This window comes from Martes martes (genome assembly GCF_963455335.1).
Source record: "Martes martes genome assembly, chromosome: 8".
NCBI classification, from domain to species: domain Eukaryota; kingdom Metazoa; phylum Chordata; class Mammalia; order Carnivora; family Mustelidae; genus Martes; species Martes martes.
In genome coordinates, this window is record NC_137895.1 from 88095528 (window position 1) to 88233428 (window position 137901).

Sequence of the window (137901 nt, forward strand, 5' to 3'; positions counted from 1 at the left end):
ACTCCTACCTCACCACATATACAAAAATTAACTGAAAATGCATCAACGACCTAAATGTAAGTCCTTGAACTATAAATTCTTCGAAGAAAATGGAGGGGTAAATCTTTGCGGCCTTGGACTTGACAATGGATTTTTTTTTAAGATTTTATTTATTTATTTGACAGATAGAGATCACAAGCAGGCAGAGAGGCAGGCAGAGGGAGAGAGAAGCAGGTTCCCCACTGAGCAGAGACTCCAACATGGGGCTCCATCCCAGGAGCCCGAGATCATGACCAGAGTCAAAGGCAGAGGCCTAACCCACTGAGCCACCCAGTGACAATGGCTTCTTAATGAGGACATCAAAACATAAGCAACAAAAGAAAAAAAATAGGTCAATTGGACTTCATAAAAATATAAATATATAAATATAAAACTTTTGTGCTTCAAAGAGCACTATGGAGAAGACGAAAAGACAAGCTACAGAAAGTGAGGAAATATTTGCAAATCATATATTTGAGAAGGATCCAGAACATATAAAGAACTATTCCAACTCAACAACTAAAAGGCAAACCACCCCACTTTATTTTTTTAAGATTTTATGTATTTACCTGACAGACGGAGATCACAAGTAGGCATAGAAGCAGGCAGAGAGAGAGGAGGAACCAGGATCCCTGCCAAGTAGAGAGCCCAATGCGGGGCTTGATCCCAAGACCCTGAGATCATGACCTGAGCCAAAGACAGAGGCTTAATCCACTGACACACCTAGGCACCCCGGCTATATTAAATTTTTTTAAAAATAGAAAAAGAGGGAACCTGGGTGGCTCAGTGGGTTAAAGCCTCTGCTTTCGGCTCAGGTCGTGATCCCAGGGTCTTGGGATCAAGCCCCGCATTGGGCTCTCTGCTCGGCAGGGAGCCTGCTTCCTCCTCTCCCTCTGCCTGCCTCTCTGCCTACTTGTGATCTCTGTCTGTCAAATAAATAAATAAAATCTTTTAAAAAAATAGAAAAAGAGGATGTAGAGAATATGGAACCATCGTATATTGCTGGTGGGAATGTAAAATGGTACAACAGAGTTTGATAAATCCCCAGTAAGTTACTTAAAACAAAAATTTGTACATGAACCTTCATAGCAGTGCTATTCACAATAGCCTCAAGGTAGAAACAACACAAATGTCCATCTGCTGATGAACGGTTAGACAAAATGTGCTATCTCCACACAATGGACTATTATTTGGCCATAGGAAAGAATGAAGTCCTGACACATGCTACAACATCGCTGAAACTTGAAAATGCAATGATAAGTGAATGAAACCAGTCACAAAAAAACACACATTGTACGATTCGGTTTATGGGAACTCTTGTGACTAGACAAATTCCCAGAAACAGAAAGTAGATGGTCATTGCAGGGGGTGCTGGGGAGGAGGGAAGAATGAGGAATAACTGCTTAATGGGCAGTTTTGTTCTGGAGTGAAGAAACAATTCTGAAACTAGATAGCAGTGATGGTTGTAAAACACTGTAAGGGTACTTAATGTCACTGAACTGAACACTTAAAATGGTTAAAATGATCAATTTTAGGGACACCTGGATGGCTCAGTTGGTTAGGCGTCTGCCTTCGGCTTGGGCAGTCATCCCAGGGTCCTGGGATCGAGCCCCGAGAGATAGGCTCTCTGCTCAGTGGAGAGCCTGCTTCTCCCTCTCCCTCTGCTTGTGCATGGCATGTGCTTTCTCTTGTTCTCTGTCTCTATCTGAAATAAATAAATAAAATCTAAAAAAAAACTTTACAAAATTATAAATTTTATGTGCATTTTATCACATAAAAAATCAAAACGTTTACAAATCTCCCACTCTATCCCCCATCCTCCCGTTTCCACACCTCACTCCAAATAAATAACCATCACTTTTTTATTATCTTTTGTTGCTTATAATCCTTCTAGGGATTGTTTTATGCATATACAAACTAATATAAGTGTATATGTTCTTAAATGGTCAAATCAAATGACAGATTTCTATGATCAGAATTCTAGAATACACGCAGTTTTGCCCCCTATTTTTTTTTCTTTCAATTACTTTTCTTGGAAACCTGTTACTGAAGAAAATAAAGAACTTGCTTGTCATTTTCACAGCCATATAGATTTCCACTTAGCATGGATGTATCACATTACAGTTAATCTCGGATGGGGATTTAAATTGCTTCTAATTGCTCACTATTGAAACTAATGCTGCAATGGAAATTCATGCACTTATTATTTCACATGTGTGCAAGTGAATCTGTAGGGTATGTCCCTGGAAGAAGGGATGCCCGAGTGGCTCAGTTGATTAAGCGTCTGACTTCAGCTCAGGTCATGATCCTGGGGTCCTGGGATCAAGCCCCACATCGGGCTCCTTGCTCAGTGGGGAGCCTGCTTCTCCCTCTGCCTGCACCTCTCTCTGCTTGTGCTCTCCCTCTCTCTCTGTCTGACAAATAAATGAATAATTTTTTTAAAGTCCCCGGAAGAGGATTTGTAGGGTCAATAAATAGGTATCACTTGTAATGTTGGTGCGTTATCACTGACATAACCACTTTAGCAACAGTGTCGGTTTATATTCCCACCAGTGGTGTGTGTATGAGAAAGGTCAACTAAGTCCTTGGCCTGAAGCACCTGCATCTTCCTCCTCCTGGGTCTAGATTCAAATGGGTGCTCTATACAGCGTGGGGAAGGGGTGGGGTGCCAATTTGTTGACCTCAGCAGTTCTACCACTTAGGACCTCGGGTGCCATATATATATATCTGTCTGTCTGTCTTGGGGCCCCCCTCCTGTGCAAGGTCGGCCCACGGCTCAGGCTCAGGCTCTGTAACCTCAACCCTGCTTGCTCTGCACGCCTGTGGTCAAGGAGGCCAACGATGCTGCAGCACAAAGCCCAGTTTTGACTCATCTGTCAAGGCGGGGCCCCCAGGATTGGACATACCCAGAGACCTCAAACCTACTCATCTCCCCTAAAGAGAGCCCTTGGGACTCCCTGCCCAGGACTTCCCAACCCCCTTCTCCCAATTTTCCCTCTTCTTTCTAACTTGGGGATACACGACCTGCAGCTTGTTTCTGTTAATTTCTCCCCTCCACCCACTCAAAAATTTGATGACACCTTTCTGCTGCTTTTCTCTTCTCCACTTCTTTTTTTTATTATTATTAAAGATTTTTATTTATTTATTTGACAGAGATCACAAGTAGGCAGAGAGGCAGGCAGAGAGAGAGGAAGGGAAGCAGGCTCCCTGCTGAGCAGAGAGCCCGACATGGGGCTTGATCCCAGGACCCTGAGATCATGACCTAAGCCAAAGGCAGAGGCCTTAACCCACTGAGCCACCCAGGAGCCCCTCTTCTTCACTTCTGTACAGCTCTTTGTTTTACTTCCTTTTCCCTCTTATCCTAACCATAGGGCAGCAGGGCTGTCAACTTCATCCCCCTCTTTTTACAACCTAAATCCCAGGGCGGTGACAGTGAACAGGGATTAAGACAGGTGAGACTCATCAAAAGTTGTGCCTCTCCCCATCAGATCCAGTGGGCTCCACCTGATCCCCTTTCTCTTCCCTTGAGGGGATCTTCTGGCATCTTCCCTCCTTTCCTTCTGTAGTCCCATTTTCCTGGCCTCGATTCTGACTCCAGTACACAGCCTAACATTCCCCCTTCACCATCTGAGAAACAGAGCATTTGCCCAACCTATTCAGATCTCCCAAATCAGGTGGAATCCTCTGCTGCCCACTCAGCAACACAAGGAGGGAAGAGAACAGAGCCACTGGGCCACCATCCCCCAGGACTGTGGTAGCCACTGTCAAGCTGTCACTGGCAGATCTGAGCTGAGCACCAGGCACTAGGCAGCTGGGGGAGCTGCTAGGGAGTCACACTGGGAGAGCCCTACCTTGACATAATCTTTGGCACATGGCAGGCTCTCCAATGATAGCAGTCATACACTCCCCTACCTTCTTTGCCTCCCTCTCCAGCCCCACTTTTGGGAAACCTATGCAGGAGAGATAGGTAGGGGTGAGGCGGGGAGAGCTTGAGAAACTGGAGGAGGGAACTGGGAAGAGGATCTTAGGAATTCAGAAAGGATTTCAGAGCCTTTCTCCAGTCTCAGCCAGATCTTGGGCATCTTCGGGTCAGAGCCCGGAGCCCTATTCCCTGGAAGTGGTAGGGAGCAGGCAGGGGTTGGGTTGTAAGGAGAGGAGGCAGAGGGCTGGTGCCCTGGTACTCACAGGTGCATGCCACGGAGCAGCTCTTCCTCCAGCAGCGGTGGCCTTTGTGTACTGATCTGGGAGGCTGCAGAGGAGGAAGTGACACGCCCTGGGGTGGGGTGGGGTGGAGGAGATTTCGGGGTGGTGGGGTAACTGACCTAGGAGAAGGTGGAGCCCATAGGGGTGGAACTGAGCCAAGGGGGGTGTGATGATACAGAGATCTGGAAGGAAGCAAGGAAGCTTGTCTGGCTACCAAGACCCTATGACATGCTGGGGTGTCCCACTATATTATAATTAACCCATGACACAGCCACAGGTTAATATCCCCCCAGCCCCTAAATTTTACAGATATAGAGGCTAAGAGGAAAGATAGATGTTGTGGTTCAGAGGTAAGAAATAAAAATCTTTGCCCAAGGCCACATAGCTAACAATTCGCTGGTGTGGGCTTTCCGTCTAGGGCTGCCTGCTTCCCAAGTTGGTGTGACTTCTCCACTTCTTCATACAGGAACATGATAGAAAAGGAAGAAATAGGGAGGCGGTAAGTACCGGGAAGGGGAATGTTAGGGACTATGGGCACTCATTTTGAAAACCCAGTGCCCACTCTATCATGCTGGGGGCTGAACGCCACAGGCTCTGGGGCCAAACAGCCTGAGCTCCAATCCTGGATCTCTCATGACAGCCCTGAGAACTTCTGCAGTTACTTAACCTTCCTGTGGCTTCCTCTCATTGGTCCCGGGGAACTGAGGGTTGCCGTGAGAATTAAATGAGCTAAATCACATCAACTGCTTCCAAGAGAACCCGGTACAACCTAAGGGCTTGATAATAGACTCCGTGGATGAGAAGGAACACGGTGAGAAGCAGAGAGGCTGAGAAATTCAAGGTCCAGCCAGCTGGGAAGTCGGAGATGGACACGGGGCCAGGCTCAGAGAACGAGACTGGGGGGCCCCTGTGCCAAGAAGGCAGCGGCAGAGGTTGGGAAAGGCGGAGAGGAGGGAAATGGGAGGGTGGGGTCACGGCGGCTGGAGGTCACAGCCGCTGGAGCAAGGGCGAGGATGAAGTCTGGGAGAAGGGGGTGTGGAAAATACCCGCTCCCAGCCAACGCTTGACCACAGGGAGCTCTGAGAAGGAGCTGGACTGGAGATCTATGTTCACAGGTTGGCCTCTGCCAGACGGACCCTCTGCATGGCGGGGACTGACTGACACGTCACCACATGCAGACAAGCACCTGTCTCTCGGTGGGTGTGAGCGGCAGGTGGATTGTAGGAGTGTCGCTGCTGGGAAGAGCCACTGGAATGGGGTGGGGGCGCTTCTTGGGGGGGGGGCTTCTTCAGCTGGCCTCAGCCTACCAGCCCTTGTACCCTTCCCCCACAAGCAGGGGTTACTATGGCGACGACCCCTTCTTCCCCACAGGCCCTGTGGTTTCCTCCACAGCTTCTTTCACTTTCTTCTTCTGCTTTTCCCCACTTTTCTTTCCTCCCCGACTCCCCCATCCCCAACCTCTCTCCCACACGCACAGGTCATCCTCGAAGAAAGCCAGGCACAAGGTAGGCAGGGCGCAGTCCCAGTGAGGAAGGTGGGCCACAGTGTGTTTGGGGGGGGTATGGAGGGGGAGTTGCAGAGGGAGAGTGGGGAGGCCACAGGCAGTGGGCTGAAGGTGGCAGTGTTGCAGAGGTGAGGCACATAGGGGCAAGGAGAGCTATTAGGACCAAAGGGAACAGTGGGGTCAGAAGGGGCAGAGGGAGTGATTTCTGAGGTGATAGTGGGGTCACAGAGCGGGGGAGCTCATGAAGTAAAGAGAGAGGGTTGGTGTAAAACAGAAACACTGCAACTCAGATGCGGGATGTGGTTCCTCTGGGGCCAGAGACCCTCATGAGAGCCAAGGGCAGCTTCAATGAACGCCCTCCCCAGAGAAGGGCAGATATGCACATATACATAACCGGGGCTGTGGGGACACCTTAAAGGCCTCTGGGACCATTCACACCTTCCCAGAGGTCCACAGGGTCCAATCTTAAAGAGCCCATACCTGGTGGCTGTGGGAGGCCCAAACACCCAGGGTAGACCCCATGGGCTCCCTTCCCCCACCCTCCCACCACCCCCATCCAGGTGCATCTCATCCAATTTCCTTGGTTTCCCTGAGAAAGCTGCAAAATCCAGTAGACTAGGGGCTCACCTTCCTCACCCAGCCCCTCTCCAGGTGAGCCAGGTCATTTCCCCCACCTCCTCCCAGAGGGAGCCACGTGCCATGAGTTTCCATCACTTTATTTTGCAAAAATAGAAAACTCAGCAATATGCGATACAGCGGAGGGGAGGGGAGATGTAAACAGAGGGGAGGGGACAGCACCCTGACCCCCCGAGAAAAGGGGGAGCCAGTGGGAATCTTATTTGGCAGCTAAATACAAACTGGGGTTTGGAGGAAGAAGGGAGGGGTCACAGGGGCCCTGGGCTCCCCCTCCCAAGACCCCTGGAGGAAGGGGTCAAGTCCAGGGTGTAAACAAAAGCTAATAAATAAATAGAGGTTTCCTCTGGGTCAGGGAAGGATCAGCTAAGCAGCGCCCACCCACCCCCCTCCCTGGGCCAAGCTGCTCTGGAGATCAAGGAGTGGGGAAGGCACTAGGGGGAGAGGGATCCCCTGGCCCCTCTGTAGTGTAGGAGGGTCCCTGCCCCGGTGGCTGAGATGGGAGGCAGGGGAAGCCCAAGGCACATGACAGGGGTGGGGGACAACATGGGATTGGGGGAGGGGCCTGTAACGGAGGGCACAAGGTCAACTCTGGGCCCAAGCAAAGAGGTGCCTAACGGAGCTGTGTCTGTCCCTTTCACCCTCTGGGCCCCCTAAAAATGCAGGGCCCAGCCTGGCCCAACCTGACCTGGCACAAGGCTGGGGCTCCGAGGGCAGCGTGCACCTGGCAGGTGCATTAGCGGCACGAGGCACCAAGGGCAGGGGCAAGAGGGTGGGCTCAGCCCCCCCTCATGCCCCCTTTTTGGTCTCTAGTGTTCCTGTTTGCTCCCAGAGGCCTAAGCACCTGGCAGAGGAAGGGGCTGTGGAAGGGTCTTCCTTCTGCCCTGGAGAGCCTGGGACCCTGGTGTCTGAGGGGCAGTGCTGAGATTTTAGAGTCCAAACCGAGGCTCACCCCTCTGCCCTCTCTCCTGGTGGGAACAGAGCAAGCCCCCAAGACTGGAGAGGGAGCCAGTTAGAACAGGGAGGGGATGAACACAGAGGCACCCCTGGAAACTTTGGCAAAAACAAGGAGCTCATTGGAAGGGGTGGAGAGAGGGCAGAGCACGTCCTCCCCCAGTCACTGGCTGTGTCTGGGAGATGGTCAGTCTACTGCCTGGAGCCCCAACCCCCACAGCAGGGAAGTCAGGGGCCCTGGTCAGGCTGGGGGCTGCAGCCTCCTTTGCCCTGGCCCCGGGGAACCTCATCCTCGCCAGAGGCCTTGGGGTGGGGACCAGGCTGCGAGGAGTCATCCTCAAACATTTCGGGGTTCTCCAGCATCTCTCGGATTAGGGGAGGCATCGGGCCTGGAATCTCCATCTTCAGAGTAATGGCCCTTTCCGCTCCTGCAACAGAGGGACAAAGAGGTTCAAAGGAGCAGAAGCCCATGCCTCTTGAGGCCATCTCCCTAACCTTTCTCTCTCTGGGAACACATAGGAACCACAGGAACCTAGCACAAGCCTGCCACCTCTCTGTCCCAGCTCACCCTCTCGCTATTCCTGGTCCCTGGGGGCCACTCCTCTGCCAGCAGCTTCTACCTGCCTTCTCTGCCAAGTTTGCTGCCCACTCATCCCATTCTTAGGCTCCAAGATCACGGCCCAACTCTCAGTCCCATCCCTCAGGCACACCCCCTTCTCATGTCTACAGCTGGCCCACTGTTCCTAGGTCATTTCTTACTAAGCTTTAGAATAATAGCTAATACCAACTGAACCCCTACTATCTGCCACACATCCTTCTGAATCATCACTGTCCAACAGAACTTTCTGTGAGGATGGCACTCTCTGCTTCGTCCAGCACAGTCCTCACTCACCCCTGGGCACTTGAAATGCGGCTATAGCCACTGAGGAATTGCATTTTTAATTCAGAGCCGTTCTAAGCCCGCTCTGTTAACTTGCTTAGTTCTCACAACAACTGGTGGGGTAACTGTTAAGTATAGTCTAGCTTCCAAACAGGAAAACAAGGTACAATAAGTAAAGGAATGTTCCCGAAGTCTCCCCACTAGCCTGCGGCAGAGCTAGGAGCCCAGTGCAGAGCCCCTGATGCTCTGTTCTGGTCTTCGCTTGTCAGCCTGCCTGCCTGACCTGAGAGACCAGCAGGTGCTGGAGAGGGGAGGGGTGCCCTCACGACTGACCCTTGGTGCTGATGCCCCGAAGGTCCGTGATCTTCATGAGCATCCTCGGGAACATGTAGGGCTGGCTGGGCCGCCGCCGGCGCGCATAGAGCCTCAGGGCCTCCAGCAGCGGCTCCTGCAGCTTGTCTACTTTCTCGGGTTCCTCCAGGTCCATGCGGTCTGCAGGAACAAGCACAGTGCTGTGACAGAGGAAGAGTTGCGAGAGACAGTGAGAGGGCCCATCCCCAACTGGCCCTGCCCTATGCCCCCCCCACTCTGTCCCATCAGCCCTTTGCCTATGGTTCCTATGGTTCCAACCCAGACCACCTCCCCTGCTTCAGGCCCCACACCTTCCTCTCCCCTCTGGTAAATCATTCCTGCCCAGACCACTGTATCTCAGCACCAATCATCTGGGATCTCCTCAGCTCTTCCTCTGCTCTCCTTTCTGTCCTAGGCCCCAGCGCTGCTGGGGAGCCTGTACTGGGTCTAAGAAGTCTGCGCATGGGGTGGCTGCAACAATGAAGGACCAAGGTCTTGCCTGGTCCGAGAGCAGGTGTGGGGTACAGTGGGAAAGGAGCGCAGGTAACCACCAGGGGGCGCCCCCGCACCTCCACAGATGAGGCAGATGGCACTGAGCAGACCAGTCTCTGTGTCATCCATCTCCAGTGGCAGGAGCTGCCCAGCAAAGGCAAAGACGAGGTCCGTGAGGGGCCCAAAGCCGGCGTTGTGCATCTGGGTCCGGTTCAGGGTCAGCCCATCGGAGAAGGTCATGGTGTCCTGCTCCGGGGTGTACCTTGTGCAGATCCGTAGCATCTGGAGGTAGGCAAGGGGAAGGCTGAGTGCTGTGTCTGGGGAAAAGCCCATCTCAGGTGGAGAGAAGAGGCGATGGGGTGCACGGGAGGGAGTTAGAAGCAGGAGGGCAACCTGCAGCAGGCACAGGAGGGAGGTGGAGGGGGGTAATCTAAAGCTTGGGAGGGAAGAGAGGTCGGAAGGAGGCAGGGTGTCCCGAAATGTAGGATCAGGTCTTGGGCAGGGGGAAGACAAAAAAAAACTCGGCTTTAGAGAGGATCTGGGGAGTCCCAGATTGGAGATGGGGTTGGAGGAGATAATGAGATCTTTGTGCAGACCAACTCCTTGGCCTCACAGGAGGGTCAGGCTGTGGTGGGAGACAGGCCACCGGGCTTAACTCACCAGGATGTCCAGGCAGGCAGCCTTGAGCAGAGTGATCTGGTCAGCAATGCTGAGCCCAGTAAAGCCAGGCAGCCGCTTGGCAAACTCCACAATCTTGATGATGCACTTGGTGGCCAGCTCACTGAACTTGTCCCAGAGCCCCAGATCCAGCTGCACCCGGTGGTCTGCACTGGAGTTCTACAGGGAAGGTAGGTGGGAATGCAAGCTAAAGCCTGCCCTGGGGGCTATCTTCTTTCTGCCCAAACCCCAAGCTCTCCCCTCTGCGTTCTGTTGCCCTTCCTTGTCCTCAGCACTAGACCGTGACCTCAATACAACCCCAACCCAGTCTCCAAAGTGAAGGGTCCCCTGCCCTCACTGGACTCACCGTGGTATATTTGCCCAGCTGGCAGAGTGAGGGGAAGGTCTCCTGATGAGCTTTGCTGACCTTGGTGATGAGCTCTTCTAACTGAGGGCTCAGCTCATAGCTGTCAAGCGACCCCTCTTCCTTTACTTCTTTCTTCTTCTTATTCCGGTCATTCCGCACAGCTTGGGGGCGAAGGCACACAGAGAGGGTCAGGACCCTCAGAACCTCCCTCTGGGTATCCCCTCTCACCCTAATTATCCTGTCCTCTGTCCTTATCATGAACATCTGTTCCCTGGGACCCTAATCGCTGCCTCAGTTTCCCTAACTCCTACGAGCTCCCATTCCCAGGCTGGCTCTCTCCAGCCCCACCCAGGGCCTGCAGCCCCTGCTCCCTCCTCAGGCCATTCGGCTCCATCCTGCCCTTCCTGTCACCCTGCAGGAGCTGGTGGGGGGGGCAGGATATGCAGGCGGCAGGATATCCACTTATAGCCTTGGCAGCACAATGGTGCAGGGGAGGGGGGCCACCCCAGATCCACCTCAGGCTCAGTCTTGGGAGCAGGGAGGCGACTGTCAAGCCCCTCCCCACTACCTCCCCATGAAACCAGGCAAAGAGAGCCAGTAACCCCCATTCACTCATTCAGAGGAAGGATTAAGCACTGAGAGGGAAGAAGGGCAAGGGGTGGGGCCTCCTGGGTGAATGGGCGGGCACTCATCAAATAGGACGGGCCAGGGACGAAGAAGCAGCACCACAAGGCAGGCCAGGTCCCGGAGGTCAAGGAAGTGGCAGCGGGCCAGCGGGAAGAGGGTAGCGACGACCCATAGGATGGAGGGAGGGAGGGTTCCTGCTCCGGCCAGGCTGGGCGGTGGGGGGGGGGGTGGCAATACCTTCTTTGGACATGCCCACTTCGAAGCACTTCTGTAGCCGGCAGTACTGACAGCGATTCCGGGTCACCTTGTTGATGATACAGTTTTTGTCACGGTGACACGTGTACACCATGTTCTTCTGGATGCTGCGGCGGAAGAAGCCCTGGAGTTGGGGGTGGGGGTGGGCAGTGAAGCAGGATGCTGGGAGTATACCAGCCTCTCTGGGGCCTTGTGGGTCGGCCCAGGCCCCCACCAGTCTAGGGGCCAAGTCTGTGCAAAGCAGCCCCTCCCGCTCCCCAGCGAGAGCCACTCACGCACAGGGTCCTGCCCCTCTGGTCTGGACCCGAGGCCCAGGGCTCCCACCCCCACTACTCACACACCTTGCAGCCTTCACAGGAGCTGACCCCGTAGTGATAGCCTGAGGACTTGTCATTGCACACGAAGCAAGGCTTGTAGACCCGAGGAGGTGGAGGGGGCGAGGGCGAGCTGGGCACCATTTCCTCTGAGCTAGTGCTCTGCGTCTCCACCGCTGGGGGGAAAGCAGTGACATGAGGGTCGGGGAGCAGGGTCCCTCACTTCTCCAGGCATCCTCACTATACACATCCACCCCCATTCCCACTTCTCCCTCCGGCTCAGCGGTGCCACCATCATCTCTGGCAAGGTGACTTCAAGTCCCAACGACCACGACCACGTACAGCCCCAGAGCAAACGCTTCCAGAAAACCAATCTTAGTGCACCTCCTGCAGTCGGGCCATCTCCCTGCACAACAGTGCCAGTCCAAGCCCTCGTGACACTGCTCAGTTCCCCAAATTCCAGGTCCAGGTCATCCTGGCAGTTAACTGCCACGGGCCTCAGTTTCCCCAGCTATCAAGTGGGCGGGGGGAGGGGTTATGGGCTGTGGCTCTGCACTCTATAGTCGCTGTCTGTCACGTCCACATCAGTCCACCTCGTCAGGTCGTCTACCTCCCACCATCTTCCTCCTCATGAGGCAAGAGTTCTGGGGCCCAGTAGGCAAGTAGCAGCTAGCACCCAGGGAGTTGACCTGCTGGGGTATTCAGTAGGTGGAAGAGGTCCTCAGTTTCTCTCAAGTAGTACATGGTGGATAATCTTCCAGTTTTTGCCTCTCATACCACCCCCTCCCCCCAAATAACTGCCAGCGTCCTTTTCTCCAGAAACCACTGAGGCAAACGGAGCAAATGAGACACAGGTATCAAGAAAGTAGGTCAGAGGATATGCAATAGCCTGATTTTACACCTGAAGGAATGGAGGCCAAGAGAGGGAAGTGGCCAACCCAGGGCCACACTACCAGTTGATGGTGGAGCCAAGCCGCTTAGGTCCTCTGACTAGGTCTAAGTGGCCTGGCAGGGACTCAAGAGAAGTTGGGGAAGGAGAGACCGAGATATTTGCTCCGATTCTCAGGTCCAGAAGAGGTTGGGGGTGTAGCAAAGCAGGAAAAGTCAGGTGACAGTGGGTAAACAGGGCTCATGGGGGAGGGGAGCTACCTCTGGACCCTCTCTGAGCCTAGGTCTTCACTCCTAAACTTCCCACACAAATACCCAATTGCAGCTCAAAGGTCGGGGGTGGGTTTCTTAGCCCCTGCCACACTGAGCGTGTGTGGCCGGGAGGACACCCTCCCTATTCAGGAGGCTACTTGGGAGACCTTTTTGATTCTGCGGGTTGTTTGGGTCTGTAGTTCATCTTCCGAGGCTGGAAAAGTCTATAAATTATTCAACCGGTAGGACCTGATGCCCACACCTAGACGCCCCAATTAGTGCAAGAAAACGCTGAGACCCTCCCTGAGGAGTGGCCCACACACCCACCTCGTGAGCACCTTCTTCCTTCTAACCCACCGTGGCCCACCTGGTCAAAAGGGCCGCCCCAGGCCGCCAGCAGGGCAGAAGGAATGCCCAGGATGCCGGGGTTCCGGGCTAGCTCCACCCACCCCACAGGAGGGAAGCCCTCCCCACCCTCCAACACGCAGACCCCATTAGCATAAGAATCCTGCCGGAGAGAGATTTCCAGTTGGAAAAGGACCGAGAAGAGGGGAGGAAAGAAGGTGCCTCCCGTCTATTCAGGACCTTGGCGGGGCGGGGGGACTCCAGGAGGTGCTGGGGCGGAGAGATGCGGGGCAGGCTGGAATGCCTTTCAGGACCCCTCCTGACATCCTAGGAGGGCACAAGTGCAGCCCACAGGCCAGTGCGTGGGGTGGTGCTCGCTCCAGCGCTGACGCCCTCCCTGCCCGCAGAGCGCTGCCTCATTTCCTCTCTTGCGAAAGGGCCTGGGTGCGGTCAGACTGGCATGGGGCAGTGCCAGGCAAATACAAGACTGGGGGCCGCAGGGAGACAGCCCTGGGGACAACTTTTCCTGTCTAAGTGGTAGTGTCACCCCTTCTGGGCACCCCTCTGGCACAAGCCCGCCCCCTGAACCCTAGAGTGCAGCCCAGGGCGTCTGGGGGCGAAGGGCACAAGAGAGCTAATTGGCTCAGGCCTGCTCAGAGTCCCTTCTCAGCCCTGGGCCGAGACCCCAACAGGAGCTAGGCAAGGGCCCCTGCTGGGGAGGAGGGGGGTGGGCTCTAGGTTTTTCTCCTTTTAAAGCCCAAATTGCTGAAATTGAGGAAATTCCTGGCCAGGCTGAGCGGAGCTTCAAACAAACTCTTTATAACCGGCTGTAAACGCTCCCAGCTGCGAGGCACAGGGCTGAGAATCCCAGACTCACAGTCTGACACACACCTCCTTAGAGACACTCACACATCGACAGCACGCAGGGCACAAAAGCAGACACACTACCCATGGGCCCCCATAACCCAACCGGCCCCTGGCGCGGGAGAACACACGGGCGGGGGTAAAAGCACACTCACTCCAGCCACACGGTGGAGGCACAAGTCACTGACACAACACCCAGCTTCACATTTGCAAGAGAGCAGCTCCGCGACCAGACAAACACCCCCAGCCTGCCAGCGCAGCACCAGGACTCTGGCAAACACCCACAAACACACCATGTGGCCCTCTCCTCAAGGGACCTCTCCCCTTCCCCAAAGCAGACACAGGTCTAAACTACTTTCTCTCTGAAAGTGTGTGGAGCGGGCCTGAAGCCCACCAAGACCCTAGAGGCCAAAATTACTGGTCCAAATTGAAATGCAAAAAAACAGACTGCCAGCCAAGTCCCTGAGACTGCCAAGCTCCTAAAAAAAGGACCCAGCCCTCACAAAAACCCCTCCTGGGAAAGCCTCTGCACCTCAGCACCCCTCCCAACATACCCCAACTCCCTTTCCTACTGGGCAGTGAAAGGAAGGTTAAGAATTCACCAGGATTTGGTGCAAAGTAATAACAGTTCCATGCTTTCTCCACCCTACAAATGCCACACTTTTAATTCTTGCCCCACCCCACCCCCAAAGTTCGGTCTCCTGCTTGCCATCTCCCTCCTTCAATCTATGAGCAGCACTGCCCTGGAACCAAAAGCACCCCTCCCAAAAAAAAGGAAAAAAAGAAAGAAAAAATACACTAAGAAAGGAAAAAGAACAGTAAAGAAAAAAGTAAAGGAAAAAAAAAAAAAAAGCCGAACTCTCGTAAACAGCTCTGCCGAGTGCCAAGGAGCGAGGCGCGTTGGCGGGGGCTCGGTGACCCCGCGCGCGCACTCCCCCTGCGCCCTCCGCCCCGCCCGCCGCCCGCCCCTTCCCAGCTGCCCAGAAGCCCCTCGCCCCGGCGTCCGCACCGGGCTACCAGCGCACTCCCAGCCCCGGGTAAATTTGGGGGGTGTTCGAGGCTCTCCTCCCGGCTCCTCCCCACACCCACCCCCGCCAGGCACTTCGGCCCAGGCTTCAAAGCCGCCTCTCATCTGGACTTCATTTTTACTGCCTCTCAGTCCCCAGCTTTTTATTACCGCTCTGGAAAGGGGTTCCAGGGCCCCAGGCCTGGCATCTCCCATTTCACGGAGAGGGGAAGATGGATATTTGGGGACCCAGGAGTCCTGTTCTCCCTGCCGCTGCCTCCTGCGGGCCACCCCCCACCATCAACAGACTTTGAGTAAACTTTTCGCTTTCTACTGAAGTTGTGCGTGTCGGAGCCGTAGGAAAAAGTCGTCTCGCCGCATACAACCCTATACACAGTTCCAAACGTTGCTTTTTAAGGTGGGGGAGGGGCGCCAGAGCCCAGCCCTCTCCCCGTTGTGTGCACCACCCGGTCCACCCCGCACGCAGAGCACACAGAATGCACGCTCGAACACGGCACTTTCCAAAACCGCCCCCGCAGCCACGCAGGGGCACACGCGTTCCCGGCCCCACGCCACAAACATCCCCACGCAAGGGCCGTGCGGATCTGCCAGCGCTGTCGGAGGGCGACACGGCGTGGAGAGACCCCCCTACACTCACACCCACACCGCCTACGTAAGGCGCTGCACACTCCAGGGATTCACACGCTCTGCAAATATTTTTTACCCTCCCAACTTCCCACATGGACTCTACAAACGCCACCCACGGTCCTGGGTGCCATATCCCTCCGGGGCCAGGGACCTGCGGGCACAAGCTACCAATAGCATCTCGGTCTCTCCCTATCCCCAGAAATTCTGGAGTGGCATCAACCGCAGCTCCTAGCTAAACACCCACCATAAAAACCACACACACTCCAAACACTACGGCACACACCCAAAGGAGTCGCTGAGGTCCCCACGTTTAAAGGGCCAGTACCTCTTTCCTACACAGCCGCCCCTCACATAGAGTCAGAATCTCCGCTTGCACCCCGGTTCCACCTTTTACACACGGAAAGGGGGAGGCGCTGCCTCTCCTGCACCCTTCACCCCACCCCTGGGCTCTGGTACCTACATTGCAGACTGGCGGGCTGAGGCCAGGCAAAAGACTCAAATCCGGCGAAACAGGAGCTGCCGGTGGCTCTGCGCAGCAAGCCGGCCCCGGGCCCGGACACCCCGTACAGCCGTCGCGGACCCGGGGCAAACGTTTCCATGCAGTCGTACATTGCGACCCGGCTTGGAGGGAAGCTGGGTGCTAGGAACACCAAGGACCCGCAGCCGATTCCCCCTCCTCCCCCGGCGGCGCCCCGCTCCTGGAGGGGGGGAGGGGGAAGGCTAGCATAGGGCGCCAGGCTGCATGGGGGGTAAGGGGTGGGCGGGGAAGAGGGGGATCCCCAGCAGGGGAAAGGGACTGGGCGGGGCGCAAAGCCGGGGCTGCAGCATCGGCCGCGGTCCGGCTCACTCTGGGCGCCTCAGCGGCTAACACTGGGGAGACCTTTTGTAAAAGCGAAGCCCGGAGGGGTGGGGGGTGGGGCTTGGAGAACGAAGGGGGCCGGGCACTAAGATTAGCAGAGCTGGGAGTGGAGCGCACACTTACACACACTCGCAGCCGGCGCGCGCGCTTGCTTAGACACATATCCGTGCATGCATTTATCTAGGCAGGCACCACGTATCTGCAAATATGCAACAGTGCGCGTGCATTTATCTGCACGCACTCAAAACCATAGCTGCACAAACGCTTGTGCAAGCACATCTAGCTCGGGAGAATGCTGTTAAGCATTCTGTCTCCACAGCCCCGAGGCTTTGCACGCATTTGCTCTTCGGCGCTTGCCCTGGTCGGGAACGGGGGAAGGAGTGAAGGAACCAAGCACACGCATTTCCTTTTGAGTTTTCCCCCTCCCCTCCCCAGCACTCTTCGCACACAAGTCGATACAGGCAGGTATCAAGGAAGACGGGGGAGAGGGGAACATGGAGGTTCCCTGCGCCCGGCAGTTCTGCGGAGCTCGGGGACCTGCACTACCTCCACCCGCTCATTCCCAGGCCTGGCTCCTCCCTCTCCCTCCGCGCGCGCGCTTGGGGGCCGAACCGTACATTCCTGCGGCTCGGCGCGCGCGGCCTCCTCCTTCCTTCCCGTTCTCCCCACCCCCGGTCGAAGGGCCGGAGCGCGCTCCCGCCGTGAACTCTCCGGGAACCCCCCTCGGGGCGGGTGGCCGGGCGCGCTCACCTCCTCCTGACCCGGCCCCGCCCCACCCCGCCCAGGCCGTCGCCCGCGCCGCCGCGGAGTCCCCCGCCCCCTCCTGCGCAGCCCGGAGTCTACCCCTCCCAGCCGGAGCCGTCCTCCCTTCGCCGCGTCCCGGGCTGCCTCCCTCCAAGTCCCCTCAGCCCCGTCCCGCGACTGACGCTCCCCAGGCGCTCCACCGCCTCTCTCAGTGCCCCTTCCTCGAGCCTGACTTCACTTTCCGAGTACAAAATTGCCACCCCAAACTGTCCCTACAGTGCCAACCGCGCCTCCGATAAACTTGCCCTGCTGAGTGCCAACTCCCCTCCCCCAGGCTTTCTACCGTGCCAGGGGCCCCAAAGTGCCAAGGGCCCCTCTCGGCTGTAACTCTCGGGTCCGGTCGTCAACTGTTCTCAGAGCCATTACACATCACCCCCCATGGGCAATCACTGGCCCTTCTCCCTTTCAGTGCCACACTGAGTGCCCTTCAGATCTCCAAGGGCCGCCTCGCTGTCCCCTCGGTAGCCCCTTCCGGGCACTGAGCGCCCTCGCCCGGCGGAGAAGTGGGTGAGGGGGGCGGGGGTTTGGCCACGTCAAGAGTTTGCCCTCGCCGGCCGGCCGAATCGGGGACCCTGGCCCCGGGACAGCGCCAGCGGCGGCGACTCCCGGAAACCGCCCCCTCCCCCGCGCCCCGCCCGGCCGCCCGCCCGCCTGGCGGGCCGGCCCAGCCGGCTCTGTCAGCGCCGCTCGCACGGGGAGCGCCGGGGGAGCGGGAGCGGCGCCCGGCAGGCCCCTTCCCCCGCCCGGCGGCTGCGGCTGGGCCAGGGCGGGGCGCGCTTTTCTAAGAATCTGTTGTACCGGGTGGGGGGCGCACTGGGGTGCTGCAGGAGTGGGGCGCCAGTTTGGAAGAATAAAGAGCAGGAAGGGGTGCCAGGAGTAGGCAGGGAAGGAAGGCGGGCGCGGAGGAGGGGCCGGGGTGGTGGCCCGGGACTGGGGGAGCAGGCGGGCGGGCGGGGAGGGGGGGCAGGGCTGGGAAGGAGGGCCAGGCTTGTGGATGGGGGGGAATGGGGAGTGCGGCTAGGGTGGCACGGCTGACGCGGGGGGGTGGGGGCTTGAAGTGGGGATGAAGTGGGAAGGCAGTGTTCTTTCCAACCCAATGTGAGCTCCCTGCTCTTGCCCCCGACCTCAAATACCCCATTTCTCAATCCAGCCCCCCACACACACACAAAAAAAGAAGGTGTGGGGGAATGATAGATTTCTGAGTCAGTCTCTGGGCAGTGGTAAAAAAAAAAAAAAAATCAATTAAGTATAAATTGGGAAGTACCCCCCAAAACCAGGGGGAAAAGAGCCCTGATTAGTCAACTTCAGGCTGTCAGTCCCCCACCCCCCCCTCCTCCTCCGAAATCTGAAAGGTCCCAATTAAGTCAGGCCTGCCTGGTTGGTAATTAGAACCAGAAGTGGCCAGGCCACAGGGAGGGGGGTTGGGAGTGGGGCACAGGCCGGGGGTGGAGGGCTCCAGGAAGTCATGAGTCCTCAATAGCCCCCCTTTCTCTTCACCAGATGCACCCCACTCCTCATGACCCCATCTGTGTGTGCTTCCCAGGCATTGCAGGGAGAGGGGGCCTTATAAGGGACAAAGAATTAGAGTGCCAGGCCCACCCTTCCCATCAACCCCAACCCCCCCATTCTAGACAGTCTTAGCACAGCCTTGAAGAGAGGGTAAGAGGATGGGGGAATCTAGTGCCCCTTCTTATCCCCAAAGTCCCCCCAGCCCTTATTGCAGCAATTAGACCCATTAGCCTTCTAGCATTTCATGGGAACCAGATGTTCTCCACCAGCCTGGTGGGAGTATGAGGGGGGGCTGCTGCCTGACTCACCCCCCCTCCCCATCTATGATCCCCACCACCACCACAGTTCACCCCTCCCAGCTAGAGCCCCACAAAGGCAAGACCTCAGAGGCAGAGAAGTGTACCCCTCCCCCCACTAACAAGGCCATTAGCACTCAGGGTCTTGCATGGTCACCCCTCTGAGAGCCTCTACCACCCCGGCAATGATGAGTTTGGCCAACGAGGGACTGTGGAGGGAGGAACAGCTTACTGCTATGCACCCCTCCTTTCCCCCCTCCTGCCACCTTCTGGATGGAGCTGGAGGATAAGTGGCTCCGAATTCCTCATGCTAAATTCTCCTTTTCTTCCAAAACCTTCCCTCAAAAAGGTGAAGAGGGGGCATTTCAAAGCAAGAAGCCCCACCCTGAGGGTAAGTCCTAACTTAGGAGTTCCACCTGAAGGACGATGGGGAGAGGGGGTCTCTGGAGGAGGGGGCAGCAGAAGAGAGAAGGGAGGTGTGAATGAGGGATGGGGCCCAAAGCAGGGGTGTAAGGAAGGAACCGGGCAGGATGGGGGCTGGGACTGGGTAGGGGGCCAGGAGAGGGGGGTGCAGCCTGGGCCCCAGTGGCGGCGGCGGCTTGCCCAGCTCCCCCCGCCAGAGAGGTTTCCTGTTGCAATCAAAGCCCCATTTGTGTAGGCCTGGAGCTGGAGCCTGAGCCTGAGCAGTGGAGACCGGGGAGGGGAGGGGAAGGAGGCAGTGGGCTGGGGTTTTTTCCTGGAGGAGGCCTCCCCGCCGCCTGCTCGCCACCCTTACCCGCCTGTTCTGCTGGCCTCCTCTGCCAGCGTCTGGGTTCTCTCTGTGTCTGTGCCTTTTGGCCTATGTAGTTCTCTGTCACCTCGCTTAGGTCCCTGAGTCTGTCTTTTTTTCAGTTTCTTTTAAGTAGAACTCTTTTTCTTCCTGTGCCAGCCTGCCCTCAGTTTCTCCATGTGACTTAGTGCAGTGCAGCCTGGGCTCCTTGCCCCAGGGACACTGTCACCAAGTTCAGAGGATAAACAGGGCTAGGTCCTCTACACCACAGACATCTCCTCAAGCAGGGAAGAGGGCAAGGCTTCCCTTCCCTCCCATCCCACTCTGTTCCCTGTAGTCTTGACAAAGCAAACAGAACATATCAGTGTTCATAAACACAGAGATACAGAGAGACGCAGACCCCAGGGTTTCAAGCACCCGTGTGAGCACGTACACCGGGACAAGTGCACATGTGCACGTGCGCGTGCACACACACACCTCTGCTTTCCCATGCACACAGGCCTGTGCTTGCCTCCACAGCACATGCCCCCCTCACCTCTCCCCTCCCCAGTTCTGAGATGCCTGCCTTACCCACTCAGGCCCCGGGAGAACCCCAAGAGGTGGAGCAAGATTTCCCTTCTCAACGTGGATGTCTCCAAGGTGCTAGGGACCCAGCAGTAGGATCCAGGAGGCAGCCTCAGGGAGAAGTTCCAGACTCCTTCATGGACCACCCTCCCTCCCATAGACTAAGAGAGAGAGAGGGCGAAGAGAGAGACACAGACTCAAGATGAGTGTGACTTGGGCATCCAACTTAGGCCTTCAATCCCTCTCCACTGGGTGGCCCTAGGCAAAAAGGTACAATGGGGCAGAGAAATGAGAGACTATGCCCTCTCCCCATGACTATGCCCCAGCTGCTCTCCCACTATGTGAAGTCTCCCAGACCCCAGAATCCCTTCCTCTCCCCTTTGCCTCCCTCTCATTTGCCACTGGGCCCTGCATGCCCCACTCCCATGCAGGCTGTCTGGACCCAAGCCTTCCCCTCCTCCCCACCCCACCAGCACCTCTCTGCCCAGGCCTGTCCCCCGCTGCCAGCCACACCCTCCCCAACTACCTGCCCTGATATTTGCTCCTCCCTTGGATTTCTCCTTTCAGTCCTCCTTCCCCCTTTCAGTGCAGCCTTGCTGGGATAGAGCCCAGTGTGACCCCTTCCCTTGCCTTCACCTTGCTTTGATCCCTGACCTTGATCTCAGTGTGTCCAGGGCACAGGAGAACTTCCTTGGGGACTTGGCTGCAGGCTCTCAGCATTCCCCCACTACCATTCTTTTTCTCCTCTCCCTCCTTACTCCCTGCTCCCTTAGTGGCCTCTCCCAGAACCTAGGGAAACCAAGTCCCAAGGCACTGAGCTGTAGGCTTCTCGGTTCTCTGTGTGAAGGGTGGTTTCTTCCTCCCTCCTCACGCCCTGGGACAGATTCATGGGGTGTAAATGAGGCAGGGGAAGCCCAGATGAGGTTTCCAAAAAGGGGGCTTTGTGCTCTCTTGTTCACCTGTACGCCACCCAAATATCCCCTTTTGGTCTACAGACGTGCCACCAGCAGGCCTCAGCAACCAGACACACCGTCAACAGCCCTATTAAATGTCGCCTCCTCACACTGACTCTGTTGTGCGCACTGGAATCTCATGTATGAGCAGAGAGTCTCGAGGACAGGCTGTGCCTAGACAACTGTATATGGTCTACACACATGTGTGCACTCACACTCACACACACACTCACACACCTTCTCCAGATGAGCACACTCTTTCCACTAGAGCTGCCAGCCCATCTAGTCACCCTTTCACACAAACACACAACCCTCTGTGTGCACCCCTCCTGAAGGCAGGGTCCTTTCTCTCCCACCTCTCTCTCCTGACCTTGCGGAGCTATAAAGGATGTCTTCATCCTTCTGTCTTTTTTTTCCCTCTCCGTCTCTGGGCCTCTGGTTTTCTGCCCTTCCCTGTGCCTCTCCTTCCATCACCGCCCCTTCTTTCCAGGTGAGGGTTCTCTACACCTGCTCACATGCGGCCCCTTTGCCCCCAGGCAGAACACAGCCACCCAGCCCTCCAGCCCCTGGGCACCCACGCCTGTCATGGCTTGGTCAAGAAGACCCACTATGAAGTGGGAGGCAAGAGGATCCAGAAGGAAGAGGAGAGGCCTAACGCTTGTCTGCTGTCAGCACTCAAAGGCTTATCCCAAAGAGGGCAGGCCTGAGGGACAAGTAGGGATCTGCACAGCATGTGGGCACCACGCCAGACCTAGAGGGAGGGGAGGAGTCCAGAACCCACATGGCTGGAGGAGAGGATGCTTCTGGAACACCCCCTCACCTTCCCCGATTACTTATGGTACAAGGGCCACCTTCTCTGAGCTGTTTCCACCCTCCCTACCACCAAGAGGAGAGTTCCCTGACCCCACACATCTTTGGGCACCTGGCACTATTTCATTTCCTTTCTGTGCTGTCTGTCTCTAAGCTGCCTCACCAGCTTCACCCCTTGATCACAGTCAGCTGATTGGCCTTCCAGACTCTTCCACCCCCCCAAGCTGCTCCCCCACTGTACCCACCACAACATACAGGCAGGAGCCTCACACTTCCCCAGACCCACCCCTGGCTGCCCATAAAAAATATTCTCCACCAGCCAGTTGACTCAGGAGGCAACATTCTAGGCTTTGGGGGCAGGAGAACTCTCATTTGAAAACAATGTCATTTGTTCCACATCCAAACCCCCTCCCACAACCCCTGTCCCCTACTCCTTTAGATCAAACCCCCAACCCTGCCCACCTTGCTAACTAGGGTGCCAATGTTCTCTAGCTCCCACCTCTGAATGTCCTCCAGTTTCCCCCTGCCCTCATCCCCCAAGGTCCCTGAGACTCACACAGAGAGGCCATCTCCTTGGGGAGGTCAGGCTGGCCCAGGCCCCGGAAGCTGGGACTCAGCATCTCGAAAGGTGGAGACCCCCTGAGAGCCCCTGGGAAGGCGAAGGGGAAGCCAGCCCCCGGGTAGCCAGATCCAGGCCCCAGGCCACCAGCTGCAAAGAGTCGTTCCTTATTGGTGGCCATGGCCGCTGCTGCCGTGAGGGAGGCTGAGTCCCCTGGGGTCTGCAATGGGCGGGGGAGGTCTTCAGCCACAGCCCCCGCCCATGCCCACTGCCCCAGCCTGGGAGGCTCCGTGCCCGCCCTTCCTGGCCTGCCCACTGGGTCTCCAAGAGTCCTGGGGAGAAAGAGAGGAGAGGGAAGGATAAGAGAATGATCACCAGAAGGTTCCAAGCCCCCTGGCCCTCTCTCACTTGGAGCCTTTTCCCTCCATGCTTCTAAGGTTTGCACCACCCTAGCTCTTCCCCAGGGTAGGAGGCAGGGCAGGATCTTATGCAGGTTGAGGAAAAATATTCTCCAGGAAAGGGTAAACTAGTTCAGGTCTTAGGACTCCCAGCAGAGAGGACCCCTAAGCTGAGACGTGACTGTGAAGCCCAAGAGCAAGCCCTTGACCCTTGACTTAACCTTCACATCAATCCTGGGAGGTAGGAATTAGGATTCCCATTTCACAGAGGAGGAAACTGAAGTTGAGCAACTGGCTTAAGATCACGAAGCTATAAGTGGTGGAGCCAGGATTCAAACTCTCCTGTTGTGAGTTCAAGCCCCATGTTGGGTGTAGAGCTTACTAAAAAAAAAAAGAAAAAAAGAAAAAAAAAAAAGAATTGGGCTTTCTGCTCAGCGGGGAGCCTGCTTCCTCCTCTCTCTCTGCCTGCCTCTCCACCTACTTGTGACCTCTCTCTCTGTCAAATAAATTTAAAAAATCTTTTAAAAAGGAAGAAGAAGAAGAAGAAGAAGAAGAAGAAGAAGAAGAAGAAGAAGAAGAAGAAGAAGAAGAAGAAGAAGAAGAAGAAGAAGAAGAGGAGAGAGACTATTTAAACTCTCTGCCACTCTGGGGAAAGCAAACATATTTCTGTTGTAAGTTTGGGGCCCTACATCTCTCTGGAAAGGAGTAGTGGTCCAGTGGTTAGGAACCCTGACTCTGGAGCTGGGCTACCAGCATTGATCCCCACCACTCACTAGCTGGACCTTGGGTGTGTTACTTAATCTCCCTTTGCTGAATTTTAGTTTCCTCATTTGTCGGTTAGGAATAATAGGGCCTACTTCATAAGGTTGTTGTAAGGATTAAATGATTTCACGTATGTAAAGCGCTTAGAATAATCTAGGGCACATATTAAATACCATGTGTCTCATGTCATTTCTCTTTGTACCTTCTCTTCCTCCATACCTCTCTCGTAGTTAGCATTTCCTTCTGTCCCCATCTTCCTCAATACTCCCTCTTTCAGTTCACCTTCTCCCAGTATGATCTCTATCTCCATTATCCCTCACTCCCTAACTTGTCTTGCCTGCTCTCCTTCAAAACCACAGATGTTGATGGAAGCCCCACTGAGTGCTAGGTATGAGGCCAGGGAGCAGCTCCTTTCCTTGTCCTCACCTTACTTTACTTCCCCAACTCCTTTTCTCTGTCTTCTCTGAGCCCTCTGCTTCTAGGAAGCCCTCCCTACATCCTCCCCTCCCTCAAGTATGGCCTGCCCCAGTAGATGTTTAACCTGAGCCCAGGGGAGGGACAAAGGAAGGAAGGAGAGAGGAAATGGGAATCCTAGGACTGGGCAGGTGGTTTCTCTCCTGATGCTCTGACAAAGGAAAGTTTGACTTTCCCAGGAGCCCCAGAACTGCCCACTCTAGGGGAGTTAGGGGGAAGGAGAGTCACACAGCCTGGGTACCTCCTCTACCAGCCAGAACCATAATGGATTGTGTGCAGAAGGACAGAGAAAGACTGAGAGTGAAACACATACAGATCACGGGGTGGGCAGGCCCAGAGGTAGGTGATAGGCATTTCTGCATCTCTTTTCATCAGTCTTTGCTTCTAGGATCAGTATCTCTACATCTTCGTACCTCTGCTTCCCTTCCTTCCTCCCTCCCTTCCTTCCTTCCTTCCCTCCTTCCTTTCTTCCTTCCTTCCTTCCCTTCTTTCTTTTCTCTCTCTCATCTACCTTGGCCTTCAAACTCCTGAGGGTAAACTCTCTTGTGGAAGTTACAGAAACTTAGACCCTAACACCACCACCCTTCACTCAGTCCTGATGCAAGAAGCAACCCTTGCTCCTCACGAGGCATCACCCATATCCCCAATGCCCTCAGACTCCTCAGCCCAGTGTCTCCCCAGGTTTAAAAGGCTGACCCCCAAGCCCCTAGGGTCCTCCTTCTTTTCCTTCCCCTATTCCCTCAAGTCCTCATCCCTGGTTAAGCCCAGGTGGAGCCAGGAGTCCGGGCCCCAGAGGCCCCTGGGCCATAGCTCAACAGGCTGGGCCACATTCCAGGTGGATTAACCCCTAGGATGCCAAGGATGAGAAGCTACAAGAGCCCCCCCATCTTCTTCAGACTGCCTTCCACTGGGCCCCGGCTCCGGCAGTCACTGTCCTTGTTTCTCACTTACAGGTGGGAAACAGAGACCTGAGTGTGGGGCAGGAGGACGTCGGTGTCCCAGAGAGGGATGCTCAGACTCCTGGTCCTTACTGAGGAATGAAGCTGTAATGAGGGAAGGACACCCCAGCTCGCCTTGGGCTTCCACCTATTTTGCCTCAGGGAAGGGACTTGAGAGTTGAGTGGAGAGGGGAAGGACACAGAGAGTCATCCATTTCTGAGCCCTGGTTCCTCTGCCCTGGCTGGGAAGGGAAGGGGACCAGAGGGTCTTAGGTCCAGGGTGGAGGAAGGGACCAAGGGACTGAGGACAGTGGTACAGAGAGTAAAAGGAAATCCTGCACTAGGGACCCAGAAGCGTTGGTTCTTTGGGGAACCTGTGGAAGGAAGAGAACCCTTCTCTCTTCCCAAGATGCCACCTCAGATGGAGGCGGGGCTGACTAGGGGACCAGGGCCCTTACAAAGCTGCTTCTCTTAGGGCTGAGGTGGAGTTGAGGGAGGGCATGGATGAAAGGGGCTGCCGGATGGGGGGGAGCAAGTCTCCCTGCTGCCCTGCCTGCTCTAGAGCTTGGAACAAAGCTGCTCTTGTCGGCTGCTCTCCACCCGCTGCCCCCCTCCCCCCTGTATAAACACGACCACCTTTTTCCATGACCCCATCCCCAGCCTGGGCAGAGAACCCAGGCATCCTCTGCTCTAGCCTGGGCCCCCAGCCTGCTCCCCAGGAGGCAGCAGTGGCCTGGGTTTCCCTGGCCTTGTGCCACTCTTGGGGGAGTCCAGACCCTTGAGTCTCCACCTCTCATCCCCAGGTGCCCTCCCTCCACCTCACTGGCCCCAGGGAGGGGCAGTGCCCAGGAGGCAGGCAGGCGGGCAATGCCAGTGGAATGTGTGTGGGCAATGGAGGGTACGGACAGGGTGGGGCAGAGGGGGGAACTGGAGGTGCCAGTTAGGTGGCTTTCTGAGCCAGGGGTGGGGGTGTGCCGGGGTGGGGGGGGTGTGCCCTGTCCTGCCTACCAGGCTTTAAGCTACAATGTGCATGCATGTGTGTACGTGAGCATGCATGTGGGGTGTGTGTGTCTGTCTGTCTGTCTATTTGGGATACCCATGTTCCAGGCTCCCTGCACATACTACCTCATGCCCCCCACCCCTTTCCTCTCTCTTCTTGCCTCAAGGATATGGGACATTGCCTGTGGTCCTCAACCCAAACTCTGCAACAGAGGAGTGACATTAAGGGCAGGAGCCTCAGACCTGAGGTCTGGGATTGCACCTACCCTGCACATGGGCCCTGAAGGGGCACAGTCATCTCAGCTTCTCACCCTACAGACCCCTCCTCAGCCTCCCCTGCCCCTCCACCCCACCCCAGCCATGCGTACTCTTACCCTCTGGCCACCTGCTGAGCTGCCCTCCTACATACTGGGTCAGGTTGAGGGGACTGGGCTGTCACTGCTGAAGACAGAGAGGCATGTCAATGGGGCTCCCAGACTAGGACTCCTAGGTCCCTGGCCCAGTCTTCCTGCTCTTCCTTTGTTCCCTTTGGGCTCTCCTCCTGAATACTCCTGAGCAGCCCCCATCCTTGGCTGGAGGGAGCCAAGACTCACAGCCTGCTTGGGGACAAGTGACAGGGAATACAGAAGTGCAGTTTAAGGAACCTTCTCAGACCCCTATCCTATCCACTTGTCTCTGCAAACTCCGGGACCCAGAGGGCTCGGAGCACTTGCCTCTGGATGTCTCCTTGCCCTTTGGATGTCCCAGCTGGGCCATGCCACCAGGAAAAGAGGAACCTGGACCAGTTTGGATCAGAAGTCCACCCGTCTGACTCCCCTGGGGAAGCCTGAGGGAGGGCTAGCGAGGTCCTTCCACACAGGAGGGAACCCTGTCTTCCCTCACGCTCCAAAGCACAAAAGTAGGCTAGAAACCCCCTGGCTGAAGACTGTTCCCCAAGCGCTCTCCTCACTATTCACCGAAATGAAGTCTCGCTGAAGCCCAACCCAGCCCCAGTCGGTCTAAATCTTCCCTATTCCCTCCCGCATCGGGGCTGACCCCCAAGTTGGGCAGGAAGCCCCTCCAGCGCTGCAGACTGCCGGAGCAGCGGAGGCAGGGACTGAGCGGCGTAGCTGCCCCGAGCCCCCGCCCCCAGCCCACCTCGGCGGGGACCCAGGCGTCCGCGGGCGGCGGCGAGCCTGCTTCCCCGCCTGACTCACCTGGAGGGGAGGGAGGGGGAAGGGAGACCGCGGACGCCCCGAGGTCCCGGCGTCGGGCGGTCGCGGGGATGCGGCGTCGCAGTGTCAGGGGCTCGCGGCAATGGGGGGCTTTGGGGGGGCACGGGCTCTAGGCTGGGACTGTCCCGGGGCCTCTCCGAGCCCGCCCGCCCACGTGACCGCCCCAAAATATCCGACACATTTTCTCCCAAACCGCACACTGACTCTGCAGGCGGGGACACGGAAAATATTTTCTTTCTTTTTCTCCCTCCCCACCCCCCCACCTCCCTCCCAGCCCGGCTCCCTCCTCCCCCTCCCGCCCTCGCTCCTCCCTCCCTTGCCGCCAGCCCCTGCCCGGCTCCCTCCTCGGTGCCCTGGGGCTGGGGGGCGGGGGTGGGTGGGAGGGTGGTTGGGCGGGGCAGCCCGGGACGCCTGGGTCTCTGCCCCTCCCATTTGCTGGGCTTCCGTGGCTCCATCCCCAGGAGGCTGGGCAAGGCTGGCAGAAGAGGTCAGTGTCCTGGGCCCATGATGCCACCCTTTCTCTCTGGCACTTTTCCCCTTCCTGCCATTTAGGGGGACTGGTTGGGTTCCCTGGCCCGGCTGTGTGGTTCAGTGAAGCCAGTCTCTGCTACCTCCTGAGGGGAGACGATGGGAGCTGTATCTCTGGGGGTGGAGTGATGGGGCTGCCGGGTACGAAGCAAATGCCACTCTCTTTACCCTTTGCTCAGCCTTCACCTGCAGGTCAAGGTAGTCTCTACTTCCCCTAGCCTATCCCAGGTCGTCTTTTGGTGCCAGGAGCAAACTGGTTTACCTAGTGGGATTGGATGGGGGGGCTGCTGAAGCAGGGGAGGGGTTGTGGAAGACCTCCTCCTTTCACCCTGCCTTGAGTAAGCCCGGGATTTAGGGTGCCTGGGTCCCTGGCTGCCAATGTTGTCCCCACCTTGGATCTGGAGAGGGAGAGTCTGGTGAGGAGGGCAGGAGGAACTGTAGCTGGGAGTGGGAGGAGCCTCGGGCTGGGTGTGAGGGAGAAAGCCCAAGCAGAGGGTGTGTGTCGGCCTTAACCAGCGCCTGCTTGCCTGGTAGATGCGCCACGAATGTTGTTGACTCTGTGTGTGTGTCTGTGTGTGTGTGTCTGTGTGTGTGTGTCTGTGTGTGTGTGTGTCTGACTTCAGCATGACCACCAAAGAGTCTCAGGCCAACAGTGGGAACCCAGGGGTTTGTCTCCATTCCACTGCAGACGGAGTGAGAGAAAAGGAGGGGTCTGAAATCCAGGCTCTGTGCATGGACCCCAAACACTTCCATAGGCACGAGGGGTGGGAGTGAGAAAGGAGAGAAGGGGAGCAGTAATAGGGGCTGAGCTGGCCTGGAGGGACGCACCCTAAGGACCTTCCCCCAGCAACAATCCCTGTGTGGCCAGCGCTGGGGATGTGGGCTCCTGATCATATCATCACATTTTCCATACAGAAATCACTCTGCTCTGTCCTCATTGCCACCCTGGGGGCCAGGTGTCCTTCCTCCTAGGAAAGGCCACTTTTGGTAGCCAGAGTCAGGTGACAGAGAGGGCGAAAGAAGGGGCGTGCTGCGGCTCTCTCAGGAGAACAGGAGACGTCAATGGGGGCGCAGACAAGGCCCTCCCTTTCACTCCAGGGGTGGAAAGAACTGGGAATAGGTACTCCAGGGTCCCGTCCCCAGGTGGCCTGGCTACTGTTGACTTTGCTTGGTTACCCTGGGAGCAGCGCTCAGCAGCGCGGGAGGGGTGAGTGTCAGGGAGTTGGACCCAGGCATCCAGGCTAGGGTGGGATGGCGCCGGCCTGTGTGGCAGGGATCCTGCCAGGAGGCTGAGGAGTTAACCCCTCCTGTCCTGATGCTGGCGGCTGGCGGAAGAAGGGCGGGTCCTAGTGCGGTTTGTGAATGTGGCCCCAATTCCCCCTCCCCGTCCCAGCACATCTGTACTTGGTTTACAGTGAATGAGTCTCCTGTCCTCATGACCGGGCAAGGGCACTGCTCCCTCCCTGGCCCTGGCCGGGCATCCTGACACAGAACCAGGCACCACCCCCATGACACTCTTCCTGCTGCGAATCTCCTCTCCCAACTCTTCCCCCCTCTCCCTCTTAAAGGGGCTCAGAGGCTGGTCCCAGAGGCCAAGAGCTAGGGCTCTAGAACTGTGCAGCTGGGGTAGCAGCTGGGGACCAGGAAGCTAAAGGGAGGGGGCGGTACCAAATCCTTGTGGTGGCCTGGAAAGGGTCAGCAGGTCTAAAATTCCATCTCGTCTATCTCTGCCCTTCTCTTTGTTTTAGTTTGTCTGTCTGTCTGCCTCTGTCTTTGTCTCTGGTGGTGTTTGTCCATCCATCCGCCTTTGGTAACTGGCTCCTCCCTTCGGGTGGCCTGCTCCGTCCCCAGCCAAGGACTGCAGCCAGGGGGCGATGCCCGGGAAGACCCGCCCTGTGCCGGCCCCTCCCCTCGGGATTGCCGTGCCTCCGCCCCCGCCCCTCCCTGGGACCCAATGACTGGGGTCTGTTTGGAAGTCAAAACAAAAAGCCAGCAGACTGGGGATCAGGGAAGTGGAGCATTGTGAGGGGTTCGGATTCTTCTTCTCTTCGTCTTGCAATGGAACCAGTGTTCCGTCCAGGGATTCCAGGAGGAGACTTGGGAAGAGGGCCTCCTACTCTGGAAGCTGATTGGAGAGAACTCCGTTCATTTCTTCTTCCCTTCTGTCATCCCTATTTCAAGCCTTTACTGTTTGTGGTTGCTCCACCGGGTCACCCTGGCAACTTGAAGAAATTATTTCTTGGGAGCCTTAGGACCAGGCTTCCTTTGCTTCCCTCATCACAAAGACCAAAAGGAGAGGTCCTGAGGACAGGACATCCGACCCACCTGCCCTGACTGTTCTTGTTTGCCCTGCCTCTCATTGTCATCCTCCCCTCCCCCCACCAGCATGGGGACACTGAATGGGTAATTATCCCATGCCCACACTTGTGCTGGGGAGAACATCCTATGCCTCGCTCAGAGGTGGCTGGCAGATGTCTGCAGGAGGTGGGGGAGCTACGTTACATCCCCCAAGGACATCATTAAGGCACGGAAGTGCCATTGGAGCTTGGAGGCCAGGGCACCCAGGGAGAGTGTGATGAAAACATGTTTTGTACAACACGTGTCTTCTCTTTTCCCTTCCTCCCCTCTTTTCCCACCTCCTCCCTCAGACCTGCCCCGTGCCAAGGCTGGTGCCAGCCCTGTCCCGAGTGCTTGCTCAATTCCACCCCTCTAACCAGGCCTCTTCTCCCACTTGCCAGTTTGTCGGCTTTCCTGGTGAATGACTTTGTGTGTGGAAGGCCCTTCCTGGCCCCCAGTGCCACCCAGATCGCCAGGAATAAGGCCTTGATTTTGAAACACAAGACTGGGGGACTAGCCTAAACAACTCTAGGAGTTTCTTCCCTGAACATGCATCCTTCGTTAATTAAAGAAATCTTCTCTAAGTACCCACTGTGTGCCAAGCACTGTACTAGACCCTGGGAATACCCAGAGATGGTTCCTGCCGCTGTGGCTCAAAATCTGGTGGAGGAGTCAGATGTTTACCAAATAATCCGCAAAATTGCAAGTAATAAGTAGTGTGCAGAGGCATAAGGCACAATGAGAGGGGTAATAGGGGGACCTCCCCCCAGCTGAGGAGATCAGGAAAGGCTTCCGGGAAAAACTGACTGACGAGTGGAGAGAAAGGAAGGCAACAAAAGAATATGTGCAAAGGGCCTGAAACAGGATCCTGGCTCCCAGCCGCCCTCTCCCCCGAGAAAGAAGAGGGTCCCTCCACTCTTGTTCCCCACCTGGATTTTGATACAGTACAAGGGAGAGATGACAAGCACCTCCTAAAAGCCAAAGTGGGGCCCCGGGGACACCTGGTAACTCCTTGATTTCCTCCTCCGGAAAGGGAAATAGAGGCACAGATAGGGAAGAGGAAACCACAGGCTTAGGCCTCAGATTATACACAGAATACAAGGCCCCACGTTGCTGGCAGATCCCGCAGGGTAAGGGATTCCTGTGTTTGCCTAGCTGGAGCCTCACCAGACAGAAAAGCCTTTTCCTCCAAGCTGTTCTGCCATGCACCCTTCCCCCTCCCTGATCCAGCCCTGACCTGTCCCACTCCCAGGAATGAGGAGCAGGTCTAGTTGTCTGGAGTACATGTGAGGGGAGAGCTCCCGTCGTCTGTCAGTGGTCATGTGGGCGGGTGTAGCAGTGTTTTATACAGACCCTCAATCCAGGAGTTAGAGGGTTCTCTCTGCTCTGTCCACTGAGGGGCTTCCAGTTCCTCTTGGCTAGACACCAAGGTGCCAAGGTTCTTCCTTTCTGAGGATAAGGAATTGAAGGCCCATTGCAGGAGGGAGCAGGCTCCTTTGTGGCCCTGCCTCCTCTGGAGCTGGCAAAGAAGTAATGGGACCAATGGGCTTACATTCCAGCCCTACTCTGACCCACTTTCCTCCCTATGCCCACATCCCCTGGAGCCAGAGTGTTGGGTGGGGCGGCTCTGGCACCCCCACACCCACACCTGGGACTTCCCCGAGATGGAAACTCCCAGAACCCTGGTGTCCTATCTCCCCGGCCAACTCCCACCAACTGCCTGGGATCAGTTCAGCTTCGGTTGGATCCCCCTGTCTGCCAGCTCTCCACCAGACTACAGATCCACCTGAGCTCCAGGGGCCTTCGCCAAAGATGTTGTCCTACTCTCTGGGGCCATCTTTGATATCTGGCTGCCCCATCTAGTAGCTTCCTTTGAAGAAAAGATGTGGGCCTGGGGCCAGGGGGTTGGGAAGCTAGCCTTTGTTGAGCCCTGCTGTGTTCCAGGCACTGTGCTAGGCATGTGCCTTAATCCACACTGCAGTCCAGAGAGGTGGCAGATATGATCCCACGTTATCATTTCACGGAAGAGGGAGCTGAGAATCAGAGAAGTTAAGCAGCTTGCCCAGATTGCACAGTTAGGAAGTGGCAAAACTAAGATGGGAACCCAGGTCCTGGTGGTCCTGAGCGCTCTTTTTTTTTTTTCTTTTAAAGATGTTATTTATTTATTTGACAGAGATCATAAGTAGTCAGAGAGGCAGGCAGGGAGAGAGAGGAGGAAGCAGGCTCTCTGTGGAGTAGAGATTCCGACGTGGGGCTTGATCCCAGGACCCTGGGATCATGACCCAAGCCGAAGGCAGACGCTTTAACCCACTGAGCTGCCCAGGTGCCATGGTCCTGAGCGCTCTTGACCACAGCAGGCTTCCTCCTCTTCCGCAGGTACCCCACTCTCCATGGGATGGGAGACTTGGGAAATTCAATGCAATCCAGTTCAGCAAACACTTATCACCTGCTTCATGCCAGGCACTGATAGGTGCCAGAAATACAGGGAAAGTTGCTGCACTTAAGATCTGGTGGAAAAAATAGATATATGGGCTAGAAAGTATCTAACTTCTGCATCTTGATCTGAACGAGGTGGTATGGACCAGAGGAAAAAAAAAGTGATACTTTATTTTCTCTTTCTAGACAGAATATATAAATACATTACAAACAGGGTACAGATAAACTGGAACAAACCAAATACCTACTTAACTGCCATCCCAGTCAAGAAATAGTATTTCCTGGGCACCTGGGTGGCTCAGTCATAAGCGTCTGCCTTTGGCTCAGGTCATGATCCCAGAGTCCTGGGATCGAGCCCTGCATTGGGCTCCCTGCTCTGTGGCAAGCCTGCTTCTCCCTCTCCCACTCCCCATGCTTATGTTCCCTCTCTCTCTGTCTCTCTCTGCCAGGTAAATAAGTAAAATCTTAAAAAAAGAAAAAAGAAATAGTATTTCCTGCACTCCAGAAGTTCCCTGTGTCCCATAATTTCTTTATTTTGTTTTAAGATTTTACTTATTTATTTGACAGAGAGAGAGAGAGATATCACAAGCAGGCAGAGAGGCAGGCAGAGTGGGAGGGGAAGCAGGCTCCCTGCTGAGCAGAGAGCCCAATGGGATGCTGGGCTTGATCCCAGGACCCTGAGACCATGACCCCAGCCAAAGTCAGATGCCTAGCAGCTGAGCCACCCAGGGGTCCCTTCCTTGTTTTCCCTTATAGTTTTAGCGCCTATGTATGCATCCCTAAACAATATTTCTTAATCTTGTCTGTTTTTGAGGTTTATGTAAATGAAATGACACTGTATTACTCTTTTGTGTCTTCTTTTGTTCAACTTCCTGTTTGTGAGACATATCCAAGTTGTTGCACATAACTCCCTTTTTATTATTGCATAGTACTCAGTTGCATAAATATATCATTATTTATGTTTTTATCCTACTGTTGGTAGATGTTTGAGTTGTTTTCAGTATGCCCATCATAACTAACATGGTTAAGAACATTCTTTTTTTTTTAAGATTTTATTTATTTATTTGACAGACAGATATCACAAGTAGGCAGAGAGGCTGGCATAGAGAGAGAGGGGGAAGCAGGCTACCCACTAAGCAGAGAGCCCGATATGGGGCTCGATCCCAGGACCCTGAGATCATGACCTGAGTCGAAGGCAGAGGCTTAACCCACTGAGCCACCCAGGCGCCCCCGGCTAAGAACATTCTTGCACGTGTTTCCCAGGACATACATGCAAGAGTTCTTCCAGGCTATAAAACTAAGAGTCCTGGGGGACACCTGGGTGGCTCAATTCGTTAAGCATCTGCCTTCGGCTCAGGTCATGATCCCAGGATTCTGGGATCAAGTCCCACATCCAGCTCCTGGCTCAGCAGAGAGCTTGCTTCTCCCTCCTACTCTGCCTGCCGCTCTCCCTGCTTGTACTCTCCCTCTCTGTTAAATGAATAAATAAAACCTTTAAAAAAATTCTTTTTTTTTTGTATTAAAGATTTTATTTATTTATTTGACAGACGGAGATCACAAGCAGGCAGAGAAGCCAGGAGAGAAGCAGGCTCCCTGCTGAGCAGAGAGCCCGATTCGGGGCTCGATCCCAGGACCCTGGGATCACAACCTGAGCCGAAGGCAGAGGCTTTAACCCACTGAGCCACCCAGGCGCCCCCTTAAAAAAAAATTCTTAAAAAAACAAAAAACTAAGAGTCCTGGGGCACTGGTTGGCTCAATTAGTAGAGCATACAACTCTTGATCTCAGGGTCGTGAGTTCAAGCCCCACACTGGGTGTAGAACTTACTTGAAAATCCAAACTGGGACACCTGGGTGGCTCAGTCAGTTAAGCGTCTGCCTTCTGCTCAGGTCGTGATCCTGGAGTCCTGGGATCAAGCCCCACATTAGGCTTCCTGCTCAGCGGGTAGCCTGTTTCTCCCTCTCCCTCTGCTTGCCGCAATGCTTACTTGTGCTCTCTCACTCTTGCTCTCTCTGTGTCAAATAAATAAATAAATAAAATCTTAAAAAAAGAAAAAAGCCAAACCAAACCTTAGAGTCAAAGTGTTCCTACAGGCAATCTCTATTAAATAATGCCCAACTGTTTTCCAAAGTGGTTACACCAAATACACAGGAAGAACGTTCTAATCAGGGGTCAGGCGTGAGACCAAGAAGACCCACACACTTTCTTGCCTAAAACCCTCCTTGGTTTTCCCTTTTACTGGAGTAAGATCCAAGCCCCTGCGGGGGTTCCCAGGGCCTTGCGTGTTGGGGGCCCTGCCCTGTTCCCTACCTGTGCCATTAGGACTCTCCCCTTTGCCCCCAGTCCCACCAGGGTCGCCACCTCTGCCCCACCCCCACCTTCTGTTGAATGTTCTTCCACAAGATCTTTCCATGGCTCTCTCCCCCATTTCCTTCAAGTCTTTGCTAAAATATCCCTTCTTGGTGACACTTTCCTTGACCACTTAATTTAATTTAATTTTTTTTAAGATTTTATTTATTTGACAGAGAGAGAAAGAGATCACAAGTCTGGAGAGGGGAAGAGGGAGAAGGAGACCCCCCGCTGAGCAGGGAGCTTGATGAGATGCAGGGCTCCATCCCAGAGAACTCTGGGATCATGACCTGAGCCAAAGGCAGATGCTTAACTGACTGAGCCACCAGGCAACGCAGACCACCAAATTTGATACTGCAACTTCCCACATTCCTTATCCCCTCCTCAGTTTTGTTTTTCTCCATAGCCCAGCCACCTGGGATGCATTCAGCCTCAGATAGCTCCCCCTTGGTCTGCTGGGGCTTGACAGATTCTATCTCCCCAAAACTTTTTTTTTTAAGATTTTATTTATTTATTGGACAGTGAGAGAGGGAACATAATCAGGGGGAGTGGGAGAGGGAGAAGCAGGCTTTCTGCCAAGCAGGGAGCCCAATTCAGGGCTTGATCCCAGGACCCTGGGACTATGACCTGAGTCGAAGGCAGACGCCCAACAACTGAGCCACCTAGGCGCCCCTCCCCCCAAACTTTTAAGTGCTGTCATACCTGCCAGTTTGGGGGTTGACTAGTTGCTCCTGCCGATGGACCCATCTCTCTGAGCCCCTTGTTATTAGGGCACCCTGGCTTTCCCACAGCTATTCTCCTGCTCTGAAATCAGCTCCTGTATTTGTTTATTTACTGGTTTGGTTTTGGTCCCCACCCTGCCCCACCCCTCACTTTCATGCGAGCTCTGTGAAAGAGTTAACTTAGCTGTCTTACTCGCTACCTGCTACATGATAAGTCCTTAATAATACAGTATTCCAGAGACAGCCGGGCACCCCACCCCCACACCTAGGATTTGCCCTGACTGGAAATCCCCAGAACCTAAGCATCCTCCCTTCACTGCCAGCTCCCGCCAACATCCCTGGCTCAGTGTCTCAGACAGCCCTGCTGCAGCGGCTGCTGCTGCTGCTGCTGCTGCTGCTGCTTCCCTAAATCCCCTGGGGACTGTCTGGGAGCTGGAAGCAGCCGGTCTGGCTGTTGGGCCAGTGGCCGTCGTGGTCAGAGCAGCACGTGGGGCAGGGGCCCTTACCCAGGCAGGTGTCAGGTGCCCGGGTGCCCGGAGCTCAAGAAAAAACATTTTGATTGAATAAAGGGGAAGACCTCAGAGATGGGAGAACCTCACCAGGTAGAGAAGAGAAAAAGAGCATTGGAGCAGAGCAAAAGGAACAGTGGAAACAAAGGACTGGAGGCATGAAAGCGAGAGTGTCAGATTCGAGAACCGCATTCTGCATTCTGCGCTGGGACAGGCCGGAGAGTTTTCTGTGCAGGGTAGCAACCCAGGAGAGCATCCCTGGGCAGGCCTTGAAGGGGAGGGCTGGCTGGGGAGGTCTGAGCTCCAAGCAGGATCAGCAAAGGCTCAGCCGAGTCTTAGATTTTTAATCCTGCCCCCACCCCTGCCTCTTTTAGTCCACCCCTCCTACTTCACCCCTGCCTTTCCCTTTACCCAGCCCCCAGCCTGGCCACTCCTGCAGCTAAATGGACTTCTCTCTCGGCCTACGCTTGGGACCTCGGAACAAGAAACCCACCCACCAACAGCCCCCTCCACCCTCCGGGCATGGCCCACCAGCAGCCTCTCCTTGCCTGTCCTGTCCCCCTTCTGCCTGCTTTTGCCCTTGCCCTAGCTGTCCTCCTCCCACCTGCTCCTGCACCGCCTATCCCTCCTATGCAGCCCCCTGCCCCTCCTGTCCAAGCCTCCCTGGCCCACCCTGTACTTGCTCCTGCCCTCCCTGCCCTGCCTGCCCTCCCTTGAATTGTCCACACAGCTCCTGCAGCCTGTGCACTGGTCCGCACTTGACCTGCGGCCACAGCTCACCTTGCCCAAATTACCCTTGCTCCAAAGGCCAAGCTGCCTGTCCCAGCTCCTGCCTGGGCTGCAGTGACAACTGTGGCTGTGGCCGAGGGGCTCCTCCAGGCTGCACTGGCCGCTGCTTCAGGGGACAACGCACCTCTCAGAGGCACTGTCTGATAGTTTAGCTGGGCTGTTGCCCCCCCTGAGAGATTGTCAGGCTCCTGGAGCCCTTTGGCCAACTGCTTCCTCTGGGGGGAGGCAGAAGTTCTGGAGTGAGGACAGGGATCAGCTAAACACCTTCACCCAGGCAGGTAGAGGCAGAAGTCTGCTCAGAGCCCCGGCCTCCCCCGCTCAGTACCTGAGAGCAGTGCATCCGCTTTGATGTTAGTTTCTGGACATGCTCCCCTGGTTCCAGAACATCCTCTTCTGCCACTTCTGGAATGGAAATCGTGCTTCCCAGAGCCTCCGTCATGGCCGCTGAAGGTGAGCAAGTTGGCTGTTCTCTTCCTCTAGTCAACCTCTGCTGGAGATCCTTCTTGGCTCATCGTCTCTGTAGTTTATGTGGATACGGTGCATTCCTCCTCCAGAGGCAGGAGGGGATTCTTGGTCCAGGAGACACTTCTTGCCCCCTGGACCTCCACCCATCTCCCTGACTGATGCAAAAGTCTCTGGATCCCTTACCTCCCACCGTGAGTGGGGCAAAGAAGGTCAGTGGCTCTAGGACCAGACGAGAATGCTGAGCAGAGGGTTCCTGGCTCTTCCCTCCCCTTGGATCTCATGACATCCTTCATGGTCCTTTGCTTCTAGGAACCTGGCATTCTCTGCCTGGATGTCTTGTCTTTCAAATCTCTGAGTACTCACGCAGTCTCATGACCTCAATCTTCCATCAATAATCGCATCTGCTACATCCATGCTCATCTGGCATGGGATAAGGGAAGCTGGGAACCCTGGACTCAGGCTCCCAGTGATCCCATCCACATAGCTAGTCAGAATCCCAGGTCCCTGGGGGTGGAAATGGGAGTTTGGAGAAGCGACCAAGAGGAAGCTGGAAGTAAAAGCCCCGGATATCTGCCCAGGCCTGGGTCCTAACCTGAGAGCCCCTAAGCTCCTCTCCACATTCCTCAAGTCCTCTGACACTAGTCTGTTTCAGTGTTCTTTTTTTTTTTTTTTTAAGATTTATTTTTTTGACAGAGAAAGCACAAGCAGGGGAAGCAGCAGGCAAAGGGAGAGGGAGAAGCAGACTCTCTGCTGAGCAGGGAGCCTGACTCGGGGCTCGATCCCAGGACGCTGGGATCATGACCTGAGCTGAAGGCAGAGGCTCAACTGACTGAGCCACCCAAGCGACCCCCCTTATTTTTAAGATTTTATTTTGTTTCACAGGGCACCTGGGTGGCTCAGTCGGTTAAGCCTCTGCCTGTGGGGCTTCCTGCTCAGCGAAGAGTCAGCTTCTCCCTTTCCCTCTGCCACTCCCCATGGTTGTGCTCACGAGCTCGCTCTCTCTCTCTCTCTCCGTCAAATAAATAAAATTTTTTAAAAAGATTTTATTCCATTTCAGTATTCTCTTTCTCAGCCTCCTTTTCTGGGACCCTTTGTTTTTTCCTTTCTATCTCTGTGTAGCCTTCTGTTTACCTTTCCTCTGTCTGTCTATATCACTCTCTCCATTTCTACTTCCTTGTTTCTGTCACTGGGACATTCTGCCTTCACCTAACTTTGTCTCTACATCAGTTTTCCCCGTTCTCTATCCCTCTATTTCGCTCTCCATTTCCCCATATAATTAATTCATTAATTTTAAAGATTTTTTTATTTGACAGAGAGAGAGCACAAGCAGGGAAAGTGGCAGACAGAGGGAGAGGGAGAACCAGGCTCCCTGCTGAACAAGGAGCCTGATGTGCAACTCAATCCCAGGACGCTGGGATCATGACCTGAGCTGAAAGCAGATGCTTAACTGACTGAGCCATCCAGGCACTCCTCTCCATCTAATTTCAAGTTCACTTAACATATATGTCTTTTTCTTTCCCCCTTCCCTGTCTCAGTCTGTGTCATCATCTCTATTTGCTTTCTTGGTCTTTCAGTTCACCTTATACATCTCTCTCTCTTTTTAAAGCAAGCTTTATGCCCAACTCAGGATGCCGAAGTCAAGAGTTGCATGCCCCGCTCTGTTTTTCTATCCTATTCTGCTTCTGGTACATTTCATTCTCCATGTCTTTCATTTCTATTTCCCTTTCTGTCCTTGTCTCTCTCCCTGTCTTCTGGGTCTAGCTGTTTTTTGTTTTGTTTACTTCTTTTTTTTTTAAGATTTTATTTATTTATTTGACAGAGAGAGATCACAAGTAGGCAGAGAGGCAGGCAGAGAGGAGTGGGGAGGGGGGGAAACGGGCTCCCTGCTGAGCAGAGAGCCGAATGCGGGGCTCGATCCCGGGACCCCAGGATCATGACCTGAGCTGAAGGCAGAGGCTTAACCCACTGAGCCACTTAGGCACTCCTTTTTTTTTTTTTTTTTTTTTTTACTTCTTATCTCTTTTTCTGCCTCCCCATATTTGCCTTCTCTCTCCCTAGGTCCTACAGGTACCTACACACCATGCCTGCGTCATGCCTCCCTCATTGCTGCATGAGGTCCAGGACAGTGAATCCTCTAATGTCTGTCTGTCCCACACATGTCCCAAGCACTGGTGTGGGCAAGGGCTGGACACAGCTACCAGAATAGTCCTTCCTTTCCCCATCCATGATCCAGGCAATCTATCTCTATTCAGCTTTAAGCTCAAACTTTTTAAAAATGATGCTTCTTTCAACTTTTTAAAAAAGATTTTATTTATTTATTTGACAGAGAGAGACACAGCAAGAGAGGGAACACAAGCAGAGGGAGTGGGAGTGAGAGAAGCAGGCTTCCTGCTGAGCAGGGAGCCTGATGCAGGGCTCCATCCCAGGACCCTGGGATCATGACCTGAGCCAAAGGCAGCTGCTAAAAACGACTGAGCCACCCAGGTGCCCCTTCTTCCAACTTCTTATTCTGAAAATCAGCAATCAAAAAGGAGAAGAATTGGGGGCACCTGGCCCACTTAGTCTGTGGAGTATGCAACTCTTGATCTTGGGGTTGTAGGTTCAAGTCCCACATTAGGTATAGAGGTTACTTTTATAAAAATCTTTGGGGGAGGGACGCCTGGGTGGCTCAGTTGGTTAAGCAGCTGCCTTCAGCTCAGGTCATGATCCCAGCGTCCTGGGATCGAGTCCCACATCGGGCTCCTTGCTCGGCAGGGAACCTGCTTCTCCCTCTGCCTGCCACTCTGTCTGCTTGTGCTCACTCTCACTCCTCTCTCTCTCTCTCTCTCTGACAAATAAATAAATAAATCTTTAAAAAAAAAAAAAATCTTTGGGGGAAAAAAAAGAATTGAGCATTTACACTGCCTGTCCTATATAAACTATATTTCAGGGTAGCCAAATAGCTCCAAGTGGTGGAGAAAACTTCTCATTTACTGAAGAATTCCAGCTAATATAAAAGAAATATGGAATTAGAAAAGTCATTTTGCAACCCTTAATGAAATAATGGATCAAAGCAAGAATTATGAATGGATGAAACCAAAGATGATGATTGATGGGGAGCTTTATAATGGAAGAATCAACCTGTCACCACCTGACCCCACTGATGGGTCTTACCATCACTAAAAGGGGCACAACCACCCACCGTCTACCTCCTGATGTGATGTAATCTGAAGCCCTCAGCACCACCCATGAAAGACTCTTGCCAAACAAAGGAACAAACACACACAAAAACTGAATGTGATTCATATCAAACCTCTAGAACTAACTTCCATTCAACAGGAAATATCAGGGATGGATACAACTTAAACGACACAACGAAGAAGTGAGAAGACACATCCAGAATGTGGAATCTTTTCAACGAAATCTAACCCAGTTTCTTCAACTACTGAATGGCTGGGGTGGGGGGGGAGATAATACTAATAATAATTAATAATAATAAAAGGACAACTATTATATGGAACACATGGACATTGTTTGGTTCCTGATTTGGACAACCGAACTGTAAAAAGACCATTTTAGAGTTGTAGCCTTTTAATTATGGATTGTATATTTACAATGCCAAGAAATCAGTATTGATTTTGTTAGATGTAGCATGGCTTTGGGGTTAGGTTATGCAAGGAAAGGGCCTTATTTCCTGGAGATACATGTTGAGGTATGAGTGAAGTGAACAGATTTAACTGTTGGATGAGTGTTACCAGCTAACATGGGCCGGCACTTTTTAAAATCTTTTTTTTTTTTTTAAGATTATTTATTTATTTATTTGACAGACAAGAGATCACAAGCAGGCAGAGAGGCAGGCAGAGAGAGAGGAGGAAGCAGGCTCTCCGCTCAGCAGACAGCCTGATGCGGGGCCCGATCCCAGGACCCTGAGACCATGACCTGAGCTGAAGGCAGAGGCTTTAACCCACTGAGCCACCCAGGTGCCCCGGGCCGGCACTTTTTAGACTAATTTATCTGGATTCACTTACTTTTAGATATTTTGGCAAATAAAAAAGGACAGAAAGAAGGGAGAAGAAGGAACAAAGTGAAAAAATTAATATTATTGAATTAACCATATAGAGATTCATAGAACTATACTCTCTACCTTTGTGTATGTTTGAACATTTTCATAATAAAAGTTTTAATGATGCTCTTCTAGTGAGCAGGGTTCCTAGTTTTCCCAGAGCATTCTCCCACCTTGAAAACCAGGACTTCCCCTGTGACGCCTCAATACACAGACCTCAGCCCTCCTTTCTCTCTACTGGAAACGTGTCCTAGAGATGGGCTGTGCTCACAGGATGGCTTTTATTCCCTCTAGTCCTCTGCTGGCATATTTCCCATGTTAGGACCTTTTCCAGCTCTGCTTCTCAGTTCTGAGGGGACAGGGAAGACTTAAGACTAAATATATTTTAATAGGTCCCACAATATGCAAAAATAATCCAAAATAATGTAATCTTGCTCTAAGTCTCTCTCTGCCAGGTGCTTCTGAGCAAAATGTAGCTCAACAATGGGAGAAAACTGGTCTCCCTCCTGGAGAACAGAAAGCCAGGAATGTAAAGCCATCCTGTTCCACTTCTGCCTTCATTCAGGATGACCTCCGCCCCCAAAAGAAACAGGTGTCATGAGTTCAAGGAGCTTCAGTCCAGGACTGGGATGAAGAGTATTTGGGTCACCTATGTTCTCACTCACTGAATGACCTTGGGGAAATGGTTTTTGAGTCTTTGTATTTCTAGATGAATGCATGGGAATGACTATCCCTTTCTACTCTGTAGGATTTGCCAGTTAGGAATAAAGGCACTCTAGAACTTGCAGGATATAAATCTTAGCTGTTTATTTTGTCATAAGAAAGTGTTTCTTGGAGGGCCTGGGTGATTCAATCTGTTAAGCACTGGACTCTTGATCTCAGTGTCATGAGTCCAAGCCCCGTGTTGGGCTCCACACTGGGCATGGAGCCTACTTTAAAAAAAAAAAAAACTATTTCTTAAAATATAATCCCAGGCTCTCCCACCTCTACCCTCCAAGCCTTAGTATATCACCTATGCAAATGAGTGAACTCATTTGATCTTCTCAGAAACCACATGAATGTGGAACTGGAAAGATCTGGGTCCCAGTTCTAACTCTGCCTCTTACCATGAGATTCTGGGCCTATTATCTAAGCTTTCCAACTGTCAAGGATAATAGTACCTACCTTATGGGTTGTTGTGACATGACGTAATTCATCTATAGCAGATGGCCCAGGAATTCTTAAAACAGAGTTTAGATGCATATAGGTAACTATTTGATGAGTGTTACGAGCTAATATGGGCCAGCACTTTTTAGACTAATTTATCTGGATTCGCTTACTCATTTATTCATCAAATATTTATTGCATGATTTTTACTTACCAATAATTTTTTTTTACTTTCTTTCTTTTTATTATTATTTTTTTAAATCTCTGCACCCATCATGGGGCTAGCATCTGCCTCCCCCCATCAAGAGTCAGGTGCTCGGGGTGCCTGGGTGGCTCAGTGGGTTAAAGCCTCTGCTTTCGGCTCAGGTCATGATCCCAGGGTCCTGGGATCGAGCCCCGCATCGGGCTCTCTGCTCCGCGGAAAGCCTGCTACGTCCTCTCTCCCCCTGCCTGCCTCTCTTGCCTACTTGTAATCTCTGTTTGTCAAATAAATAAATAAAATCGTTAAAAAAAAAAAAAAGAGTCAGGTGCTCTTCCAACTAAATGAGCCATGCAGTGCCCCCCAATTACTGTTTTAAGTATTGGGAATACAAGTGAACAAATAGATAAAAATCTGTAGGGAGGAAAGATAGTACATAAGTAAAATATATAGTGTGCCAGATGGTGTTAAGTACTATGGAGAAGATGCAGCAAAGGGAATAGAGGCTAGAAGGACAGTAGGGAAATAACTAGTGGAGGTGGTACTGCTGCTGTTTTAAACAGGATGGCCGAGGAAGGCCTCTCTGAGAAGGTGACATTTGAACAGAAAATTGGAGGGGCTGGAGGGAACCATGTGGGTATTTGGAGAAGAAACCAAACCTTTCAAGGCACAGTATGCAAAGGCCTGGGAGATAGCCAATACAGATGGAGTAGAGAGTCTGGAGGGAGAACTGTAGATGAGGTCAGAGAAGTAGCGGAGGAACAGGGGACAGAGGGTGTTGTAGGTCATTATAAAGACTTTGGCTTTTATGCTTAGTGAGATGGGAAGCCACTGAAGATACTACTAAGGCTGGAGTACAGGGAAAATAATCTCTCCAAGGTAACACAGCTGGTAAGTGGTAAAGGTGGGCATTCAGGAACAGGGCTGAACTTTATAAGCCTTTTTTTTTTTAAAGATTTTATTTATTTATTTGACAGAGAGAGACCACAAGTAGGCAGAGTAGGGGGTGGGGGTGAACAGGCCCCTTGCTGAGCGGGGCTCCATCCCAGGACCCTGGGATCATGAGCCCAGCCGAAGGCAGAGGCTTAACCCGCTGAACCACCCAGGCGCCCCTTTATTAGACCATTTTTACTTGGGCACTGCTCTCCTGTGACTGCAAAGGAACTGGGACATGAAGAAGTCGAGGAAGTCGTGTGGCTTGTCCAAGGCCATGCCGTGGTAAGTGACAGGGGTGGGATTTGAGCCTTAGCCCGTCCTCATGCTCGAGTCCAAGTCCTTAACACCACACTGCCTCCCTCAGGTGTCTGGGCCTCCTGACGTCGGGCCTGGAGGTCACTACAGTGAGAGAGGAGGAAAACCGGGGAGCCGGCTTGGCTTAGGGCAGCGGTGTTCCTTCGGATGCTCCAGCCAACGAGTCTGCGGGACTGCGGGCATTCTCCCTGTTACGGAGGGAGAAGGAGAAAATGGGTCTCTATTTCGGTGCGGCCCCGCAGGTACCCGGGAGTCGAAGGAGCGGGTGTCCCGGGAAGGCAGTGGACGAGGCCAGTTTACCGCGGGCTGGGCTACTTGGGCGCCAGTCGTGGGGGCCAGGGGGCGGAGAAGGGGCGGAGCTTGAACGCCTCACCCCGTCACGTGACGGGGCCATCATGGCGGCGGCCAGAGGCCTACCCGGCTCCCGGAAGCAGGCTGTGAGGGGCGGGCGCGCTGCTGGAACCCGAACCGGAGTAGGAGCCGGAGGTAGAGTGGGTAGGGCGGCCGGGCGGCCTGGAGCCGGACGTGTCCGGGGCGTCCCCGCAGACCGGGGCAGCAGGTGAGACGGGGTCTGGGCGAGGTGCGAGCAGGTGTGGCGGCGCTGGGCTGGGGCTAGGGGGCGCAGGGGGGTGCCTATGACCCGGAGGAGCGGGAATCCGAGATGCACGCCCGTGACCCTGAAGCAACTCAGGAGGCCTGCGCGGGCGGGAGGGATGCCCTCGACAGATGGAGAGACTTTGAGGGCGAAAACGAGCTCTCCAGAGAGATTGGGGGTAATAGAAGTATGCAAAAGGTGTAGTGGAAGAGGACAGCACCCCCTTAATTTGTAGAGCTGGGATTATGGGATTAGTGTATTAGAAGAACTCACTCTTCGCTATGCCAGGCAAGGGTGGGGCGAATACTCAATCTTCTCCGCTCTCCTCTTACCCCTCCCTGCCCCACAGTGTCCTAGGAGACCTGCTCTGGCGGGCCACTCCTCCCACCCACCCGACTGGTCCCTCCGGTCTGAGCTCTAGGGGAGTGGAGTTGAGGGGTGGGGAAATGCAGTTGGGGAGGTGGGTGGGTGAAGCTGACTTCTGCTTAGACACCCAGCCCCTTGACACGTGCTACCTGGGCAATGGATGTGATTACGAGCCCCCTTCCTTCTCTAGGTCGTCCGGGGGCCCGCCATGCTGGTGACGGCCTATCTTGCTTTTGTGGTCCTCCTGGCCTCCTGCCTGGGGTTGGAACTGTCAAGATGCCGGGCAAAGCCCCCTGGAAGGGCCTGCAGCAACCCCTCCTTCCTTCGGTTTCAACTGGACTTCTATCAGGTCTACTTCCTGGCCCTGGCGGCTGACTGGCTCCAGGCCCCCTACCTCTATAAACTCTATCAGCATTACCACTTCCTGGAGGGTCAGATTGCCATCCTCTATGTCTGTGGCCTTGCCTCCACAGTCCTTTTTGGACTGGTGGCCTCCTCCCTTGTGGATTGGCTGGGTCGCAAGAAGTCTTGTGTCCTCTTCTCCCTCACTTACTCTCTGTGCTGCTTAACCAAACTCTCCTGGGATTACTTTGTGCTGCTGATGGGCCGAGCACTGGGTGGGCTGTCTACGGCCCTGCTCTTCTCGGCCTTTGAGGCCTGGTACATCCACGAACACATGGAGCGTCATGACTTCCCTGCTGAGTGGATCCCAGCTACCTTTGCCCGAGCTGCCTTCTGGAACCATGTGCTGGCTGTAGTGGCAGGTGTGGCAGCTGAAGCTGTGACCTGCTGGATGGGACTGGGGCCAGTAGCACCCTTCCTGGCCGCCATCCCTCTCTTGGCTCTGGCTGGGGCCTTGGCCCTTCATAACTGGGGAGAGAACTATGATCGGCAGCGTGCCTTTTCGAGGACTTGTGCTGGAGGCCTCCGCTGCCTCCTGTCGGACCGCCGTGTGCTGTTGCTAGGTACCATACAGGCCCTGTTCGAGAGTGTTATCTTCATCTTTGTCTTCCTCTGGACGCCTGTGCTGGACCCACATGGGGCTCCGCTGGGCATTGTCTTCTCCAGTTTCATGGCCGCCAGCCTGCTTGGCTCTTCGCTGTACCGCATTGCTACCTCCAAGAGGTACCACCTTCAGCCCATGCACCTACTGTCCCTTGCTGTCCTCATCGTTGTCTTCTCCCTTTTCATGTTGACTTTCTCCACCAGCCCAGGCCAGGAGAGTCCAGTGGAATCCTTCATAGCCTTTCTACTTATTGAATTGGCCTGTGGGCTCTACTTTCCCAGCATGAGCTTCCTGCGGAGAAAGGTGATCCCAGAGACAGAGCAAGCTGGCGTACTCAACTGGTTCCGGGTTCCCCTGCACTTACTGGCCTGCCTGGGGCTCCTGGTTCTCCATGACAGTGATCACAAAACGGGCACTCGGAACATGTTCAGCATCTGCTCTGCCGTCATGGTGATGGCTCTGCTGGCAGTGGTGGGGCTCTTCACCGTGGTCAGGCACAATGCCGAGCTGCGGGTGCCCTCACCCACGGGGGAGCCCTATGCCCCTGAGCTCTAACCCTGTTCCAGAACAAGGGGGCTGGGAAGGACTCTTGGATCCCATCTCTCCAGGGTTGTACAGATCCCTCTGTGACTGACTTTGCAACTCTCTGGCCCCTCAGCCTGCCCTGGTGCCCCTCCTGCCAGTGCTTTGAGTTGGAGAGCACATGGGGGTGATGGCCTAGAAAGAAGAGGCCAAACATTGCCTCTGTGTTACTCCCTCTCCCTTTTCGACTTAAAAATAAACACTTTTAATCGATTGTTGATGTGATTCACTCATCCTCACCTGCACCCACTTCCATAATTTCTGGTGAGTCGGAACCTGGAGAGTTGGAGGATAGAGGCTGGCTCACCTGCAGAAAGCATTTGTATTTCTAGCCTTGTGAAGACTGTCTCCAGCTTAAACTGAGAGCTGTAGCCTCTTAGCAGAAATGGGTGGGAAGTGCCTGAGGCTCTGAGGCCTTCTAGATCTTGTCACCCTGGGAACAGGTATCGTCTCTAGTTGCCCAGCAGGACCCTTGCTCCACATCCAGAGTGAGACAGTTTCTGGAGCATGTGGGGTGAATGCCCACGCCACTGCACAGAGATTCCAGGGGCTTGAGTTGCTACTGTGACCACCCGGTGGGGCAGATCTGGGACCTGCCTGCAGGAAGAAGCTTGCAGCTCAGCACGTGTATGCTACCTGCCTTCTGCCTTTTTCCAGCACCACCAGGGGCTACCAGGTCCTGTGTCCCGTATCCTCGCATGAAACCTAAGCAAAGGGCTAGCAAGGGGAGAGAACAGCAAATGGCTGAGGGACTGGGACACCCTGTCTGTACCTGACTCTTCCCCACCCAGCCTCAATGAGAGTGAGGAAGCCATCAGGGCAGGAAACAGTACCAGTTTTGTGGGCCCCTCCCTCCTTCACCTGATTTTATCTCCCTTTCCTCCTCCCACCAAAACCTAGGCTTCTCAGGGAAAGTGGAGCCAGCCTTAAGAAAGGTGGGGATGAAGGGAGGGTAGGCTCAGGGGTATGTCCTGGAATGTGCTTGAGCTGGAGATGGGGGGACCCACCCATTTTTGGAAAGGGTTTGGCGCTATTTCCCTGGGTCCCAAGCTACTTTCCAGACAGGAGGATGCAAGAGGTACCAGGACCTGCAAGTTCCAACCTGTGTGGAGAGATAACATCAGCTAGGGCTACAGGAATGCAGCCTGGATGTGCTTCTGCAGGGGGAAATAGGGGGAGCAATGAGTGGGGGGCTCAGGTCCCTATTCAGTGAAGGGGGGGAAAGGGGTTCCTCCACCCAGACTGCAGGGAATAGAAGTTGAGGTTAAGTACAGAAAAACAGATACATTTTCCTTCCCCCATCTTGAGGCTGAGACAGAGTCCTCTTGCAAAATTCCACTTCCTCTTTCTGCCCTGTTGAGCTGAACCTAGATATATTTTATAGTTATTTGTAGACTCTCCATCTCTCTCTACCACAGTGCGGTCTCCTTGAGGACAGGAGCAAGTTGTGTCTTCTTTGCCTTTGTCTTCTCCATATAGACACGCAGTGGGTGCTCTGCTGAGGTTGTGGTCAGTACATATCTGGAGAGGAGAGACTAGCTCACACCTTGCATTTCAAGAGCTGCCCATTTGGGAAGTCTACTAGACTAGAGTCCAGAGCCTAGTTAGGTCTTTGGGATGACAGTAATTATTTACTAATGGAACCATGAGGGAGCCCCCACATTCCTAGGCAATAAGGAAATAGAAGAAGAGACAGACTAATGAGGTTCCTTTAATTTTGTCCCTGCTGAGCTTTCCCCAAAGGGGTTGGTGGTGGGTAGAATGGGAAGGACTCTCTCCCATCAGAGGCACAGGGAATTAAGAGCTCCAAGGCATCTTTGACATTGTCCATTCAGCCTTAAATATATTTTTTATTAAGCATCCGCTGTATGCCATGCAGTGTATTTCTAGGTGCTGGTAAATTTCTTTTATAAAGAACATGTAGCAAGTGAATGGCAAAGCCAAAGCTAAACTGGGCTCCTTGCTGCCTGCCTAGTGCCCCTTCTATGACAGGTATTGCCTGTGTTCCCTGGGTCTTTGCCGACCTGCCCTCCCCGCCCAGCCTTGCTCCCTCATCCCAAGCCCCATCCTGGGAGAAGGGCAAGAGACTGGGAGTGTTTGGCCTCTGCTATCTGGTCCACTTTTTGGTATCTGCCCATATGGGTCAAAGGAGAGATTGATTCACCAGGCGCACTGCTTATGATGCTCTGCTGGGAGGCCGTACAGGCAAGTGGTTAAGAGCATGGAACCAGAGCCCAAATGCCTGGGTTCAAGTTTGTGCCTTAGTTTCCTCATCTGTAAAGTAGGGATGATAATACAGTCTCTACCCCCATAGGGCTCTTTTGAGGATTAAAAGCATTATTGTATTTAAGTGCTTAGAACAGAACTTGGCCCACAGTGTAAGCACCACATAAGTGTTTGCTTTTATATTTTATTTTAAAACTTTTTCAGTCCAGCTGAGGCTAACCAGATCTGGTTAGAAGAATGAATGGATGGACCTGTCATGGGGTATAGAACTTTCCAACTCATCCCAGTGGCTGGGTGATTCCCAGAAGTGTTTATCCTTGGTCCTGGCCCAGATAGAAGTATCAAGCTATTTGGGAGGCCTTCTGCTCTGGGGTATGTGAGCAGCTGAGTAGGGTGTCAGTATGTTCCACTTGAACTCATTTCCTCTTCCTCAAGTGGGAAGGTCAGCTTGGTGTCAGACTTGATACACACCACCATCTTTCACTAAGAGGCTCCTGATTTTCTGACTTCCCATCCAGCTGGACACATGATTATTTGATTTGGAACTTTTAAGTGATCCTGAGGATAGCGGAAACATCCCAAGGAACTAGGAGCCAATGGACAAGAAGGCAGGAGGATTGGGTCATGAGGACGGCACTGGGTTCTGAGGCCTGGAGGACTATCTCTTCCTGGAAATTCAGTCCCTGCTCAGGAAGAGGAGGGGCTTTTCCCAGCTAATGGCCATGGCCCTTGGGCTAGGTCTAGGTTCTGTTCCCCATCACTGTTCCCCTGACCCCAACCCTGTGTTCTCTCTGTCCATTTTATTATTTTCTGCCACCATTTCCTCACAGAACCACAGAATGGAATTATAAAACAAACAAAAATTTGTCCTGCTTGGGATTAGATCTAATGTTATAAAGATACTTCATGGGGCGCCTAGGTGGCTCAGTTGGTTAAGCAACAGCCTTTGGCTCAGCTCATGATCCCGGGGTCCTGGGACTCGAGTCTGGTCAGGCTCCCTGCTCAGTGGGGATTCTGCTTCTCCCTCTCCCTCTACCACTTCCCCCTGCTTGTGCTTTCTCTCACTCTGTCAAATAAATAAAAATTAAATTAAAAAAAAAAACTTCACATTTGAGGGGCACCTGGGTGGCTCAGTGGGTTAAAGCCTCTGCCTTGGGCTCAGGTCATGATCTCGGGGTCCTGGGGTCAAGCCCCCCATTGGGCTCTCTGCTCAGCGGGGAGCCTGCTTCCTTTCCTCTCTCTCTCTCTGCCTACTTGTGATCTCTGTCAAGTAAATAAAAAATCTAAAATTAAAAAAACTTCACATTTGCATTAAATTTTTTTTATATTTTATTTATTTATTTGAGAGAGAGAGAGGCAGAGATAGTGACAGAGAGCACTAGTGGGAGGAGAGGGTGAAGCAGACTCCCCACAGATCAGGAGCCAAATGCAGGGCTCGAAGTTCCTTAAGTATTAAGAGATTAATACTTAAATATTAATCTTAAGTATTAATCCAGGACCCCAGGATCACAACCTGAGCCAAAGGCAACTGCTTAACCAACTGAGCCACCCAGGCGCCTCACTTTAAAGTTTTTTTTACAGTAAAGTTATATGAACTCACTGTAAAATCACCAAATGCAAATACAGACATACATGTTTAATATAAACAATTTATGAATTTATATATAAAATGTAAAAAAATTGACAGGCTCCTTTAATCTCACTCTTTGTACCACTATTAAATGTTTGGAGTCTAGGAATGCCTGGGTGGCTCAGTGGGTTAAAGCCTCTGCCTTCAGCTCAGGTCATGATCCCAGGTCCTGGGATTGAGCCCACATTGGGCTCTGCTCAGCAGAGAGCCTGCTTCCCCCTCCCTCTCTCTGCCTACCTCTCTACCTACTTGTGATCTCTGTCTGTCAAATAAATAAATACAATCTTTTAAAAAAATGTTTGGAGTCTAATCCATAGACTTAATATTAGGATTTTTTGTTTTGTTTTGTTTTCAGTAAACTCTGTGTCCAACGTGGGGCTCAAACTCATGACCCCAAGATCAAGAGTCCCATGCTATACCGACTGAGCCAGCCAGGTGCCCCAGTTGGTTGTTTTGTTTTTGTTTTTAAATAAAAATTGAATCTTGTGCACCTGGGTGGCACAGTCGTTTAAGCGTCTGACTCTTGGTTTCAGCTCAGTTCGATCTCAGAGTCGTGAGATAAAGTCTTGTGTTGGGTTCCACGCTCAGTGCAGAGCCTGCTTAAGACTCTACCCCTCTATCGGCCCCTCCCCCACCATGTCTGTGCTTTCACTCTCTCTCTCTCTCTCAAACAAATAAATCTTTTTTAAAAATTGAATCAAAGTGTTGAATAATTCTCTTCTGCACCTTTTTTTTTTTTTAACATAACAGTATATCTCATTTTTCTCTCTTTAAAACAGCTGACATCCTCAGGAAGCCTATACAGTCGTTCATGTATCTCTGACACCTTTGTATGTTGGTACATACAAGACATGATTTTTAATGGCTGCAAGGCACTGTTAGAACTTTTGGAAAGCTTTTCAAGGCTATTCTATTTGAGGACAGCAGAACCCCTGGGAAGCAGTGAGGCTTGATGTTACTATCCCCATTTGACAGATAATATATGGAACAGGTACCAGAATCCAGCCCCTCTGTCCAACCTCAAATTCAAAGTTCTTTCCACTTTCCTGTGCTCTTTAGAAGCTTGGGTTTCAGGTGAGGGACTGAATTTTGTGACTCAGGTTCATACTGGTCAGCATGTATCAATCTCTTAATACTTAAGGAACTTCCTACTTTTTGTAAGAAGTAGAAGAGGAATAAAAAAGGATAAATTCTCTGCCTTTAAGGAGTTTAGAATCAAGTAGACATAATAAATACATAGGAAAAAAGTCCTAGAACACTCACTACACAACGTGTAAATAAGCACCAACTACTAAGGTGTAAGCAGAAGAAATGAGTAGTGTGAAAATTAATGTATTTATTGATCATTCACGAAGACCTCTGTTTGGTCCCTTACCCTACAAAAATTATGTATGTAATGTCTATAACATACATTTGCACCAGCATTAGTATTATCATTCCAACACTGAGATTCTTTGGTGATGTTCTTGTTCTTATCTTTGTTTTTTAAAATAGTCTTCTCTGCTAGATTCTGAGCTCCTAAAAGAGGTTGATGATGATGAAGAAAGACGATGATTGGGGCGCCCACTGGCTCAGTCAAAAGATCATGCCACTCTTGATATTGGTGTCCTGAGTTCAAGTGCCACATTGGGTGTAGCAATTACTTAAATAAATAAATAAATAGGAAGGAAGGAAGGAAGGAAAAGAAAGGAAGGAAGGAGGGAGGGAGGAAGGAAGGGAGGGATAAGGATGAATTATCCATTAGAATTCAGGAAAAAGTGAACTGAAAAACCTGAATTTTTGAACTGAATTCTTTGGCGGAGGAAGGAAAGAGAAACAGCGCCAACTGAATCTGGACGTTCGGGGAAATAGTACTTACAAACGTAGGCCATTAAGCACTGTGAAATAGCCCAGTGAATGAGTTTTCCTGGTTCTTCCTCCCTCCCCTCCACCCTCCATCCCCCATCAAGAGCGCTAGATCCTCCATCTTCCTTATACGATCCAGTTGATAGAGCTGATATAAAGAGCAAGGCTGGAAGGCAGAGAGCTAGAAGTCGCCATGATGCTCCTGTCAGTACCCTCAGAAAATTGTTTTGTTTTAAGATTTTATTTATTTATTTGACAGAGAGATCACAAATAGGCATAGTAGCAGGCAGAGAGAAGGAGAAGCAGGCTCCTTACTGAGCAGAGAGCCCGATGCGGGGCTCGATCCCAGAACCCTGGGACCATGACCTGAGCTGAAGGCAGAGGCTTAACCCTCTGAGCCACCCAGGCGCCCCAGAAAATTGTATTTTTAAAGAATTCCAGGAAAGGCTACGCCCTATTTTCCCAGTAACCCAAAACGCGTGAATTTCCAAGCAAGTTCTTTTTGTTGTCTTGCCTATTTCTCTTCTCTTGAAATTTAAACTTTCTGAGCACTGAAGATAAAGAAGAGTCTTAAGAAGGAACAGGGCTGGCCCTCCCGATAGCTACTAAGCGACGGATAGGTGAGATCTCTGCCTTGGCCAGAAAAAGTGGGGAAACCCGCGCCCCCAAGAGGCCTTAACGCACACAGCAGCACGACCCCGCCTCCGGCATCACGTGACGGTGCCGCACAGCGGGTAAACTACAACTCCCACAGCGCCGCGCGGCACGCCGGCGTTACAAAGCTCTCGCTGATTGGTGACTGGGCATATTTGAAAGGGGGGGCTGGCGCGGAAAACGAAGGTTGCATCTTGGATCCTTGCGGTGTACTCACACTGGCGACTAAGTCCTGGACCTGGGAAGGAAGCGACCTCTGGGGCAATAAGGCCTGAGGGACTCGTAAACGTGTGTACGTGCCAAGTGGGTCCCCGGCGCTGACTTGAGGGAAAGGCGGAGGCGGCTCTGCGAGAGAAAGTTGAGAGACCTCAGGACATTTTTGTGGGCGCGGAACTCGGTGGAGGCCTCCGGTGTGGGGCGTTGGGGTGGTGGGATGGGTAGTGAAACCTGGGATCAACCCCGAGGAAGGAAAGGCGGAGGCGTCAGTTTATAACGGGAGCCCACTGTCCTGGCATGGTGTTTTTTTTCCCCGAGAGGATTTTTCCTTTTTTTTTTTTTTAAAGTAACCTCCACACCCATGGTGGGACTCTCCAAGTCACGACCCGCGAGATAAAGAATCATATGTTCCACCAACTGAGCAGTCAGGCGCCCCCTCCCGATAGGATTTCTGATGGGATTCTTTGGCCCCCTTCTGCAGCCTTCAAGCCCTTCTCCTTTCCTCCATTTAGCTCCATTTCGAATATTCTCCGCCTTCTCTAATCCTTCTCCTTTCCCGCAGCCCTCCAACGCCATGAGGAGCTTCAAAGGAATCAACTTTGGGACCTTGCTAAGCAACCCGAAGGAGGCTGAAGAATTGCTGCCTGACTTCAAGGTAGGGGTGCTGTTTAGTTCTGGATACACCCGGCTTCTCAAGATGAGCTGTTTTGTTTTTGTCTTATTTAAGAGATAGGTTAATAGGAGATCCTCTCCTGAGCAACCCCATTTCTAGTTCTCTCTCCCTATTTTGGTAGTCCCAATCACATCTTCCTCTCCTCTTAGGAGTTCCTGTCCAAGCTTCCAGCTGGTTCACCTGGCTGCCGATCTGATGCCGAGAGGAGACAAGCTTGCGATGCCATCTTGAGGGCTTGCAACCAGCAGCTGATGGCCAAACTGGCTTGCCCTCGGCACCTGGGGAGCCTGCTGGAACTGGCAGAGTTGGCTTGCAATGGCTACCTGGTGTTCACCCCTCAGCGCTCACCTCTCTACCTGGAACGAATTCTCTTCATCTTTCTGCGGAACATTGCCACACAGGAAATCCCAGACGCCACACTCCGATTCGCTCAGCCCCTCCATGCCTGTTTGGTGCAGTGCTCCCGCCAAGCTGCTCCCCAGGACTACGAGGCTGTGGCTCGGGGCGGCTTTTCTCTGCTTTGGAAGGTGGCAGAAGCCCTGGAGGAGCGACGAGCTGCACTCTCGGCTCGGCTGAAGGCCTTGAGCTTTCTAGTGCTCTTAGAGGATGAAAGTACCCCTTGTGAGGTTCCCCACTTTGCTTCTCCAACAGCCTGTCGAGTGGTGGCTGCCCATCAGCTATTCGATGCCACTGGGCATGGTCTGAATGAAGCAGATGCTGATTTCCTCGGTGACCTGCTCTCCAGGCATGTGATCAAAGCCTTGGTGGGAGAGGGAGGGGGTTCTCCTGGTGCTCTTTCTCCCCAGAGGGCCCTCTGTCTCTTGGAACTCACCCTGGAATACTGCCGTCGCCTCTGCTGGAGCTGCCACCATACCAAGGCCACCAGGGTAGTGGAGAAGGCCCATGATTACCTAAGGAACACCAGTCTGGCCCCCAGCCTCCAGTTATGCCAGCTTGGAGTTGAACTGCTACAGATTGGGGAGGGAGGACCTCAGGCACTGGCCAAGCTTCTGATCAAGGCATCAACTCTCCTGAACGACAGTGTGGAGGCACCATCACCCCCACTGCGGGCTTTGTATGACAGCTGCCAGTTCTTCCTCTCTGGCCTGGAGCGAGGCATCAAGAGGCGCTACAGACCTGATGCTGTTCTGGGCCTCTTTGCTTTTCTCAGAGGCTACTTCTCCCTCCTCCGGCAGCTGCAGGATGGGGTGAGTTAAAGACCTAGCTAGAGGTAGAGTGGGAATGTGGTTCTGCAGACTGGCAGTCTAAGGTCTTTGGTAAGATCTGAAAGCCCTGGCTCCCTCCTTGGTAAGTCACTCTCTGGATTATGCCTAGCCCACCCGCCAGCAGCCTAGTCTACCCTGAGAGGGCAGTGGCCCTTTTTATATTCCTCCTTCCTACTCCCTGGGCCGAGTCTGCTCTCTGGGACACTGGGGCAGTCTTCAGCTTGGAGCTCATGCTTTACCTCAGCTGCTCAAACCAATGCCTTTCTTCCTCAGGTCTGTGGGGACGCCTCCAAGCAGCAGCAGTCTTTAGTTCAGATGCGTTTTCAGGGACTTCACCTCTACACTGCGGTGATTTATGACTTTGCACAAGGCTGTCAGGTACAGTCTGGGAATCCAAACTCCTGGACACGTCCTGGGGTCTGGGGTTGCTCGTCTGCCTGGTAGACCTTTGAGATGGCTTTGGCTTTGGGCTTGGGATGGGGTAGATGTCAGCTTAGACCCAGCTCTTTCTCCTCTCACCTGCAAACCCTTGTTGTCCCTTCAGGTAGCTGATAGGGCCGACCTGGCCCAGCTAGTGGAAAGTTGCAAATCTACTGTGGTCTGGATGCTGGAGGCCTTACAGAGCCTGTCAGGCCAAGAGCTGACTGACTATCTAGGCATGACCGGTTAGTACCCTGGGGCCCCAAGGCAGGGGGGACAGTCATCACTCACTAGGCAGACAAAGAGAACTTGCTGGATGGTTCTGACTATCGTAGGGGCTCCTTATGACTTAAGGAGGACTGAAAAAAAATGTAAGCCCAAATGAGCCTACGTTTAACAGCAGTAGAGAAGTATTGAGGCTAACTTATAATAGCAGATGTAAGTTTTTCCCCATTGACTTTGAAATATGATTTGGTGTTTCTTTCATGAAAATGTTTATACCTGATATGCAACTTTATGACCTTTCTTATGTTTAAATTTTAAAGAACATTTGTAACTTTTTTTTTTTTTAAGAACCATGTAAAAATGCTTTAAAAATTAAATTGCACAAGAAGGCCTGTAGTTGAAAGTCCCTTTCCCACTCCTAATCCTGGTTACCAAGTTCTCCTCCACAGAGGTAACAAATATTAATTTTTTAGGTGTCGTTTTAGAGATATACCATGTATATATAAATCAATTCGTGTATGTATTTCTCCTCACCCTTTTGACTGAAATGTACAGACAGAAAAGTACTAAGATCATAAATATATGTTTTGATGGATTTTTTTACAAAGTGAACATACTTTGTAACCAACTTTTAGGTCAAGTAAGAACAAGACTTAGACCCCGGGAAGTCTATCCTTCTGCCCCCCTTTTTGTGACCACCCCCGCCAACAGCATAGGTTAGCTTTGTCTATTTTTGTGTTTTTGTTTTTTTTTTTATATCTGTATTTGAGAGAGTGAGCGAGAGAGAGCACAAGCAGAGGGAGAAGCAGACTTCCCGCGGAGCAGGGAGCCAGATGTGGGGCTCCATTCCAGGACTCCAGGATCATGACCCGAGCCAAAGGCAGATGCTTAACTGACTGAGCCACCCAATCATCCCTATTTTTGTATTTTATAATAAGTTTCCCCCTCATTTTATGAAAAGCGTGGCCCTTTAAGTTATACAAACCCAATGAGTTCTGTCATTGGAAGGTTTTGGAGAACTTTTCATATTCATATATTCAGTGGTTGAACCTACCCACTGAGATGAAAATATGATCAGGAGTCACGAAAACTACTAGCATGAAAATTCTTCCCAGAATATTAAAGACTGAATTTTTTCCCAGCCATCCACGTTGACAGCCAAGAAGCTGTATAAACTCAAATTTAGGAAAATTGTATTCATTCAACAAATACCTGTTGAGTACCTACCATGTATTAAGCACTGTCCTGAGTACTTGGGTGTATCAGTAAACAAAACAAAGATCCCTCCTCAAAGATCCCTCCTTAAGGAGCCATATTCCAGTTGGGGGAGAATGATAATAAGCAATAGGATAATTGAATTATCAATATGTTGGAAAATGATAAGAAATATGGGGGGAAAGGAAGAGTACAGCAGGATAAGAAAGGGAATTGGGAGTGTAGGGTGGGTGAGCCAGCAAGTTACCATTTAAAATAAGGGGGTCATGGGGCCCTGGGTGGCACAGTGGGTTAATCATCCAACTCTGGTTTTGGCTCAGGTCCTGGTCTCAGGGTCATGAGATTGAGCCCCATGTTGGGCTCCATGCTCAGTGCAGAGTCTGCTTGAGATTCTCTCCTCGCTCTGCCCCTTCCACTCATGCTTTTTCTCTCTCTACAATAAATAAATAAATCTTTTTAAAAAATCAAATAGGGGGGTGCCTGGGTGGCTCAGTGGGTTAAGCCTCTGACTTCTGCTTGGGTCATGATCCCAGGGTCCTGGGATCAAGCCCCGCATCGGGCTCCCTGCTCCCTGCCAAAGCCCTAAGGCAGGAGCTAGTCCGGTGTGTGCAAGGAATAGCAAGGAGCCTACTAGGGTGGCTTCCGTGGAAGGAGGTAAAGGACAGGCCAGAGTGTTTCCCCAAAATTGCTGCCCTTTGGGCAAGATAAAGACAAAAATTGGTATGTGAATTGAGATGGGCCCTGTGATGGGCCCTCTTAATAAACAAGCACCGAGGGGCTGGCTGGTGTGGGTTTGCCTTACCAGAATGGACCTCTTGGGCCTACTGGGAGCAGGAAGTGGAGAGCTGCCCCTTTCTCATCCCCCAGCAAGAGGGGTTCCTCTGATCTGGAAGCTGCTGAGCTGACCACAGGTTGAGCTCCTCTCTACCATCTCTCCAACAGAAAAGCCAGTGAGAACTCTTCGGCTGCTAACTGTTCTCTCTCTCCCGCAGCCTCTTACACCAGTAACTTGGCCTACAGCTTCTACAGTCATAAGCTGTACGCCGAGGCCTGTGCCATCTCTGAGCCCCTCTGTCAGCACCTGGGCTTGGCGAAGCCAGCCACCTATCCCAAGGTGCCTCCTGAGAAGGTATGAGGGCAGAAAGGGTGGTTATGTTGGTGGCCTGAGCGACATGAAAGAGCCTGGCTGGGGCACTGAGTTGTAGTAGGGACCAGTACTTGAGGCAATGTTTCCCACACCTCACCTGTACTGCTATTAATTTCTTTGCATTGTTATACTTTTTATATTTAGCCATGTCCCAAGCTGGTGGTTCTCAACCTGGTTTCACCCTAGAATCACTTGAAAATCTCTGGTGCTAGACCCCAGGTGTCTGGATATTTTTCAGAGTTTCCCTAGGAGGTCCTTTAAGTAGCCAGAGTGAGACCACTGCCGGAATACCTGCGAAATGATGGGTTGACTGGGATTGGTAGGCGCCATGGGGGGTGGAGGGCCTTGGGTTTCATCCTGAGTGAGGCTGAGGAGCCTCTCAAGGATGGAAGGGAAGGCGTGATACCAGATTGGCAGTTTGAGTTTCTCCGGCATCACTGTGGTGAATGAACAGAGTGCAAGGACGAAGCTGGGCCCCCACGCCCCTCTAGCGGCCCAGGCAGGAAAGGGTGGGTATCTGACCAAAGCAGCTTCCTGAGGGACGGGGAGTCGTGGATGGGTACAAGAAGTCCAGGAGTAATCTGGCAAGTGACTGGCTGTGAGGGAGGGAGAGAAGTCAATGGTGGCCTGGCATTTCTGACTGAGGAGAAGGCGCTGACTTGCTGGGAGAGGGCTTACAGGCAGAGGAGCAGGGCTTCAGGGCTGTGGACATAAGTATGTGGCGGGTGTGGATTGAAGCTTCTGGTTGGGAGTCCCGGACATTTAGTGCTTGGGTGTCTTCTGCCTCTGGGCCGGGCCTGGGGCCCGAGGCCCACTTTGTGGTGTGTGTACCGGTGTGGGCACGTACCCACTGTTACAGACTCATGGGTCCCTCACCGCAGTTTGGTCTGTTCGCTTTCTCTGGCCAGTTGCACCGGTGCTTCCGGCTACACGGAGAGAGTTTGAAGAAACTGGGTAAACAGGCCCAGGGCTGCAAGATGGTAAGTTTGTGGCTGACAGCCCTGCAGCCCTGTGGCCCCCAGCACATGGCTGAGCCAGTCACCTTCTGGGTTCGGGTCAAGATGGACGCAGCCAAAGCAGGAGACAAGGAGCTGCAGCTGAGGTGAGTGGGTGGGCAGAGAGGCAACTGTGTTTGCTCCCTGGCTAAGGATGGCAGTTGGTATGCGTGGTTTCGGTCAACCTTCCATCTGAAAAGGCATTGACTCCTGCCCTCAGTGTTACTTGTTAGGTGCCTACTATAAGCCGGCAGCTATGCTGGGTACTAGGGAAGCAGGGGCGACAGGCAGCGCTCTTTCTTTCAGGACTGGAAACTTTTTTTTTTTAAAATATTTTATTTATTTATTTATTTGAGAGAGAGAGAGCATGGGAGAGGAGAAGGTCAGAGGGAGAAGCAGACTCCCCATGGAGCTGGGAGCCCAATGTAGGACTTGATCCTGGGACTTTGGGATCATGACCTGAGCCAAAGGCAGTCGCTTAACCAACTGAGCCACCCAGGCGCCCTCAGGACTGGAACCTTAGCAAACCTCTCAACAAGCCAAGGCTGGGGCTCCTTGGCATGGGGCAGAGGGTCCATGTGTCATGGGCTCCCTGATCTGGTGCTGGGCCTGCCTTCTCTCAGGACTCTGCGAGACAGCCTGAGCGGCTGGGACCCGGAGACCCTGGTCTTCCTGCTGAGGGAGGAGCTGCAGGCCTATAAGGCTGTGCGAGCAGACACGGGGCAGGAGCGGTTCAACGTCATCTGTGACCTGTTGGAACTGAGCCCTGAGGAGACACCGGTGGGGGCCTGGGCTCGAGCCACCCACCTGGTGGAACTCGCTCAGGTGCTCTGCTACCACGACTTTGCCCAGCAGACCAACTGGTGAGCAAGAATAGCCGGGGATGCTACTCCTGCTCCTTGCCCTAGGTCCTCTGACCCTCTTCGGAGGCTGTTTCCCTCGCTGTGTCCCTGAGCATCCCCTGCAGTTTCTGGCCGCAGGAGCTCCATCAGAGGGTGGGGCCAGCTGTCCTGCAGAAGGCCCTTCCCAGGATGTTGGGCAGCTACCTGTTGTGGGCCCAGCTTCTGTGCCCTTCTCCCTCCAGCTCGGCCCTGGATGCTGTCCAGGAAGCCCTGCAGCTTCTGGAGTCTGTGAGGCCCGAGCCCCAGGCCAAGGATCAGCTTCTGGATGATAAGGCCCAGGCCCTGCTATGGCTCTACATCTGTACTCTGGAGGCCAAGATGCAGGAAGTAAGTGTGGCTGCTGTGCATGTAGAACTTGGTCCAGGGAGAATGTGCCCCAGGCTCACACTGAGCGGACGCCTGCCCTGTTCTTTATCCTCATCTTCCCATCCAGGGTATTGAGCGGGATCGGAGAGCCCAGGCCCCTAATCACCTGGAGGAATTTGAAGTCAATGACCTGAACTATGAAGATAGACTGCAGGAAGATCGCTTCCTGTACAGTAACATCGCCTTCAACCTCGCAGCCGACGCTGGTGAGGGCTGGGAATGCAGTGTGAGGGGTTAGGGTCTCCCCTGGTGGCTTCCCCAGAGCAGAATGGGGACCCAGAGTGCGGGAGAGGTGGGTCCATAGAGTGGGAGGGTGGGCACAGAAGGGAGAGGGTGGACTGAAGAAGGCTGCATTCTCCCCAGATAGCCCACACTGAGAGAATGGCTGGTCCCTTTCTTCTGACTTCTAGCTCAGTCCAAATGCCTGGACCAAGCCCTGGCCCTTTGGAAGGAGGTGCTTACAAAGACACAGACGCCCGCGGTCCGGTGTCTCCAGCAGACAGTGACCTCCCTGCAGACCCTAGCAGCCCTCTATCAGCTGTCAGCAAAGGTAACCAGGCAGGGCGCTAATGCAGCTCAGAAGCCTAGCTCCTTCCCCTTCTTTGGCCTGCGAATCTGCTGAGAAGCCATGGAACACAGTGCGGACTCTACCACCAGCCTCCCTAAGTTGAAATCCAAGCTCCATCCTTTATTAGTAACTCGCCTTGGCAAGTGATTTAACTTCCTAAGCCCAGTTTCCTTATCTCTAAAACAAGGACAATAATAGTACTATACCATGGCGTTGTCAGCACTCAGTGAGATGACATGTGTTGTGCCTGAGCCAAATCGTCAAGTGACAGCAATAACTATTGTTAATTCTTAGATAGTTTGAGACCTGTATGCTCAGAAACAGAGAGAGACACCGAGAGGCCCAATTTTATACTTTTACTCCCTGAAGCTCCTTGCTGGCCGCCACATTAGAGAACATCTGAAAAAGGACATGGCACATAAAGGACCTTTGTTCCTGTGGCCATTAGGCCATATTTCTAGCATGAGGACTGGGGGAAGCTGTCTCAGCCCTGGACCTGAGTCTTGGCTCTATGGCATTCCTGTAATGGGAACTTAGACAAGCAGCTGAGCCCATGTCAGTCATAGTCTCTTAGGCTGTCATCATCTAGAAAATTCAGGTTAGAGTCCCTATGAAGATTAAATGAGTTGATGCACATAAACCTCTTTTTTTTGACAATTTGATATTTTTATTATGACTTTACTTTTGAAGTTTCTTTTTTTTCTTTTAAAGATTTTATTTACTTGATAGAGACACAGCGAGAGAGGGAACACAAGCAGGGGGAGTGGGAGAGGGAGAAGCAGGCTTCCTGCCAAGCAGGGGCTCGATCCCAGGACCCTGGTATCATGACCCATGCAGAAGGCAGAGCCCAACAACTATGCCACCCAGGCTCCCTACTTTTGAAGTTTCGTTTCTGTTTTTTTTCCTCAAGTTTGTTTTTTTTGTAATCACTATACCCAATGTGGGGCTCAAATTCAGGACCCCAAGATCAAGAGTCCCATGTTCTTCCCACTGAGCAAGCCAGACACTCCTTCAAATTTTTAATTTTTAAAATTTTTTAAAAATTTAAATTCAGTTAACTAACATACAGTGTATTATTAGTTTCAGAGGTAGAGTTTAGTGATTCATCAGTTGTATATATCACCCAGTGCTCATTACATCACGTGCCTATCACCTGGTCCACATCCCTCCACGCCCCACCCCTCCTGCAACCCTCAGTTTGTTTCCTATAGTTAAAAGTCTCTTGTGGTTTGTCTCCCTCTCTGATTTCATCTTATCAAACTTGTTTTAATTGAAGTATAACAGACATAGAATACTATATTAGTTTCAGGGGCACAACATAGCAGTTTGGCAATTCCACACCTTACTCGGTCCTCACCATGATGAGCGTAGTGACCATACAACGTTATCATGTTATTGACTATTTCCTACACCATACTTTTCATCCCCACAACTTACTTATTTTATAACTGGAAGTTTGTACCTCTTGATCCCCTTCACCTATCCTGCCCATCCCCCACCCCAGGTAAACCTCTCAGCACGGTGCCTAGCCCAGAGTAAACTTCCAGTAAATCCTAGCCGTTCATGCTCCCTGGCACCTAAGTTTTCAGACAGGAAGGTAGATGGTAGGCTCCCTCGCTGCTCTCATCTCCCACTCCTTGAGGGTGGCTGGCAGTTGCTCTGTCTGGAGCCACACTCCATCTAGGCTCGAGGTCAGACTGAGGTCTCCAAGGGCTGGGGAGCCGAGGTCTAGTATGGTCTAGATGGAGGTTTGAGCAGGAGCTGGGTAAACTTCCCGCTCCTTGATGACCAGCCCCTGCAGGCTCTGGAGGTCCTCCTGCTTGTAAGGATCGTCTCCCAGAGACTGGAGGACCATGCGAAGGCTGCTGCTGCCTCCTGCCACACCGCCCAGCTGCTGCTGACCCTCGGCTGTCCCCGCTATGCCCAGGTGAGTGCCCAGCCAGCCAAGCCTGGAGCTGCAGGGGAGAACCGGCCTTAGTGATGCATCTTTTCCCGAAGAAGATAAGATACCAAAGGGGCATCTTCCCTGCCTTCAACTGCCACATCCTGCTAGAGGATCGTAAAGTGTGGAGTGGTTGGGAGGCAGCTGTGGGAAGAGGAAGCGCCTTTCCTTCTCACTGCAAAACCATTGTTCGCTAAGTCTTACAGATCCTGCCCCAGGAATAGGCCGCTAATCCTGTATTTCCCCACCACTTGCCCTGGTCGCCATTTCTCTGCTTGCTTAGGACTGCGCTGACACCCAGCGGGTTTCCCTGCCCCCCAGCTTCTCCCTTCTGCACTTTGTCTCCTAAACTACTGCTAACATGATCTTTCTGGATCTGGTCTTGTCTTTCTTTCTGCATCAGGATTTCAGTGGTTTCTCCGTTACCTGAAGGATGCTGTCTAAACTCCTTGCTTGGTATCACACATCTTCTATATTCTAGCTCACTTTTCCTCACCCCCCCTCCACTGGAACTTAATGTCCATCCACACGAGTTACTTTACAGTGTTGTACATGCCTCCTGTCTTTGGTTGTCTTAGCCCTTCCACCCTAAGTATACTTCCCCCACTCCCTTTTTTTTTATTCAGCCAACTTCTACTTTCTTTTCAAGGCCTAGTTCAACTGTCCCCTCCTTCATGGAGTATTTTATATGTCCTCTTCTTCAAGGGCAGAATCCCTTACATTCCCTGGGTCCCCATACCACTAATGACATTGTGTCTTGATTACAAAAGGCGGGCCTGCATCCCTACTGCACTGCAGGGTATTGGATGGAAAGTCCTACTTACTCCTTTTTTTTTTTTTTTTCATTTTTAAAAAAAATTTTTAGTGGTGGAAGTGGCAGAGGGAGAGGGAGAGAGAATCTTAAGCAGGTTCCACACCCAGTAAGGGGCCCAATGCGGGTCTTGATCTCAAGATCCTGAGATCATGACCTGAGATGAAATCAAGAGTAGGATGCTTAACTGACTAAGCCATCCAGGTGCCCCTTTAATTTTTTTTTAATTTTTTTAAAGATTTTATTTATTTATTTGACAGAGAGAGAGAGATCACAAGTAGGCAGAGAGGCAGGCAGAGAGAGAGGGAAGTAGCTCTCCCTGCTGAGCAGAGAGCCCAATACGGGGCTCGATTTCAGGACCCTGAGATCATGACCTGAGCTGAAGGCAGAGGCTTTAACCCACTGAGCCACCCAGGGGCCCTTAATTTTTTATTTTTAAGTAATGTCTCGTGGGGCTCGAACTCGCAACCCCCAGATCAAGAGTCGTACACTCCACCAACTGAGCCAGCCAGGCATCCCAAGTCCTGCTTACTTCTTATTCAGCTATGTCTTTCTAGCATAGTGGTTAACCAAAAGATACTAACTGAACATTTTAGTGAATGAATAACTGAATTTAGTGAATGAATAACATTTAGTGAATGTACAACACTGTAACTCTTTTTTTTTTTTTTTTTTTTTAAGATTTCATTTATTTAGAGAGAGAGAGATCACAAGTAGGGAGAGAGATAGGCAGAGGGGGAGGGGGAAGCAGGCTCCCCGCTGAGCAGAGAACCTGATGCAGGCCTCGATCCCAGGACCCTGAGATCATAACCTGAGCCGAAGGCAGAGGCTTAACCCACTGAACCACCCAGGCGCCCCTGAATGAATAACTCTTATGTAGATTATAATGTTTGAAATAATTTCCTATTCCGTCATGTGTTCTGCATCTCACTTGCAAGAGCTTTAACCCACTTTAATTTGAAAAGCCTGGCCGCAACTCCTTATCAGCATGCTCACACACCCCATGATTGTTTCCTTAGCTACACCTTGAAGAGGCAGACTCAAGCCTGAAACTTCTGGATCACACCACTGACACATACCTGCTGCTTTCGCTGACCTGTGACCTACTTCGAAGTCAACTCTACTGTGTTCACCAGAAGGTATTTCTCAGTTTCTTAATCCCCAAAGTCCCCAGGTATTGGAAGGATTTTCGGAGATTTCCCTGGAGCTAGGAAGAATATTCCTGACCTTGAGAAGCAGTGCTGTTTCCTAGCCTTGCCTCTCCAATGAAATGTCACCAGCGCACCTCTAGAAGAGGAGAGGAGAATGTCCTTCCCATTCTTTCCCAGTCTCCTCAGTCACACTGTCTAGTCCTGTGACTAGAAACCAGGATGACAATGATCTCGGGAAGGCACTGGAGCCCTAGAGTAGAAATCAACTAGGATGCTAAAGACCTGAGTTTTCTCACAAACCAACTGTGTGAACTTGGCCGAGTCTTATGTCCTGTCAGGCTACAGTTTTCTCCACAGCTTTGATCATTCTTGAAAGCCAGGCTTGGCCCAGAGGATCTCCAGGGGCATTTTAAGTTCTGAATTGCTGACCTGATTTCACTCACCACTCTCCTCCGGCCCTCCTCATCTCCCAGGTGACTGAGGGTGCCTCTCTGTTGCTGTCTGTGCTTCGGGACCCTACCCTCCAGAGGTCATCCAAGGCCTGGTATTTGCTGCGTGTCCAGGCCCTGCAGCTGGTGGCATTCTACCTTAGCCTCTCATCAGGCAGCCTCTCAGCCTCCCTGAGGGAGCAGCTTTGTACCCAAGGTGAAAAAATAGAGGGGATGATGGCTCTTTGTGATCCCCTTTGGTGGTCTGTCCATTCTCGGCTCTTCTCAAGCCCTTGTCCCCTCTGGTGTTCCACCTGTGTGGACCAGCCTACCCAGAGACGGCCTGGGGTAGGCCTGGGGTAGCAGATGAGTTTCTGTTTGCCTGCTCCCTGACTGACCGCTCCGTACCTGACTAGAATGCTCTTCTGACAAGGATTCTGAGGCCCTGTGTGGTCCGAGGGAAAGAGTTCTGTGACTGAGTCCCTCTGCTGCCTTACACACAGAAGGAGGAGTGGCAGCAGGCTTGGCATTTGGTACCTTAGAAGGTGAAAGTGGTAGCAGTTGTAGCTGCTTCATCTCCCTTCTTGTCCTCCACCCCCCGCCACCCCTCCCCCCACAGGCTGGCAGACGCCGGAGATCGCCCTCATCGACTCCCATAAGCTCCTCCGAAGCATTATCCTCCTACTCATGGGCAGCGATGTGCTCTCGATTCAGAAGGCAGCTGTGGAAACGCCGTTTCTGGACTCTGGTGAGTTTGAGGCAGAGAACGAGGCCCCGTGGGCAGGAGCAGGCTAGATGGAGGGAGGTTCTGCCAGTTTTGCTTCCAGAGGAGCTGGGCTGCAACTGAGTGATGATGGCCTTGTCTCTCTCCTTTGTGGCAGGTGAAAATCTGGTACAAAAATGGCAGGTTCTGACAGAGGTGCTGAGCTGCTCAGAGAAGCTGGTCTCCCACCTGGGCCGTCTGGGCAGTGTGAGCGAAGCCAAGGCCTTTTGCTTGGAGGCCCTGAAACTCACGACGAAGCTGCAGCTGCCACGCCAGTGAGTACAGGCGGGAGGAGGCCGAGTCCAGAGCCCAGGCACCCGCACGCTGGGCCTTGGGCTTCCAGACTCTTCCACAGGTTAATGTGTTCTGTTTGGACGGGTTGGGAGAGTACGTTCCACGGTAAGTAAGTGGGATGTGCTGAGTTAACCAAGGCTAGACGTTTTTATTTCCTATAGGACTTCTCAGGTCCTTCAGTGTGTTCATACGCATTATAACTCAACAAAAGAGAGATCCAGTGTACGTGTCTCCCTAAATCCCTTTGCCCACAAAATCCTTTTTTTGTTTCTGTTGGGAAATCCTGTCCTTGTATGCAAAGATGACTTGGGATGAGAAAGCAGTGTAGAGGGTTTCCCCCAGGGAACCTCCGAAGCCAGAGCAGGAGAGGCCTTTCAGAGGCTAGGAGACTGCCAGGGCTCTGCCTGCCAGAGGGGCCAAAAGACAGACTCTGGGAAAACAAAGGCTTACACATTGGTTGTCATCTCTTCCCCCAACAAGGTGCACCCTGTTCCTGGTGCTGAAGGCGGAGCTGGAGCTGGCACGAAATGACATTGACCTCTGCCAGTCGGACCTGCAGCAAGTTCTGTTCCTGCTCGAGTCTTGCATAGGTGAGCCGCCATGCCCCCAACCCACCCCTCACACCCACAAGTGGTGGTGAGACGGACCCACACACTGCAACACGCCTTTGTATGTTAAAGCATGGTGCCCTTCGAAATCAGAGTCTGACTTCCGGTTCTCTGGGCAAAGCTCCTTCTATATCAGTCAGACCGCTGGTCTCCCTCCTTCAGATGACTTATCCACAACTAACCCTACCGGCCTCTAGTTTTCAGCGCTAATACATTTTGGCTACTTGCACTTATTTAGTTTTTAACTTTTTACATTTTTTACTTTGAAGTGGGTTCTACACCCACCTTGGGGCTCGAACTCACAACCACAAGATCAAGAGTCTCATGCTATACCGACTGAGCAAGCCAGGTGCTGCTACCTATTTAAATTTAATTCACATAAAATTTAAAATTCATTTCCCTGTCACTGGCCACATTTCGTATGCTCAGTAGCCACATGGGGCTAGTGGCTACTCTGTTGGACAGCACAAATGTAGAGGCCTCGGGAGAGCTTAAGTTAATAGTAAAATCGTCTATGGAACATTTTTTCTTTCTTTCTTTCTTTTTTTTTTTTTTTAAGATTTTATTTATTGGGGCGCCTGGGTGGCTTAGTGGGTTAAAGCCGCTGCCTTCGGCTCAGGTCATGATCCCAGCGTCCTGGGATCGAGCCCCGCATCGGGCTCTCTGCTCAGCAGGGAGCCTGCTTCCTCCCTTCTCTCTCTGCCTGCCTCTCTGCCTACTTGTGATCTGTCTGTCAAATAAATAAATAAAATCTTTTTTTAAAAAAAATAAAGATTTTATTTATTTATTTGACAGAGATCACAAGTAGTTAGAGAGGCAGACAGAGAGAGAGGGAGGGAAACAGGCTCCCCACTGAGCAGAGAGCCCAACTCGGGGCTCGATCCCAGGACCCCGGGATCATGACCCGAGCCGAAGGCAGGGGCTCCAACCCACTGAGCCACCCAGGCACCCTGGAACATTTTTTCTTATCAGCCACTTTTACATCTACTATTTCATGGACCCACACAAAACCCTGGAAAGTCAGGTGGTCACATAGATTTTCTTTCATTTGTAAAATGAGGAAGTCGGGAAATTCAGTGTTTGGGGCCAGATCATGGGCCTAGCCAGGGGCAGGAGCCAGGACCAAGACACAGGCCTCCTGGTGCCGGCCTGTTATCCCACCACACAGCTATCTCAGCTGCAGATATGGGGGCTTTGTGGGTTGTATTAATCCTCCGTGGAATGGGAAGAAAACATTAGGGATTTTATCGAAAAAATAATAAGCCATGTTAATATTTAGTGTGTTCATACAGTAATACATACAAGTAGTAAGTCAGTCAGTAACACCTATATGAGGCAGTTGGGCCCAGGGGTAGATCAGGAAGTACTCGGCAGCACCTCTCCCAGTTTTGTAATTCTGGTTGCACTCTCCCCAGAGTTTGGTGGACCAGCTCAGGGCCTGGACTCTGTGAAGAAGGTCCATCTGCAGAAGGGCAAGCAGCGGACCCGGGTCCATCGTCAGCCGGAGCTTCCAGAAGAGGAGCCCTTCCTAAGAGGCCCGGCTCTGGAGTTGGTAGCCACTGTGGCCAAGGAGCCTGGCCCTATAGCCCCTTCCACTAACTCTTCCCCTCAACTGAAAATGAAGCCCCAGCCCAGCCCTGGCTTCCTGACGCACCTGCCCACGTGTGACTGCATGCTGTGTGCCAGCCCCATCCTCTCCACAATCTGTCTGCGCTGGGCATTGGTCACAGCAGGGGTGAGGCTGGCCACGGGCCATGAGGCCCAGGGTCTGGATCTGCTGCAGGTTGTACTGAAGGGTTGCCCTGCAGCCACTGATCGCCTCACCCGAGCTCTACAAACTTCCCTGAATAACACGGTGCACCCCTCCCCTGCCCCGAGGCTCCTGGATGAGATCTTGGCTCAGGCCTACACACAGCTGGCCCTGGAGGGCCTGAGCCAGCCATCAAACAAGAGCCTGGGGAAGGTCCTGGAGTCAGGGCTGAAGTTTGTGGCAGCGCGTGTCCCCTACCTGGAGCCCTGGCGAGCCAGCCTGCTGTTGATTCGGGCCCTGGCAAAGCTGGCTGGCCTCAGTTCCTGCACTGCCCAACTCTTTGCAAGCTCCTGGGGCTGGCAGCCACCACCGGTAAAACCCTCCCCAGGCTCAGAGGCTTCAAAGCCTCAGAGCCAAAAACATTCTGGAAGAGGGCGTCAACGGGCAACCTCTTCTTCTACCCCATCCCTCCATAATACCTCTCTGAAAGGTCTGGAAGGTGGAGGACTGCCCTGTACACCTAAGCCCCCAGGCCAGGTGAGGCCAGCAGGCCCTCGTGTCCCTTTCACTGTGTTTGAGGAAGTCCTCCCTACAAAGCCTGAGGCTGAGGTTCCCAAGGCCCCGAGGGTACAACAGAGGATCCAGACGCGCCTCAAGGTGAGATGGAACTGTGGCTGGGTGCTGGTGGTATCAGGTGGGGTGGTTCTGGAGAGTTCTGCAGAGAAGGTGTCTGTGGAATGGCTTCCCAGGGCCTGCAGGGACCTTTAGCTCTACTGCAACAGGATCCCTAGGTCTTCCAGAGAGAGCCAGTTCTACCTTTGTTTCAGAGAGAGGGAGCTGTCCTTAACACAGTGGTTCCTTTCCCTTTTCATCCTTCCCCCTTATCTTTTGTTCCCTCCTCTGCCTCCTTCCATACCCAAGAGTCCCTGCCCTTGATGGAGTGTGGTGGGTATAAGGTGGAGAGGTTAATTTCTAATCTTCCCCCAAGGCCTCTGTAATTGTGCCTCCGCAGTGCCACCTGCTGGCAGATGTCTTGTCACTAATGCCCCCCTCCTCCACTTTCCCACCCATCCCAGGTGAACTTCAGTGATGACAGTGACTTGGAAGACCCTGTCTCAGTTGAGGCACGGCTTGCAGAGGAGTCCAAGAGACGCGGCACTGCTTCCCGGGGCCGGGGCCGGGCCAGGAAGGGCTCAGGCTCGAAGACTGTTTCGGTGGCAGCCCCAGATAGTGGCTCCAGGCGACCTGGCTTCAGTGGCCGGAGCCGAAGGGCCAAGAAAGTGACATCAGGACATTGTGAGGAGCTAGGCTCTGAGATCATGAGGACCATCCCCGAGGAGGAAATGACTGACGACGAGATGGAAATGAGCTTTGAGATCCTCAGGGGCTCTGATGAGGAAGACTCCACCTCCGGTATTAGGGTAACGGTGGGAGGGAGAAGCTGCATGCGTTTTTGGGGGATTGCCCCAGGACCAAAGCACAAAAAATAACGGGGGCTAAAGATAGTACAGAAATAAAGCTTTTTTTTTCCTGGCTCTGGGACTGGATTCTAGAAAGAACAAAGGGAATGGCAGAAGGAAGGAACCTCAAAAAAATCATGTTGTCTCCTCAGGTGGGAAGGCACCAGCTCCAGGACCTGGTATTGCCATAGGAGAATGTGAGGTGTTAAGACGTGATTCCAGCAAAGAGGTGCTGCCCATCCCATGCCCAGACAAGGAGAGAGACAAGGACCTTGGTGCTCGGCTCCGACTCCCCTCAGCCCCTGCATCCATTGGTGAATATGCTGACCACTGGGGTCCGCTCACTTGGAGAGGCCGAGGCTTTAGATCTCTCTCTCTCTCTCTTTTTTTTTTTTATAAAGATTTTATTTATTTGAGAGCAAGAGAGAGCATGAGTAGAGGGGATGGGCAGAGGGAAAGGGAAAAGTAGACTCCCTGCTGAGCAGAGAGCTCAATGTGGGGCCCCATTCAAGGACCCCGAGATCATGACCCTGAGATGATGACCTGAGCCGAAGGCAGACACCCAACTGACTGAGTCACCCAGGAGCCCAGCCTCTTGGTCTCTTGATATTGATGCCCTCCTAGCCTGTCCACCATTCTGTCTTTGGATCCCCACCTAGATCCGGTCACCTTTGAACCTAGGTTAGAGTCCCAGCACTCTCTCCACTAGCTGTGTGCAAGTCACTCAGCCTCTCTGAGCTTCTGGTTGCTTATCTGTAAAACGGGGTTTAGGAGGATGGAGTGAGTTGATGTAAGTTGCGTAAGTCCCACTTGGCACATTGCTCTTCATAAATGATAGCTTTTATTTTCCAAGTGGGAGAGGAGGTCAGTCCTTGGGAACCTGGAACTTTCGTGAAAAGTTCTACCAGCTAAGAAGTATGGGACTCATCCATAGCAAGTATCTTCACCTTCCTCTAGGTCTGTCTACCCTGAATTCCATCTGTGACTCACTGACCACTGCTTTCCGTGGCGTTAGTCACTGCCCTCCTAGTGGGCTCTATGCTCACCTCTGCCGCTTCCTCGCTTTGTGCTTGGGCCAACGGGATCCCTATGCCACTGCCTGCCTTGTCACCGAGTCTGTGTCCATCACCTGTCGCCACCAGCTGCTCACCCACCTCCACAGGCAACTCAGGTGAGTGGCCATAATCCCTGAGGTCCATGCTGGGGCAGACTGGAGGGAGAGTCCAGATTTTTAAAGAAGGGAGAACTCACCCCCACTTGCACTGTCCGCAGCAAGGCCCAGAAGCACCGGGGATCACTCGAAATGGCCAACCAGCTGCAGAGACTGAGCCTGCAGGAGAGACCTGGAGATGTCCCCCTGGCCCGCATCCAGCACCTCTTTTCCTTCCAGGCTGCAGGATCATCTCCATTCCCTGAGCCGGAGAAGGAGAGTTTCCAGGAACGCCTGGCTCTGATCCCCAGTGGTACAGTAGCAGGCTCTGGTGGCTCTTCTGTCCTTGTTTGTGTCTTCTCACTAAGGAGTTAGGTGGAGGACTTTAAGGCATTAGTTAATATAGATTTCTATCACCTTTATGGAAGGACATGTCATACTTTTTCACTGAGTAGTCATTTTGTTACTCTCACCAAAGAGAACTACCCTAAATCTGGAGGTCTTTTTTCTTTCCTTTTTTTTTTTTTTTTAAAGATTTTATTTATTTATCTGAGAGAGTCAGAGATAGCCACAGAGAGCACAAGTAGGGAAGGGTGGGAGAAGCAGGCTCTCAGCTGAGCAGGGAGCCCAACGTGGAACTTGATCCTAGGACACACCCTGGGATCATGACCTCCCTTCAGCAGATGAGTAACCAACTGAGCCACTCAAGCGCCCCCCTGCCCTCTTTAAATTTACACCTCAACTTTGAGTTACTAGCAGGTTCAGTGTCTTTCCTCAGGGGTAAGTTAGGTGTCCGGAGACTCACTATGCTAACATGAAGCCCGTTAACGGATTGAGTGCCTCCCTCTGTGTAGGAACTTCTGTTTCTGTCAGGGCCACAAAGAAGTACAAGATGTGGTCTCTGTCCACAGGGTGCTGTTAGGGCAAGGGAGAGCACCTTGAACTCTAGTGAGAAGAGATTTCTTGGAGTTGGAGTTGTCCTGAGTGATAGATGGGAACTGAGTGTAGAAGACAGACAGGAATTCCTTGTAAGAGCTGAAATGATCCTGGGTATGCTCTGTGTCAGGAGTGACCGTGTGTGTGTTGGCTCTGGCCACGCTCCAGCCTGGAACTGTGGGCGACACCCTCCTGCTGACCCGGCTGGAAAAAGGCAGTCCCCCAGTCACTGTGCAGATCCCCACTGCCCAGAACAAGGTAGGTTTATTGGGCCAGCAAGCAAAGTTGGGCTGGGGTAGGCTTCTGGTGAAGCTGCTCCGATTCTGGGGCTGGGGGATGGAGAGATGGTGAGCGTGTGGACCAGCAGAAAGTTCACAGTTCCATCTCCCAAAGCTTCCTCTGAGTTCAGCCCTGAAAGAGTTTGATGCCATCCAGAAGGAGCAGAAAGAGAACAGCAGCTGTACTGACAAGCGAGAGTGGTGGACAGGGCGGCTAGAACTGGACCACAGGATGGAGGTGTGTGCCCCTCGGGGTGGGGTAGGGTCAGGCCTGCCCTGGGAGTGACCCTGGGGTATCAGTGTCTTCTCTTTCACGGGTCCCAGGCCAGTGCTGTGTTACCTCAAATCCTTTCTGGAAGTATAGGAAGTATAGGAGTGAAAAATGATGTCACCTGGGGAAGCCTTTAAGCAAGAGCCAAAAACCTGAAGTGTTATGGCAACAGAATGTTTAAAGATACATACAAGTAAAGGGATTTAAGCCCAAGAATTGGCTTCCTGGGTTTAGCTTTCATCGCCCACCTATTTGTATTTGTCAAAACATAGTGATATGTAATAAATCATCTTACATGTATTCCCCCAGTCTCAGCAAATGAAAAATGTTTCTAGCTTTTTGCCTTTTTTTTTTTTTAGAGAGGAATAGAGAGAGGAGGGGGGAGGGGCAGAGGGAGAAGGAGAGAGAGAGAGAATCTGAAGAAAGCTCCAGGCCCAGCGCAGAGCCTGACATGGGGCTCCATCTCCTGAAATCAAGAGTCAGTTGCTTAACCCACTGAGCCACCTAGACATCCCTCTAGCTTCTTGCCTTTTTAATTGGCAGGAAGATATGTAAGGCAAATACATTGGAAAACCCATTTCCCCGTGTCCAAAATGTAGGTGCCTGTGGGTGAGAAACTCAGCTCCCCTCTCTGACTGAAGGTTCTGTTCTTCCTTATTCAGGTTCTCATCACTTCCCTAGAGAAGCATGTGTTGGGCTGCTGGCGGGGACTGTTGCTGCCATCCAGTGAGGACCCTGGCCCTGCCCAGGAGGCCTCCCGCCTCCAACAGCTGCTGCAGGAATGTGGTTGGAAATATCCCGACCCAACTCTGCTGAAAGTGAGTTGAGAAATCAGGGAAAGGGGAGGAAGTTGGACTTAATTCTTTCCTTCGGCCACTGAGTGGAGATGGGAGCTCTGGCCCTCATTGACCGCTCTTGCCCTTCTAGATTGTGCTAAGTGGCACCAGTACCCTCACTGCTCAGGACATTCAGACCCTGGCCTATGGGCTGTGCCCAGCGAGGCCAGAACGAGCCCAGGAGCTTCTGAGTGAGGCAGCAGGACGTCTGCAGGGTCAGACAGTCCCAAGCAATAGGCACCTTGTCTTAGTGCTGGACAAGGTAAGGAGCTAGGAGCTGGAGGGGCGGTGTCTGGTGGGCGGTGGGCACCAACTCACCCCATGCCCCTTCCGACGCTCATGTATGCCTGGCTGGGGACAGTAAGTCCAGTGTGCTTTTTGCCCAGGACCTGCAAAAGCTGCCGTGGGAGAACATGCCCAGCCTCCGCGCACTGCCTGTCACTCGGCTGCCCTCCTTCCGTTTCCTGCTCAGCTACTCCATCACTAAAGAGGTGGGGTTCAGGGTCTCGGGGACTGATGGCTCCTTTGCGGAAAGGGGTTTGGAGTTTGTGGAAGCTTGGGCCCTCTGGCCAGACCAGGATCCTGATCACCAGTGTCTTCTCAGTCTGGGGCCTCGTCGGTGCTAAGCCAAGGGGTAGATCCACGCAATACCTTCTATGTCCTGAACCCGCACAATAACCTGTCAAGCACAGAGGAGCAATTTCGAGCCCATTTTAGCAGGTCAGTGGGGTAAGAGTAAGAAAGGGAGTAGGGGAGGGTAGAGACCACAGAAGAGGTTAACATGTCCTTTCCTGCAGAATCAAATGGTACGACCCACCTTCTCCCTAGGATTCCCTCTGCCCTCTTTGCCAGCTGACCCCAGTTCTTACTCCTACCTTCTCCCTGCAGTGAAGCTGGCTGGAAAGGAGTGGTTGGGGAAGTGCCAACCCCAGAACAAGCGCAGGCAGCATTGACAGAACATGACTTATATATGTGAGTGCTTTAGGTGGTGAGGTGGGGAGATGGACGGGCCTGAAAGAGGGCATCACCGTAGTTTGCTTTGGGGCTTTAAAGCCACTGGCTGACTCAGGACAGCCCTGGAGACGTGGCAGAGGCCAGGCGCTGCTAGGTCAGACTCCTCTCATGTCCCTCTGCCTTAGCTATGCAGGGCACGGGGCTGGGGCCCGCTTCCTGGATGGACAGGCCGTCCTCCGGCTGAGCTGCCGGGCGGTGGCCCTGCTCTTTGGCTGCAGCAGCGCAGCCCTGGCTGTGCATGGGAGGCTGGAAGGGGCTGGCATCGTGCTCAAGTATATCATGGCTGGCTGGTGAGTCCTGAGTGCCCATCCTTGCTCCCACCCAGGTTCTTTCCCGGGCCCAAACCCGAAATCCTCTTTTGTTCTCCAACTTCCTCCCCTTCTAGTTCCCTGGCATGCCTGGGTCGTTAATCTTTATCCTCTTCTGCACCCCCTCCTGGAACCATGGACCAGGGCACTTCCCTCTGGCTCACTTCTCTTTCCTCACCCACTCCTGCCAGTCATGTCTGCCTATGCATTCTGTTTTAAAGCCCTCACTTTGTAGTTCTTCCTTCTCTTTTCCCAGTCCCCTGTTTCTGGGTAACCTCTGGGATGTGACTGACCGTGACATCGACCGGTACACAGAGGCTCTGCTGCAAGGCTGGCTTGGAGGGGGCCCAGGAGCCCCCCTTCTCTACTACGTCAACCAGGCCCGCCAGGCTCCCCGACTGAAATACCTTATTGGGGCCGCACCTGTGGCATATGGCTTGCCTGTCTGCCTGCGATGACCCCTTGGATCTTAGTGCCGATGGAAGCCATGTGACTGTTCTACCTCCTATTGGATTTAACCCTTGGGATAAATATTTTAAGTGATTTTTCCCAGTGTTTTATATGAAGGCTTTCCCTTTGATTTAACCTTAATATAATAAAGGTGTACTTAAACCCATTTTGTGTGGTTCATCTGAGAACATCTGAAGACAATTACTGCCTCCTCCCACTATGTGGTACTATAAAGAGGTGAGAAGAGCTTGCAGAGTTCAAGTGCTCTCTCTCCAATAAAATCTTTTTTTTTGAAATTTTATTTATTTATTTGATACAGATCTACAGGCAAACAGGCAGGTGGGGGGGGGAGCCGACTCCCGCTGAGCAGAGAGCCCGATGTGGGGCTCCCGGGACCCTGAGATCATGACATGAGCCAAAGGCAGAGGCTTAACCCACTGAGCCACCCAGGCACCCCTCTCTAATAAAATCTTTTAAAAAAAAGAGGCCACTGTTCTCTCCCCACATATGCCTGTTACACTCCGCAGGGTCGTGAACTTTAGCAGCAGATTCTGTTGTTTATGTATGGTTTTTCTCTTCCCAACCAGACTGTTAAATTCCTTGGAAGCACATTATCTTACCCTCTCATGTTATCCCTCACATCTAACACGGTGAAACAGTTTTGATTAATAAGCCTTGTGCCGTACTTGTTGCCTGATAACGTGACTCCTTATCGTTCTCTCCACCACCAGACTTTTCCACTGTGTGAGCCCAAAGCACCAAGTTCACGATGCTACGGACCCGTGCATTTCACAGGCTTTTTCCTTGCCTGTGGTTCATTAGGACTATACCACCACACAGGGTAGCATACATCACTTTTGCAATATTGCGGTTATGAACTGGGTATTTCTAAGATTTTTAAGCTCCCTGAGGGTAGGAGTCCTGTTTGCTCCAATTTGACTATGGTAGGTGTGGGAGGTTTTGTAAAAATAACGTGCCGCTTTCGCCAAAACAATGTAAGTCTCCCAAAATCTCCAGCCCTTCCTTCCCTTCCCGGGCGGGGGAACCATAGAGACGTCCGGCGCAGCGAGACCTCCTGGCTCAGCCATTGAGATGCGCAGAGGGCGGCTAGAGCGTTGCTCGTCGAGCCAGCTTCCGCTCCGTTAGTCTTCCTTCCCAACATGGCGCAGTCGGTTAACATCAGCGAGCTGAACCTGCCGCAGCTAGAAATGCTCAAGAACCAGCTGGACCAGGTGGGGACGGGCGGCAGAGATACCCCATTCCCGCCTCACATGTCTCCCGCCCACGCGTCCTCCCTCGCCTCCCATTCCTGCCCTCTTTGGGAGGCTTCCCCTCCCCTCCGAAACTCCCATCCCATCCCAGCACCGGCCCCCTCCCCGGCAGTGCCTCCCTCTCTCTCCAACCCCAACACTGACCCTATTTCCCGTCCTCTGTAGGAGGTGGAGTTCCTGTCCACGTCCATTGCCCAGCTCAAGGTGGTACAGACCAAGTATGTGGAAGCCAAGGACTGTCTGAACGTGCTGAACAAGAACAACGAGGGTATGGGGTAGGCGCGTGAAGGCAACCTGGGGGATGTGGTGAGCCGGCTACTCTCGTCCAGACTTCTAATCCAATTACCCTTATCTGAGATGAGAAACCAACCCTTTACATATTGTCTACCGCTACATGAGCCCTTTCATGTTGTCTATCTAGAGTTGAAATGTACAGGACATTCCTCTGCTGTTGTCCCGTTTCCGTTCTTAAGATCTCTCTTACTATCTCTGCCATATTGGAACTCCCTTTAACGTCTTAACCTTCCCCAGATGTTTGTCTTAATTGCTTTCACAGGGAAAGAATTACTCGTCCCACTGACGAGTTCTGTATCCTTTCCACAGAAACTGCTACTCTGCTCTCTCCTTTTCTCTCTCACCCCTTTCCTGGGGGGAAAAAAAAAGGATGGGATTACTTTTGATTACTACAGAGTGTCCCCATGATTCTGAGAATACTATTATATACTCTTTGTACCTCTCCCTGTCTGGGGCCAACATGCAGCTAATGCCTTGTGAGCACGAAGCCATATGTAGAATTGAGGTGTGATTATTTCCCTTGGAGGTTTGGGAATATTCTCTAATACAAAGACAAAACAGGTGGGTTTAGACTTTTACTAATAACTTAGAAGACCTAAATGATGGAAGAATAGTAAGATATAGAAACAGGGGGGCTCTGTTTATGAATCCTCAGTTTTGGTTTAACTGTGATACTTCTTTCTAAACTATTGTTATCAAGAAGCCTGGATTTTGGCTACCTGTTCAATGTTTCACTTGAATAAGTTATGGCCATAGGGCATCTGTAAGCTGTAGTCTGAGAACTGACAGGCTGAAGAAGAAATACAGAAGTAGTGTAGTAGGGGTTGGCCAAATAGTGGGCATTAAATTCATCAGGAATTAGCTAGTGATTTCATGATTGGGGATGTTGATGGAAAGTGAAGCCAAGTTTTCACTTTTACTACTCTACAGCAGTGGGAAAATATTATTGTATCTAGTCCTTCCAGAGGGGCTAGTGGGAAAAACTGTAAGAACTGCTTGGAGGATGGGAGATGAGATCAGAGCAAGAGAGTATTCTGGCATATGCCATTGTCTCCATAAGGAACCAACTTCTCTGTCCCTTCTCATTTATAGTGTACAGGTATGGTTCAAAGGCCTCCAGATTCTTCAGTCCTTGTGGGTTGTAGGTTTTTAGAAAAAAAAGCCAAGCAGGCTAGCTGACAGGGAATCATGACACTCCTGCTGGGCTAGTTTTCCCTTAATCCTTGCTTCTCAGATGTATGTCCCTGGGAAGCTACATGATGTGGAACATGTACTCATCGATGTGGGAACAGGCTACTATGTAGAAAAGGTGAGTGGAAAGTAACCACATGGATGCCCATCTGAGCAGGGAAAGGAAGTTTAGGGGAAGACCTAGAGTGCAGCATAGGGTCTCCTCTTAGCCCTTCATTTACCTCTGACTTTGCAGACAGCTGAGGATGCCAAGGACTTTTTCAAGAGAAAGATAGACTTCCTTACCAAGCAAATGGAGAAAATCCAGCCAGCTCTGCAGGAGAAGCATGCCATGAAACAGGGTAAGGTTGGCCTAGGGCTCCTCTTCACCCTTTCTACCTCCATGATAAAGAACATGGAGTCCAGTATCAACTGAGGGTGTCCTCTTTGCTAGATTAAGATCATGTGTTTCTCTGTGGTGTCTAGATGGATTCTCTAGATTCTGTGCATTACATACCCAGTATTTGTAGATTGCTGGGTTGGGTGCTTGAGAAATTTAGAGGATGGAAATAATCTTTGTTCTTGGGGTGTCCTATCTAATGGGGATGGAATGGGGGAGATGATATATGTAAATGAACACAGAGGAAAGAAATACAACGCTAAGTACTAGTCATTGCGGCCCTGGCTACACATGAGAATAACCCAGCAAGTTTAAAAAGGAAGCCTGGGTCCAATCCAAACCAATTAAATCAACCTGGGGATGGGGGTGGGGAAATTCCAGGGGGTCAGTGTTTTTTTAAAAACTCCCCAGGTAAGGGCGCCTGGGTGGCTTAGTGGGTTGGGCCTGTGCCTTCAGCTCAGGTCATGATCCCAGGGTCCTGGGATCGAGCCCCGCTGCCCACCCCCCACTACCCCCCACCCCGCCTACCTCTCTGCCTACTTGTGATCTCTGTCAAATAAATAAAATCTTTAGGAAAAAAAACAAAAACAAAAAACCTCCCCAGGCCTTTCTGTTACACAGTCAGGATTGAGATCACTGTTCTGAAGGCAAAAATCTATCCACAGTTATGTTTGACAGATTTAATACTGTATTTTGTTCATTTTTATGTCTCAGTGGTTATCATATTTCCTGACACTTTCACACTATCATATTTCATGACATACACTTCCTGTGTGTGCATGTGAGTGTGTCCCACAGTGGATCAGTGTTAAAAGTTCTGGTTTTGTTTTGTCTTTTAATTCTTTCAGAGTGAGAGTGCATGAGCAGGGTGGGGGGAGGGGCAGAGGAAAAGAGAATCACAAGCTACTCCATGCAGAACTCCGTGCAGAACGGGGAGCCCAAGGTGGGGGCCCATCTCAAGACTCTGAGATCACGACCATCCTGTGCCTAAACCGAGCCCCACGCTCAACCGACTACACCACCCAGGCGCCCCCATTGTGTTAAAAGTTTTATTAACTGTCCTTGGTTGTCTACCTGTCTTTAAATGTTTTCTCATATTTCCTAAACTCTGGGTTCTCCCCCAAGCTCCAGACCAGGATCTGACTCTTCTTTTTTCCCACAGCTGTCATGGAGATGATGAGCCAGAAGATTCAGCAGCTCACAGCCCTGGGGGCAACTCAGGCTACTGCCAAGGCCTGAGAGCTTGTTTCAGAAATGGGCAGAGGGACCCTGCTTCAGGAGCTTGGGACTTTGTGGGCGTGGCTTCCTGGGGCCCGGGAAGAGACCGGTCTCGTGTTTCATGCTAATAAATGTGCCAGCTGGGCAGAATGTTGGTCTTTTCTTGCATTAAGCAAAGGACTGGTGAAGTGGGAGGGTGGTGGTGGAGATGCTGTGCCCCTCCGCCGAGCCTGCTCAGTAGGGGTGATGCCTTGCTTATCCTGGAGGCTCCACTCTGGGCCTTTGGAGGAGCTGGAGCAAGCCTGCAGAGCGCTCTCCTCCGCGGGCCGGTTGCCGTGGGAACGGCCACCCGACGGAAGTGAAGCTGTGCGGGCGCTTCCTCTTCCGGGTCACGACCCACCTCCCTCACCCAACCTGGGAGGCTGCATGGGCCGCCGCTTCCCGCGCGTTCTTCTACCTCTGCTGCTGCGGCCGCCGCCACCCCCGCGGGCCTGGCCGGGTGCGACGGTCAGCCTGGAGTCCGTCCCGCCATCCAAGAGACCCCGCGGCAGCCTCATGGCGCCACCCCGAATCGGAACGCACAACGGCACCTTCCACTGCGATGAGGCCCTGGCGTGCGCATTGCTGCGCCTCCTGCCCGAGTACAGGGTACGATCCGGTCCAGGGAAACTGACCCCGGGGCCCTGGGGGGCCGCACCCAAGCACCCCTCCGTACACACTCCCCTGGAAACCTAACACTCATTCTCTGTCAGCATGACCCTGGCCGCCCCCTCATCTCCTGTGTGCCCTACAGGATGCAGAGATTGTGCGGACCCGGGACCCCGAAAAACTGGCTTCTTGTGACATTGTGGTGGATGTGGGTGGCGAATACGATCCTCAGAGACACCGGTATGACCATCACCAGAGGTGAGTTTCCATATAGCATTTCTTTAGCTCCTTTGACTTCAACTGTCCTCTGTGCTCCAAGGCAGCCATCCACTGCAGAGGTCCGTGCCCGAGAAGGGGACCCGCCGCCTCCTTGAAAGCCAAGTCCTGAGTCCCATGGGACTGCAGCCTGCCAGCTCTCCCCCTGCTTTGCGTCCATCCACCTGGCCTTGGGCCTCCCTGGCTTCCAGGCGGTCCTCACAAGCCTCCCTGCTGGCCACGCGCCTTCCTTGGCTCAGTCAGGCTTTTCTCCCACTAGCATTGTCCTCACCCCAGTTAGTACCCCAGCTCAGATTAGTCCTTTCATGTGCCCTTGCTGCCCCACTTCAGACTGCTGGGCTCACATGGCGACGGTGCTTGGTGACCACTCAGATGTACGTGGTCTTCTACTTCATTTATACTGCTAGGTTGGGAAATCTTTCTTTTCCAAGGGTGGCCCATTATCCACGGTACCATTTCAGTCCTCTTCCTCTCCCCTCAGGCCCCTGCCACATCAAACTCCCTCAGTAAGTGACCCTGCAACCTCCTCTTGAAAGGAACGAGGCTTTCCTGCGTGCACATCCTCAGATTGCCATTCCCAAGCATCCTCAGCTTCCTCCCTCCAGTTCAGGAAACATTGTTCCCTTCTGTTCACCCCTTTTGAGGTCTATTACTGTCTCCTCTGGGGGTTCATACCACCGTTCTCCCCCCAGTGTTTGCTTTTCTTTCTTTTCTTTCTGATCTTATGTATTTATTTGAGAGAGAGAGAAAGAGCTTGAGTAGTAGGAGAGGGAGAAGCAGGCTCCCTGCTCAGCGAGCTCGATCCTGGGAGCCGAAGGCTGACACAACCCACTGACCCACCCAGCCGCTTCCACCACCCATCTTCCCATTGTTTCTGCTTGGAAATCTAAGGGATGAATAACAAAACCCTCCCTCATACACCCCACGCTGATTAAAGTGGTGATCTCTTAGAGAGTATGAAGATGTTTTATTTTAATTCTTCTTAAGTACTTTCTTACCTTTCTCTTTTTCTTAAGTGTACATGTGATGTTCTTAAATGATACCGTGGGGGAACCCTCCTGGTATTTATAGCCTCATATCTTACTCTCCCTTCTCAGCCTTTCTTCAAAAACAGAGCTGACCCTGATTCCACATCCCCCCCAGTTCATTCCATTCATTCATCCAGCTGGTCCTCTCCCATTCTCTCCACTGGAAATGCTCGTGGAAAGGGCTCCGGTGACCGCAGCACCAAAGTCAGATGGCTGGCGGAGGGTCTCACATTAACGGACCACTTTGTGGCACTTAACTATATTGACTGATTCCTTTTTCCTGATGATTTTATATACATTTTTTGAACTGTGCAGTATTTGATACATAATGTATTTAACACTTTTGGAATATGAAACGTGTAACAAACACCCCTAGGCCAATCTCCCAACCTCTGACTAGAACAGTACTATTACTTTTGTGTTGTACGCAAGCACTTCTTCCCTATCCCGGTTCCGTCTCCGCAGAAATAAGCAGTATCCTTAATTCTGTGTTCTCATACCCGTCCTACTGTGTAGTTATTACGTATGTCTTTTCCATCAACAATTTAGTTTAGCTTCTTTTAACCTTTTTCTGGGGGCTTACTATGTATTAGTCTTTATATCTTGTGAGCATTTTATAAATATTTCTTGTATCTACTCAGTACGTAATAACACCAAAGCAAAAAATAAGCTCTCTAGCTAATTCTGATAGACTGGTATTTAGAAATTACAACTTTAGTTTCTTCTTCCCTAAGAACTGTCATACCCTTTTCCTGCTCTCTGTGCCACTGTGAATTCAGATTTCTACTTTCCTCTCTCCCCTGCACCACTGCACCTTGCATTTGTTCTGCATGCTGGCTGGCACAGTGCTCTCACATGAACTTGTCTGCTGGAAATCTCTCAGTGGCTCCCACTACCTACAGATAAAGTCCAAACTCCAAACTATGGTGGACGAGGCCTGCCATGATCTGGCCCTTGCTTACCCTTCTAGCTTTATTTTTTTGCTGCTTCTCAAGTTGCCTTTCTTGCAGTTTCATGTAGAGACCTTTTAGCCAGTTTAAGAGATGTTGTTCCAGGGACGCCTGGGTGGCTCAGTTGGTTAAGCAGCTGCCTTCGGCTCAGGTCATGATCCCATCATCCTGGGATCGAGTCCCGCATCGGGCTCCTTGCTTGGCAGGGAGCCTGCTTCTCCCTCTGCCTATGCTCGCTCACTCTCTCTCCCTCTCTCTCTCTCTCTGACAAATAAATAAATAAAATCTTTTAAAAAAAAAAAAAAAAACACAAAAGCTTTAAAAAAAAAAAAAAAAAAAGAGAGATGTTGTTCCATCTACCGGGAATGCCTTTTGTCGTTGACCTTTTGTCTGGCTGGCAAACACCTAATCCATCTTTTAGGAATGACCTGAAGTGTCTCCTCCCTCCTGCCCCCCTTTCTTTTGTTTATAACCTAGCTAGAGCATTTGCTTGGTTGGTTGTGGGCTTGTCTACCTATAGTAGATGAACTTGAAGGCAGGGCCTTTGTCTTAGGGTTTGGTTTGGTTTTTAAGATTTTTTTATTTATTTAGGGGTGCCTGGGTGGCTCAGTGGGGTAAAGCCTCTGCCTTCAACTTGGGCCATGATTCCAAGGTTCGGGGACCGAGCCCCACATCGGGCTCTCTGCTCAGCAGGGAGCCTACTTCCTTCTTTCTCTCTCTCTCTCTCTCTCTGCCTGCCTCTCTGCCTACTTGTGATCTCTCTCTGTCAAATAAATAAATAAAATCTGGGACGCCTGGGTGGCTCAGTTGGTTAAGCGGCTGCCTTCGGCTTGGGTCATGATCCCAGCGTCCTGGGATCGAGTCCCACATCGGGCTCCTTGCTCGGCAGGGAGCCTGCTTCTCCCTCTGCCTCTGCCTGCCTCTCTGTCTGCCTTGTCTCTCTGACAAATAAATAAATAAAATCTTTTTAAAAAAAAAATTAAAAAAAAAAGATTTAAAAAATAAAAAAAATAAATAAATAAATAAAATCTTAAAAAAAAAAGATTATTTATTTATTTATTTGATAGCACAAGCAGAGGGGAGCAGCAGGCAGAGGGAGTGGGGAGAAGCAGACTCCCCACTGAGCAGGGAGCCCAATGCGGGGCTCTATCCCAGGACCCTGGGATCATGACCTGAGCCGAAGGCAGACACTTAACCAACTGAGCCACCCAGGTGCCCCGTCTTAGGGTTTTTTTTTCATCCCTAATGTCTAAAACAGAAAGCCTGGCACGTAGTAAGCACTGAATTAACCATTGTCAAATAAAAGCATGAACAGAGACTCCAATCTGAGGTCCATGTTGAACCCCAAGGAAAAGCTGAAGTCCCACAGCTGGGCACCCTCCTCCCAACTCCTGAGTGTTCTCCAGCCTCCACTCCCTCGTGCCTGCATGTACACACACATGCTGTGGGCTAACTGGGGCAGCTCTGCCTCAGCCCTACCTCCCTATGCTCCTCAGATCTTTCACAGAGACCATGAGCTCCCTCTCTCCTGGGAAGCCGTGGCAGACCAAGCTGAGCAGTGCGGGACTCATCTATCTGCACTTCGGGCACAAGCTGCTGGCCCAGTTGCTGGGCACCAGCGAAGAGGACAGCATGGTGGGCACCATCTATGACAAGGTGGGAACCCAGGGACAGAGATGACCCATAAGTGCATCTCTACCACCTGGGAATGGAACTTAACGCAGGACTGGGCCTCAGGTCGGGACTCCTGGCCCATTGCTGGCCCAGCACCTTCTCCCTCGGTCGGGCTCATCTTCTCACAGGGGATGGCTGATCTCTCTCACCTCTATCCCAGGGTAGTTGTGAGAAGTGGGTGAGGTTCAGGGAAGGGCTTTGAAAACTATAGAGTAGAGTTTCCTGGTCCTTTCCTTGACCTGACATGCATAAAAAACGATTGTTGAGCAACGTGGTAATAGAGGAGGCTGCTTGTGTGGGAAAACACATAGCTTAGAGGTTCTGGGTGCCTGAAGGTAGAGGGAAGCATATCTGGGACACATGAATTGGGAAGATCAGCTGGGACAGGTTGGATTATGAAAATATCCTCAGGTTCCACCAGCATCCCCTGTGAGCAGCTCAGCACACTCCTGCTAGGGAAGGAATGGGGCTAGTGGCTGTGGTACACCTGTCAGGTCAGGGACTCAGGACACCTACCTGACCCTGCACCTGTGATGTTCACCAGCCAAGCTTCAGGTTCCGTCAACTCTGGTTTTTGCAGAAGCCACTGAGTTCGGTTCTGTCTTAGTTTGCCTATTTTCTGCCCCTGTGACATGGCATTAGTATGATCCAAAGAAGTGACAGAATACGAATGGTTGAATTGGAGCGTTTGGAATACTGTTTTTAGACTGCCTGGATCCATTTCCCCATCTCCCGAGGGGCTTCCTTTTTTTTTTTTTTTTTTTTAGATTTTCATTTTTTTAGAGAGAGAGGACATGAGTGGGGGGAGCAGCAGAGGAAGAGGGAGAAGCAGACTCCCCACTGAGCAGGGACGCCAGTGCAAGTCTCAATCTCAGGCATGACCTGAGCCGAAGGCAGGCACCTAACCCACTTAAAGGGTGGACTGAGCCACCCTTGCCCCCTGCTGAGGGGCTTCTAAGCAACTGAAGTAAATTATACCGAGTTTCAGTTGAACACCAGGTTGGGGTCCACACCAAGAGAGGCTGAGCATAAAGGAGTTTCTTTTTCAGCTCTCCCCGAGAGGAGCATTCCGCTGCATACCACAGATGTGTTGATGTTGTAAACCTATGTGCAGAGCAGTTTTGCTGTAAGCATTGATATTATACCATACTGGTTCTGCCCCTAGTCTTTTCAAGATTTAATTTGTCAGAGAGAGAGGCAGGCTCGCCGCTGAGCAGGGAGCCCAATGAATCAGGGATCCCAGGACCCTGATGACCTGAGCCAAAGGCAGATGCACAACTGACAGAACTACCCGGGTGTCCCTGCCCCCAGACTCTCGAGGCACTGTCCTACCCTTCCTGTGGCCTCAGGAGATGAAGCACCTGTTCCCACCACAGGGCACATCATGGGCTTCTCTGGGACCACATCCCAGCTCTGATGTCTCATCTAGCACTCACTCTCCCCACCTCCTGTGTTTGGCCAGACCCTTGAGTACCTCATTTACCAGGACACTGAATAGCCTGCCCAGCCCACCTGGAAATTTACCCTCTCTCAACTCTGGGATCCACTCCCAGAGGCCCTCATGAACTTGAGGACTTCCTTGTTCTGAAGTCCAAAACCCCACCTCACACACTGCTGGCCTTGACTCAGGCTTTGTGCAGTAGCAGAAGGGGCGCTGGGTTAGAAGTCAGGTGATCTGAATTCCTGCCCCAGCATGATCAGATGCAACCTGAAGCCGCTGAGCTCCCTGGTTCCACCTTTCTTCACCCAGTGAATGTTAGAAAACCCTCACAGGGCTCTTGTGGAGATTAAATGAGTGAAATCCGTAAACCTTGATGTAAATGGAATCCTCAAGATCATTTACTCCTGCTGCTGCCCTAGATGTATGAGAACTTCGTGGAGGAGGTGGATGCGGTGGACAATGGGATCTCGCAGTGGGAAGAGGGAGAACCCAGGTATGTGCTGACTACCACACTGAGCGCCCGGGTTGCTCGACTTAATCCGACCTGGAACCAGCCTGACCAAGACACTGAGGTAAGGAGAGCCCCCAAGGAAGACCGTGAGGCGTGTAAGCACATCGGGGGAGGAAATGAGAGTGGTTGCCTCCTCCAATCCTAGTAAAGTCAAGTTGGGGCCAGTACCATGGTTCTGATTCCCACCATTCCCTCGATTCCCAGGCCGGGTTCAAGCGCGCCATGGACCTAGTCTGTGAGGAGTTTCTGCAGAGACTAGACTTTTACCAACACAGCTGGCTGCCAGCCCGGGCCTTGGTGGAAGAGGCCCTGGCCCGGCGATTCCAGGTACAGGCCTCAGAGGAGGCACTGTGGTTCATCGTTTAGGGACTGCTGGTCAGCAGGGGCTCCTGCTTCCACCGCACATCTCCCAGCCCTGCTTCCCTTCCAGGTGGACCCAAGTGGGGAGATAGTAGAACTGGCAAAAGGTGGATGCCCCTGGAAGGAGCACCTCTACCACCTGGAATCTGGGCTGTCCCCACCGGGCACCATCGCCTTTGTTATCTACACTGACCAGGCCGGACAATGGCGGGTACAGTGTGTGCCCAAGGAGCGCCATTCATTCCAGAGCCGGTAAGGCCCTAGAGAACCACCCTCAGATCTTCAGGCCTGTTTCAGCCCTATCAGAGGGGGTCACTAACCTTGGCCCCTTCTGTGCTCTGCTCCTCAAGACCTCCATTTGCTCCCAGCAGCTTCCTCTTTCTGTTCACTCGTAGGCTGCCCCTGCCAGAGCCATGGCGGGGTCTTCGGGATGAGGCCCTGGACCAGGTCAGTGGGATTCCTGGCTGCATCTTTGTCCACACCAGCGGCTTCATTGGTGGGCACCACACCCGAGACGGTGCCTTGAGCATGGCTCGGGCCACCATGGCCCAGCGCCCAGCACCTAAACCTCCCACAAATTCCCTAGACCAATAAAACATCCTCTATCTCGTACTGATCAAGTCTTCACCCCATTATTGTCCTGCACCATTCTGGGAACTTGCTGAAACTTGGTGAAAGTGAAATGTCCATTATATGCCAAAGCCTATGGTAGGTATTTTCTCAGCTTTGCTTTCCAAATCACCTGAAAACCACCCAGTTCCTAGGGTCAGATAAGTTGCCCAAATTCATAAAAAGTAACAGCCCTATCTTAACCCAAAGTCCATGCCTTTTTTTTCTTCACTAGACCCTAGTGCAACTCCCTGGAGAAAGTCTTGTAACAGAGTGGAAAACAACAAAAGGGACTTTTTATTATTAGAAGTGGGAGTGAGGGGAGTGGGACCGGGCAGGTGGTGGCCCTGGGAGAGGGTCCCACGGGGCAGAGGTTGGGGATGTCTCAGTAAAGAGGGGCAAATCGTGAGTAGAGCCTCCACCCCCAGCTGGGGGCTCCTGGGTTCGGCCAAGCACCGGGCTAAAACGTGGAAACTGGGCATTAACAAAGTAAAGAGGGATGTGGGCAATTCGGCCGGTGGACCAGCACTGCAGAGAAGGAAAGAAAAATCAATCAGAGCCAGAGCCTAGGCCCAAAGAAGACCACATGGCAGGGCCATGCAGCAGCCACAGCGCTCAGTTCCTCCACCCTGCTCCCCAAAAGCCCAGCAGCCCAGCCAACTCACCACACTGAGCAGAGCCCCTTTGTTGAAGGAAGGATGGAAAGTGATGAGCTGCGCCTGGGCCCCTGGCTCCCCCTGGATAATGCCACTAGGGGGAGAAAGTGAGCAGGCAAATGGAGACAGGGCAAGTGAAGTTGAATGTGGGCTGGTGTGGGAAGGCTAGTAGGGAGTTTGGACCTGATGGACGACGCGACACTTACCAAGGAAGCAGCTCAAACACGGGGCTGTTTCGAGTACGAAAAAGGAGGATGACTGGTTTACCATCTTGGACCCGTGGATTTCCTATGAGAAATGGATGGGATAGGAAGGCACCCTGGAAGCAGAATCCCAAGGCAAGGCAGAGAACTGTAGCCAGGACACGGACACCCTCCATGAATGGGAAGAGGGCTGTGGCCTGAGCAAAGTCCTTCCCAACTCTTACCTTTCATGAGCACAGCCAGACGCTCCCCACTGGGGTCCCAGACCATGGAATGAGCCTCTCCTCCAAGTCTACAAGTCAGAAGAGTTAGCAGGGAGGCCTCAGCATGGTCCCTCCCACCTTTTCACTTCTTCCCCGCCCCCACCCCTCACAGCCCCAGCCATTCAGCTCACCTTTCCTCTCCATCTGGTGTCTGTACTGTTGTCTCAGACAGATCGGCCACAATGGTGGCTGACTTGGCACCTCCAACGCGCCCCTTTCCCTCCCCTGCAAGAAGGGCAGAGGCTCTGAAGTACAGGAAGCGGGCCTCTCACTGGTCCTCTACCTCACATCCGTTGTAAGCATCAACACCTCTCAATCTTCCCTTTATCCTTCAGAGTAGCCTATTCTGGAGGGTTCCTGCCTCCTTCTGACTACCCCAGATATTCTGCATCCTGAGCTGCTTCCCCTGACTCACCGCAACGTTCTGGGAATGATAAGGAGTAAATGAGTGGTTCTCCCAATACAGTGAACAGCAGCCGGTTTCCATCTGGGCTCCAGCAGCCGGTCTGGAGTCAGGGAGCAAAAGGCAGGGGAACACTGGTCAGCAGGGGAATGCAGGAAGAAAAGCAGAGGATGTGGGGAGACACGCTTGGGGCACCTGGGACCCACCCCCTCCCCAGCTGAGTCACGGTCTCCTCTCACCTGACACCGCCCCGATAGAGTAGGCCACCTCTCACAAGTCCACATCTGGGCCTCCCAGACCCTATGCCGGAGAGAGGCGGGTCACAACTCAGGACCTCTAGGTTCCAAAACCTGGACTTCCCTCCCTCTGCCACTCCCGGCGCCAGGTCAGAGAATGGGAACGGAACAGAAGGTTCTGTCTGTTGAAGGTCCAGGAGCCAAGTGCCTTTCTCTAGGTCAACCTTGCCCTCTCCCTCCCTCTGCCCTCCTCCTACTCACCGAAAGACAGCTGAAGGAGTGGTAGCCAGGACTTTGCTGCCATCCGGGGACCAGAGCAGATTGGTAACCCCGCCTCCCCGAAACCAGGGAAGGGGAACACAGGTCTCCGTTGAGACATCCCATACCTAGGACAAAGGGGTCGGGAGTGAGAGAGGAAGCTCCAGCATCCCCATCCTGTCACACGGGCTGCCCTTACAGTACAAAAAGGAGATGAAGCAGGAGAGGGACTGTTAAAATAGGAGGGAATAGGTTTATATGTACAGTGACAGCAAGCAGGATTTTACATCTGAGGAATCTGAATGGTACTGCTCCTTCCCTGAGTAAGTTTAACACTAACACTAAATGGACAATTAGTCCTCTCCTCCCCACAGGATATCTTACACCCCCAGGTAAAGAATGCTCTTGCCTCAAGTCTGAGGAGGGGCTGAGATGACCGCAAGAGGGGTGGGGACCAACTCACCAGGATAGCAGCATCCACGGGTGAAGCTGAGAGCAGCCGTCCCCCACTGGGCGCCCAGGCCAAGCTGGTGACAGGTGTGTGCCCAGGGTGAGACAGCACTTGGGCACAACCCGAAGAGGGTCTGCAGGTGGGAAATGGTATAAAGTCAGAAGGCAGCAAGAACACCCCATGACTCTATTTCCTTACCTCCTAACAAAACTTCCATATCCCAATGACCCCTCAAATCCAGGTTAAGGGAAATGAGTAAGGGTCATGGAAGTTAAAGAGGGAAAAAAAAAAGGAAGAAAGGGCACAATCACCACCATTAGGTCCATAGATGAAAATGAGTACAAGGGAGGAAGCTTTCACTGTAGGCCTCAAGGAGACACACACTTCCGACCAGCAAGGTTAGACGGTGCAGAGCCAGGGAGAAGTCCTGCTCTGCCCCACACCAGAGCCCTCTCCCAGAAGGACCATCCAGTGGGACCCTCTGTGGGAACCCTGGGACCTTCTGTGATGTTATCTCAGGGTTCCAATCTCTTTTCCGGAGTTATCTGCGTTTCTGCAGAACTCACCCTATCTTTCCATTTCCCTGTCCGAATTACTCTCTCTGCCTCTGCATAGTTTTCTGCTTGTCACAAAGATGCAGCACGGGGATCATTGTCCACCACAAGGTTGGGAACTTCTGCCAGCACCCATGTATCCGTCAGCACTGTACCCACAGGGCCACGTCCTTGGCCTGCCAGGTACATGCCACTGCCTGAATGAAGGCCATCCTCTTCCTTTTCCACCGAACAGTAACTACCTCTATTGCCAACAGGAGCTCGGACTGCTGACCTACAACTTTTTCTTGAGCTTGACAATAAATCATAGTTCTCTTTTGAGGTCCATTCGCAGAGATCCAGTTCATTGTTTTCAGTGGCTGCCCTGTCTTCACGCCCCTTAACTGATAAACCAGAACTGATTCAGTCGTCCCTCCACAGATGGACATTTCAGCTATTTGTAATGTTTTATCATTTCAAACAATGCTGCAGGAAATACTCTATATCCTTATGTATTCGTGTTACTATGTGTTCAGAATTTGGGGGTATAAAAGGCTTGCACTTTTATTTTTTTTAAGATTTTATTTATTCGTGAGAGAAAGCACGTGCATGAGCAGGGGGAGCAGCAGGCAGAGGGAGAAGCAGGCTCCCTGCAGGAAGCCCAATGCAGGACTCCATCCCAGGACACTGGATCATGGCCCCAAGCCTAAGGCAGACACTTGGCCAACTAAGCCACCCAGGCGTCCGTAGGCTTGCACTTTTAAAAACATAAATATGCCAACAACAAATTATTTTCTGACAAGTTTGTATCACAATATAGTCTTCTCACCAAGAAAAAAAGCACCCACTTTCCTGGTCTTGCTAGTACTGGATATTATCAAACATTATAATTTTGGGGCGCCTGGGTGGCTCAACCCACTGAGCCACTGCCTTCGGCTCGGGTCATGGTCTCAGGATCCTGGGATCGAGCCCCACATTGGGCTCTTTGCTCAGCGGGGAACCTGCTTCTCTCTCTCTCTGCCTGTCTCTCTGCCTACTTGTGATCTTTCTCTATCAAATAAGTAAATAAAATCTTAAAAAAAATTTTTTTTTAATATTTATTTATTTATTTGACAGACAGAGATCGCAAGTAGGCAGAGAGGCAGGCAGAGAGAGAGGAGGAAGCAGGCTTCCTGCAGAGGAGAGAGCCCGATGCGGGGCTCGATCCCAGGACCCTGGGATCATGACCGGAGCCGAAGGCAGAGGCTTAAACCCACTGAGCCACCCAGACGCCCCCCAAAAAAATTTTTTTAAATTATTAAAAAAACCATTATAATTTTAATAATAGCATTCTGAATGACTAAAAATTATTATGTATTTTCTTTTTTTTTTTTTTAAGAATTTATTTATTTGTTTGAGATAGAACAAGAGTGAGAACACAAGCAGGGGGAGCAGCAGGCAGAGGGAGAAGCAGGTTCTCCAGCAAGCACGAAGCCCAACAAGGGGCTCGATCCCAGGACTCTAGGATCATGACCTGAGCCGAAGGCAGCTGCTTACTCAACTGAGCCACCTAGGCACCCCAATATTATGTATTTTCAAAAAAAAATTCTGTATTTTCTTCTAGTCCTTTTATTTTTACCTTTAGTTCTTTTGTCTGCTTGGAATTTATTTGTATAGAAAAAGTGTGAAGCAAGGACTACCTTTATTATTTCCTAAATGGATAGCCAATTATCCCAACACTACTAAAATTTAAAAAAAATCTAAACTTCATTGCAATGAAAAGCCACATTTCTCATATATTAAATTCTCATTTATTCTTAGATCTGTTCCTGAATGTTACACAGCTATGCTGATCTGTTTGTCTATCCTCATGCCAGTTACTTCGCATTACTGTAACTTCCTAAGATATTTAATACTTGGTAGGGCAAGTCTCCCCTCTATATTCTTCCTATTCAAAATTCTCTTGGCAATTCTTCCATATTTACTCTTTAATAAAAACTCTGATTATCATTTTGCTCAGTTCAGAAAAACAAAACACAGCAAAATTCTGGTTCCAAGTCCACTTAGTTGGACATTTCTATGATGATACACCTTCCTGTCCAGGCATACAATGTGTCTCTCCATTTAGTCAGCTCTTGCTTAATGTTCTTCCACAACTTTCTCCAAATGTCTAGTAGGTTAAATAAATTTAACCATTCATTCCCAGTGATTCTGGTAACTGCACACATTGTAAGTAGAATATTTTTTCCATTTCAATTTCTCAGTGATGATCGTAGGTATAAAAGGAAACTATTACACTTTTGGTTTCCTGGATCTAGTCACCTTACTACATTTAAATTTCTTATTAGATCAAATAGGTTTTCTTAGCAGAGTCACTTATTTTATCTAGGTATGAAATCTTATCTTCAAAGAAGAATAATTTTCCCTTTGTTTTTTTTTTTTTTGTTTTTTTTTTTTTTATTTGACAGACAGAGATCGCAAGTAGGCAGAGAGGCAGGCAGAGAGAGAGGAGGAAGCAGGCTTCCTGCAGAGGAGAGAGCCCGATGCGGGGCTCGATCCCAGGACCCTGGGATCATGACCGGAGCCGAAGGCAGAGGCTTAAACCCACTGAGCCACCCAGACGCCCCCCAAAAAAATTTTTTTAAATTATTAAAAAAACCATTATAATTTTAATAATAGCATTCTGAATGACTAAAAATTATTATGTATTTTCTTTTTTTTTTTTTTAAGAATTTATTTATTTGTTTGAGATAGAACAAGAGTGAGAACACAAGCAGGGGGAGCAGCAGGCAGAGGGAGAAGCAGGTTCTCCAGCAAGCACGAAGCCCAACAAGGGGCTCGATCCCAGGACTCTAGGATCATGACCTGAGCCGAAGGCAGCTGCTTACTCAACTGAGCCACCTAGGCACCCCAATATTATGTATTTTCAAAAAAAAATTCTGTATTTTCTTCTAGTCCTTTTATTTTTACCTTTAGTTCTTTTGTCTGCTTGGAATTTATTTGTATAGAAAAAGTGTGAAGCAAGGACTACCTTTATTATTTCCTAAATGGATAGCCAATTATCCCAACACTACTAAAATTTAAAAAAAATCTAAACTTCATTGCAATGAAAAGCCACATTTCTCATATATTAAATTCTCATTTATTCTTAGATCTGTTCCTGAATGTTACACAGCTATGCTGATCTGTTTGTCTATCCTCATGCCAGTTACTTCGCATTACTGTAACTTCCTAAGATATTTAATACTTGGTAGGGCAAGTCTCCCCTCTATATTCTTCCTATTCAAAATTCTCTTGGCAATTCTTCCATATTTACTCTTTAATAAAAACTCTGATTATCATTTTGCTCAGTTCAGAAAAACAAAACACAGCAAAATTCTGGTTCCAAGTCCACTTAGTTGGACATTTCTATGATGATACACCTTCCTGTCCAGGCATACAATGTGTCTCTCCATTTAGTCAGCTCTTGCTTAATGTTCTTCCACAACTTTCTCCAAATGTCTAGTAGGTTAAATAAATTTAACCATTCATTCCCAGTGATTCTGGTAACTGCACACATTGTAAGTAGAATATTTTTTCCATTTCAATTTCTCAGTGATGATCGTAGGTATAAAAGGAAACTATTACACTTTTGGTTTCCTGGATCTAGTCACCTTACTACATTTAAATTTCTTATTAGATCAAATAGGTTTTCTTAGCAGAGTCACTTATTTTATCTAGGTATGAAATCTTATCTTCAAAGAAGAATAATTTTCCCTTTGTTTTTTTTTTTTTTGTTTTTTTTTTTTTTATTTGACAGACAGAGATCGCAAGTAGGCAGAGAGGCAGGCAGAGAGAGAGGGAAAGCAGGCTCCCTGCTGAGCAGGGAGCCCGACGTGGGGCTCGATCCCAGGACCCTGGGATCATGACCTGAGCTGAAGGCAGAGGCTTTAACCCACCGAGCCACCCAGGTGCCCCTTCCCTTTGTTTTTAAGACTTCACCTTTTTTCTTGTCTTACTGCACTCACTAGAATCTCCAAAAATAATGTTGATTAATAAAGTGATAATGGCAAAAAAAAAAAAAAAAACAGTGATAATGTCTGGCTCAGTACATAGATCATGCAACACTTGATCTTGGGGTTGTGAGTTCGAGTCCCACATTGAACACAAGATTACTTAAAAAAATAAAATCTTTTTTTTTAAAAGATTTTATTTATTTATTTGACAGATACAGATCACAAGTAGGCAGAGAGGCAGGCAGAGAGAGAGAGAGAGAAGGAAGCAGGCTCCCTGCTGAGCAGAGAGCCCGATGTGGGGCTCGGTCCCCGAACCCTGGAATCATGGCCAGAGTCGAAGGTAGAGGCTTTAACCCACTGAGCCACCTAGGCGACCCTAAAAAAATAAAATCTTAAAAATAAAAAGAGGAGGATGCCTGGGTGGCTCAGTGGGTTAAACCTCTGCCTTCAGCTTAGGTCATGATCTCAGAGTTCTGGGATGGAGCCCCGCATCAGGCTCTCTGCTCAGCAGGGAGCCTGGTTCCCCCTCTCTCTCTGCCTGCCCCTCTGCCTACTTGTGATCTCTCTCTCTGTCAAATAAATAAAAAAGTAATTCTTTAAAAAAGTAAAATAAAGGGGCTCAGTGGGTTAAGCCTCTGCCTTCGGCTCAGATCATGATCCCAGGGTCCCAAGACTGAGCCACACATCAGGTTCCCTGCTCAGTGGGGAGTCTGCTTTCCCCTCTCCTCTGCTGCTTTTGTTCTCTCTCTCTGTCAAGTAAATAAATAAAATATTTAAAAATAAAATATTGTCTTTCTGATACTACTTATTGCCAGGTTTAGGTTTTAGGGTTGAGCTTTATAAAAATAAACCGGGATGCATTCTGGGACAGGAGGAGGACATCAATGGAAAAACTGGTGAAATCTGAAGAAAGTCTGAGTTTAGTTAAGAACATAGAAACATCAGTTTCTTAGTTTTGACAAATGTCACATGGTAACATAAGATGTTAACAATGGGTGAAACAGGGGTGCCTAGGTGGCTCAACTGGTTAAGCGTCAGCCTTCAGCTCAGGTCATGACCCCAGGATCCTGGGATCAAGTCCTGCATCGGGCTCTGGGCTCAGTGGGAGTCTGCTTTTCCCTCTCCCTCTGCCCCTGCATTCATGTGCTCACATGCTCGCTCTCTCTCGTTCACTCTCTCTCAAGTGAATATATTTTTAAAAATCTAAAAAAAAAATGGTGAAACTGGGTGATGGATATTCAAAACTCTCTGTACTATCTTTGCAGCTATTCTAAAAATCTAAAATTATGCCAAAATAAAGTTTATTAAAAGAAAAAAGACAGGAGCCTGATTTCCAAAAATTTCCAAATTCTTCTGTGATCTGGTCTAGTTCAAATAACGTGGAGGGGAGCCTGGATCACTCAGTCAGTAGAGCATGTGACTATAATTTCAGGGTCATGAGTTCAAGCCCCACTATGAGCTGGGCATGGAGCCTACTTTAAAAACAAACAGAGATGCCTGGGTGGCTCAGTCAGTTAAGAGTCTGCCTTTGGCTCAGGTCATGATCCCAGGGTCCTGGGATCAACTCCTGCATTGGGCTCCCTGCTCAGAAGGGAGCCTTCTTCTCCCGCCACTCCCTCTGCTTGTGCTCTCTCTGACACAAAAATTAATAAAATCTTAAAAAATAAAAAACACATACATACAACATGGAGATTATCTTTTCTTTGAAATCAGATAGAACTCTCATAAAGCCATGTATGTGTGGCATTTTATTTTATTTTTTTAGTGGTAGACCTCATCTGTTTTAATTTCTTACACAATCCACTCTGGTTACAGATTTTGGTAGAAAATCAAATATTTACTTTAGGGCACCTGGGTGGCTCAGCTGGTTGAAAACTGCCTTCGGCTCAGGTCATGATCCTGAAATCCCAGGACTGAGTCCCGCAACAGGCTCCCCGCTCGGTGGGGATTCTCCTTCTCCCTCAGACCCTCCCCATTCTTCTGCACTTTCTCTCTCTCTGTCTCATTCTCTCTCTAAAATAAATAAAGTCCTTAAAAAAAATTTTCCTTTAGATTTTCAATGTGATGGTCTAACTTATACATGGTATTTTGTAATAATTCTTCTAATTTCTTCCATATCTTCCATATTCCTTGCCATTCTTAAAAATACTGTACTCTGATTTTCTCTTTTACCCTAATAAGGCTGGCCATAAGATTTTCTTCTTTACTCATAATTTAAAGGACCAGTTTCTGGGGTGCCTGGGTGGCTAAGTCATTGAGCGTCTGCCTTCAGCTCGGGTCATGGTCCCGGGGTCCTGGGATCAAGCCCCACGTCAGACTCCCTGCTCAGTGGAGATCCTGCTTCTCCCTCTCCCTCTCCCACTCCCCCTGCTTGTATTCCCTCTCTCGCTGTCTCTCCCTGTCAGATAAATGCATAAAATCTTTAAAAAATAAAATAAAATAAAATAAAAATAAAGGACCAGGGGTGCCTAGGTGGCTCAGTGGGTTAAGCCTCTGCCTTCAGCTCAGGTCATGGTCTCAGGGTCCTGGGATCGAGACCCACATTGGGCTCTCTGCTCGGCAAAGAGCCTGCTTCCCCTTTTCTCTCTGCCTGCCTCTCTGCCTACTTGAGATCTCTCTTGCTCTGTCAAATAAATAAATAAAATCTTTAAAAAAATAATAATAAAGGACCAGTTTCTGATTTAATATTTACTTAAGTTCTCATGAGGATTCTTCTTCCAATTTCCTTGATTTCAATTTGTGCCTATATGAATTTCCGCCCCTACTGCCTTTAAACCTACATCTGACAGTCCTCTGGAAAAGGCAGTCTTTCTACTCCACGTTCATATGTATGTATGTGTATATATATATATCCATATATATATAGATATATATAAGTATATATATCTTATATATATCTATATATATCCATATATATATAGATATATATAAGTATGTATATCTATATATATATGGATATATATATGCACTCCCCACAATTCCAGAAGCTCCTAGTTCTGTCCCTTCCTCTAGATTCCAGCACTCTCAGCAGCTTGACATTGACCATAGGTCTGCTTCTCCCACTGCCCTGGGAAGTGCTGTGAAGATAAAGAACTTCCAGACCTCCTCGCCACCCCCTACCGCTAATACGGCCACAAGCCTCCGGCCAAGGGAAGACAGAGGCTGCTGGGACTCACCGGGTAGACAGAGAGGTGGGGTCCAGGGTCCAGATGAGAATGCAGGTCTGGCAGGCCACAGCCAGGACAGAGGCACTGAGGGGCTTCCAGGCCAGGGCCGCCACGTTTCGCTGCAGCCGGTGCTTCAGGGACGGGACTGTAGTGCTGTGGTGAAAGTTACGGGACTGAGTCAAAGCAGGAACACTACAGCTCAGGGGACCGGAGTTCAGTTGAGGAGGGAAAGCCAAAAGAAGGAAGCTGACCACCCAGAGCACAGGAGTATCGTGGGACAGAAGGATAAGATAAAGATTAGATCTGGAAACAGGAAACATGTAGAGATTCCCTGACCCTAGCTCAGGCCCAGGAACCTACAGGAGCCCTGGAACCAAGGTTGGAGAAGAAGGAGACTGACTTACGGAGACCGAAGAGTGGGAGCCCACCCAGTAGGCGTCCACATACCTGTTGGCATTATACACACGGACTGAGTCATCTAGCAGGGCCACTGCGAACTTGTTGGTGTGCGGGTGCCAGGCAAAGACCCGCAAGCAGCAGCTGGACCTGGGCCGGAGAGAGCACGGGGGGCCTGAACCCATCCCCCAGCCCAGAGGCTCAGATTCCCTTTCACGTGAGGACATTACTATTTTTCATTTTTAATTTTTGTGGGGGGAATAAGAATGTGGGTAATAGGAAAGGGGTGGAAGGGGTGTGTGGCTTGACTTCCCTCTCCCACTGAGAAGTTCCAAGGTTCAGGACTTCTTTCCCACAAAAGCCTCAGAGCTTGTACACTCACCAGTTTGTGACTTGGGCGAATTCAGCAATCAGATCTTCGCTCCTCAGCTATGAGAACAAAGCGGACAGAGGATGCGCTGGGACAAAAGAAGCTTATTCCCTCGACTTCCCACAGGGGAGCTGGACTATTCCCACCCTCTGCAGTCTTTCTTCCCACCTCACCCTGAACTTAAGGGATGGAAAGTCGAAGAGGGCAGGAATGGGGGAGCAGCAGCCAGAGGGCCAGGGGAGGAAGCCCGACTTACAGACAGATGGGGGAACAGGGACCCGTGGAGGGAGGAGGCCCATCGACAGAGTGCCAGGGCCCAGCTGGACGCCGTCTTCACCCACTCAAACACTGTGGGGTTGAGGAAGCAGCTCTGATTAAACCATTCACGGGGTTGTCACTGGGCACCCTTGGATAAGGAATGAGCAAGGAAAGGACAAGCATTCCCCAGGGTCTTCCACCCAACCCATACTTGGGACACCCACTCTGGGATATGTGACATAGGCAGAGGAGAAAAGAAGATGGCACCAGAACAGACCACCGGGACAGGAAAAAGACTGCTAAAGGGAAGGGGACTAGGCCAAGTGGTATCGGGATGGATTGGGAAGAATACGAGAAGAGATGTCAACCATAAAACTAGAGAAGGCTGGAGGGAAAAATATTTACCTTCCTCCTCTGAGTTCGCAATTTCATTCAGCACCCCAAAAAGGCCCATATCACGCCTGAGGAGAGGAAGCTGGGAGTCAGATTACTCTGACCCCTTTGGTCTCCCTCTACAAGTTATACTCATTCAGGAACTTACTAAAAATAAGAGCACTCAGGGGCGCCTGGCTGGCTCAGTTGGTGGAGTGTGTGACTCTTGACATCCGGGTTGTTGAGTTCAGGCCCCACAGTGGGTGTAGAGATCACTTAAAAATAAAATCTTCAGGGACGCCTGGATGGCTCAGTCAATTAAGCAGCTGACTTTGGCTCGAGTCATGATCCCAGCGTCCTGGGATCGAGACCCACATCGGGCTCCTTGCTCAGCCAGGAGCCTGCTTCTCCCTCTGCCTCTGCCTGCCACTCTGCCTGCCTGTGCTCTCTCTCTCTCTGACAAATAAATAAATAAAATCTTTAAAAAAATAAGCAAATAAAATCTTTGGGGTGCCTGGGTGGCTCAGCCTGTTAACTACCTGACTCTTGATTTCAGCTCAGGTCTTGATCTCAGGGTCATGAGTTCAAGCCCCTTAAATGGGCTCCATGCTGGGTGTGAAGCCTACTTAAAATAATACAACATAATAAAAGTCTTTAAAAAAAAAAAAAAAAAAAAGAAGCACTCACATTTAATGAGTGCCAAGTATGTACCATGCACTTTATTTATTATCCTTTCATTTAATTATCACACGAATCTGAATGGCATTCTGCTCATTTTACCAACAAGGCAACTAGCCTCAGAGATCTTTCAGGGGTTGGTGAGCAGGTCAGGGGATCAAGGGCTGCCCTAAGCCTGTGAATGGAAAGCCATGGGAAGATTTCTGGGTTCAAATTCACAACCCTGATATCAACAGTCATGCTGTACTGAGTGAGCCAGCCAGGTGCCCCACCATGGAAGGATTTTAAGCAGAGGAATAAACTGACCACACTAGCATTTTAAATATTTATTTATTTGAGGGAGAAAGAGAGCGAGAGAAGCAAGCAAGCACGGGCATGTGCACTGCCAGTTGGGGGAGGGGCAGAAGGAGAGAACCTTCAAGCAGACCCTCCACTGACCACGGAGTCTGAAGCGGGCTCCATCTCACGACCTGAGCAGAAACCCAGAGTCGGACACTCAACCAACTGAGCCACCCAGGCGTGCCCCCCCAACACACACACACACTGGCATTTTAGAAAGATCAGTCTGGCTACAAATTAGAGGGGCGCAAAAATGAAGAGGAGGAGATGGGTTAAGAGGCTACTTCAGGAATCTGGAAAGAAGGCGAAAGTGCCCTGAACCAACAGGGCTGGAGAAAGCAGACAGATTTGAGAGGCTGAAGAAGTAGAATGAACAGAATTTGAGGGCTAACTAGACATTAGTAACAGTAACACTAAGGGAAATGCCTACATAATAACTACAAAAGCTAATACTGCCCATGGTTTGCCAAGGCCAGGCCAGAAGCTTTGCGCATATTATCTAAGTCAGCCTCTATCACAACCCTACAAAATAGCTATTGTTAACAAACGCATTTTTAGATGAGAGAAGAGAGGCATGAAGAGGTTGATATTACCAATATGACCTCGGTAGGAAGTAGCAGCATCAGAATTCAACCTGTCTGCCTCAGAGCCTACACTCAAGCCACCTGCTCCCAAATGAGTAGTAAGGCCATTCCTTGAGACGAACAACACAAGGTAGAAGCACGTTTGGAAAGGAAAATGAAGAGATTGGCTTTGAACATGCTGAGTGAGTGAAAGCCTGCAGAAGAGCCAAGTGAGGGTGTCAGGCAGACAAGGGAACACCTAGGTCTGAACTTGTGAGTCCAGCCCAGGAAACCACCCCTTCAGGGACATCAGAAAGAGGCGGGACAGAAAAGGCAGAGAACCAGCAGCTGAAGAGGTAGGCAGTGGGAAAGAGCCTGGGACTGAATGACTTATCAAACAATAAATGGCTGTTTAGCTTCACTCACACAAAGATGTCCAAATTAAATGGTACTATGATAACAAGCAAATTAAATGGTATTATGACAACAAATACCTAAATCTAGTAGCACGTGTGGGACTGTAAATATGTAGAATTTCAATGGAGGACTATTTGGCAACAGCTCACAAAATTACAAATGGACATACCCTTTGAAGCCTCCTACTAGATTTGTAAGAATTTATCCTACACGTGACAGTGCTAATAACTAACCCTTGAAGGTCTTAATATGTGCCAGGCACTGTTCTCTGAGTGCTTTATATCCATTAATTCATTTCATCATCACTACAACCTTGTAAAATCAGTCCCGTTTTACAGATGGGGAAAGTGAGGGACCAAGTGATTAAGTAACTTTCCCAAGATCACACAGCTACAGAGTGACACAGCCAGGAACGGAATCCAGGCAGTACGGCTCCACTCCTAAACATGCTAAATGAATGACCTAAATATGAGATTATTCACTGCAACATTATCCCTAACCTTGCTGAGCTTCAGGTAAAGGCTCAGAAAGTGCTAAAGACACAAAGAGGGGGTAGGGAGCAGGCTCACTTAAACCAGAAAGCAAGGCAAGTCACTGGAGATGAAATGAACTTCTGTCAACTTAGGTTTCCCAACAAGGACTGCTAATTTGTTATAATGAATGATATACAGGACTGAGCTAGACAGAGCCTGGCAGCCCAAGGCAGAGGGAAGGTGACCCCAGCTTCTCCAGGATCTGCAGACCATGGTCCAGGAGACCCTTTGCCACATCTCACCATATGTTGATGCATCTCTTCCACACTTGCTCCCGGTGATGGATGAAGGCAGTTCTTGTGCCATGGTCCAGCCTCCCAGGGGTCTTCAGGGGATCCTTCGTCAGGTTCAGGACAGGAAGATTGATCCACTACAGGCCAGAAGTGAGAGGTGTGACAATGAGTCAGTCTCTTCCCCAGATCTCTGCTGAACTCCTTACCATCTCCAAACCACAGCTGGGCTAGGAGTAAGAGGCTCCGGAGACCTGTTTCCTATCCCATAAACCTAATCCTTGTGGGAAAGTGAAACAGACCTTAACTCCCTTATCTGTAAAACTGGCATAGTTCATACGGTTGCTCTGATTATTAGATCTTATAACATGTGTGAAGCACACCTGACTCAGTCTCTTTCTTACATAGCAAACGCTCAATAAATAGTAGTTTCTCTCCCTTTTCTTTCCCAGGAACTCCGTGGTTAAAAAAAAAAAAAAAAAAACACTCCAGGTTGTGCCTTCCCAGCTCTCCCAGATACTGTCCTCAACTTTTCAATAGTTCCCCTCCACCCTCATATCCCTTGAATTCTCCCTCATTCTCTCCATTCCCTCTAGGCCCGCCCCACAGCTCCTCAACATCCCTCACCCTCCAATCCCAGCCCTAAAATACATCCCAGCCCTTCTAGTCTCAAGTCTGGACCAGGCTGCTTCCTTGGCCAGGCTGAGGACCGCGACCCCGGCCCGGCTGCTGGGCCTCAGGTCCCTCATTCTCCCGGGCCCCGCCCCCATGACTGTCGGTCCCCTCCCTCCTCGCTTCGGCCACCTGGCCCCGGAAGTCGGGAGGCGGACTCTCATAGCTATTGCCTGTCGCCAACTCGTTATTGTGCTCGTATAGGGTGACTTGACCCCTAGGCGGCGGCGGAGGGAACAATCCCAGGGAGCACATCTTGCCGGTCTCGAGGACGTCTGGAATCGGTAAACTCACGGATCGCGCTTCCCTAACTCAGTTCCCGGGCTAGATTCGGATCCGTACGGGTAGCCGTGTGGGACAAACGGCGCTGCAAAATTCAACGGAAGTGAGGGGAAGAGTAACGCAGAACACGAACGCGTGCGCAGTCCCGGGACAGACTTCCAGAGCGTCCTCGCGCGCCGCCTGGTGACCGGAGGGGGAGCGGCGCGAGCATGTCCGCGGGGTCAGCCCCTAGTTAAGGGTGGGGGGGGGGGGCGGAGGGGGCGGGGTCGGGGGGCGTGTGTGTGTGTGTGTGTGTGTATGTCTGTGTGTGTTTTCCGTGTGTGTGTGTGTGTGTGTGTGTGTGTGTGTGTGTGTGTTTTCCGTGAGACTGCTCCCCCACCCAATTCCGAATTCCGCAACACAGTTTCCCACTCACCCTCTCAATGCTTGGAAAGCCCAAAATTAGCCACGTTCAAGGAAATATCTAATTAAACCCTCCCAGGACTGTGGATCATCCGGAGGAAAATTCAGACTGTCTGGGGCAGCTGGCTGGGAAGCTGAGGGAAAAGCCTCCGGGAGGAATAAAGTCAGGAGAGACCCTGGGAGGGAGAGGGATGTGCCAACGAAAACCTCAGGCGGCGGTGGAGGGCGAGTGAGTTGGAAAACAGTGACGTTTCCTGAGCACCTATTATAAAGTACTTGTATAATCTGTTTTTTTTTAATATTTTACATATTTATTCATGAGAGACAGAGAGAGGCAGAGGGAGAAGCAGGCTCCGTTCTGAGCAAGGAGCTCTATGTGGGACTCCATCCCAAGACCCTGGGATCAAGACCTGAGCAGAAGGCAGAGGCTTAACCCACTGAGCCACTCAGGGGCCCCAAGGGTTTGTATAATCTTTACAACAGCCCCATGAGGTGGGTACTGTTCTAGCACCATGAGGAAAGTGACTCACAGAGATTATACCAAAGCCAGGCATTCTGATTTAAGAATAAAAATGAGATTGGGGCTCTGGGCTGGCTCAGTCGGTGGAGACTGCGACTCTTGATCTGGGAGTGCCAAGTTTCGGCCACATGCTGGGTGTAGAGTTTACTTAAAAAATAAATAAAATATATTTTTTAATAAAGAAGAAAAAGAGGGGCTCCCGGGTGGCTCAGTCAGTTAATTGTCTCCATTGGGCTCAGGTCATGATCCCAGAGTCCTGGAACCAGAGCCCCCACTCTGCCTCCCTGCCCAGCGGGGAGTCTGCTTGTCCCTCTCCTTCTGCCCCCACCTCTGGCTTGTGTTCGTGCTCTGTCTCTCTCTTTTAAATATTAAAGAAGAAAAGTGAGATTGATTTTATTCTGATTCCAAAGGAATGGATTGCATGGATATGGAACTAGATTGCAGGATAGAGACTCCTCTTAAAGCTGTGTGATTTGGGAAAGTGTTTGAATTCTTCGGGCCTCAGCTTTGTCACTTTTGCAGTGTCCTAGTTATTTCCCATGGTTGTTTCCCGTACTAAATAATGGAAATGAAGCCATTTAATAAATTTTAAGTACTGAACAGTTGATTAGCCCTAACTCTGCCATGAACTCGGTGACCTTGGGCTTTGGTTTGTTCATTTAATAAGGGTTGATGGGCAATTCAAACGACCACGCTCTGGGGACACAGAAATGTATAAAGTACAGTCCCCACTCCCAAGAGTTGCCCTAGTTGGAAAATCTAGGGGGCATTCTAAGTTTAGCATTCTTGGGCTCTGTCTGCTCTTCCTTTCTACATGAAAAGTTGCCCCCAAGAGAGCTACCCCAGGGTCAGAAAACAAGAAGACTTCTCTGCAAATGCCCTTAACACAGAGAAAGCCATGGGTCTCCTCTACGCTAGTACTTCCCAAATGTTAGTGAACACAGACACACAGGAGTATCTTGCTAAAATACAGATTCTGGGGTGGAGCTCTTAAGCAAACTGTATTTTCAAAACGCCCCCAGGTGATACTGCACAGACCAAATTTTGAGCAGCCCCAGTTTAATTTTCTAGGTTAGTTCACTGTCGTCTGGAAAGTCACAGAAAACTTAAAGAGCCTAGAGTAAAAACAGGGTCGTTTGGGGAAACTTGCTGAAAAAAGGTCTACTTGAAAGGGGGAGGCAGGGGCGCCTGGGTGGCTCAGTGGGTTAAAGCTTCTGCTTTCCGCTCAGGTCATGATCAGATCCTGGGATCGAGCCCTGCATGGGGCTCTCTGCCTAGCAGAGCCTCCCCTCTCTCTCTGCCTGCCTCTCTGCCTGCTTGTGATCTCTCTCTCTGTCATATAAATAAATAAAATCTTAAAAAAAAAAGAAAGAAAGAAAGAAAGAAAGGGGGAGGCAGTGCAGGCTTTAAAGGAGGAGAGCAAGACCGCGACTCTCACAGATTAGTGAAGAGCACTGAGAACCCACCCACAAAGTTTTTGTACTCAGTCATGCCACCATCCAACCCCAGATACCCTCCAAGAAATCACCTCGGACCAGGCCTGCAACTTGCACCTTCCTTCAGTGAAGCCTGATTTCTACTAACAGGTTGTGCTGTAATTACGGGTTTCAGTGCCTGCTACTCACCCTGTAATATGAACTGGGGAGTAGGAACAGTGCGCTGTGTATTCATATTCGCCCGCCTCCCCCATACTTAACGTTTGTTCGGTGTTTTCAGGGTTTGCAGATTTCTTGGGAGGCCGACATCCAGGCCCAGCGCACTTCCCACTTACTTCACCAGGGGGCGCGGTGGCCCCAGCGACATAGTGACTGTGACCCACCGCCCTACGGACTCAGAGCGCTCAGCGGGCGGTCTCTGTCCCTGAGTCCGGGGGTGGGGGGGCACCCTACGACCTGGGCGGGAAACCGAGGCAGCACCGGGCCCCTGCCTGAGTCTCCTAAAGGGGTCCCTGACTTTGGGAGGCGGGAGGCGCCGCCAGAGTACGGGCGCCCGGAGCTCGGCCTGCGGAGGCCCGGCGCCCCGGCTCAGGGCCGGTAACCAGGCGCACATGGCCCGCCTGGCCCTGTTTGTCCTGGCAGCGCGCCGCCGCTATTTGAGGCGGTTTTTATCTCCCAGAAACCAGCAAAACCCCAAGCGGAGTCTAGGGAAGATGAAAGGGGCCGAGGGGCCGGGAGGGGAGGACCGCGAGGCCGCGGCGGGCGGGGGCTGGCACCGGACAGGCGGGGACCGGGTGGCAAGAGGGCCAGGCCCTGGGGGGTCCCGAGGAGCCTGCCCGGCGGGGGCCGGAACGGGGAGGCTGGAGCCCGGGACCCCCGCCCTCCAGCGCCAGGCGCGCGTCTCTTCCGCCGCCGCTCGGGACCCCCGCCCGCGGGAGGAGCCCTGGAACGCCGCCCTCTTCAAAGCGCCTTTGAAGCGGCGCGCCCCGCGGGAGGGCAGGAGGTTTCGCACCTGGCTGGGGCGGCCGCGGCGGCAGGCTGAGGAGGGGGCTGGCCGCCCGAGCCCGCCCGCAGCGTCTCCCGAGCCGGCCGGGGGGACGGTCGCCGGGGGCGCTGCCCGTGCGCCCCCTCACCCGGCGGGGGAGCCCAGGGGCGGGGGCCGCACAAAGCCCTATTGTGGCTCCGGGCTGGCCGCCACAGAGTGGCTTTTGTTCGTCCGCTAACTCGGCGGCGGGCACGGCTGATTGCAGGCCCGGGGCAGGGGGGCGGTTACGTGCCAGGCTGGGGGCCGCCCGCCGGGAACCGCTGGGGGCCGCGCGGTAGTCCGCTCCGCGACTGCGGGGCCCTACCCCAGCCGGGGTCGGGAGGCAGAGACCGGGAGAGAGCCGGGGAAGGAACCTCCTCCCCGCCTTCCCAACTCGACGGGGAGCTCTGGGCGTTTGAACACTGACCTCAGCCCGAGGGCCTGGCCGACCGAGGGTTCTGCCGCGGGCACAGTGTGCCAACGTGCAGGATAGGATGCCCGTGGGGAGTCTCTAATTTGCCAAGGAAAAGTCCTGTGGCTCACTCTTCTTCCTTCCTCTTTCTCTTTTCTCACCATGACAAAATTTAAAATCGAAATTTTTATTAAATAATAATAATAATAAAAAACAAAAAGACTCCATGAGGGCATGATCCTTTCCCTTCCACAATATTACCCTCTCCCCAAGCTCCAGCGGCTTTAACCCTTTAACTTGGGGCCTTGAGGGAGCAGGAGATAGGAAAGGAGGATCCAAAGTCACAGGAAAGGCATTCAAAGGCACAAAGCGGCTTTAAAAGTCACCAGAGTTGGAGTTGGGAGCATTGGAAGTCCCTGGTTGGGGGCCTGGGGATGCAATCCCCCAAATCATATTGGGGACCTCTGTCCTCCTAGCTCTATAAATTCTTCTTTCTCGTGGTTTCTAGGCACCAGCCTAGCAGTGCCTTGTAAAAAATAGGCACTCAATAAATACTTGATTTATTTGAATGTGATCCCAGAGAAAGCCTTCCCCACCTATTCTCCAGGACAGGCACCACCAAACCAGTGTGCTCTTCCTGTTAGGTGGGCTTCCCCAAAGAGCATGTCTAGGATGGCAGCTGCAAGCTCTCCGTAACCATGGCAACAAGGGATTAGCCTGATGGGGTCACGGTGTCATGGGAGGGGCAGTGGAAGAACCTGCTCTGGGGTCAAGGGAGCTGGGGTACATTCCAGTCCTCCCCTCCATAGGACTTGAGGTTTCACAGCTTCTGGCTGGGGCTGGGAATATCGGGGATTCCCTAATTGAGAGACACCCCATCAACTCTTTAACAGAGATCTAGCTAACCAACCCTATTAGCAGAGATTCTATTAAAAGAGAAACCCCATTAACTGAGACCCTGATGATAGAAATTCTATTAACAAGATCTCCACTAACACTTTTTCTATACAGAGATACACTTAGCTAAAATTTTCCATAGCAGAAATGGATCTCCTTCCCTCCCCAGCTCACTCTACCTGACCTGTCATCATAACTTAGATAAATAGAATTATTATTATTAGTATTCATTTCTCTTGGAACATAGGGGTTAAATATACAGGCCTGGGGGCAGCCTCCCTGACCCTGGGGTCACCCCATCTTTGGGATCAGATCCCCACTGGTCTGCCCCCCTCTTGGCACCCTGCTCCCTGCCAGGTCACTAACCCCAATCCCCCTAACTCTGGTCCCTAATGAAGAGGCCACCAGGGGGCAATAAATTATCATCATCATCATTATGTTTGTAAAAAAAAAAAACAAAAACAAAAAACGTTCTGGAGCATGGAAAGCAAGTGGAAGAAGCAGCTGGGAAGACTGGAGCCTGGAAGCTAAGCAATAGTGGTAAATAAGCTTGGGAAGCAGGAAGGATGCTTGTCAAGGAGTTAGTGAGCTGGAGAAAGAAAGTGTCAGGAGCCCAGATGGAAGGAAAATGAGATGGGGTGGTAAGAGCAGAGGAGAGGGAAGCTGTGTGCAGGGGTGAGGGAAGATCTTAGGAAGCCAGGGGGCAGAAACCAGGCACAAGGTGAGGGCCTGAGATGAGAGGCTGTGGAACAGGCTCAGGGCAAAGGGAGGGGTGAGCTGCGGAGGCATGCCGGGAGACACCCGGACCCAAAAACGGGCCAGGGGAGAGCTGGCAAGAGCCCCAGGGACAGCATGCATGGGGCTAAGGGGGTGAGGGGCAAGCAGTGGTCCACGAAGCGGGGGAAGGCTGGCAAGGCGGCCCTGGGCCTGGAGACACTCCACCCCGCTCAGATCTCCAGCAGGTTGCTCTGCTCTGGGCTGCCTTCAGGGGCTTTCTCTGGGGGTGCTGGGGAGGCTGAAGGTCGGGGCGTCTGACTGGCCTCCTCTTCCCCTGCACTGCGGCCCTCCCCCAGTTCCTTGGGGCCGCTGGCAGGGGGTCCCGGGCCTGGCTCGCCATGGGTACGTTGGTGTTTGCTCAGGTGGTCACTCCGGGTAAAGCGCTTGGAGCAGAGCAGACAGGTGAACTTCTTCTCCCGGGTGTGGGTGCGCACGTGGCGCTCCAGCTCGTCCGAACGGGTGAAGCGCTTGCCGCAGAAGAGCCAGTTGCAGACGAAGGGCCGTTCGCCAGTGTGCCAGCGCAGGTGCGCCTTCAGGTGCGACGCCTTGCCGTACACCTTGCCGCAGCCGGGGATGTGGCAGCTGTGGATGGGCTTCTTCCGCAGCCCAGCGGCTGCCGCCCCCAGGCGCTCAAGCTCCTGGCAGTTGGGGCAGTCGCAGGACGAACGCCCCGCTCCACCGCCTCCGTATCCGCCGCTGCCCCCGGTGCCGGCCCCCCGCGGGGTCTTGGCCCCACCGCTCCCTTCTAGCTGCCCGCTGTTGCTCACTGCCTTGGGTTTATAGACGTCTTGGGGCAAGACATGCTGGGGCCCTGGCTGCAGGAGGTGAGGAGCCGGGTAGGGAGCTGGGTTAAGGGGGGCGAAGTCAGATGGGTAGGTGGGCAGCTGGGGGTTCAGTGGAGGCTGAGCCGGACCTGTGGGCAGTGTCCCTTGCAGCCCATCACCCTGGCCCTGCCCACCACCTAGCCAGTTGCCCCCCGGGTGCATGTCCCACCAAGGAGTAGGAGCGTTGCCTGGGCCCGGTGAGATGCCTGCGTGGATGCCTGCCTTGTACCAGGAGCCGTAGGGGTGTGCCATGTCCAGAGAGGTGTAGACACTGGGCAGGCAGTCAGAAGAGCTGTGGCCCTTGGGCACTAGGAGCCCAGGGTCCTGGGTGCCCGTGGGCCCAGGGAACGAATGGGAAAAAGGAGGGTAGTCATTGGCATAGCCCGAGGTGGGCGCCGGAGGACTGCCTGCAGGTGGGAGGAGCCCATTGGTGCTTGTAAAGGGGGCTGGGTAGGCATCCCCCATGGTTTTGGGGGCTGAAAGGTCACTGCCCACAGGGTATGGCTTCTTGGCGCCTGCTTTGCCCAGTGTCGCTGAGTCCCGCAGAGGGCTGGTGCCACCAAATTTGCTGCACGCTGCCGTCAGCATGGCCAGGGGACTGGAGCCATAGTGAGCTTCCTCCTGCGGACAGAGGGAAGCACGGCTTAGGGGGAGAGGAGAAGTGCAGAAAGAAGGGCAAAACTCTAGAGACGTGGAGAGTAGAACCAAGGGGTCCAAGAAGAGTCGAAGAGGATGGGAGGTAGAGGAGGACGGGCCGGTGAACACTGGGCCCCAGGGCAGAGCTCAGACAGAGTCTGAGTCGTGGGGAGGAGAGCCGGGTCCAGACTGCAGCCTAGCAACCCAGTCCAGGAGGCAGAGTTCACTGTGGAGTTGCTGGGGTGCCGGGGGGGGGGTGTGGCTCAGAGGAACAGGAGATGCTTCTTAAATAACCTCAAGAAGAGCCAGGAATGGATGCAGGACCTAGGTGAGGTGAGAATTAGGGGTCCTATTCCTGGAAGTAGGTTCAGAGCGGAGGCCATGGTCAGAGACTTGGAAAGACGCAGCTCGAAGAGTAACATGGGAAGAAAATTAGAGGAGCGCAGTTGCCCCCACTCTAGATTTGCTCAGCTTTACCCCATATTCCACTCCTGTCTCTGCTTCAGCTCTTGACTAAGGCAGCGACTGGCCTGGTCTCCCTGAGGCCACAGCCTCATGTCCCTGGTAAGGAATCTCTTGGCAGGGATTGTAGGGCTGGGGAGCAAGAGGGAGCGACGCGGAGACACTGGGACATTGAGAGGGAACAGGGCTGCCGCCAAGCCAGGACTGTGGCTGAGGCAAGAATGTCTTTCAAGCGGGCAGTGGGCACCTCCTGCTTCGTGGAGCCGGCTGGTACCCCTTTGGGAAGGCTGGAGGAGCCTGAGGTCCTCACACCCCTCCAGGCCCAGGAATTGGGATGGCTAAGATATTGGCCCCCCGCCATACCCTGCCATGTCCAGTGTCCCCTAACATGTAGCCTACACACATAGCTGGTCTCTCTTCACCCTCCAGCACCATGCATGGAGGAAGATACATAGACGTGGGGCATGGGGCTCTTTGAGAAGCACGAAAAGCCCTTAATTCCCATCATGCTGCTGCTGCTACAAGGCCACACCACCCTGAGATGCCCATCCCTTGGGAGCACATGGTGCCTCTCCCTGGGTGAGCCTCAAGACACACCAGGAAGAACAACTTCCAGAATCCCTGGCTGGTACAGACCTCCAACACTGAGAATCCCACCCAAAAAGATGACCTCAAAAGCTGACCCCATACAGTTCACTGACTGGAGCCCTCAAAAGCTAATATAACTGGTGCCTTCCCAGTAAAGCTGAAAAAGAACCCAAGCAACCGAGACCTGCCTGGTCCCTCTGAGCATGCAGCAGCCTGTGTGTGTGCGCGCGCGCATGCGTGTGTGTGTGTGTGTGTGTGTGTGTGTGTGAACAAACATACAGCTACATCTGGGGCTTTAAGGTTGTGGCGAGGGGCCTCTGCCCTCATCATTCCTGCACTGCTCCCCAAGGGCACACTGGCTGCTCCCTGGCCCAGTCACCTCTTTCTGAGGTCCTGTCGACCCCACAGACTCCCAAATTTGAGCCAACAAAACCTTCCTGAAATTCGGCTATGGGAAAAGCCCTGGGTCCTCCCTAGCCAAAGTTTCCCTGGAGCCTCTGGTCTCCCAAGCTGAGGCAGGGTAGCTGGTGGGGCGGCACTTAAAGCCTAATGGAAAGGTAAAACCACGAAATGCGAAGGAGAGAGGCAGAGAGCAAAGGACCCTTGCACAGGGTGAGGCACAGAGGGAAAAGCCCCAGAGGTGGGGGAGGGGGAACAGAGGGGAAAACTGGCATTAAGGGGCAGAAATGGGCAGAAACCCAAAAGAGCAGAAAGGTGAAAAAACAAAGGGCACGGAGAGAGAGGAAAGCAGAATAAACAAAGAGGTGATGGAGAGAGCCTGGGCTAGGAAGGCAGAGGAAAACAGAGAGGGAGGGGAGGAAGAAAACAGAAGAGGGGGAGGAGGAGGACGATGAAGACAGATCTCCTACCTAAGAGAAAACCACCATGATGCTGGGCCCCAGAAAACCCCCAGACCAGGCCACTCCTCCCTCCTTCTCCCCCTGACCGCTTCTCCCCCTCGGCCCAGCCCGGCTCCGTTGGTTTCCCTGCGGTCGGTTTATTTTTAAAAACGCCGACGCCGTCCCCCCCTCCGCCCGGCCCTCACACTGTGGCCACAGGGGCCTCAGCCAAGCCTGGGGACCCCACCCAGCTAGGGAAAGGGAAGGAGGGGTGAAAGAAGGCAAGCAGCCCCAGGCCAACAGGAGACCCCGGCCCTGGAGCAGAGGCCCCCGGGGCCCCTGAAGGCAGGGAAGGGGGAGCAAGGCACCAGACCCACTCAGACAGGTTCTGGAGGCCAAGAACTGGGCACCTGGCTAGGTTCACCGCAGCCTCAGTTTCCTTCTCCTGCTGCTTGCATGCTCCTGAGAGGCTCCTACCTATGTGCCCCCATACCTGATCGCATGTATTCCTTTCCCAGGGGCCTGGGAGTCCCTCCTTCCAGTTGTTTTTCCTCCTACCTCCACCCCACCTTCCGCTGAAACAATTAAAGCACGCTGAAAGTACTGAGGCATCTCCAGAGAAAGAACGAGGAGCTCTCCCAGCTCTCTCACTTGTTCGGGCAGCCCGGCCAGGGAAGGCGGCCCCCTTTCTCCAGGGAGCTCACAGTGCCCAGCTGATCTCCTGCTGAAGCTCACTGTACACCCGAGGGCCTGCTGGCCATCCACTCTGGGCACCCAAGTTCCCGGGTGCCTGTTCTCCACTTTCTGCCTGCGCCCGTGTTGTTCATTTTTGGGTCCTCCCCGCTTCCAGTTCTCCATCCCCACCTGGCCCTCACCCCCATTTCTCCCTCCTGCCTCTCCCCCTGCAGCTCACTCTTCCCAGGTGAGCCTCTCATTAGGCAGCAGCTGCTTTCCTCTCGGAACTCCCCAAGTTCTTTCCACCACCAGAGAGCCCGCCCATACCAGGCAGAGGGCTTCCTGGGTGGGGAAGGGGGACTATTGAGGGCCCAAGTGCCCCAAAAGTAGGAGAAACAGGTGGAGGGACTGGAATGCCTTTGTGTTGGGGCGGGGGGCATCTCCGGCTTACCAGCAGTGAGGGTCATGAAGGCCCAGAAGCCAGGACACACTCCTCTTGCCAAGTCTACCCCAATCCTGTGCCTTTCTAGCAGGCCTCCAGGCCAGCCCCTCCCCCAGGCCCCAGTGCCACGCTGGCAACTCTGGCACGGTGCCCACGCCCACTGACATTGCCCCTGCCCTGGATGGCCCTGGAATGTCCATGTGCCTTGGTCCTGAAGCTTCCTGAAGACCAACCTCAGGGTTTCAATGGTGGCTCAGTATAAAGTCTGGTGGGGGGTGGCATAGCAATGTGCCCTCAGTGCAGCAGGAGGCAGAGCCCCACGCCTGGGACCCCCGAATGGACACAGAGCAGTGACGAGGGGCATCATGTCCACCCCCACTGCCTTGCCTGCCATTCCCTCAGACTCAGTCACAGACTCACCATTCCCAGCTTTCCACACACACACCAGACCACACTTGGACCAACAGATGCTCAGAAGGCCTAGCTGCTCCACAGACACACACGCCTGTGCTCTCACCACGCCAGCCGTGTGTGCCTTATGTCCTAACACTTCCACCCAGGCCAGTGAGCACAGGTGCCAAAAGATGCCCGCTCCATCTCACACACACCCCTCCTGCAGGCCAAGTGAGTTGGCTTCCCATTCCGCCCATCACCCCCGGGACATGAGCTAGGGCCCTGGGAGCAGGGATGGGGGATTCTGAGGGGCTCCTGAAGCTGGAAGACCTGTAGGGAGGGCTCTCTGGCTCCAAATTCCTGTGGAAGGACCCAGAAAGCAGGACAGAGATGATGACAGAGAAACAGAGTCAGAGACTCAGAAGGAAGGAGAACTCAGGATGTACTAAGTGGCTCTGGGTGGCTCTGAGTCCTTCCTTTCCAACTATGCACCTGGAGTCCCCCAGAACCCCTGGTAGAGTCAATGATTTCTTCAAACCCCCAAACCTGACCTCCACGGTACCCTAGATCCCTCCATCCCCAGTGCCAAAAGCAAGGGATGCTGGGGTCCCAGCCTGTAGGGGAAGTGGCCCAGGCCGCCCTGGAGCCTCCCACTCCCAAAATAGAGCTGAGTTTGTCTTTGGCTGAAAGCTAAATATTTGTGAGCCGGGCAGGCGGCCTCAGACCCTGGCCCTCCTCCTGGGTTCCCTCTCAGGCCCGGGCCCAGTGCCTTGGTCAGCCCCCCCACATGCACGGGGCGCCCTTCTCCCCTCTCTCAGAGCTCACCTCTTCCTCTACACACACTGGCCCAGAGGCCCAGCCCCTGCCCACCTACAAACCAGACCAGCTACAGCTCAGGCTCAGACTAGGAGCTCCTGGAGACGGGACCCCCAAGGCACTCGGGAGCCCATTGTAGCCCAGTGCCCACTCCACGAGCCCTCACACTCTCTCCCCTGGTCTGCCATGGCTGGCCTCTCTCCCAGCCCTCCTCTTCCTCCTCTCTCCATCCCTGTCCACTCCTCAGGGTTGGCGTGCAGGGCGGACCTCAGAGGTCTGTGCCTTCTTCTGACCTGGCCCCTCTCATCTTTCTTTGACTGCTCTCTGACCCCTGGCCCCACTCTCTCCAACCCTACCTCCTGCCCTCTGCTCCCCGCTCTGAGCCCTGTCCTCTCTCCTCATCAGAGGGACCCTAGAAGTGACAAGCACCCCAGCCACTGTCTGTGTGAGTTGGGAGTGGGGGTGGAGCAGGCAGGGATTAGGGCCGTTAGGACTGTCGCTGGTGTCCTGGTGGGGGAGGTGGGGACAGTTACCTCAAGCAGGGAGGACGCCATCCTGAGGCTGGGGAACGGGTCCCAAGGAGCCAGGCAGATGGAGAGAGCCAGCCGAGCCGGAGAGAGAGGGAGAGGGAGAGGGAGGGAGAATGGGAGAATGGGAGAGAAGAGATCTAAAGTTAGAAGGGACTGGGGGGTGGGGGGTGGGGGGGCTGCTCTCTGTCTGTAGGGATCCACCCTCTAATTACAGCTTTCCCAGCGGAGAAGGCTCCGGATCCAATGAGCAGGGCGAGAGAGGGAGGCAGAGGGTCCAAATTTCCTGCTCCATTTGCTGAGCTCCCCAAAGAAGGGATCTGGGCGGGAGAGGAGAAACAGGGCTCCAGGGAAGGGGTGGAAGCAGGAGGAGGGTAGGGCCATGGGCAAGTTGTCAGGGTGTCCTGGGGGGTGCTGAGGGGGAGGGTTGAAGGGACGGTGGGCCCAGGTGTCCCACACCCCGCCCCACCCCACCCCCGGCGATCCCCAAGGCATCCAAGGGAACCCCTCCTGGGGCTCCCTGGTGTCATGTACCTGGGGGCTCTGGGGCTGGGTGTCCTGGGTCTCTCCTCCCTGGAGGTCTGGCAGTGGGAGTGCGGGCAAGGGGTGGCCTCAGGGCCCCTCGAGGGCTGCACTCCTCTCCCAGACCAGCTCCTCTCCTGTTCCCACTCGGGCTGTGATCCTACAATCCTACACTGACTCCAGAGTCCTGGCTGCCGCCGCCGCCGCTCTCCTACTGCTGCTGAGACCGCCGCGCCGCTGAGGGAAGGAACAGGAGGGAAAAGGAACAAACCCCAAACCACTAATTAGAGATCCAGGGGGGGGATGGGGGATTGGGGACGACACTCACACAGAGAGACTGGAACACACTGACATACACACTCATGGACAAACACAGGATGATCAACGCACACGTCTGCACACACGGCACTGCCCACACCGCCACGGCCGCTGTCATGAATGAACACAGACAAACTCACACACACATGAGCACAGTGACATGGCTGGAGGGGCACACACACGCCCCCCGCCCTGGGAGCTGACCGCAGAGACGCTTGCTTCTCCAGTCACCCACCTCTAGATCAGAAGAACAGTGTGTATGTGCGTGTGTGTGCATGTGTGTGTGTGTGTGTGTGTGTGCACGTGGTGAGAGACAGGAGGGGAGGCTGTGCTCCGGGTGGAGGCTTCAGCTGTCTAACTTTTAGGGTCACTGAGGAAGGTTGAAGAGCAAGGCCTGGAAGAGGGACGGAGAATGGGACGAAGGCTTGGCACAGGCTCAGGGGGTCCCCAGTCTTCTTTCCAATGCCTCAGTTTCACTCCTAGAAAGTAGTACCTAGGCCTACCTCCCTTTGTGGGGCAGAACCTGGATCTTCTGATTCGAGGAAAATTGAAGGTGCAGGAGGGAGGGCGGAAGTGGAAGGTCATTGGATCAAGTCATCCTGCCCGAGCCTAGCCCCTTTGGATTAACTCCCAAAAAGATAAGCCCTGGTCTCCATTATTCCTTGCCAGTTACCATCCCTCGGCTCCTCTTGGCCACACATCAAATCTCCATCCTTTGCTGGATAGTTCTAAGCGGTCTTGCTCTCCTGGGAGGGAGCCCCCAGTTCCCTTTGTCATTGCCATGCATCAGTGCCCTCTTGCAGCAGGCAGAACTGAAGTTAGAGCTGCAGCAGGACTTCCCAAAAGTGACTTCTCATTGAAACGGGGAAGAAAAGAAGGAAGGTCAACTAGGTTGGGAGAGGGAGACCCAAAAAGTTTATGAACTGAAATCTGGGCCCTAAGGTCATTCTCTGGGAAAGAGGGGCCCAGGTCACCAGTGAGGGTGTCTCTCCCACAGAGGGGCCCAGCCAGCTGCAGCTGCTTTGGAAATTACTCCCCAACATAACCCTCAGCCCCTCCTAGCCCTGTCCATCAGAGGAAAGGAGACCTGTCCTTCCCTACTTCCCTCACTTCCCAACTCAGTTCCCTCACTTTCTCCCCTTGCGTGCCCACCTCCCTGCTCCTTTTGGTCTCACTGATGAAAAGGTGGGGAGGAAGGATGAGCAACCTGGAGGTCCAGGGAGGGTTAAGTGCCCTTTAACCAGCTGGCAGGATCAAAGTTCAGGACCAGTCATTTAGACTCCAGCCCCATGATGTGAATTCCCCCAAGAAATCCTGCGGGTCCAGCATTTGCGGAAAGGGTTAGGGAACCAGGATGACTGGCTGACAAATGGAAAATAAGGGGAAAAAAAAAAATCAGAAAGACCCAGAGATACACAGAACAAATAAAACAATCAAGAGACTCAGAAGAGATGCTGTGGGACATAAAAAGAGAAAGAGACAAGAGGGCCACAGTAGACCAGGTGCTGCTTGGCTTTAAAAAACCAGAGAGAGTGGGGGGAGGAAAAGGAAAAGAAACAGGCCCAGAGGAACAAAGATAGAGACAATGGCTTGGAAGGACAGGACAGAGAAAATAGCCGGAGGAGGCCTGGCCAGGTCTGGAGGAGGCAGAGGGTTAAGCGGCGGGGCAGGTGGGGGGTGGGGATGGAGTATAAATAGCGCATAATTGTGTCCGATGATTACACGGGCCACCCCACCCGTCTGCCCAAGAGGAAGTGCCCGTGGTGGGGTGTCCCCGTGACCTCCCAGTCTCCCCCTGGTGGGGGCATCCAAGGCTGAGGTGGCAGATGGATTTCTGGGGCCCCCCACTCAGAAGCTAGGAGGAAGGGGAAGCTTTGGAGAAATTACTACACAGCCAGCAGAAAAGCCTGAGAACAGTTAGATTGGGCAAGCAACTGAGGCAGAGGAGAAAAGTTGAGACTCCAGAATAGAGAATAAGGGGCAGGTGAGAGAAGGGATTGGAGCTCAGCCTAGATTGGGGAAGAAAGGAAGAGACTGAATAGAAAACAAGGCAGGATGAATGGAGGTGCAGGGCTGGGGAGAGGAGGTGGGGGGGGCACAGAAGGTCAACCTTCTCCACTTCCCTTGGGGGCCTTATCCCTAATCCTACCTGAGAAGGAGCAAGGAAGGAGCAAGGTTCCCAGAAATATGTGAGCCAAGGGTCCCTGATGTGTTACCCCCAAAAGGCTAGTGCCTGGACACAGAGCCCCCTCCCAAAGGTCAGTGCCAAAGCCAGGTAGAGAGGTTGCCTGAAGCCCCCAGCTGCATCCCTTGGGACCCTGGGTTCTGACTTCTTCCACACCCTTTTTAAAGATAGTCCTACTGCCCAGCTGAGGACCTGGTATTCCTGGGTTCAGACCCCCACACCCCATTCCCAGTGCCCCCAGTGGCTAGGGGCAGGAACTGGGAACACTGACCAAGGACCTGCCTCCACCCTTGCAGGCCTCCCTCAGCCCAGCCTCCCAGGGGGTGGGGCAGCCCAGGCAGAGGCGCCATGTGGCAGGGGCGGGTAGAGGCTGCGGCTCTGGTCCTTCCAGTATAAACCCCCTAGGCATCTGGTTTCTATCCACCACCCCCCACCACCCTGGGGGCCCCTCAGCCTCCGCCCATGGCCACCCAGATGCTGAGCTCTGAGATGGACGCCCCTGAAGGAAGGGGTGGGATGATGCCTCTCTGATCTCTCAACCCCAGGACTGGGCTGAACCACAGGGACCGCTCCCTTCCCTCCCTCCCCTAGAAGGATCAGGGTGGGATTTCTAGGTTAGAGGGGTTGACTCTGGAACCTGCCTCGGTTCTCTCTAATGGTTTGGGATCTTTTGGAAAGTTTGGGGGGCGGGATGGGGTGAGCTAGAGACACAGTGAAAACTGGCCAGGGTGGGAAGGTTCTAGCCCCCTTCTCCTCAGGGAAGCTGCCTCCTACCACACCCACGGCCCTCCTCCCACCCTCCTAGGCCGGGCTCCCGCTGATAGCCCTATACCAAAGGGACTCCTAACCCTTTCCTGTTGTTGTTATAGAAGGTTTGGCTACCCTAGAATCACCAGTGAACAACCATCAAAGCCCTGAAATAGAGATGGACACACACTCTAATACATACCTAACAGTGACACCCTTTGAGAGATATTCTTGCGCACGCGCTGAATTACGAATATATATATATGTTGACCCTTGAATAATGCAAGGGCTAGGGGTGCCAGCCCACTCACAGTTGAAGATCAGAATATAACTTTTGATCCCCCAAAACTTAACTACTAACAGCCTACCGTTGGCCGGAAACCTTACATAACATAGTCATACATAACATAATGTATAACATAACCCTTACATAGCATGGTCGGTTAACGCGTATTTTGTACGTCCTATTATATACTGTATTCCTACAATAAAATAAGCTAGAGAAAAGATGTTATTAAGAAAACCATCAGAAAGAGAAATAGGGGGCGCCTGGGTGGCTCAGTTGGTTAAGAGTCTGCCTTCAGCTCAGGTCATGATCCCAGGGTGCTGGGCTCAAGCCCCGCATCGGGCTCCCTGCTCTGCCGGAAGCCTGTTTCTCTCTCTCCGACTCCCCCTGCTTGTGTTCCCTCTCTCCCTCTGTGTCTCTCTCTGGCAAATAAATAAATAAAATCATGGGGCGCCTGGGTGGCTCAGTGGGTTAGGCCTCTGCCTTCGGCTTAGGTCATGATCCCAGAGTCCTGGGATCCAGCCCTGCATCAGGCTCTCTGCTCAGTGGGGAGCCTGCTTCCCCCTCTCTCTCTGTCTACTTGTGATCTCTGTCAAATAAATAAATAAAATCTTTAAAAAAATAAATTAAAAATAAATAAATAAATAAAATCTTTTTTAAAAAGAGAGACAAAATACATTTTGGGGCCACCTGGGTGGCTCAGTGGGTTAAGCCTCTACGTTTGGCTCAGGTCATGATCTCAGGGTCCTGGGATCAAGCCCCACATCAGGCTCTCTGCTCAGCAGGGAGCCTGCTTCCCTCTCTCTTTCTGCCTGCTGCTCTGCCTACTTGTGATCCCTCTCTCTGTCAAATAAATAAATGAAATCTTTTAAAAAAGAAAATTTATTTTTGTACTGTCCTGTTAAAACATGGGTGTGTAAGTGAACCCACACAGTTCGAACCCATGTTGCTCAAGGGTCAGCTGAATAGTCAGCAGGCACACACACTGATACACACTGATTTTATATAAATATAAATATATAAATGTATATATATATTTTCCAATGGAAATGGATGTTTATACCAAGGTACTTGGCCTAACCTCTAATCACAAGAACGCACACAGCAGAATCCACGCATACAAACAGACTCACAGTCCCCTCGAATACCCTCCCAGCCGGGGATGCACACAGACTCCCCTCAGTACACACGTTTATGCACATGGCAGACATCGCACATATACACGTGGGGCCTAGCGTCACAACTGTACAGCTCTAAAGGCCCCTGAAGTCTCCCAGGGGGGATTTAGGAACCCCTCTTCCCACAGGAATCTGGGGAAAAGGGTGATGTGGAGGGCACTGCCGGTCCCACAAACTACTGCTTGCAACTCCTGCCAGTGTAGCAACCTCTAGTGTACCCTTGGGGGGACTCAAAGATCCTTTACTCCCCATATCCTCCAGAGCTGAGAGACCCGGATGCCCCAGCGAACTCCCTGGCCCTGGGGAACCCTGGCATCCCCACCCCCACCCAGACCCCCCCTGCTCTGCGGCCCGCTGACTCATCCCTCCCTCTGTGGAGCTCCCCAACCACAGGGGCCTGGAAGAGAAGCTTGGAAAGTTGCGCTCATGTCCCGGGCCCCTGGTCTGGCCACTGCCCGCACCCCCTCTCTCCAAGCACCCAGGCCCAGCCCTTGTCTCCAGTGACAGAGAACACAGAGGGGACAGGAAGGAAGACGGCACCAAGAGACAGAGAAACTGGAAGACAAAAGGAGACACTGGGGGTAGGGAACAGATGGTGGAGAGAGAGATAAGAGGCCCTGGGGAACAGCCTCCAATCTGGTAGGGCCCTCCAAAAGCAATGGAGCTGGTGACCAGGGAAACTTGCTCCTTGGGTTGGAGGATTTTGGGACAGGGCCACTGCCCTGTTCTTTGATGGAGCATTCCGAGCCTAGGCTCAGGGTGCCTGGGGAAGAGGATCCAATTCTGGGAGACAAAGCTGAGAACACAGGTCAAAAGGGAAGCTTTCAAGAGGCCGGCAAACTCTGCACAGAGCTTGGAAGAGGGGCTCCCCTCCGCAACATATACGTATACACATTTACATGTTATATGCCTACCGCAACTCCCTCACTCTCTGCTGGGTCTCCCCATCCCTTCTTCCAGCACCAAGGCTGCAAGGCAGGACTCCAGGTGCTAGTCCTGGCTCCCCTCTGCTCTGAGCCTTGGCTTTCCTAGTTGACGTTTGAGTCCTGAGATAATACAGCAATTTCAGGCAAGGCTGATCAGAATCAGAAAGAGACATGCTGGGGCGCAGGGCTGGCTCTGTCAAAATAGCGGGAGACTCTTGATCTCGGGGTCCTGAGTTTAAGCCCCATGCTGGGTATAGAGATTACCTGAATAAATGCAACTTTTTTAAAAATTAAAAAAAAAAAAAGTAAAGAGAAGTGCTATTAGAAGGGAAGGAGCAAGAATGGCAGGAGACAAAAAGGAGGGAAAGGGAAGACTTGAGACCTGATCCTGGAACAAGGGAACCTGCCTTGGGTGAGTGTCTCACATAGGTAGCATTGAATTAAGACTCTGGTCATCTCGAGGACATGGCCCTTTGTAAAACTATATAACCTGGAGTCTGATACATGAAAAATTTAATGTCTGAATAAAGAGAACTTGGGGGGAGCCCTGATCACATCTTCTATCTTTAGGAGTGAACAACCCAAGGGAATGGTTCTTCAAAACCCTGGAAGCACATTTCCCTCATTTTCTCTGACCTGCTCCTATTCTTCTTGGAAGCACAGTTTTTTGAGATGTAGACTGGACCTGAAGAACATTCTTTCATTCCACAAAGGCTCAGCAAGCACCTAGCACAGCAAGCTAGGCTCAGGCACACAACCATGAACAACAGACCTAGCCCTTTGCCTCACAAACCAGTGACTAATATAAAGAGTGGGAAGTATCTGGAGACAGTAATTACTAGATGTTACTGGAGACCAAAGAGTAAATCTAATCCAGTGTTTGGGGAATCAAGGAAGGCTTCCTGGAAGAAGCAGTGACTAGATCAAGAAACTGAAGTAGCCAGGTGAAGAGAGGAAGAGTGTTCATAGGCATGGAGAAGTGTGTATACAAAGGCCTAGAGGTCTGGGAGATTAATGACGCTTTTGAAATGCTCGAAGTTGAGTGTGACTGAGCACAGAGTGGAGACTGATGGAGAAGGTCTAACTGGTTATGCTAAGCATCTGAACCTGATCCTAAGGGCAACATAGGGGAATATTCCTATACTAGAAAGATAGCCCCAGCCACAGAGAGTAGATGGGAATAGGGGCTTAGAGCCAAGCAGTTCTGGATAAATCAGTCGTTTTCTATGGTGTAAGCTTGGCCAGGCAATATAACCTCTGATGCCTTCGATTCTTCTTTAGAATGGGGAAACAGAATAATACAGCCACCTCACAGTGTTGTTGCAAGGATTAGGAATAATACATGTGGAACTCTTACCGCAGCATCTGGCGCTTAGTAGTCGTTGCATAAACGGTGCCTATGAGTATTGTCAGAGTTTGGAGGGGGACAACGTTAGAGGCAAGGAGAGCAGTGTGTGGCAGCAGTCCAAGCCAGAGGTGAGACATGACCTGGAGCGGCAGAGGGGATGCCCAGGAGCAAAGGGAAAGGTGATACTGAGAAGGTGGTGGAGGCTGCTTGGACGTGAGAAGTTTGGGGGTGTGTGGGGAGCAGTCAAGAATGACTTCCCTTGACATGTGGGTTTGTGCGTGCCTACGCACACGGGACGCGCAGGCATTCTAGACGTACCTATTCAGTTCTGAGAATGGCCCTTGACAGCCCCTGGATCCGGCCAACAGAGTGAGGACTGGCCTCCAGCCTCGCAGGAGGACTTCCCGGTCCCCCGGCACACACTGCCCTAATCCCTCCTTAACTACGTCCTTTCCTCTCTTGCACCCGTTCCTGCCTCTCCCCACCGGCCCTGCTTCCCTACGAAGGCACTATCTGTAAATTCCGAGTCGGCTTAGGCCACCCTTCCCCATCCTTCCTTTTTCCCCTGCCCGGGTGAAGGAGAGTCCTTGGGACTCAGCCACCACCACCTCCCCACACGCCCTCAATCGGGCGCCCCCCCTTCCCCCGGTCTCAAAGCATGGCTCATCCCTTCCTGCGTGCGGAGGTTTGAGGCCAGGTGAGCCGCCAAGCGAAGGCAGGACTGGGGGTCTCGGCCCCAGCTCCAGCTGCCGCGGGAATGCTTGCCCCCCGACGGATGGATCGTGAGGTCTGAGGACGCGGGGAGAGGACTCTCCAGCCTCGGTTGGGCCCGGGGCCGCCGAGGCCGTGGCCGCCCTGGAGTGCCTCAGTGTCCCCGCGCGGCCGGGAGGCGGAGGGGCGGGCCGGCCGGGGGGCGGGGCGCGGGCGGGGTCGGCCGGGCCGGGCGCCCGGGCAGGAGGCAGCTGCATATCTGCGGTCCCGACCACAATTGCTGGGAGTCGCGTCCCGGAGACTGGCGGCGCTGACTCTGCCCGCTGCGGCCGCCGCGCCGATTAGAGCCCGAGAGGGAGCGCCAACCCGGGGGAGGGGGAGAAGGCGGCGGCGGCGCTCCGTGTGCCCCCGTCCCCTCCGCCGCAGCCAGCGCCCCCAGCTGCCCCGCCCAGCCCTTTCTCTGCGGCCCGAACCCACGGTGGGAGTCCTGCCTCCCCAGCCCTGGTTTTCTCGAGACCTGGATCCCGGGCGTCCTCCTCTAGGCCCTGCAGTGCCGGAGGTCCGGACGGGGCTAACAGGCCGTTGACCCTGGGCTGCCAGCCTCTCTCCCTCACCCCCACATCCACGCAAAGAGGAGTCTGACTCTCAGGGTTCCCCGTCTCCATGTCTCCCGCTCCCCCCACCCCCCCGCTCCTCCCCGCCCAAGCATTCTCTAGGCAAAAGTAGCTCCCAGCGAAGAGGGGGTCAGACTCGAGAGGACAGGCATCCAGGGGCCAGAGCACCCCCTGCTGGCTGGCCCGAAGCCCCTGCCCCTCCCCCTCCAGCTGTGACCTCCAGCTGTGGTGGTTGGGAAGAGCTGGCCTCTTTGATCTGGGAGCGTGGCCACCCCCTCCAGGCGCCCCATTAACCTCCATTATCCCAATTAGGCAGCCCTCCCAGTCCTGGATGCAAGCTTCAAAGCCCCCTCACAGGGGAGAAGAGGGGGCCGAATCCTATGCCTCTCTCCGCCCCCCCCTCCCCAAGTCACACTGCTTTCAGACAAGACCCAGGTGTCCCCGTCCCCAGCTTGGGTACATGCTAGCAGAGTCGGAAAAGGAACCCAAGAGCCACCCAGATCCCAATCCCCAAACTTCACAGAAAGAGAAGCAGATAAGAAAAGGAAACGTCTTTTGCTGGCTCTCCATTTTCCTGCATTAAATGATTTAGGTAGCAGCATCCAGGTTCCTGACTAACCTGACCAACCTGAGCTTCCCATCAGCTTATCCTGCTTTATCCCACGGAGAGGGGAGCCAAGAGCCAGCACCCACCCCCTCCTTAATCCTATCTCAACATTCCCTTCCCCCTCCCTCCTGGAACAATTTCCGCTGGGGGAGCCGGAGCAGGGCCCGCACAGTGGCCGCTTCCTGGAACATTTTCCTGCATCCGAAACCGCGACTCTCTCCCCAGGGACCGGCTGATCAAGGCCAGATGGGAGCAGGGATGGAGGAGGAGGGGAGCCAGCCAGGCCCTCACCATCACCCCCTCCCAATGCATGCACACCACGGGGAGCCCCTGCCCTGACACACAAACGCACACAACACATGCCACAGTAACAAACCCATGGGCATTCATGGCGACACTTCATGAACCACAGGGGCCAGGTTTTAGAGGGAGACATGCAAAGTCACATAAATAATTCCACAAACACCTAGGCAAACCTTCTCTCTCTACATAGTCCCTTACCCCTCTAAAGTCTCCCCAGGCACTGGGTTTTCCTTGCCAGCTAAGGAGACCTTAAGAATCCAAGAATATGGGGTAGGACAGCAGAGAGACTTTAGCTAAGAGAGGGTAAGGAGACAGACAGACACACCTAAGACTGCCTGTGCCCTGCCAGATAACACGTACCACTCTGTTCCGCTTCTGGATGGTTCTCAAAACCTGGGGACCAGTGTGGAGGAAATCTGGGATGCTCTCCCTTGGTGCTGGCTTCAGAGCACTTTCTAGTTGCTTCCAAATTATTCTTAGAGAAAAAGCATATGGTGTCCAGTGGGCTCATTCAGCCAAAGGACAAAGAGAGGGCAAGAATAGGCTGCTCCGGGGAGCTCTGGGAACCTGGGGACCTGTGGTCTCACTGTGACAGCCCACCCTTCACTGCTCCCCCAGATTCCTTCTATCTCAGAGGGTAGTGAAAAGAAGAATGTGGGTGTTGTGCCTCCTCTTCTGCCCACTGCCTTTCAAACACAGAGGTCTAATTCTTTCTTCTTTCTTTCTTTTTCAGGGATCTATTCTTACATCTGGAAATCTGGAATGTTTGTCTTTTGCTGGGAAGCGGACAGATTTGAACATGGATATGATATAAGGCAGAGCATTGGAAAAGCTGCTCTTTTTCTGGAACATCTCACTTGTTTAGAAGAAATATTTGGTTATTTTTATGTATGTGTTTCTTTCTTTTTTTTTTTAAGATTTTATTTATTTATTTATTTGACAGACAGAGATCACAAATAGGCAGAGAGGGAGGTGGGGGGGGGGACAGGCTCCCTGCTGAGCAGAGAGCCTGATGCAGGGCTCCATCCCAGGAACCTGAGACCATGACCAGAGCTGAAGGCAGAGGCTTTAACCCACTGAGCCACCCAGGCGCTCTATTTATTTATTTTTAAGTAGGCTCCACACCCAACATGGGGCTCAAACTCATGACCCCAAGATCAAGAATCTCATGCTCTACTGACTGAGCCAGCCAAATGCCCTGAGAAGAAATATTTAAAGTTGCAAAGTTCTGGAGAATCTAGGATACAAGGTCACCATAGAGAAATAAGGAAATTTGATAATAATTCTAAGAAGAACCAAAGCTAATCAGCCTGACCAAAAATCACTGTGTTCCTTCCTTGGTCTTGTTACCTAGTCAGAAGGCATAGCCTACTCTTTCTCAAGCCCACCTGGTAAGGTAAGGGGATGACTCAAGCCATCTTTATTCACCTGCTTGATGATTTCCTTCTCTAACTACCTGGAAGCCCTTTATTTATTTAATTTTTTTAACAATTTTATGTATTTATCAGGGAGAGAGAGAGCACAGCAGGGGGAGTGGCAGGCAGAAGGAGAAGCAGGCTCCCCTGCTGAGCGGGGAGCCCAATGGGGGACTTGGTCCCAGGACCTTAACCAATTGAGCTACCCATGCGTCCCATGGAAGTCCTTTATTCAGTGTAACCATCATCTTCCCTCTTTCCATTTAGCCTGTGACTTCCTGCTGTAGTTCCAGTAGAAAAGCCTGTTTTTTAAAGATTTTATTTTATTTTTAATTTTTTAAAAGATTTTATTTATTTATTTGACAGAGAGAGAGATCACAAGTAAACAGAGAGGCAGGAAGGGGGTGGAGGGGAAGCAGGCTCCCTGCTGAGCAGAGAGCCCTATGCGGGGCTTGATCCCAGGACCCTGAGATCATGACCTGAGCTGAAGGCAGAGGCTTAACCCACTGAGCCACTCAGGAGCCCTATTCTATTTTTTTTTTTTAAGATTTTTAAAAATTTATTCATTTGAGAGAGAGAGCATGAGCAGAGGGAAAGGAAGAAGCAGACTCCCTGCTGAATGGGGAGCCCTGACAGGGGACTCAATCCCAGGACCCCAGGATCAAGATGGGAGTCCAAGGTAGATGCTCAACCAACTGCACCACCCAGGGGCCCCTAAAGATTTTTTTTAAAAGATTTTATTTATTTATTTGACAGAAAAAGATCACAAGCAGGCAGAGAGGCAGGCAGAGGGAGAAGCAGGCTCCCCGCTGAGCAGAGCGCCTGATACGGGGCTCAATCCCAGGACCCTGAGATCATGACCTCCTAAAGATTTTATTTTTAAGAAATCTCTACACCCAACGTGGGGCTCGAATTCACAGCCCCTAAGATTGAGAGTTGCATGCTTCACCTACTGAGCCAGCCAGGTGCCCTGAAAGGCTAACTCTTAGAAAATAACAACACACCTGCCCTCAAGTAGCCCATAGGCTGAAGATGGGAAGATTGTCTCTTCCAAAATAGGGTCCATGGTATGCTACCCAGAAGTAACTTAATGCTTAGTGCACGGGACAGTAAAGCAAGGGCACTAAAACAAACACATTTTGAGTCAGGGGTGCCTGGGAGGCTCAGTTATTAAGTGTCTGCTTCAGCTCAGGGCATGATCCCAGGGTCCTGGAATGGAGACCCGCATCAGGCTCCCTTCCCCCAGGGGAAGGCTGCTTCTCCCTCTGCCACTCCCCCTGCATGTGTTCCCTCTTTTGCTGTCTCTCTCTCTCTGTCAAATAAATAAATAAAATCTTAAAAAAAATCTTTTTGGGACAAATAATTTGTGTTTCATATTTTAAAAAATGAAAGCATTAAAGTAGTCATCATAATAGAAATCAGAACTTTGCAGTACATCCTTACTTGTACTTATTTTACTTTTAGTATTGTTTCCGTCTTGAAGCCCTTACGGTGGAGGTATACACCACAATCTTTTTGGACCTTAGAATCTTTAAGGCTCATAACTTCACCCAACTCAGTTCTGTGTGTTGACATAGCAGGAATGTGATGTGTACTGTGAAGAAGAAGGGATTCCAGAGAAAGCAAAACCCCTGGAGGAAAGGGAAGTGTGCAAAAGCTTCTAGACTTTTTCAGGCAAGACCTTTCTTAGATCTGCAAAGAAAATTGAGCAAGGCTCTTTGATACCACCAGGTGGCAGGAATGAGCTTCTCAACAACTCCACCTAGTCCCTGGCTGGGCTTGTTGGGGGCAGAAGGTTGATATATTTTTGTTCTGGAGGTGGGGTGGGGTGGGGTATGGCAGAGCTACCAAAGCTGAGACGGGGGGCTGGGGTGGGAAGAACTCTCAGAAGCTTGTGGTAGTGATTCTGCTCCTTCCCCTGGTCTTGGCTCAGAGAGGACAAAGCATTTGTCAAAGGTCTAATGGTGTCCTGACTCCCAGGCCAGCATCCAGCAAACGTCTATTTCCTGCCCCACCTACCTGCCTGCCTTCCTTTCACAGATATTTCCTAAGTATCTAATATGCACCAGGTGTATGCTAGAAGTGTCCCATGTAGCTTTTAGCAAGAAGTGCAGCCTAGTAGAAGAGAACCGGGCAAATAGCTATGCTCCCATGACACTGGGAGGCAGTTTGAGTAGTGATTAAGCGCACCCACTTGAAGTCAGGCAGACTACGGTGTGAACTCAAGCTCACTTGCTAGTTGTACAAACTCAGCCTCAGTCTCCTTATTAGTAGAATGGGAGCATATGACCCTTGCAGAAGACCAACAAGATGATGTATAAAATTCATGCCTAAAAACACTTTTTAAGTACAATGAATAAAATTCATTGTCCGCTGTGTAGGTGGTGTTAGTGCTGAATGCTAGGGGAGCAGCACCCCGGTCAGACTTGAGGAGACTTCCTAGAGAACATTCAGTGTTGTAGAAATTTGAAGGATAAGTAGAAGGTACTTAGGAGAAGGAGGAGAGGTGGTTAAGTTGGGGGGGGTGTTGGAGGAAGGTGAACAGGGAGGAGTAGACAGACAACTTTGGGGAGCATGGATGTGCACCCCTGGTTCACCAGCAACAGGGACAAGGAAAAGGCTAGCTTCCCATGTTTGAGGCTGGCATAGTCCAGACTCTCTCCACCAATCAACATACATTTAGTGAAAACCTACTACGAGTCTCTTTCAAAGGCTGTAAGAGATAACGAAGATAAACAAAAAATATGAAAGCCTGATCTTTGCGGCTCCTGGCTGGCTCAGTTGGTAGAGCATGCGACTTTTGATCTTGAGATTGTGACTGGAAGCCCCATGTTGGGTGTAGACATTACTTAAAAATAAAATCTTAAAAAAAAAAAAAAGAAAGAAAGAAAGGGTAGGGACACCCAAACCCCCTAATCTGAACCTTGCTAGCCTGACCTCCTTGCCTCCAGCCTTCTTACTAGTGGTCCCTCTTCTCTCACTGTATGGACACCCTGCCTGGGTGCTGTCCAATGAGTGGGCGGCCCACTCTCTACCACCCACATTTTTTTTTTAAAGATTTTATATATTTATTTGACAGACAGAGATCACAAGTAGGCAGAGAGGCGGGGGGGGGGGGCGGGAGGCAGGCTCCCTGATGAGCAGAGAGCCCGATGCGGGGCTCAATCCCAGGACCCCGGGATCATGACCTGAGCCGAAGGCAGAGGCTTAACCCACTGAGCCACCCAGGCGCCCCTACCACCCTCATTTTTACACCACTTGAGAATGGCTAAAATAAACGTGAACCCTACCTCTGAGGGGAAGAAACATATTAAGAGACAGTCTATTGATCAAACCAACATTTCTATAGTTCTCTCTCTCTCTCTCTTTTTTTTTTTTTTTAAAGATTTTATTTATTTATCTGACAGACAGAGATCACAAGTAGGCAGAGAGGCAGGCAGAGAGAGAGAGGAGGAAGCAGGCTCCCTGCCGAGCAGAGAGCCCGATGTGGGGCTCGATCCCAGGACCCTGGGATCACGACCTGAGCCGAAATCAGAGGCTTTAACCCACTGAGCCACCCAGGCGCCCCTCTTTTTTTTTTTTTTAGATTTTTATTTATTTGACAGAGAGAGACACAGCAAGAGAGGGAACACAAGCCAGGGGGAGTGGGAGAGGGAGAAGCAGGGTTCCTGCTGAGCAGGGAGCCTGATTGAGGGCTCAATTCCAGGGCTCTGGGATCATGACCTGAGCTGAAGGCAGATGGTAATGACTGAGCCACCCAGGTGCCCCATTTCTATAGTTCTTTATAAGCTACACAGGCGATTCCCCTGTGTCAACTCATTTGGTCCTTAAAAGCGCCTAATGGACTAGGCAGCATCCTTAGGTCTTCTTATGAAGGAAAGAGACATATAGAGCTGTAAAATGACTTGATTCCTTTGTCATCCTAAGAAATTAATGCTTTATCCTAAGGAAATTGGAGTTATTGAAGGCTGTGGAACTGGGAAGTGAAATGGCCAGATTTTTATTTAAGAACAACAAAAAAATCCTCTTAAAAAAGGGGGAATTGGTACACCTGGGTGGCTCAGTCGGTTAAGTGACTGTCTTCAGGTCATGATCTTGGAGTCTCAGGATGGAGCCCCACGAAGGGCTCCCTGCTCATCAGGGAGTCTGCTTCTCCCTCTGCCCCTCACCCAGCTCTTGCTCTCTGTATCTCTCTCTCTTTTGCTCTCTCTCTCTCTCCCAAATAAATGAAATAAAACCAAAACAAAAATTTTTTTAAATCCTTAGGTAGGTTAACAATCGTGATTTCCTACTCGGTTCAGGAGTTCACAGGCTGGACTAACTTCCTTTTATGTGTTCACTCTATCACTGTGCAATTTCTATTTTCAAATTATCTAAACAGTTCATCACAGTCTAGTGCGATTGAGACTTTTGTATCTCACTCTTCTGCTTCCAGTCTTTTAGCGGTTCCCCTTACCCCAAGATAAAGTTCAGAGTTCTTTTTTTTTTTTTTTTTTAAGATTTATTTATTTAGGGGCACCTGGATGGCTCAGTCATGTCTGCTGCCTTCAGCTCAGGTCATGATCGCACGGTCTTGGGATTGAGCCCCATATCAGGCTCCCTGCTCAGCGGGGAGCCTGCTTCTTCCTCTCCAGCTCCTCCTGCTTGTGTTCCCTGTCTCACTATCTCTCTCTTTCATAAATAAATAAAATCTTAAAAAAAAAATGTATGTATTTATTTGAGAGAGTGGTTAGGGGCAGAGGGAGACCTTCAAGCAGACTCCGCTCTGAACACAGAACCCCACACGGGGCTCAGTCCCACGACTCTTGAGATCACTACCTGAGCTGAAACAAGAGTTGGATGCTTAACCTACTGTGCCACCCAGAAGCCCCTGAAGTCGAGTCCTTTTTTTTTTTTTTTTAAGATTTTATTTATTTATTTGACAGAGAGATCACAAGTAGGCAGAGAGGCAGGCAGAGAGAGAGGGGGAAGCAGGCTCCCTGCTGAGCAGAGAGCCCCATGCGGGGCTTGATCCCAGGACTCTGGGATCATGACCTGAGCTGAAGGCAGAGGCTTAACCCACTGAGCCACCCAGGTGCCCCTGAAGTCGAGTCCTTAATGAATCCTACAATTCCTCCTGGTCCTGGCTTACCTTTGATTCATTCATCCATTCAACCTTTACCAAGTGTCTTTTATGAGCCAGGGATTCTAGCAGTCAGTGGAAACTGAGGCAAATAAGAGCAGCAGTCTTTGTCCCTGAGAAGCTTACGATCTTTTAGGGAGACAAAAGTTGAATGAGTAATTACAGGGTTGGTTATACGGAACCTAAGGCTCTTTCAGGAGCTGGGGGAAGGAAGGATTCCCTGAGGACACGACAGTTAAACTGAGTCCAGAAGGATGAGAGGAAGTTAGGTGGGGATGGAGAGAGACAGGGGGTTTCCAGGCAAAAGGACTCTGGCTTGAGGAAGATCATGACACACTGGAGAACACGTATAGGCAAGGGAGGAGGAGACTGTGGCTGAACTTGCAGACCAGATGACTCAGAGCCTTGAAGGCCAAGTTAAGGTAGGAGCACTTTATTCCCAGGGTTCTGGAAAGCCTTGAAAAGATTTAAACAGGAGAGTATACTATAAACAGAGAGTTTTCATACCCTTTTTTTTTTTTTAAGTGATTTCTACACCAAACGGGGACTCAAATTCATAACTCTGAGATTGAGAGTCATGCGCTCTTCTGACTGAGTCAGGCCTGCAGCAAAACAGCTGAGAGTTTTTTTTTGTTTGTTTGTTTTTTTAAAGATTTTATTTATTTATTTGACAGACAGAGATCACAAGTAGGCAGAGAGGCAGGCAGAGAGACAGGAGGAAGCAGGCTCCCTGCTGAGCAGAGATCCCGATGCGGGGCTCGATCCCAGGACTCTGGGATCATGACCTGAGCGGAAGGAAGAGGCTTTAACCCACTGAGCCACCCAGGCGCCCCAAAACAGCTGAGAGTTTTTAAGAAGGATCTGGTACATGTTCTGGGCAGCACAGATTGGATTTGGGTGTTTCCAAATCTCATCAGCCTTGGGTTTACAGATAATACTTTGGGGTCTTTTACCAATGGTAAATCTATCACCTATAACCTGTTGGTGTTCCATAAATGACTTTAATGTGACCCTATTTACAAATTTCTAGAGATAGCAGAATTCCTCATTGCTGTTGGATCATTCAATAAACATTATTGGGGGGCTATTTTTGTGCCCAGTACAGGTCCAGGTGCTGGGGATATGAAGATAAATGAGACCTTACTCAATGTACAAAAAAGAGAAATAAATTGGATCCGTAAAAAAAAGTTTTATTTCATAGATAACAACAACAGAGTCAAAAGGCAACTGACAAGAAAATATTTTCAATTTCTTTAAATGATTAGTATATTGTATTTATGTATATTTAACAAGTGTAAAATAGCAGTGCCTGGGTAGGTCAGTCATTAAGCATCTACCTTTGGCTCGGTCATGATCCCAGGGTCCTGGGCCAAGCCCCACATCAGACTCTCTGCTTGGTGGGGAGCCTGCTTCTCCCTCTCCCTCTGCTGCTCCCCCTGCTTGTGCGCTCTCTTTCTTGCTGTCTCTAGGTCAAATAAATAAATAATAGAAGTGTAACAGCAGGGGCGCTTGGGTGTTTCAGTGGGTTAAGCCTCTGCCTTTGGCTGAGGGCCTGATCTGAGGGTATTGGGATCAAGCCCCGAGGGGGCTCTCTGCTCAGCAGGGAGCCTGCTTCCTTCTCTCTCTCTGCCTGCCTCTCTGCCTACTTGTGATCTCTCTCTCTTTCTCTCTCTGTCAAATAAATAAAATAAAATCTTAAAAAAAAAAAAAAAAGAAGTGTAACAGCAGCTTTGGAAAACAGTTTGGCAGTTTCTTATAAAGTTAAACATATATTTACCACAAGACCCAGCCACTCCAATCCTAGGTATTTACCCAAGAGAAATAAAAACATACCTACACAGACTCTTACATGGGATTCATAGAAGCTTTATTCATAAAATCAAAATATAGGAAATACCTCAAACATCCAACAAAAGGTGAGTGGAGGGGCACCTGGGTGGCTCAGTGGGTTAAGCCTCTGCCTTCGGCTCGGGGCATGATCTCGGGGTCCTGGGATCCCGAGTTCGAGCCCCGCATCGGGTTCTCTGCTTGGCGGGGAGCCTACTTCTCTCTGCCTGCTTCTCTGTCTGCTAGTGATCTCTCTCTCTGTGTCAAATAAATAAATAAAATATTTAAAAAAAAAAAGGTGAGTGGATGAAGGGCGACTGCCTGGCTCAGTCCCTGAAGCCAGCGACTCTTGATCTCCCGCATTTTAAGTTCGAGTCCCTCGCTGGGCATAGAGATTTATTTATTTATTAAGATTTAATTTATTTATTTAGGAGAGAGAGTGAGAGTGAGCATGAGTGGGGGGAGAGGCAGAGGGAGAAGGAGACACCCTGCTGAGCAGGGAGTCTGATGTAGGGATTGAGACCAGGACCCCCAGGATCATGCCCTGAGCCAAAGGCAGATGCTTAACCGACTCAGCCACCCAGGTGCCCCATAAATGAATCTTTTTATTTTTTTAAGATTTTACTTTTTTATCTGAGAGAAATGAGAGTGAGAGAGACAAGCGGGTGCGGGGTGGGGGGAGGAGCAGAGGGAGAGAGAGAGGCAGACTCCCCACTAAGCAGGGAGCCTGACTCAGGACTCAATTCCAGGACCCTGGGATCATGACTTGGGCCAAAGGCAGACATTTAAGCAACTGAACCACCCCCGCTCCCCTAAATAAATCTAAAAAAAAAAAAAAAAAGTGAAAAGGGACGCCTGGGTGGCTCAGTTGGTTAAGTGTCTGCCTTCTGCTCAGGTCATGATCCCAGGGTCCTGGGATCAAGTCCCCCATCGAGCTCCCTGCTCATCAGGGAGCCTGCTTCTCCCTTTGCCTGCCACTCACTCCCCCGTTCATGCTCTCTTTTTCTCTGACAAATAAATAAATACATCTTTTTAAAAAATAAATAAAATTTAAAAAATTTTTAAATGTGAATGGATGAACAAATTGTGATATATTCATAGAATGTAATACTATGAAGGAATACTAGGGAACAAGCTATTCATATACCCAGCAATATGTAAGAATCTTAAAACCATTATGTTGAGTGAAAGAAGCTAAAGCAAAAAAAAAAAAAAAAATGCATACTGTACAAGTCTATTTCTGTGAAACTCTAGAAAAGACAAATCTAATATTTTTCTAGAATCAAATCTAGAATGACATCTAATCAGAAGGCACATCATTGGCTGTTTGTGGATTGAGGTGGGGGAGTGTTGGCAGGAATTGGAACAACGGGGCCCAGGGAACCTTTTGAAGCAATGTTCTATATCCCGATTATTGTGATGGCTACATGGTGTTATCATCTGTCTAAGCTTAACAAAATATATATTTCAAATGGGTGCATTTTACTGTATAAAAATTATACCTCACTGCAGTTGATTTTATCTCAAAAACCAAAACAGAACAAAAGACAATTGACAGGGAAAAAATATTTGACATATATTAACAAAGAATTTCTCTGGTTTCTTAAGTTTTTTTTTTTTTTAAAGATTTTATTTATTTGACAGAGACAGCGTGAGCACAATCATAGGGAGAGTCAGGCAGAGGGAGAAGGAGAAGCAGGCTCCCCACAGAGCAGGGAGCCAGATGAGGGACTCGATTCCAGGACTCCAGGATCATGACCTGAGCTGAAGGCAGACGGTCAACCAACTGAGTCACCCAGGTGCCCCTTGTTTCTTAAGTTTTTAATTCCTTCATTAACATACAGTGTTATATTAGTTTCAGGTGTACAATGTAGCGATTCAACAATTCCACACATCACCTGGTGGTCATTACAGCAAGTACACTCCTTAATCCCCATCCCCTGTTTCACCCATTCCCCCCACCAAACTCCCTCCCTTCTGGTAACCACGTTTGTTCTCTATAATTAAGAGTCTTTTTTTTTTTTTTTAATTTGTCTTTCTCTCTTTTTTCCCCCCTTTGCTCTTCTGTTTTGTTTCTTAAATTCCACCTAGGAATGAAATCCTGTGGTATTTGTCTTTCTCTGACTTATTCCACTTAGCATTATGCTCTCTAGATCCACCCATGTCCTTGCAAATGGACATGACGTGGGTCTTTTTTAAGACTTTATTATTTTTTTTTAAAGATTTTATTTATTTATTTATTTATTTGTCAGACAGAAAGAGAGAGAGAGAGAGAGAGTACACAAGCAGGCAGAGAGGCAGGCAGAGGCAGGCAGAGGCAGAGAGAGAAGCAGGATCCCTGCTGAGCAAGGAGCCCAATGTGGGACTCCATCCCAGGGCCCTGGGATCATGAGCTGAGCAGGAGGCAGCCAGCTTAACCCACTGAGCCACCCAGGCATCCCAAGACTATTTTTTTAAGTAATCTCTATACCCAACGTGGGACCTGAACTCAAAACCCCAAGATCAAGAGAGATCAAGAGTCGCATGCTTCACTGACATGTATGTGTGCACATATATTTTTTTTGTATTTTTTTTTTTTAAGTAGGCTCCCTGCCCAATGTGGGACTTGAACTCACAACCCAAGACCAAGAGTCACATGTTCTTCTGACTGAGCCAGCCAGGAATCCCTCGTTGCAAGTGGATTTTAATAAAGAATTGATATCTAATGTACATAAAGAACTTTTTTTTAAGATTTTATTTATTTATTTGACAGACAGAGATCACAAGCAGGCAGAGAGAGAGAGGAGGAAGCAGGCTCCCTGCTAAGCAGAGAGCCCGACTCGGGGGCTGGATCCCAGGACCCTGGGATCATGACCTGAGCTGAAGGAAGAGGCTTTAACCCACTGAGCCACCCAGGAGCCCCCATAAAGAACTTCTTTAAGTCAAACATTTCGGTAGAAAAATGGACAAAGCAAATAAAAGGAGAGAAAAAAATACAAATGGACAATAACAGAAAAGACAATTGTCCTTATAAATTTTGGTAAATCAGGAAAAAACAAACTGATTACGGAAGTACCGGACTGACAATTTTTAAAACTGGTGAGAATTTGGGAAACGATCACTTTCACAGTGCAGGTATGAATGTAACTGGAAATATTTGGGGGAGGTTTTTTTTTTAAAGATTTTATTTATTTATTTGACAGAGAAAGAGAGATCACAAGTAGGCAGAAAGCTAGGCAGAGAGAGAGAGGGGAAGCAGGCTCTCTACCAAGCAGAGAGCCCGATGTGGGGCTCAATTCCAGGACCCTGAGATCATGACCCAAGTCGAAGGCAGAGACATAACCCACTGAGCCACCTAGGGACCCCTTGGGGAGATATTTTGGCAGCATATCAAAATTTTCTATGTGCATAATCTTGACTGGACAATTCTACTTATGGGATCTATATTGATAATATGTATCGACTGCATAGTGTATGCTGGGATTCTGACCATAGCTCAACTATTCTATGGCATAAATACTTTTTTTTTTTTTTTTACGATTGATTTGGGAGAGCGAAAGCACATGTGAGGGAGCAGGGCAAGGCCAGAGGGAGAGGGAGAGAAGCAAACTCTCCACTGAGCGTGGAGCCCAACTTGGGGCTCTATCTCATGAGATCAGGACCTGAGCTGAAATCAGGAGTCTGACGCCCAACCAACAGAGCTACCCAGGAGCCCTGGAGTAAATATTCCTGTTTCTGCATTTTACAAATGAAGGTTAGGTGACTTGCCCAGGGGTCATGCAACTAGTAAGTGACAGAGTCAGGAATCACAACTATGGTGTCTCTCCAGAATCTGTGCTCTTAAGCATTCTGCTATGCCTTTCCCCAGTCTCTCCTAAATGCCATATGTAGGCACATATACATACGTATGAAGATATTTGCTGTGGGAGAGTTTGAAATATCAAGAACCTGTACCTGGGTGGCTCAGTCGGTTAAGAATCTGCCTTCAGTCCAAGTCATGATCTCAGGGTCCAGGGATCAAGTTCCGCATCAGGATCCCTGCTCAGCAGGGAGTCTGCTTCTCCCTCTGCCCTTCCCCCCATTCTCTCTCTCTCTCTCTCTCTCTCTCAGATAAATAAATAATAATAAAGAGAAAGGTAGGAGTTCTCTCTTGATAAGACTCGCTGGGGACCCTGGGGACGCTGGGGAGCCTATTTTGAAGAAGATCAACCTGGAGAAGAGGAATCCATTCTCTACAGTAACCACACCAGTTAGGCAGTGGGTGGAGACGCCTAATAAGGCAGTGATAATAAGGTAGTGACTAGGGATATGGAGAGAGAGGATGGGATGAATCTGACAGGTATTTACAGACAGGACTGTCATGGTTGATGGCTGATTACGCTGTGAGGGGAATGGGCAGAAGTCTGAAGAGAGAAGTTGTTGGGGAGAAACCTGGGCATCAGGCCCCTTAAAAAGGGATTGCTTGTGTATATATTTCTTTCATTGCACTAACATACAATATTATAATTAGCTGGGTATGAGTTGGCCTCCTCTACTAAGCCATGAGTTCCTTGAGGGAGGACCATGTCTTGTTCATCTCATCTCCTGCAGAGTCTAGCCCCATCTCTTACATGGGGAATGTTTGACACTGAATGAAAGAGCACAGGGGAGAGATTGGCTTTGGTCTCGGATGGATTGGGGGAGATGGAATGGTGGGAGATTTACAAAAAAAAAATCACACAGGTTGAGGGGTGCCTGGGTGGCTCAGTGGGATAAAGCCTCTGCCTTTGGCTTTGGTCATGATCCTAGGTCCTGGGATCAAGCCCCACATCGGGCTCTCTGCTCAGCAGGGAGCCTGCTTCACCACCACCAACCCCCCCCCCCCGCCTGCCTCTCTGCCTACTTGTGATCTCTATCTGTCAAATAAATAAATAAAATCTTTTTTAAAAAAAGATCTTTTTTTTTAAAAGATTTTATTTATTTATTTGACAGATAGAGATCACAAGTAGGCAGAGAGGCAGGCAGAGAGACGGGGCAGGGGGGTGGGGGGGAAGCAGAATCTCCACAGAGCAGAAAGCCCAATGCGGGCTCGACCCCAGGACCCTGGGATCATGACCTGAGCCAGAGGCACAGGCTTTAATCCACTGAGCCACCCAGGTGCCCCAAATAAATAAATAAAATCTTAAAAAAAAAAAAAAATCACACTTTGAGAGGCAGGAAGTTCCCCGCCTACTGTCTCTCTCCTCAGCCTTGGTCAGAAGCCAGCCCCGGGGGAGATTGCCCAATTTTCCCTGAGTCCTTTCCTGGCTGGTCAAGAAATGGGTGACTTGGGGAGGAGGGGAGATTGTCTCCCCGCAAGTCGGCTACCACCACCCAGAAAGTGATTCTAAAAAGGCTCTGTGAAGGAAGCCTCAGACTTCTACTTCTGTCCTCTAAACCACCAGATCTTGAGCTGTGTGGCAAGAGGTGGCATGTCTTTGGCACTGTGCCATAAGCTGATGTGGCAAAGGGAAAAGAGGAGAGAATAGGCGAGAAGACACGTACTCCAGCAGAAAGAAAAGGAGGCCATGGGCCTGATACTGGGGATGCAAAAGGAGAAAGCACTCAATGGGTATTGAGAGCCCCGAGTGGGGCTCTCTGCTCAGGGGGGAGCCTGCTTCCCTTCCTCTCTCTTTGACTGCCTCTCTGCCAACTTGTGATCTCTGTCTGTCAAGTAAATAAATAAAATCTTAAAAAAAAAAAGTGATTTAAATCAGAATGGAGGGAAACAGGCTCCCTGCTGAGCAGAGAGCCAGGACCCTGAGATCATGACCCAA

The 137901-nt window shown here is 51.7% G+C and overlaps 9 protein-coding genes across 14 annotated transcripts in view; 5 read left to right on the top strand and 4 right to left on the bottom strand.

Annotated features, from left to right (window-relative positions):
- ITGB7 (integrin subunit beta 7) overlaps positions 1–4256 on the bottom strand; it is a 15569-nt gene extending 11313 nt beyond the window's left edge. The window contains exon 1 of the mRNA XM_080811893.1: positions 4204–4256. The gene's annotated coding sequence lies outside the window, so the exon portion shown is untranslated. The remainder of the gene's footprint in view (positions 1–4203) is intronic.
- Positions 4257–6426: 2170 nt separating this feature from the next.
- RARG (retinoic acid receptor gamma) lies at positions 6427–27373 on the bottom strand. 3 transcript variants are annotated; one of them, XM_080812268.1, is made up of 10 exons: positions 27149–27373; positions 26327–26393; positions 22379–22713; positions 11283–11431; positions 10924–11065; positions 10060–10220; positions 9696–9872; positions 9113–9317; positions 8526–8684; positions 6427–7740 (listed from the first exon to the last, which is right to left on the bottom strand). In XM_080812268.1, exons 3-10 carry the CDS (start codon positions 22560–22562, stop codon positions 7541–7543), a joined length of 1377 nt encoding a protein of 458 aa, XP_080668394.1. In that variant the 5' UTR covers positions 22563–22713; positions 26327–26393; positions 27149–27373; the 3' UTR covers positions 6427–7540. The 3 variants fall into 3 exon arrangements, with proteins under 3 accessions (XP_080668394.1, XP_080668396.1, XP_080668395.1); XM_080812270.1 differs by lacking the exons at positions 22379–22713; positions 26327–26393; positions 27149–27373 and adding an exon at positions 17205–17272; XM_080812269.1 differs by lacking the exons at positions 22379–22713; positions 26327–26393; positions 27149–27373 and adding an exon at positions 15719–16106.
- A 9115-nt stretch (positions 27374–36488) lies between these two features.
- On the top strand, positions 36489–36986 carry LOC308347117 (uncharacterized protein; the record flags this gene model as incomplete). Its single annotated transcript, XM_080810264.1, has 1 exon — positions 36489–36986. The coding sequence occupies one exon, from the start codon at positions 36489–36491 to the stop codon at positions 36984–36986; it is 498 nt and encodes a 165-aa protein (XP_080666390.1).
- Positions 36987–44310: 7324 nt separating this feature from the next.
- On the top strand, positions 44311–46700 carry MFSD5 (major facilitator superfamily domain containing 5). Of its 2 annotated transcripts, XM_080812232.1 has the most exons (3): positions 44311–44496; positions 45089–46023; positions 46108–46700. In XM_080812232.1, the coding sequence occupies exons 2-3, from the start codon at positions 45107–45109 to the stop codon at positions 46457–46459; spliced, it is 1269 nt and encodes a 422-aa protein (XP_080668358.1). In that variant the 5' UTR covers positions 44311–44496; positions 45089–45106; the 3' UTR covers positions 46460–46700. The 2 variants fall into 2 exon arrangements, with proteins under 2 accessions (XP_080668358.1, XP_080668357.1); XM_080812231.1 differs by having other exon boundaries at positions 44314–44496; positions 45089–46694.
- Positions 46701–53631: 6931 nt separating this feature from the next.
- Positions 53632–75409, top strand: ESPL1 (extra spindle pole bodies like 1, separase; the record flags this gene model as incomplete). The annotated part of the gene is made up of 30 exons (XM_080810921.1): positions 53632–53712; positions 53880–54938; positions 55230–55334; positions 55501–55621; positions 57809–57945; positions 58872–59065; positions 59582–59821; positions 60043–60187; positions 60294–60432; positions 60637–60776; positions 62587–62721; positions 64567–64686; positions 65172–65343; positions 65746–65874; positions 66008–66164; positions 66664–66773; positions 68207–69198; positions 69618–69954; positions 70154–70315; positions 70959–71172; positions 71274–71464; positions 72218–72345; positions 72481–72603; positions 73299–73454; positions 73564–73734; positions 73859–73963; positions 74077–74192; positions 74361–74444; positions 74612–74776; positions 75051–75409. The coding sequence occupies 30 exons, from the start codon at positions 53632–53634 to the stop codon at positions 75250–75252; spliced, it is 6330 nt and encodes a 2109-aa protein (XP_080667047.1). The 3' UTR covers positions 75253–75409.
- A 917-nt stretch (positions 75410–76326) lies between these two features.
- On the top strand, positions 76327–79747 carry PFDN5 (prefoldin subunit 5). Its single transcript, XM_080812370.1, has 6 exons — positions 76327–76476; positions 76681–76783; positions 77072–77103; positions 78044–78118; positions 78236–78341; positions 79542–79747. Exons 1-6 carry the CDS (start codon positions 76405–76407, stop codon positions 79616–79618), a joined length of 465 nt encoding a protein of 154 aa, XP_080668496.1. The 5' UTR covers positions 76327–76404; the 3' UTR covers positions 79619–79747.
- A 232-nt stretch (positions 79748–79979) lies between these two features.
- MYG1 (MYG1 exonuclease) lies at positions 79980–87300 on the top strand. The gene is made up of 7 exons (XM_080812369.1): positions 79980–80245; positions 80391–80503; positions 83996–84155; positions 86034–86186; positions 86330–86452; positions 86556–86737; positions 86881–87300. Exons 1-7 carry the CDS (start codon positions 80024–80026, stop codon positions 87077–87079), a joined length of 1152 nt encoding a protein of 383 aa, XP_080668495.1. The 5' UTR covers positions 79980–80023; the 3' UTR covers positions 87080–87300.
- A 68-nt stretch (positions 87301–87368) lies between these two features.
- AAAS (aladin WD repeat nucleoporin) lies at positions 87369–102449 on the bottom strand. 3 transcript variants are annotated; one of them, XM_080811805.1, is made up of 16 exons: positions 102361–102449; positions 101407–101534; positions 98668–98723; positions 98261–98352; positions 98017–98063; positions 97686–97784; positions 97248–97391; positions 89577–89697; positions 89117–89241; positions 88859–88919; positions 88632–88722; positions 88348–88441; positions 88178–88245; positions 87957–88038; positions 87760–87844; positions 87369–87622 (listed from the first exon to the last, which is right to left on the bottom strand). In XM_080811805.1, the coding sequence occupies exons 3-16, from the start codon at positions 98714–98716 to the stop codon at positions 87398–87400; spliced, it is 1383 nt and encodes a 460-aa protein (XP_080667931.1). In that variant the 5' UTR covers positions 98717–98723; positions 101407–101534; positions 102361–102449; the 3' UTR covers positions 87369–87397. The 3 variants fall into 3 exon arrangements, with proteins under 3 accessions (XP_080667931.1, XP_080667929.1, XP_080667930.1); XM_080811803.1 differs by having other exon boundaries at positions 102199–102437; XM_080811804.1 differs by lacking the exon at positions 102361–102449 and adding an exon at positions 102022–102156.
- Positions 102450–107986: 5537 nt separating this feature from the next.
- SP7 (Sp7 transcription factor) lies at positions 107987–114045 on the bottom strand (the record flags this gene model as incomplete). Its single annotated transcript, XM_080811943.1, has 3 exons — positions 114025–114045; positions 109754–109870; positions 107987–109261 (listed from the first exon to the last, which is right to left on the bottom strand). Exon 3 carries the CDS (start codon positions 109226–109228, stop codon positions 107987–107989), a length of 1242 nt encoding a protein of 413 aa, XP_080668069.1. The 5' UTR covers positions 109229–109261; positions 109754–109870; positions 114025–114045.
- Between the last annotated feature and the right edge of the window lie 23856 nt (positions 114046–137901).

Coding starts and splice junctions, on each gene's coding strand:
- RARG (XM_080812268.1), bottom strand. CDS start 22,562: ATGGCCACCAATAAGGAACGACTCTTTGCAGCTGGTGGCCTGGGGCCT. Junction 10,221..10,923: donor AGTGGGCATGTCCAAAGAAG/GTATTGCCACCC, acceptor TTCGCCCCCAAG/CTGTGCGGAATGACCGGAAT. Junction 9,873..10,059: donor AGCTGGGCAAATATACCACG/GTGAGTCCAGTG, acceptor CCTTCCCTGTAG/AACTCCAGTGCAGACCACCG.
- MFSD5 (XM_080812231.1), top strand. CDS start 45,107: ATGCTGGTGACGGCCTATCTTGCTTTTGTGGTCCTCCTGGCCTCCTGC.
- PFDN5 (XM_080812370.1), top strand. CDS start 76,405: ATGGCGCAGTCGGTTAACATCAGCGAGCTGAACCTGCCGCAGCTAGAA. Junction 76,477..76,680: donor TCAAGAACCAGCTGGACCAG/GTGGGGACGGGC, acceptor CGTCCTCTGTAG/GAGGTGGAGTTCCTGTCCAC. Junction 78,342..79,541: donor GAAGCATGCCATGAAACAGG/GTAAGGTTGGCC, acceptor TTTTTCCCACAG/CTGTCATGGAGATGATGAGC.
- MYG1 (XM_080812369.1), top strand. CDS start 80,024: ATGGGCCGCCGCTTCCCGCGCGTTCTTCTACCTCTGCTGCTGCGGCCG. Junction 80,504..83,995: donor CGGTATGACCATCACCAGAG/GTGAGTTTCCAT, acceptor TATGCTCCTCAG/ATCTTTCACAGAGACCATGA. Junction 86,187..86,329: donor AGCCTGACCAAGACACTGAG/GTAAGGAGAGCC, acceptor CTCGATTCCCAG/GCCGGGTTCAAGCGCGCCAT.
- AAAS (XM_080811803.1), bottom strand. CDS start 102,321: ATGTGCTCCCTGGGATTGTTCCCTCCGCCGCCGCCTAGGGGTCAAGTC. Junction 88,039..88,177: donor TCTGGCTGTGCTCATGAAAG/GTAAGAGTTGGG, acceptor CATTTCTCATAG/GAAATCCACGGGTCCAAGAT. Junction 87,845..87,956: donor GTGTTTGAGCTGCTTCCTTG/GTAAGTGTCGCG, acceptor TTCTCCCCCTAG/TGGCATTATCCAGGGGGAGC.